This window comes from Miscanthus floridulus, chromosome 12, assembly GCF_019320115.1.
Source record: "Miscanthus floridulus cultivar M001 chromosome 12, ASM1932011v1, whole genome shotgun sequence".
NCBI classification, from domain to species: Eukaryota; Viridiplantae; Streptophyta; class Magnoliopsida; order Poales; family Poaceae; genus Miscanthus; species Miscanthus floridulus.
This window is the reverse complement of record NC_089591.1, coordinates 80,019,623-80,159,333: the sequence shown is the minus strand read 5'-3', so window position 1 is coordinate 80,159,333 and position 139,711 is coordinate 80,019,623. Positions and strand designations below refer to the sequence as shown.

The 139,711-nt window shown below is 45.4% G+C and overlaps 12 protein-coding genes and 2 pseudogenes across 30 annotated transcripts in view; 6 read left to right on the top strand and 8 right to left on the bottom strand.

Moving 5' to 3' along the window:
• Window positions 1–1,082, top strand: part of LOC136497905 (ubiquitin-conjugating enzyme E2 28) — a 2,192-nt gene extending 1,110 nt beyond the window's left edge. Inside the window, exons 3-5 of the mRNA XM_066493801.1 lie at window positions 22–149; window positions 299–403; window positions 703–1,082. Of these exons, the coding sequence (XP_066349898.1) occupies window positions 22–149; window positions 299–403; window positions 703–846 (377 nt within the window). The 3' untranslated portion in view covers window positions 847–1,082. The remainder of the gene's footprint in view (window positions 1–21; window positions 150–298; window positions 404–702) is intronic.
• A 4,093-nt stretch (window positions 1,083–5,175) lies between these two features.
• On the bottom strand, window positions 5,176–9,780 carry LOC136497902 (actin-related protein 8). Of its 4 annotated transcripts, none has more exons than XM_066493794.1 (12): window positions 9,123–9,780; window positions 8,935–9,020; window positions 8,493–8,563; window positions 8,259–8,326; window positions 7,499–7,572; window positions 7,319–7,416; window positions 6,847–6,928; window positions 6,533–6,675; window positions 6,232–6,380; window positions 6,015–6,148; window positions 5,751–5,869; window positions 5,176–5,660 (listed from the first exon to the last, which is right to left on the bottom strand). In XM_066493794.1, exons 1-12 carry the CDS (start codon window positions 9,491–9,493, stop codon window positions 5,568–5,570), a joined length of 1,488 nt encoding a protein of 495 aa, XP_066349891.1. In that variant the 5' UTR covers window positions 9,494–9,780; the 3' UTR covers window positions 5,176–5,567. The 4 variants fall into 4 exon arrangements, with proteins under 4 accessions (XP_066349891.1, XP_066349892.1, XP_066349894.1 ...); XM_066493795.1 differs by having other exon boundaries at window positions 7,505–7,572; window positions 9,123–9,779; XM_066493797.1 differs by having other exon boundaries at window positions 7,511–7,572; window positions 9,123–9,776.
• A 979-nt stretch (window positions 9,781–10,759) lies between these two features.
• On the bottom strand, window positions 10,760–12,109 carry LOC136497903 (heavy metal-associated isoprenylated plant protein 39-like). Its single transcript, XM_066493799.1, has 3 exons — window positions 11,876–12,109; window positions 11,687–11,762; window positions 10,760–11,473 (listed from the first exon to the last, which is right to left on the bottom strand). Exons 1-3 carry the CDS (start codon window positions 11,885–11,887, stop codon window positions 11,139–11,141), a joined length of 423 nt encoding a protein of 140 aa, XP_066349896.1. The 5' UTR covers window positions 11,888–12,109; the 3' UTR covers window positions 10,760–11,138.
• A 41,249-nt stretch (window positions 12,110–53,358) lies between these two features.
• Window positions 53,359–56,016, bottom strand: LOC136498634 (uncharacterized; annotated as a pseudogene).
• Window positions 56,017–57,486: 1,470 nt separating this feature from the next.
• LOC136495461 (uncharacterized) lies at window positions 57,487–58,204 on the top strand. The gene is given in 1 exon segment (XM_066491393.1): window positions 57,487–58,204. A coding segment is annotated over 1 exon segment (510 nt). The 3' UTR covers window positions 57,997–58,204.
• A 1,143-nt stretch (window positions 58,205–59,347) lies between these two features.
• Window positions 59,348–62,697, bottom strand: LOC136498558 (uncharacterized; annotated as a pseudogene).
• Window positions 62,698–64,210: 1,513 nt separating this feature from the next.
• LOC136497900 (ubiquitin carboxyl-terminal hydrolase 3-like) lies at window positions 64,211–74,833 on the top strand. 6 transcript variants are annotated; one of them, XM_066493793.1, is made up of 11 exons: window positions 64,211–64,400; window positions 64,491–64,622; window positions 65,115–65,159; window positions 65,306–65,417; window positions 65,526–65,584; window positions 65,687–65,761; window positions 66,200–66,248; window positions 66,341–66,417; window positions 66,587–66,699; window positions 74,532–74,619; window positions 74,699–74,833. In XM_066493793.1, exons 1-9 carry the CDS (start codon window positions 64,308–64,310, stop codon window positions 66,674–66,676), a joined length of 732 nt encoding a protein of 243 aa, XP_066349890.1. In that variant the 5' UTR covers window positions 64,211–64,307; the 3' UTR covers window positions 66,677–66,699; window positions 74,532–74,619; window positions 74,699–74,833. The 6 variants fall into 6 exon arrangements, with proteins under 6 accessions (XP_066349890.1, XP_066349889.1, XP_066349888.1 ...); XM_066493792.1 differs by having other exon boundaries at window positions 74,527–74,619; XM_066493791.1 differs by having other exon boundaries at window positions 64,212–64,400; window positions 66,587–66,816; window positions 74,527–74,619.
• On the bottom strand, window positions 74,563–76,727 carry LOC136497899 (2-oxoglutarate-dependent dioxygenase 21, chloroplastic-like). The gene is made up of 3 exons (XM_066493787.1): window positions 76,529–76,727; window positions 75,576–75,814; window positions 74,563–75,469 (listed from the first exon to the last, which is right to left on the bottom strand). Exons 1-3 carry the CDS (start codon window positions 76,661–76,663, stop codon window positions 74,890–74,892), a joined length of 954 nt encoding a protein of 317 aa, XP_066349884.1. The 5' UTR covers window positions 76,664–76,727; the 3' UTR covers window positions 74,563–74,889.
• Window positions 76,728–80,034: 3,307 nt separating this feature from the next.
• On the top strand, window positions 80,035–90,365 carry LOC136498621 (uncharacterized). Of its 3 annotated transcripts, none has more exons than XM_066494511.1 (4): window positions 80,035–80,046; window positions 89,036–89,217; window positions 89,510–89,579; window positions 89,953–90,365. In XM_066494511.1, the coding sequence occupies exons 2-4, from the start codon at window positions 89,157–89,159 to the stop codon at window positions 90,227–90,229; spliced, it is 408 nt and encodes a 135-aa protein (XP_066350608.1). In that variant the 5' UTR covers window positions 80,035–80,046; window positions 89,036–89,156; the 3' UTR covers window positions 90,230–90,365. The 3 variants fall into 3 exon arrangements, with proteins under 3 accessions (XP_066350608.1, XP_066350606.1, XP_066350607.1); XM_066494509.1 differs by having other exon boundaries at window positions 89,492–89,579; XM_066494510.1 differs by lacking the exon at window positions 80,035–80,046 and having other exon boundaries at window positions 89,028–89,217; window positions 89,492–89,579.
• Window positions 81,302–82,358, bottom strand: LOC136497533 (uncharacterized). Its single transcript, XM_066493369.1, has 2 exons — window positions 82,338–82,358; window positions 81,302–81,939 (listed from the first exon to the last, which is right to left on the bottom strand). The coding sequence occupies exons 1-2, from the start codon at window positions 82,341–82,343 to the stop codon at window positions 81,553–81,555; spliced, it is 393 nt and encodes a 130-aa protein (XP_066349466.1). The 5' UTR covers window positions 82,344–82,358; the 3' UTR covers window positions 81,302–81,552.
• Window positions 90,366–90,874: 509 nt separating the features above from the next.
• On the bottom strand, window positions 90,875–95,524 carry LOC136496231 (probable magnesium transporter NIPA6). Its single transcript, XM_066491906.1, has 3 exons — window positions 95,392–95,524; window positions 91,079–91,135; window positions 90,875–90,992 (listed from the first exon to the last, which is right to left on the bottom strand). Exons 1-3 carry the CDS (start codon window positions 95,522–95,524, stop codon window positions 90,922–90,924), a joined length of 261 nt encoding a protein of 86 aa, XP_066348003.1. The 3' UTR covers window positions 90,875–90,921.
• A 19,603-nt stretch (window positions 95,525–115,127) lies between these two features.
• LOC136498337 (flavanone 3-dioxygenase 3-like) lies at window positions 115,128–118,733 on the bottom strand. Its single transcript, XM_066494281.1, has 4 exons — window positions 117,562–118,733; window positions 116,490–116,728; window positions 115,764–116,385; window positions 115,128–115,595 (listed from the first exon to the last, which is right to left on the bottom strand). Exons 1-3 carry the CDS (start codon window positions 117,727–117,729, stop codon window positions 115,815–115,817), a joined length of 978 nt encoding a protein of 325 aa, XP_066350378.1. The 5' UTR covers window positions 117,730–118,733; the 3' UTR covers window positions 115,128–115,595; window positions 115,764–115,814.
• An 8,964-nt stretch (window positions 118,734–127,697) lies between these two features.
• Window positions 127,698–130,824, top strand: LOC136497141 (N-acylphosphatidylethanolamine synthase-like). 5 transcript variants are annotated; one of them, XM_066492934.1, is made up of 7 exons: window positions 127,698–127,983; window positions 128,154–128,232; window positions 128,325–128,398; window positions 128,775–128,902; window positions 129,721–129,806; window positions 129,926–130,063; window positions 130,174–130,824. In XM_066492934.1, exons 1-7 carry the CDS (start codon window positions 127,736–127,738, stop codon window positions 130,459–130,461), a joined length of 1,041 nt encoding a protein of 346 aa, XP_066349031.1. In that variant the 5' UTR covers window positions 127,698–127,735; the 3' UTR covers window positions 130,462–130,824. The 5 variants fall into 5 exon arrangements, with proteins under 5 accessions (XP_066349031.1, XP_066349030.1, XP_066349032.1 ...); XM_066492933.1 differs by having other exon boundaries at window positions 128,322–128,398; XM_066492936.1 differs by having other exon boundaries at window positions 127,851–127,983; window positions 128,050–128,232; window positions 128,322–128,398; window positions 130,174–130,823.
• Window positions 130,825–133,579: 2,755 nt separating this feature from the next.
• On the top strand, window positions 133,580–136,706 carry LOC136497137 (N-acylphosphatidylethanolamine synthase-like). Of its 5 annotated transcripts, none has more exons than XM_066492922.1 (7): window positions 133,580–133,865; window positions 134,036–134,114; window positions 134,207–134,280; window positions 134,657–134,784; window positions 135,603–135,688; window positions 135,808–135,945; window positions 136,056–136,706. In XM_066492922.1, exons 1-7 carry the CDS (start codon window positions 133,618–133,620, stop codon window positions 136,341–136,343), a joined length of 1,041 nt encoding a protein of 346 aa, XP_066349019.1. In that variant the 5' UTR covers window positions 133,580–133,617; the 3' UTR covers window positions 136,344–136,706. The 5 variants fall into 5 exon arrangements, with proteins under 5 accessions (XP_066349019.1, XP_066349018.1, XP_066349020.1 ...); XM_066492921.1 differs by having other exon boundaries at window positions 134,204–134,280; XM_066492924.1 differs by having other exon boundaries at window positions 133,733–133,865; window positions 133,932–134,114; window positions 134,204–134,280; window positions 136,056–136,705.
• Window positions 136,707–139,711: the final 3,005 nt, after the last annotated feature.

Sequence of the window (139,711 nt, the reverse complement as noted above, 5' to 3'; positions counted from 1 at the left end):
ACTAACTGTTCTTATTGTCAGGTCCTGTTGGTGAGGACATGTTCCATTGGCAAGCTACCATCATGGGGCCCTCGGACAGCCCATTTGCAGGTGGGGTATTCTTGGTGAACATTCACTTCCCACCGGATTATCCTTTCAAGCCACCAAAGGTAATTTCTCTAAATTCTGGTTTCTAATGCCAGCTCTACCTGTATATTATGATTCCTAGAGCTGCAATTGTGCATCCTCAATCAACATATCATATGGCAACTCTTAAATCAGTTAAAGTGATCTGATGTTCAGATGATATGCTTTGCAGGTGTCTTTTCGCACCAAGGTTTTCCACCCGAACATTAACAGCAATGGCAGCATTTGCCTTGACATCCTTAAGGAACAGTGGAGCCCTGCTTTAACCATATCAAAGGTAAATTGCCTACATTGTGTATGTTGTGAGTTTTAGGGCCTGTTTGGCTGCACCCTGATCCACCCCAATCCACATGGTTGGGAAGAATTAAGGCCTTTTTGGCTCTCACCTTAACAAATATGATTTGAGATGCAAGTACTAACCAAACGCCCTTGACATTTTTGGGCCGAATTTTCTATTACTTCATGAGGCATTGTAGTTAGCTAATGAGATGTTGTCTATGTTCCTTGAGAATAGTATATTCAAGATATTTCTGACTGTTACTGATCTGTTAGTTCTGTTCTGTTCTGTCTTAACAGGTTCTCCTGTCAATCTGTTCGCTGCTCACGGACCCGAACCCTGATGATCCTCTTGTCCCTGAGATTGCTCACATGTACAAGACGGACAGGGCCAAGTATGAGTCCACTGCGCGCTCCTGGACGCAGAAGTATGCCATGGGCTAGAAGTGTGGCTACAAGCTGGCCAAACTGGTGAATGTGCCGACCCCTCAAAATCGTTATCACCTAAATAACCAGTCAAGTCACTCCGTCCCAGCAAGTATGAATGGACTTTTTAGGGCTATTGTGTCCTGTTGAACTCATGTTTGTGAAGTCCGTTGTGTCTGGTAGTCTGTTCTACCTGACCGTTCCGTTATCTGATGTTGCTTTGTTAATCATATTTCTATATGGTTCGTGGTGTCCGTTGCTGTTTCTTTAATCTGTCTGCTGCTTCATTCCGGATGAAAGAACCAGTTGTCCTAGTGAGCGCAGGGGTTATAAAAATTGGTAATTCAGTGGGCAAAGTCACAACATAGTCACTTCTCCAAATTTAGCCCAAAGTTGACGAGAGTTTTGACAATAGAGTTTTGATTTGATTTCTAAGCTAGCGAGGCTGTGATTAATCGGATTCGTTCGGCAGCGGCCGGACCGGGACCAGGTTTCGATCACAGATCACAGTGATTAATCGGGTTCGACGTGGCTGGATCGTATCGTTGCTGGTTCGTGAAGAAGTATTGCTGGCCGGTTTGTGTGAGAGAAAAATACTGTTGCGGCTGACGAGCCACAACCAAACGAACAGGCTGATGGACGGTTCCGTTCCACCCGGAATGACCCTGTGAATGGCCCGTTCCGAAATAAACAAACGGGACCTAAATGGACCCGGAACGACCCTGGGAACGGCTCGTTCCGAAATAAACAAACGGGGCCTAAATGGAGTATTAATCAGGCCTCGTTCGTTTGTGCAAGGTTGAAAACATGCCTGTTTCTGTTCCTAGACCGGATCGAGTGAATCCGGGTGGTTCACTGAAACCTGGTCACCAATGAATCCGGCCTAAGAATCAATACTCTGCAACATGAGGTCTGTTCGTTTCAGCCAGGAATGAAAACTTTAACGACTTAACGTAAACACTTTTGACAGCAAATCAAGGTCACTTGTTTGACAGCAAATCAAGGTCACTTGTTTGACAGCAACTTACAGTATACATTAGCAACTTGTTTGATAGCAACTTGACAGTAAACATTTATCTACATGTATGAAAAGCAAGGGACTGAAATGAGGGGAGAAGTAGCAGACAAGTAGCAAACAAAAATAGAGTCTTGATCAATAAGCATCATCCTTTCAGTCTTCCAGTCTTGATCAAGACAAAATAGAGTTTGAACAGGCGGAAACATAAATCTCTCATAGAAGTTACAAGAACTCTAGGTTATCTAGTGATGTTGATAAATATATGAAGACCTTAGACCTCCTGCACACTCAAGCCTCTCGAGCCTGGTAGACAAAAAGTTCAACATCAGTTCCAGTGGCATGACAATATTATTTGGATTCATAATCAAGAATAGTGACAAATTAGATTAGCCCTAGCTCCTAACTAAAATTCTAATGGAGAACTGCAATTCCAAAAAATATATAATCCATTAGCCCTAGCTCCTAACCAAAATAGGAATAGTCCTACTGATCATAGTATTGTGTTCCTGATTATGAGTTCTCGCAACAAATTCTAAAATATAGAACAGAAAATTCTTTTATAGATAAAATACAGTAGTACATGTATAAGCCAAGAGTTAATTAAATTATATGCACTACAAGTATAATAAGCAAGCAACGTGTACTGCTAAAATTAAATTAGTAAACACTGCAGATGCCATTTGAAAATCAGAGTGCACAGGCATTAAATCAGAGTGGGTATTTGAAAAGGAAACTAGCATCTTCATGAATTAGCACAAGTGCACATTCATGCAGCTGGGTACTGCTGTTGCTGCCACACCATCAGAGTGGCACCAGCACATGAAAATATTTTTACAAGTAGAGATAAGTTCCACTAAATAAAGATGCACCACTGGTGTGACTAGGATCTTCATGAATTAGCACAAGTGCACATGGCATCTATTATACATTGTGGCAATAATTTGCTTTTATAAGAATGAAGAATAGGGACTATATGGCAATAAGTTTTCTGACGAACATATGATGGTAAAACACATCAAATGCCAGTTCTACAATGCAGACGTTTATAGAATGGACAAGATATGAGTAAGCATCTACTGTAGGTCCAGATAATTAAATCACTAGGTATTCATGGTGCTGATTTGGTTCAAACAAGAAGTTTGCGCTTAGCAGGTGGTTTCCAATGTTTTCCTCACATCCATATCATACTTCCATGTTACAGTGATCTAAGCATATGTTTGACCTGGCAGACAATACTCATATTTAAGTTACAGTTACTATAGACTTACGAATATAATTAAATTGTATGAAATCAATTAATAAACTGAACTAAACCATTACAATCAGCACTTAAAATGGATGAAGCATATACGTAACCAGGTCGCCATACTAATAGAAGACAAGCATGCACGGGATACATAATGAAGTTCAGAAACTAAATATAAGTTGCAGCATTTCAGCAGCAACCATGGTCACAATTAACACAAAATAAGCTAGCATGGATTATGACATATTGTAGTACGTCAACTTCAATTTTGCTACGAGGAGTATGCTACTAGTACTCTGCTACCTGTACAAGTCTTTGGTCCAATCAGTGCCTTTTTTCTCTTTTGGAAAACAAAACAAAACAATACGGCATCTCACATCAAATGGTTAATTTTCAGTCAGACTAAAGTTGCTAAATAAGTTGTCTTTGCAGTTGCATAACTCATGACACATGGATATCAGGATATGGTGACAAAACTCATACAGCAAGAAGGCACCACAATTAAACATAACAGGCATCATGTTAGGCATCTACCTTCTCATTTAGGACCGCAATATATTTGTCATATATAACAACTTAGCACCACCTAAGAACCTACCCACATTTCCTAACCCTTGTCAGGAATCACCTAGCGACTTTGTAATCAGAACACAAGGAACAGTGTGTAAACAGAACACCCAAGCAATTGCATCAACTCATCATTAACCAATCGAGGCTTCAATACTTTATAAGAAAAAGAATCTTGACTTCAAGAACTATGAACCCTAGGCAGCACCAGGGAGAAAAAAGGGGAAGGAAGAGGAGAACTCACTAGCGCAAAATTTAATCCATATCCTGCGTACCCGCACCGCGGATCTCAACTAGAACTAGATCATCGTGCTCGTCGTCTAGGATCAAGAACCCTAGAGGGAGAGATGACGAGGACGAAGGGGAGAGCGAGGGGATCACCGGCGAGAAGGATGAGGAAGGGGAAGGACGTACGGTTGGAGTTGATGGCGTCGCCGTCGCCGTCGCCTCGCGCCGCCCTGCCATCGCCTCCACTGCGGGAGCTCGTGGTCGCCTCGCCTCTGGTTCTCGCGTCGTACCTCGCGCCGCCTCCCTCCAGGATCCGATCCGGAGGGTAGGGTGTGGCTTTGTTCCGGGCCGTGGAGAAAGCGGAATGGCCAAACCTAGCCAGTTTCCTTTCCGGGCCGTATCTAACCGAACGACCAATCCTGACCCGACCTGACTTCGAACCGGGCCATGTCAATCCGGGCGGATCAGGCCGCGTTCCGGGCCAAAACGGACGAGGCCTCAGCGAGAATGGCTTTCAACCTATAGAAAAACTTATGTATAGAAAAATTATTGGAGGGTACAAAGTTAAAATTTTACAAAGACTCTTGAAGAACTCTTGGAGGTGCTCTAAAGTTAGTCATCACTGTGAGAAGTTGCTTTTAGCTTAGCATATGGCAGAAGAATTCAAGTTGCAATTATGCTCTAAAGTTGTCATCACTGTGTAAGAAGTTGCTTTTAGCTTAGCATATGGCAGAAGAAAAGTTGCAATTACTTTTAACCTCCTCGGGTGGAACAGCCGAACAGGTTTTAGGGATTATAGGCTTATTATAGTTAACTTCGATGGACTGATGGAGTATGAATTCAGCAATATGACAGGGAGTGAACCCTGTATAAGGGCACTAACCAAGATATGAATAGATGATGATAGAAGGGCACTAACCAAGATATGAATAGATGTAATAGATGGATAGATGGATGATAGAAGAAAACATTGATTGAATAAAATTTCATTTTGAAGGAGCTATTGAAAATATGTAGCCTCATAGTTTCCGAATTGGAACTGCCTTAATATCAAGTTTATAGAGAGTATTAATATCTACCACAAAGAGGTACATTATTATGAAATTATACATATACATTACAATGATGTCATAAATATTCTTCTCCTTTTCTATAAGCTTGATCAAAGTTAGAATAGTTTTGACTTAAGAAGAAATTTGGATTCTTTGTATTTCAAAACGGAGGGTGTATTCAGCCTTCCCCAACCCCACCTAGAACTGACTGCAAGCTCCAATCATTACCAAATCGATGAACAACATGCATCACAGTTGCATCAGCAATAAAAAAAATATCATCTCATTTACAAAATGTTTTACAACATTTAGAACTATACCAAACTTCATGAGACATATAACTATAAACAGAGACTATTGTTCCGCTGAACATCGAGACAATTCCTGCGCTTTTGCTGACATCCTATAACCACAATGAACTTACCAAAACATCCTATAACAACAATACCGAATGATGCATTTGCTCATAATCCATATATACATATTGTGGGCGTGAATGCTCATTCTTTTATATACTGGTGGAGGCTCCGTGGAGCATGGACTGGATGTCGTGTACCATACTTCGATGCGTGGAGGAACTCCATGTTTCATAATTCTTTTTACTCCCGACTTGTGTCTGAAATTTTTATCACCAGGAATTCATAAACAATGGACCATTCCGCCGTGTCTTCTGGCGGAATTGTTTCTTCTTTACACACCATGCCTCAGTGAAAGTACTCACCTAAAGTTAAAGCAGCCATCAGCGAGTGAAATTAACATGAATGTTGAAATTGAATTTAACACAGAAAAGATCAAGGTTCCATGTCCTTACATTGCTAATCATCTTTGCACCAAACCAGGCAGAATCAGTGCCAAATGAAGGGGGGAGTACTCTTATTCCTTCTGAGATATAAGGTGGAAGAAATTGGTGAAGCTCTTTCTCCAGCCTCTCTGTTGTATTACATGATATTCGTCAGAGTCACCGAAATAAATAAGATCTAGAATAATTAGCATTAGCCATTATTATTCCACTTTCTTTTTGATACTAAGTAATATCTAAAGAGTATATCAGCCCTAATATGCATAGGAAAAATACCTGGTAAACCAGGCAAGCATGACGATCCACCAGCTAAAATGACCGTCTTGTACCAGCTGTCATCACCAACCGTTCCTGAAGTATAGCAGTGATCCATACATAGAGCTACTGCTTTATGCAAGCCCATAGCACGCCTGCAAGTGCAAGATCAATATTGAGCAACCATAACTAAACTGTTATGAAAGCGCAAATCAAGCAATATCTGAATATTCCGTACATTCCTCCCATATGGGGCTGAAATAGAATTTCTGGAGTCTTGAATCTCTCTTCTGACAGAGTGAACCACCCTTCACCATCAACCTCGCAGGACGCTTGTGTATCTTTACGTAATTCAGCTTCATAATCAGCGGCTACGTAGCAAAGTTTCTTTACATGAGAGAGAAAGAGAGGCAGAGTCAGAAGCCAGAGATAAGCTTCGTTCTAAATACAATTAGCTTGTCTGTAGATATTAGTGAGATTCTTAAAAGAAATGTCTGTACTCCAAACAACTTTAGCATTGCAGCATAAACAAATTTTACCTCCTTGATGGCTCGAACAGTGTACAGTGACTCACAGGATATATTTCTCCGCTGCATTAACTCCTTGAGAAATCCAGTGAGTTTAAGGGCACCTTGCCCTACAGTCTCAACACCTATCTCATACATCACCCTACCTTGAAAGACTGTTCAAAACATATTAATATATTATCAGAATGGTGAAATGTAAATGACATTGATATGTGCAGCTGAAAGATGCAGACACCAAACAGCATGACTAATGTTCCACAAACTGACAAGAACACACAATAAATACTTGAAAAACCTTAATAATATAGATATGGACAATTACTTACTGGGAACAACAGAAGTTGTATTGAATCCAATGTGCACAACAATACCAGAGGTCCGTTTAGAAGCATACAAAGATAGAACTGCCTGGAAACCAAATGCCAGTGAGCTCATTGCTCATGAAAGTGTACTCAAAGATAGTTTTTAAATATGTCATGTTAATGAAGGACACACAAAGTGTGAAGAATTGAACATCAAACAATATTTGACACTTGGGCCATGAAGAAAGATGTCATGTCTACATTAATATGTGATACTGAATACACTATTCAAACACGGAGCTCTCAGTTGGATAGCTCAGGCTTTGACTAAAACCCATGGTTCTGATGTGGTTCAATTACACGAATTAATTCACGAAAGCGAAATCATTAGGACAAAAGTGTTTCAGGAAAGGAACAATGACTGATTAAATATAAAACATGAGGTAGGGGAATCCTGTTGGTTTAACTAGTAATCAAATAATGCAATAATGCATACTTGATCAACAGCACAAACAGCAGGAACATTCATGTCAAACAAGACAGAGTACAACGTCTCCTTGTATTGCTTTCTTGAGGCCCTAGCAGACTGGGTATCTGTGACAAATAGAAAGTTCAGTCAAGTAACATGGTCAAAATGCAGGACGGTAAACTAGGAAGTTGGGTCAAGTAAGAATACAATAACTCAAACCATCAGAGTGACACAGTGGAAGGACAACAATAACTGGTTGAGTCGAAGGCTTTATTTGCATCCTGTAAAAGTCAAGAATAAGATGTATAATACAATGAAAAAGAGCAAACAATTTACACTAAACATCACAACAGATGGTCCATCAGGTAAAAATAAGTCCTTAATAAACCTCAAGGCTCAAGCTCCAGTCGACTTCAAACCAAAACAGAGGCGAAAAAAATAAACTAAAGTAAACTTTTCATCTTTCATTTGTCAGCTTCTTTTGGGTAAGAGATTACAATAAACAGCAATCTTCGAATATACTAGAATTTTGTGTTGAATACATATCTGTATATCCCAATAGGGCAAAGGATGCTGGAACACCAGAGTGTCACCCACATAATTTTTCTATCGTAGATAATTGAAAATACAAAGCATTATGAAAGAACTATCTCCTAGCATGTGAAATCAACAGCAAGCATGCAAGCTGAAATATAAATGAGCACACGTCGTAGAATAGCAATGGACATTCATGCTGACGTGAAAAGCTAGAGATGGTGAATTGTTTAGACAGTACACAGCTTAATCAGCCTAAGTTTTCATAGACATAGCAAAAGGTGCTCGATATGAATTCACCCAATGCGGCAATGCCCACTAGTATTGTTGATAAAATTCCCTTTTAACACACGAAAAGGACATACTGGACAAATTTGCTGTACTAACCAAAAAGAAAAACGTGGTACTGTGGAAGCGAGATGTAATTTCAAACCTCGTATAGATTGTAGAGAAGAAGTGACGAAGCCTTGCATACATAGGTGCTTCAATGTTACCAAATTCCTGCATGATAATCACAACAGGCATAGAAAATAGCAACATCTCTTTGTGCTCTGATGATTCAGTTAACACCAATCTTGAGATAGTAAGTTAGCATTGGTCATCACAATATTCATGGGCATCATGTGCCTTTAAGATGTGACCCTTGCCACCGATCACCACAGCTTACCAAGAATGTAGCACAACGCCCAGAAGGAGCAGCGTACTTGCTCCAGCCATACTTGCAATACCCAGATCCACCTTCAATAAAAGAAACAGAGAGGACACACCAAGAACTGAGGTTACAGCAGCAGACAAAGAATAAAAAGAAGAAAAGTTGCATTCCATAGCACATGTAAAGAGTTAAATTTGATCGTAGTACTATGGCAATCTTTTACAGATATAAAATGTAGAGTATTCTAGTACAGTAAGCTTTCCTAGTAACTGAAGGTGTACAAACAGAACTACCATCCATTTTGTTATGCAGAAATACTTAGTCAATTAGGCAACAATCCAAACATCAAAGGTTTACTTCATTCAATAGTTTCCCGAATATTTGTTTTGATTGAGCAAGCGCTGGGCATCTAATTGAAAGTAAAATTGGACATGTCAGGATTATGCTTATATCTTACCATCCACTATGAGAGTACCCGGGACCACCGCTCGGAGACCGTAGATCTGCTTAAACGAGAGCTGCGGCGAGCTATCGTAGTACAGCCTACAAAATGCCAAGCGATATCAGGCACAACACCGAGCGCGGACGGGGCAGAATTAAGCACTGCGACGAGAAGGTAAAGCGAGTGGCGAGAACGGCACGCACCACGGGTGCGAGACGGGGCCGGCGGCGAGGTGCGTCTCGGCGAAGACGACGAGGTCCCAGGGCTCGGGGCCGAGGCGGAGGAAGAAGGCCCAGAGGCCGTTGTCGGAGGCGAGGACGCGCCAGGCGCGGCAGACGGCGCTGGAGCGCGCAGCGTCGAGCGGGCCCAGCAGGCGCAGGATCTGGGCGAGCACGTCGGTGGGGACGGCGTCGAGCGCGCCCAGCGACAGCGAGCCGTGGTACTGGTACTGGAACTGCTCCGCGCGCTGCGCATGCGCGCGGCGGGCCCGCGGGGACCCCGGCGGCGGGTCGGCACCCGGCGCCGCGGCGCGCGCCAGCACGGAGTCCCACACCTTGCGGAGCAGCATCGCCATGCGCGCGCTGGTCTGGTCTGGGTCGGTCGAGGGAGCGAGGGAGGGAGGTGGATGGGGTTGGTCGGTGATCGCCCCGCGGACAGTGGCGTGCGGAGGGGTCGGTGGCGGGCGCGCTACATATGCGCGGACACGGCCGGCCGAGACGAGGTGGGGGGGAGGAAGCGGAAGCCACCAGCCCACCAGATGCTTTCGGCACGGACGGCCGGGAGCGAGGACGGCAGAGGGAAGGGGAGGCGAACCGAGTCAGGATAATCGTCGCGTCGCGTGCGTTGGTGTGTGGCTCGCGCGCCAGTTGACGTGGCCGAGGGCTCCTGGCAGTTGGCACTGGCCTGGTGGCCGGTCAGCTGCTGTGCTACCGGCCGGACTGCTGGTGGTAGCCTGGTACACTCGCCTCGGGTCACTGGCCACTGGGACCGGTGCTTGGGTTCCAGTCGAAATGGACATCATTTCCGTGGTCCACTAGGAGTCGGACGCCTAATAAATGGAGCAGCAGCGACTCAAATCGATTGGAAATGTAGCTTCAGATTGTTTGCATCATTTGGAGTTTAGTAAATTGTTTTTGTTGCGCCTAATCCGATTGCCCACCGCATAACTACCAAACCAACATTTTTTGCTTCATCAGAAGCTACTTCCTCACCATGTCTTTCGTACCCTGACACGCATTCATGTGTGTGATTCTGTGTGTCCATAGCTTCGTGCTACGGTTGTCATCACAAATCATGAATAATTATTATAAGGTCAATCTCGGTAAGAATTTTATCTGCATTTAATAGTCTGTGGCATAAATATTTTTATTGACACCACGACGTGTTTAAGAAGAAAGGGAAGAATTGAAACTCTATTGGCTCGGGTTCTAATTTCCAACTCTACACAAGTCATGAAATTAAATGTCTATAAAATAATAAAATAAAGTTGTGCATTAAGACGGATTGTTTCATTCATGTTTCAATTTTATTTTACATGTCAGGGAAATATTAAATACAATACAAAACTCTCCCCTAAAAAATGGTCTAAGGTGCACAGTAGTTGGCTATTTAAGTAGTCCAACGCCCATCTATGGTAACTTGGCTCTTTAAAAAAAGAAAAATTCGATCTTTACCGTCAAACTGAACATTTATTTATTTATATATGGTTCAGATGCCAACCATTTTATGATTACAATATCGTCATATATATGCCCCATGTTCAGTTCATCGATCCTACTTCCAGATCGTTCGAGACCATCGGTATCATCGTCAGGACATCTGCAACTTATATTTTACAAGGTTAATCTTTAAAGATATCTCTATGTATATAGTTTTTTCATGCCTCAAACACCCAAATAGCAAGGACAAAAATCACATATATTCTATGCACAGTACACAGTCACGCTGATCAGATCAGCAGCCTGCTGAAACCCCCCAATAACTAGTCTTGGAGACTTGGGATCGCCTGTATAATAATTGTTCTAGCCGTCGTATAACGACCTGCGGACGGGCCAACGACCAACCCTACGCCAGGCCCAGGATAGAGATGAGCAGAGCAGCCAACCACCACAACCTGTCCCGGTCCCGGCGATCACCGATGAAGTGGCGGTCGATCGTGCCTGAGGTAGGCCAACTACACAGAGATTTTACAAAAAGAAGACGGAGCCTGCGCGGCTGCATCAACAGATGACGCAGGAGTTGGGGTCCTCCTCGGCGCTGTGGACGACGTACTGGGGTGGGTACGGGTGGGGTTGGTACTGCGCGGCGGCGTAGGGGTACCACTGGTGCGGGTACAACACGACCGGCGGCGGCGGCTTCTTGTCGCCGTCCTTCTTGTCGCCATCCTTCTTGTCGCCGTCTTTCTTGTCGCCCTTCTTCTCCTCCTTGGCCGGGCCGACGGAGACGATGGTGGCGGAGCCGACCTTGCGCAGCCTGGCCACGACGTCGACGGGGTCGACCAGCCCGATCACCGTCAGCTTGGAATCCTTCATGTCCACGGAGACGGAGTCGATACCTGCGCGTGTGGGGTTGCGGCCGTCAGATATGATGAGAATTCGATCGGACATGAACTCACTCGTTACGAACTGAAAAGCCTGCCCCCGCTCCAGCCTCCAGGTCGCGGTTCTGCAGGACACGGATGGTGCCGGCGGCGGCCTCCGTGACGGTGACGGAAGAGAGGGGGGAGGGAAGCAGGGCAGAGCAGAGGAGTGAACTGTGAAGTAAGTACCGTGGAGAGTGGAGACCGCCTTGAGCACCTTCTGCTTGTCCTTGTTGTCGTGCAGGTCCAGCTTCAGCACCACTTTCTGCGCCACGACGAGCGGCGATGAACCCCGTTAAAACCCCGGGCCATACACACGGAAATGGAAACACCAAAATCGGTGCGAATCGAGCGAGAATTCTGAGGCGATTGGTTTACCTTGTCGGCCATGGCGAAACCGATCCTCCTCGAGTCCTCCTCCTAGGCTCCTAGCTAGCGCGCGGAAGCGAGACCGAGAGCAGCCGGCTGTGCCTTGGGCCTTGGCTATGTCCGACAGTCCGAGCTGCGGGGGCGGAAATGGCCGTGGATGTGTTCTCCTCTGCCTGCCTGCCTGCCTCGGCGGTGAATCCGATGGGTGTGTACTTGGATTGGATGGGGGCAGCAAAGAAGCCCGAAGGCGACCCGGATTTATAGACCGGCGCGTGCGGGCGGGCGGCACTCGGCAGGGCCCCACACTGGGGTCTGGGCCACTGCCCACTGGGCGCCTGGCGGGCGCATCGACAGCCCCGGTCGCGGACCGATGATTTCGTTTGCTCCGTGCCGAGCCGGACGGGAGCGGCGTCGCGCGTGGGGCCGTGGGCAACCAAGGGCGCCGGGCCAGGCCAAGGAAGCCGCGACGAAGGCAAGGTGGCTGGCCTGGGCGGGCGATCGCGTGACGACGGACGCGCTGGCCGGATCAGTGGGCTAAAAGCCGTTAAGAAAGCCGGTGATGACGTCGCGAGGAATTATCTATTTTTCTCTGTTCGCTCGGTCCGCTCCCGGTGCTTGCTGCTGCTTGGACTCGTCCGCGCCGCGCGTGGTGGGTGGGTGGGTGGTGGCCAGGGGGGGTCTGGGTCTCAGGGAGGCCGTTGCGGCGTTGCCCTGCCGCGTGCAAGTGGAAACGCAGCCGCCAAAGGAGATCGCGCCGCGTCGCGTCGCGCCCCAGCCAGCCAGCCCGCTTGACGGGGTCCCGCGCCCACCGGTGGCCGCGACGACTTCTCGAATTTGCCGGGTCTTCGTCCGCTTCCGATCGGCAGCGTGCATGGCTGTGGCATCTTGACTGACTGACTTGTGGCGCTGGCGGCACTGTTGCCAGTGGAAGCGATCGAGAAAGTGATACTGATATCGTTACTGCGTACAGCGGTGGCGCTTGGTTACTCCAAGCTCGAAAGTGATCGTACTAATGTGTGTGTGAGAGGGATTGTATCGTATCGTACACAACTAAGCTTCCGGGAACCTCGAAGTTGCCGGTGCATGGATTGTACTGTCGCTGCCATAGTTTGCATGGACACCGAGTGTGGTGTCCCCGGCTCCCCGCGAGGCCGCGACAGAACTGAATGCACCCGTCGCCGAGTTGACTTTAAGCGCAGGTCTTGGGTCTCCAGTCTCCTGCATCCGTCCGTCCGTTTAGCCATGGGCCACGGCGAGGCAACGTTGCAGAAATTTCATTCCCTGAATCACCACGTGGCCCAAAACTGGCTCTCCCCTGCCGCGTCCATTGGTCAGAACGAATTTGCTGACGTCTTTCCATGCCTGGATCGATCAACGATCATCTTCTCATCATGTGTTTGGATATTCGCGACACAACAGAAGAAGCGAGTTCGTACGTACTTTCCAAAAAAACTGCACAGGTCTGCAGACGATTTTGGCTTTTGAAAAGCCGGCACGCATTTTCAGAAAAAAGTATAAAAATACGGCACCTGCAGTGGAACGTCCAATCGAAACCCACGACCGTGCAGCATCAGATCCGTGGCGATTCTCGCCGCGTGGGAGTTCAGGAACGGCTTGTTCGATTGGTGCCGCGGCGCGTTCGCCGAGCTCGAGCTGAACCAAAAGGCTCTGCATTGGGATTGGGACATGACATGTTCCTCCAATCAACATCATCCCTGTGCTCGTACCTTGAAGGCCAAGGTTCTCCCTTCCCTTCTCCGTCGTCAAAAAAGCCGGGAGGCGATGCATTCACTCGACGACTCCAGACTCTAGTGCGCACTGACGAGCCTATGCTAGCTACTGGTTCTGGGACTGTTTTTAGAATTTAGAAAAAAGAAGAAGAAAAATCAAATGTCCACTATTCTTTCACAGGCAAGCTGCAACCACTCGCGTCTAGAAGAATATAAGCTCTGTTCACTTGCCTGATAAGCCATGGCTGAAAGTTCTGTTGGATGATTTGCCTGTGAGAAAAAAAATTTGTTGGTTGGCTTGAAAAAGTACGGCTTATAAGCCAAACGAATAGGACGATAGATTTGCAAGAGTGGTCAAGCGATGACACAATAGGGGTCAACTGCCTGGTCAAATAAATGAAAGATGGAGTCCACTTATACCGTTCGCAAAATTATATGGATCTTGAGATGAATAGTCAACCATATTGACTAGCTCTATGATATAATGTTCCCTTCGATCAAATAACATGGTCACATTTGATTTTTACATAGCCTTTGATGCATATATCTTTGAGCACTAATGTCAAAATTTGGCAATGAATGGAGGAAGAGATGGGACTTTAGGCCGTGCATTTTTAGAGCCGCCTATGGTACGACACGATAGATTTTGGGTTGTGCTATCCGCTATGTCAAGGATCTCGATACAATGAGTGGTGCTACTTGAGTACTTCACCCACATCTTGGATTGTGACTAGGCCAGCGAGGCACGAAAGGCCGCCTGTTACTGGAATATCAATCGATGCTCTTTGCCACCTATAAAATCTAGCGTAACAACTAGGGAACACGAAAATATGTCTTTTATCCTTGGAATATGCGGACATTAGCTATAAAAGGTAGATGCTAGTTGAAGACATATTTATCCACGACATCTTTTATGAAAAGTCGATGGGCTCATGAGTAAATCTTCCAACCCTATGCTTGGGGTCTCTCCGGTCATAAATTAAAGGCTCGGACACATACTTGGGGTCTCCGATCTTGCATCCGTCCGTCCGTTTAATCATGGGGTATCCTTATAGCTGAATCATGAGGCAACAATCTGCTGCGAGGAGATTTCAACCTGGTAGTCCCAGCATGATCTTGGGCTTTCGATAAGCTTCAATAAAACCGGGTGAAATGCTTTTGATAAAAAAAAACTGGTAGTGCGTTCGTTCGTTCGTCAGAACATACTTTCTGATCTGGTGGTCTCTCCGATCAGCACGCCGGTCCTTGCCAGGATCAGGTGTTTGCATGCGACTTCGCGGCAGAAGAACCGCGATGTGCGCGGCTGGGCTTTTTGTCTTCTTCTTTTCAGCGCGAGAGAATGCTTCAAAAGGCTTTTATTTTTTCGGCTTTTGGAAAGCCGGCACGGCACCTGCAGCAACACGTGGAGTGGAGAAGTGGAGTTGAGGGACGGCTTGTTCCCATTCGTCCGCGCGGTGCCTAGCCGCCGGTGGCCCGCCGGTGCTTACGCCAGCCGGGCCGGGCTGACTGGGTGAGCGAGAGTGCCAGACTTTTGCATTGGGACGTGATGACATCTTGGTCCTGTTCTTACGAGCTGCTCTACCTTGCAGGCCAAGGATATGCATTCACGCGGGCACGCGGCCACTCCAGTGTGCACTGACCAAACCAAAGCTTCTGGTTCTTGGACTGATTCAAATGTCCATTATTCTTCTTCCATGGACAAAGCTGGAACCACTCGTCTCTATAAAAAAAAAACTCGATCTGGATTTGCCACAGTGGTCAAGCGATGACATGATGCGTCAACTGCCTGGTCAAACGAAAGCTGGAGTACGTCCACTGATCGATACTGTACGTATAATATAGGTACGTATTTATTATGTACTTATCTGGAAATTGTGTTGTACTGTTGACCAGCTAGCCCTGAAAACTACTGTAGCGTAGTTTGTAACTTTTTCTTTTAAGCGTGGACTTCCTAGTGTACAAGTCGTAGTATCTGTCCTCACGCACGCGGCAGCGCCGTCGTGTTTGTCGTTCGTCCATGCGTACCCGTACGGGATAAGTGCATGCATGCGCCGGCGCGTGTGATAGGAGGCTAGCTAAATTAAGCTGTGTTGTGCTGATCCACTGCATTGCGTTTGCGGTGACAGTACCGCACGTGTGTGTGTCCTGATACAAATAATCCAAGAGCCGTGCCGTGGGTTAGCAGTCGTCCCTGAAAGCTCCATGCAGGGGGTAACAGCATCCATCCATCCACCATGACGTACGCAACGTTAACAACGGGTTTATATTTATATAGAGAGAGATAATAGCAGTATATATTTAAATGGTACGTAGCACTCAAATTCGCTCCGTGTGTATACACGATACCTGAGGACGGACCGGAGCACAAGTAGTGGGTGGCCTTTTTAACAGATCGACCGAGTTTGTCTTTTGGGATGAAAGCGCAGTGCAACCTGAGGACGAGACGAATGGTCAGGAATCACTACGACCCCGTAGCATTATTGTACCATGTCAGTGTCAGGCTATTCGGGGTTCACTCTCCGTACCAGTCGCCCCCTCTTCACGGGTCTCGGCTTCGACTACTTGCTGTACGAACAAGTAGAAAATACACGTATATATACGATACGCACTCACTGGCACTGGTACAAACTCCAAGGGCGGCAGGAGGAATTGACATATGTATGCATTCTCGATCGGGGGATATTCACCTGTTCGCTTGTTTGTTTTCAGTCAGCCCAAACCAGTCAGTCAACAGTATTTTTCTCTCACAACAAACCTAGCACCAGTCAGTCCAAATCAATCCAGAAACCAACCAGCGAATAGGCCGATTTTGATTACGTAGGTCGTAGGATCAACTGTTTCCGGGCCTGCCTGTGCATGACAAAAGTCGCAGCCGCCTTGTTTGAAAAACTAACGGATTGCGTTCATGCGTCACTCTCGCAGTCTCACTTGACGCTGAAAGGTTGAAATTAAACCCCGCACGACTTATAGTCGAGCAGTGACAAAAAAAATATTTAGCTTTGGCTAATTTTCTCTCATATATATCTTTCCTTTTTAGCTACTATTCTCATCGTACTCTCTATGCCTTGTAATACAGTGCAGTTTAGAGATTTTAGGACATATTAACATAAACATAAGAAGTATGTGTCCTCACTTTATTTCTTAATTAACACTGCCATCAACATGATTAATGGTGAGTGGTAGTTGATAAATGGCAAGTAAACAACATAATACCTACTAAATTTATGCAATTATTTAATGCAAAATTGTTTTGTCCCTCCTAGAATCCCTTATATTTCGCTACACTTTTTGAATGCTTGAATGCGCTATATTACAGAATGGAGCGAGTATATTTTTAGCACGCTCCTTCCCGCCCGCCTATTTATGATGATTTAGCTTTTCTTTACCTACTGAATTTGCTGATCCAACACCATTATAGTTATGGGGAAACTGTTGTTTTCAGGGTGAAGAAACATTTTAGATCCAGTGTGATGGATATACCCCCGGTATCCATAAGACAAGACATGGGCCGCACCATCAGAGGTGGCCCAGCCCACAAGATCAAGGCGTGCAGCGCACGGCACTGGTCGGCGTGCACCGCAAGGCTACAATAAGATATTGTATAATAACAAATAAGATATTTTCCTTGTAACCCTACCCCTCCAGAGCATATAAGGAGGGGCAGGGGTCCCCTAGTCAACATCCCGATATGGATCCTAGGCTTAGCCTAAGGTATCTAAACACACGCAATATTATACAATAGCCAATACAAACCGACAGGACCAGAGGAGTAGGGTATTACGTCGTGCTGACGGCCCGAACCTGTCTAACTCGTATGTCTCTGTTGCCTTCTTGTTCTTGATTATGCGCACCACTGCCGATCAATCTACCTTCGTAGGATACCCCTCGGAGGACTACCGACGATATTCTATCGACATCCAGATTCTCTCTAGAAATGTTTCTCTCTCTGTTGAATCCACTTCATGAACCCGTTTGGCTAACTCTATGCATTCTCCAAACTAGAACTAGAATCACGTTTCTCTAGGCTAGTAAAAAAAGGAGAAATGGTTCTAAATGATTCTTTTTGGAATGTTTCTCTATTTGTGGCGTTTGGCAGCGTTTCTTGTGATTCTACTGAGAATCTAAATCACATCGTTTCTCGCTACCAAACACACCCCTCAATGTTTTATCTCTAATTCAACCTTTGTAACTTCTCGAGTAACTTTTTTAATGAATCGACCTTTTATGTGAAGCTTATTGTGATTCAATGTTATTCAACCTTTTCTTCTTTGGTCAGCATTTTTTCATATTTTTCAAATTGTGTTTTTTTGCGTGACTGATTTAATAGGAACTACCGACCAAAATTCCAAGACCGATGCATTGAGCTGGGGAAAAATACCAAATATAGGCCCTGTTTGGTAGAGTGATCTGAAAAAAATGCTTCTTAGAGAAGCTATATTTGTATACAAATAGAGAAAAAAAGCATGATTAAAATTAGGTTAATCATGCAATATATTTTTTATAATAAATTTATTTGAAGACATAAATGTTGATGATACTTTTTTTTATAAACCTAGTTAATATTAAAAATTTGATTAGATTCAAATCTAGAATTGTACTGTTTTTTCCCTTACGGAGAGAGTAGATGCCATCTTGCATCGCATGCATATGTTGTCAAGTTGACTGGGTCTCCTGCATACCCTCCATCTGTTCATCAGTTTATTAGGAAACCACTGTGCAAGGGGGAAAAAAAACTGCCACTGAATCATCGTCGCCGTCACCGTTATTGTCGTGCTCGTCAAGTACTCCAACAAGCAGTATATGAAGCATGTTTTGCGTTGTTGGCTTGCCTCCACATAATATATTTTATATATAATGCGCTCATTCGTCCTCTTCCTCTCTCGCGACTCCGTCCGTCGCCGCCGCTGCATCTTAGCAGGATGTATTTTTAACTCGCGTTCAACATCTGTGAGCTAAAAAGAACTCAACGAAATGTTACACTTGTGGCTTGCTGGTGTGCCTTGCGGCCTTGCCTTGCTCAATAATGACGACCTGATGCTTTCAGCTTTTGAACATTTTGGTGTCGATTTTCGGATTGCTTTTGGCACCAATTATTTTGGATTGATGCGTGGTTTGATTAGCATATTAAATGAAATTAAATATTTTGCAAAACACGACGCTCAGTCAAAGCCAAGGCAGTTGTAAATAATTTCTATCGATCATTTGAAATTAGAATATTTTTTTGAAACATATTTGGATGAATGTGTCATTACATACAGGAAGAAAAAAAACGCATGTTTGTCTTCTTTCAGCACCGCTTGTTTAGTTTATTATTATTTTTTTGCAATGCAAATTTTCATTTGACTCAGCAAGTCTCAAGCACCCGGCGCACGCCATAGGTGGCCCCCATCTAGAATTTAGTCCTCACATCTTTCATAGGTCACCGCAACATTTTGTTGTTTGGTTTCAAACAATTATATCTTCTAAACTGTTTATCTAATTAACGATCCATTTTCACCACTATGTTTGTCTTGATTAAATCTAAAAGTTAAGACCCATATTGACTATGTTTTGAATCTTAAAAAATAGTGACATGTTGGGTCATATGCCCACAAATCTTAGTATAAAAATATAGTCAATATTGGTCTTATTTTGTAGATAAAATCAATATAAATAATGTGATGCAAACGAAATGAAAATTAGTTATGTGGTTTAGAAAATAATATCGCCTAAAGCTTTTGCATGCATGCATGCTGGTGATTTGATGAAACGCTAAAAGTGACGTGAGAGGAGTGAGGAGGTGAGAGAAATATGAGAGGTGAGGAGATGGTTGTAGCTGTGTGTCAGAGTTTTGGGACCAGCCCGTCGGTGAGGAAAAGAGGAGAGGGAGGTGGGAGTTTTGGGAGAGCTCCCGAGGCGCGACAGTCCGAATATGTCGGCGTCCGTGAGTGCTCTGAACCAAGGAGGTGCTGCCGCCTACAGATGTGTGTCAAGCGAGTGTCTCTTCGTTTTTAGACATGGATAGCTATTCCCCCACGGAGGATAGAACACATGGGTGCAAGAGTAGGCGGCTATAGAATAAGTTATGCTGGTAGCCGCCTCTATTTATGATAATTTTTATATTAATTCACGATAAAGTGAATACATATTTACATAGTTACGTTACTATAACACATGAGGAAGTATTGTAGCTAGGATAATTATTGAAGACCGCAACACCGTCCAGTTGTCCAGGCAACAGTAAAGGAGAATAAGTGAAGACACCATACGCTTCCTTAAGCATGAAGGCTTCCTCCAAAAGATAAGCACGAAGGACAATCCAGAAGGCTCCTCTAGCTCTATAAGAGGAGAAGCCAGCGCATGCATTCGACACCACTGCTCTCACACACCAACCGGCAGCACATCCACTGAAGACACCACTCCACCTTTACAAAATCCATGAAGACCATGACTTCCGAATACCTCTGAAGATCATCCACTACCAATAGTAGAAGCTCCACTACCGTTGTATTAATCCACCACCTTTATAAATTAGAGAATAATGGAAGTCCCCGTGTTCTTCCTGCGCTTGTAAGGTAATTCCTAAGGTTTTGTGCTAAGTGTTTGGGGTTTTCCGAAAGGAAAAGCCATATGTAAAATTGCTTTGTAGAAATGAACTAAGCTGACATGTTTTAATCCCTGACTTCCTTTAAACTCGTTCATATAGGGCGATGTCTCTATGCTAGGGACCCTAGAGGAGAAACCTATACATGTGTTGTTTTCGTGTTAGCCTTGGTAGCGACGTTTGTAGAGAATCCCTGTGTGCGCAGAGAAGTGTTCCCTTCAGGTGGAACTGCCTGGAGAGACGATAGAGCATGAGTCTGTGTGTGCGTGACTAGGGATATCAAGGGAGAAGATCGGGTTAGTCTGGTTCTGAAGCGAGCCAGCGATGCATATGGTGAGTACCGAGTAGGACTGACACAAGCATAGTCGCACGACCGGCTGAACTGTTGGTCTCGCCAACCTGCAAAACATCCTGAGAAATATTAATCCACATACGCATATTCACTAATCGCACGCATACTAATCGTGCACACATCCTGCATCCACCCACCATAAAAGCAAAGGCTAGTGCCTTGCATAGTAAAGGTAGTTTGGGTGCATGAGCCACTCCCAAGTGAGTGCTCATGCACTGTTTATATTCCGAATTTGAATAGTACTTAGTATTTTGAATAGTGCCATAAATTTGAATATTGTTCGTCGAATTTGAATATTATTATGAATAGTAACTTGAAATTTTTAAATTCAGATTTCGAACCCATTCAAGTCCTCGATGCTGAAGGCCCTCTCGTTGTAGATTATTTTAAAAAATAATATTATTTTAATTATTAATTGAAAATATAGCATTTGGATAAAATGAATTATAAATCTAGTATTATGTCAGTCGCTGGATAGCTGATAGGAGCCCTATGGGCAACTGGAGAGCCGAACAGGGCTCTATCGACCGCCCAGTAGCCCATTAGCCTCTGCACGTTGGTGGACACGGCACACCGACAGGCTTATTGGCCCATGGACGGCCGATAGGGCCATGTCAGCCTTTGGCTAACTGATAGGCCTTGGACCCACAGGCTTATCGACCCATGGATGGCTCGAAAGTGCATCTAGCCCTTTAGTGGATTTTAGATGATTGAATGACAATATGATTAAAGGTCTAACCTATTTGCTAAGTGTGGACAAGGTAATAGGTTATCTCACATGTACTTAATGAAAGCCAAAATAATGTGTTGTTGTATAAACAATCTAGTTCAAGCACACGACAATAATGCAAATGGAATTCATGCAAAGGCTTATTTATTGTGGGATTTTCATGTACTATGTGAAAGCAAGCTCATAAGAATTAATTAATGAGATATGAGGGATTGCATATGGAATGGTCTCATATTTAAAGCTTGTTAAATTGAAATGAAAAAAGATAACAATATATCTTGGCTTGAGATGGTGAAGATAGCAAGGAAAGGCTTTAAGGTACTAAGCAAGGGTGAAGGGTAAGCGACGGCTTGGCGGCTGAACAACCTAGCTAGGGTAAAGAAGAAAGTACTTACATTTAGTTGAGGTACTAATCAAGCTATGATGTCCATGTTTATGTGGAGGATCAAATTACTATTGGAGTATTTGATGGAAGTGACTTGATACATTTGGGAATTATTCAAATTTGATGAATAGAATCAAGTCACGTGCTCCAGATGACTATGCTCAAGTGAAAAGATCAATATCAACATGTTGACACCCTTACTTGATGAAGATTGAAAGAGACATCATTAATTCAAAAGAGGTCAACTCAAACGGTATAAATTCGTTTTTTCTTTAATCTTGAGTTTAATAGGTATGCCGTACTATTAAGAGAGATGCATCATGTTGATAGATAATGTTTCATAAGTGCTCAAGCCAACCCATGTGAGTTTTGAGTATTTGAGAGACAAAAGAGCTAATATGTTTTTGCTGGTCTGGCAATACCGGACATGTTCGGTATTGATACCGGACATGCCGGTATGTGCCCAGCAACGATAAAATTCTTATTGTTCTCAGGGTTGGTTCGTCGGGAGTTCCGATGTGAGTTAGAAGTTTCGACGGTCGGGAGTTCCGACATCTCGCGCTTAGCTGACTTGGAGGGTTCACTGTCCTGGTCATACCGGACGTGTCCGGTATAGACGACCAGAAGCCAACGGCTAGATTTCAAAAGCCTTGAGGGTCGGGAGTTCTGACATGAGTCAGGAGTTCCGACGGTCGAAAGTTCCTGGCATGATTTAGGAGTTCCGACACCTCATATACTTTAACTTAGTTACATAGTTTTCAAATATGCTGAGGGTCGAGAGTTCTGACTGTAACAGAACCGACCAATTATACGAAATTAAGTAAAGAAATCATCTGCCAGAGCAGATGATTTAACAAACTTAAGCCTGTATAACTCGGTAGTCCGTGAAATCTCGAAGGATTTCAAACTAACTCACATACCAGCCAAGATCGTAATAAGTTTAGCGGTCACCATCACATATTACATAAAAGTTCGCATCTCAGATACATCAGAGTTTAAACATAGTTATTACAAAACGAGTTCAGATAAAAGTAGCAGAAGCCATTTGTTTAAAACCACACACACTCATATGGAGTTCAAATACAGTGCTAGCTAATGATCATCTCCAACAAAAGCATCAGACGAGACGTAAGGAATGACCATGCCCATGGTCCTAAGCATCACCCATCGTAGGATAAAGGCAGTTGATACAGTAGCCGTAATACATCTGCCCATCTGCAACAAGTGGAAATAAAACCCTGAGTACGAGAAGGTACTCAGCTAGACTTACCCGACATAACAAAAAATAAGTGACACCAAGGATTATGAAGGCTTTATAGTAGGGTAGCTGACTCATTTGCAAAAAGAAGCATTTTTAGCATTTCAAGAACCTTTCTAAAAGCATTATTGCCAAATTAATTATTTATAACATGTCGACTAGATTTGCACCTACACTAGAGCAAACATGTGATTAAGCCAATAATGATAACCAATGATCTTTAACAACTTCCATATTGTCATATTCATTATAACTGTCCAAGTGTTCCATCAACATTACTACGATGAAGTTACTCAAGTCAAGTGCTCACTATCCAGGAGCGATGGCGATTCGAATCGATTCCTAACCTAACTGGTGATTTATTCCTTACACAAACCTCACTCACCCGCTAAAGTGAGGTATCGGTCACCAAGTCAACTATCCAGGAATCTCGAGTTTACCAGGAACCACATGTACCCGGGGGCCGACCAACTGCACTTTGGTCTTATCATCTCGCCCCCGTATCCTACCACACCTGCTCTGGCACAGTGCGCTGCGGGCAATCTACTCAGCCCAAATAATCTTCCCAGCTTCACGGTTGAAAGGTACTTTATTCGGCCAGCTAAATGTAAGGCATACATTCAACATGACTCGAGGCTCAACAACGGTCGGTCCTTAATCGACACAGACGGAAAGCACTACAGTTCAAAACTCTATAAGCCTCTGTCCGTCTCAACTTCATTTAACACTTAGTTATACCATGACTTCATAGTCATCCAAGCAGATCCAGGTAACCACCTATAGCTCACAGGTGATAGGAAATCACCTGACTTCTATTGGTTTAAGCCAGCTAAGCATTGACTCGACTGCGGATACCAGGGTAACAAGGATATGGTATAACAAAGGTAAACAAGGTATAATGCAGCAACGGTTGCAAATAACTCCTGAACGTAATGCATCAATTAAAGTAAAGCATTTAATTAACAATTGCAAACCGGGAGAGAAAATGCTCTGGGGCTTGTCCTCTCTCGAAGGAGCTTCGGGTGGTGATCGGGGCACTCCGGAAGTTCCTCAACGTCCTCCTCGTCGGCTTCAGGGCACTTCCTATGGTTGCACCTCAAGCTGCTCCTCAGGCTCCTCAGGTATGACTAACTGGGTTCTCGGTTTATGATCCTGTATGATGCAATGTGCAGTAAGTGCTTATGCAATCGGTGCATCGGATGAGATGAATATAATGGATATGCTTGAATGCAAGGTAGTCAACATCATCCAAGAACATATACTACAAGCACATGTCATCTACTGCATTCTCTTCTACTTACTAATATGCTAAGTCAACACATCTTATTAAATGCTTCAAAGATACACCAAAGCTTCACTAATTTCTTAATCACACATAAAGCAACACTTGATTAAACCCTAATTAATAATAGGTTTGAATAGCAACATCTATTTTTATTGCTTAGAAAAATCTTAGAAAATTACCATAGCACAGTACTACCCTAAGTAGTCTACCATCAGATTTTCATGGTATTTGAATGAGTGGATTAGCCTACACAAAAATAACAAGCTATGGCATAATTATGATACATGAAAATACTTTATACTGTGAAAGTATCAAACAACAGAGGGAATATTTTTCCTATGTTCTACACAGCAAATAATCACTGTACAAAAATTATCACATGCATATTTTATACTAATTTTGCTCTCTAGCAAAAATAATAAAAATCAGCCATTAAAGGCACTTGAACTACACCTCATAATTTTTCTACTAGTACATGCATGACACATATTTTTCCTAGGAAGTACATTACATAAGAATATTAACAAACTTGGAATCATATTTTTCTGAAGCCTATAGATCTTTCTACACATTTTTCAAGTTATCAACAATATCAAGGATTAAATAAAGCTCTACAGAAAAGTATCTAAAAAATGACATGCAATATTTTTATCATGTAGATCTAGTGACAAGGAACCTAGCAAAATTTGTTTCAATAGATTTGGAGCAAATTTGTGTATACAAACATTTTCCAAATCATTTCTCTTTCCAAATAATAAAAGAAAACTAAAAACAAAATTTTCCTATTACTACTGGGCCGACCCGTGGAAACCAACTGGCCCACGGCCACATTCGGCCCGCATAGACCGAGCGAAGGGGAGGGCGGCAGCCTGGCTCGGGGCTTTGGCCCAAGCCAGCCTGGCCCAGCTCGGCCGGGCAAAGAGCCACGCCACTACGGCTGGGTCCTGCGGGTCAGCGACCCAAGGGTAGGGGAGGGGCTCCGCTGGCCGGTGCTCACCAGTGGCGAGCCCTTCTGGTGGCGCGGGTGGTGCCAGCGTGCACGCCACGCCGAGCCGCATCGGCTAGGATGGTGGAGGTGGCCCGGTGGCGTGACGAACCACCTGGCCACGACAGCGCGCTCGCCGGAGAGGAAGGAGGCGGCCGAGCTTGGTCCTTACCTCGACGACGGTGGCCGCAAGCGAGTGCAAGCGAAGCAGGGAGGCTAGGCAGAGCTGCTGGTGGCGGAATCGAGGAATGGAGGCGTGGGGAGGGGTATGCCATCGACGGGGCAGCCGCGGCGTCGGTGGCGAGCTCGTGGCGTGCGCTGCTCTACTGCTGGCGCTGCGTCTAGAGAGTGGGAGGAGGAATGAGGAGGAGGCAGCATGGTCGGGTAGAAGAAGGCGCGCGCGTGGAGGGCGAGGCAGGCCGTGGCTGTACGCGCGGCGGGCATCGCCGACACATGGTCGCCACGCGCGGTCCGCGCCCTGGCGCGGTTGGGATGCGCGGGGATCAGCGCGGTGCAGCGCTGGGGCAGGCTCGACGCGGCGCTGGGCTGGCCGAATGCGGGGCGCGAGTGGTGGCGCTGCGGCAGGCCGGGCCGGCTTTGGCCATGGGCCGAGAAGGGAGGCGATGACCCGTGGAAAGGAGAAAAGCATTTTTCAATTTTGATTTTAAGGAATTTCAAATAGCAGTTTTCAAATACCCTTTTGAGCAAAAAAATGACTTCTTTTGAAAATGGCCCAAAAATAAAAGTTGCTTAGAATTTAATCCTCTACAAATTTTCTTTTATGACCAAAGTCCAATTCTTGATAGATTTTGAATTATAAAATTAAATTCAATTTTAACTCAAAACCCTAATTTTGGAGAATTATTTTTAAAGCAGAATTTGGCAATAATTTCAATACAAACTTTGCTCCAAAAATTGCGCTAAATAATTCTAGATGATTTACAATCATAGCCAAACATGTTTTACTAACCTAGCAAGCATAAATTGGGCAAAAGCAACTCCAAACAAGTGTATGCAACATTCATGTTCCACGAGCATGTTTCATATGTTTCGAAGCAGGGTTTCAGTTATTATTTACATGATTAGGCAGGTATGATTAGGATGCTTGATGATGCATAATATGCATGATTTGAAATGCCTAAATGCTGGTCATAACACTACGGTGTTATAGCCCTCCCCCCTTATAAAAATCTCATCCCGAGAGTTGGGTTACGAACCATTTGTTATAAAAATCTTCATAAGCTTTTTGTAGATATTCTACCATTTCCCAAGTTGCATCTCCCTCATCATGATGATTCCACTGTATCTTGTATGTTTTCACCACACTATTCCGAGTAGCACGTTCTTTAGTGTCTAACACACGGATCGATTGCTCACGATACACCAAATCTAATTTGAGTTGGATGCTTCGAGGTTCTATTCTTTCCTCCGGAACACGTAAACACTTCTTGAGATGTGATACATGGAAAACTGAGAAGACGGTACTCATGGTCTCAGGTAACTCTAACTTATAAGCTACTGGACCTCTTCTTTCCAAGATCTTATATGGTCCTAGAATCTAGCGGCAAGCTTTCTTCGGACTCCAAACCTTTTCTTCTTCATTGGCGTGACCTTCAGATAAACATAGTCACCAACTTCAAACACAAGAGGTCTCCTTCTTCTGTCTGCATAACTTTTCTGACGTGATTGGGCTGCCTTTATATTTTGTTGAATAACATGAACTTTCTTCTCGGCTTCTTCTACAAAGTCAATGCCATAATACCTTCTATCTCCTGGCTCGACCCAATTTAATGGTGTTCTACATTTTCTGCCATACAAAGCTTCGAATGGAGCTATCTTGATGCTTTCTTGATAACTATTATTGTAAGCAAACTCAGCTAATGGTAACCATGACTCCCATGATCTCTTAGAAGGCAACACACTGGCTCTTAACATATCCTCCAAAACAGCATTCACTCGTTCAGTCTGACCATCTGTCTGAGGATGATAAGCGGTACTACTGAATCAAACTAGTTCCTAAGCCTTTGTGCAAATAGTTCCCAAAAGTGAGTAGTGAACTGGGGCCCTCTATTAGATACTATAGTCTTTGGTATACCATGCAACCTCACAATTTCTACAATATACTTCTCAGCATATTGAGGTGGTCGATAAGTTGTCTTGACAGGTAAGAAATGAGCGGTCTTGGTAAGACGATCCACAATCACCCAAATCGAATCATGTCCCTTATGAGTAGTTGGCAAACCCAAGATAAAATCTATACTTATATCATCCCACTTCCAACTAGGTATGGACAAAGGTTGCAACAAACCAAGCAGGTTTCATATGAATAGCTTTCACTCTACAACACGTGTCACATTTGGCAACATATGCTGTAACTTCTTTCTTCATTTTGGTCCACCAATAATGAGGTCTTAGTTCTTGATACATCTTACTACTTTTCCAGATGGATAGATAGCTTATAAAGGTGAGCTTCATCCATGAGTTTATTCCTAAGCTCTCGATCCTTGGGAACCACAAGATGGTTGTCAAACCACAACACGTCCTGTTTATCCACTATAAAGTGCTAAGATGGCTTTTCTTTTATTTTCTCTTTGATGTGTAATATTCCCTTGTCGGTTTTCTGGTCCTTCTATTATCTTACTCTCCAACGAGCAACTAATCTAAATACTATGTAACACAGCAGGATGCATCAGATCGAACCCATCTTCAAGTAATGGCTATACATTCAAGTAATGTGACTTTCTGCTCAAAGCATCTGCCACTACATTGGCTTTTCTAGGATGATATTGCACATTCAAGTTGTAATCTTTGATCAATTCCAACCATCTACGCTGTCTCATGTTCAGCTCTAGTTAGGTAAAGATGTACTTGAGACTCTTGTGATCTAGTGAAAATATTGCACACATTACCTAAGTAGATAATGTCTCCAAATTTTTAGGGCATGCACAACTGTAGCAAGCTCGAGATCATGTGTTGGATAGTTAACCTCGTGCTTTCTCAATTGACGTGAGGCATAAGCAATGACTCTCCTTTCTTGCATAAGAACACAGCCCGATCCAGTTTTCAATGCATCGCAAAACACATCAAATGGTTTCTCAATGTCTAGTTGTGCTAGAACAGGAGCAGTGGTCAACAGTTTCCGCAAAGTGTGGAAAGTTGTTTCACACTCCTCTGTCCACACAAACTTGTAATCCTTCTGTAGCAGACTTGTCATAGGCTTGGCAATCTTCGAGAAGTCTGGTATGAAACGATGGTAGTAACCGGCTAGTCCTAAGAAACTTCTAATCTTAGGAACTGTGGTCGGTGCTTTCCAATCCATAACCTCTTACACCTTACTTGGATCGACTGAAACTCTATTTTCTAACAGAATGTGACCAAGGAAAGGAACTTTCTTCAACTAGAATTCGCATTTGCTAAACTTAGCATACAGCTTATGATCTCTAAGTCTGGTCAAGATGATTCTCAGATGCTCTTCATGATCCTTCTCGTTCTCGGAGTACACCAGAATGTCATCGATGAACACGACCACGAACTTATCCAATTCTGGCATGAAAACTATATTCATCAAAAACATAAAGTATATAGGAGCATTTGTCAAGCCAAAGGGCATGACAAGATACTCATACAACCCGTATCTGATGGAAAATGCAGTTTTTGGTATATCTTGTGGCCTAATCTTGATCTGATGATAACCAGATCTTAAATCTATTTTTGAGAACACCATAGCCTTGGCTAACTGGTCAAACAGAACATCAATATGAGGCCAGGAATACTTATTCTTGATGATTACAGCGTTAAGTGGCCTGTAATCCACGCACATTCTCAATGTGCCCTCTTTCTTCTTCACAAACAAGGCGGGACATCCCCATTCAGACTTGCTTGGTCGGATAAACCCCTTTTTCGATAACTCTTCTAGTTGCTTCTTCAGCTCAGCTAATTCATCTAGAGGCATCCGATAGGGTCTCCTTGAAATTAGAGCCGTTCCGGGGATTAACTCAATTCCAAACTCAATATCCCTATCTGGCGGAAGACCAGGTAGCTCATCGGGGAATACATCCGAAAACTCACACACTACCGGAATCTGATGAATAGGAATAACTTCAGTAGCACATGTAACACTTATAAGGTCTGTTCTCTGAGGCAATGGTACTTGGAAAGTACCCTCACCTAGGGGATCCTTAAGGGTAAGTACCCGACTTCCGGTATCTATGACTGCTCTCCAATCCTTCATCCAATTTATCCCTATAATGACATCCAAAACTAGTCCAGGCATAACGATCAAGTTCACTCGAAACTTTCTGCTACCTAATTCAAGGGTTGCCCCTCGAACCATCTGGTTGGTCAAAACCTCAGCCCCTGCTGAACTTATATAGTAACTATAACCCAATTCTGTGCATAGTTGTTCATATTTCTGTACAAATGCTTAACTCATAAAAGAATGCGATGATCCAGAATCAAATAGAACAACTGCAGGGTTTTTGTTGATAGGAAACTTACCAGCGGTTACGGGCTCTCCTTCAGGAATCTCATCCACAGTCGTACTATGCACCCTAGCATTATAAGTCTGCTTCTTCTTCTTGGGCGAATAAGGACAAAACCTTGAGAAGTGGCCGGGTTGGTCACAATTGTAGCAGAGTCCCCTCACTGTCCTAAGTAGATTCCCACAGCTCCCTTGGAACTGCCTTGTACCTAGTTGCGGCTAGCCTTGTTAGACTGTACTGCCATCTTATAAGGCTTCTGGGGTCCACAGAAATTCTGACTTCTCTGCTGAGGTGGCCTGAACCTAGCGCTAGGTGCTGATGGACGATAGGGAGGACGATCCTCCCCGTGGTGCTCTTGCTTGGGATGGACCACCTTCTAGGGCTCCCTTGCGAGTCTTGGCTACGTGGTGCTGACGTTGTTGTTCTTTTCCTGCTTCAGACAATCGCTTGATGAAGTCATTGAATCTAACATGGTTGTTGGTACCCACATGTTTCATCATCTTTGGATTGAGTCCCCTCTTGAAACTGGCGATTCTCTTAGCATCGGTGTTAACCATGTCGGGAGCATAACGACACAAGTTGTTGAAGGCATGCAAATATTGCGTCACGGTCTTGGTGCCCTGATTCAACGCCAAGAACTCTCCCAACTTCATCTCGGTCAGCCCAGGTGGAATATAAACACCACGAAAGGCCTCAGCGAACTCTCTCCATGAAATCTGAGCATTTGGAGGGAAGGTGGTGCGATGGTGCTTCCACCACATTCCCACTGGTCCTTGCAACTGATGTGCAGCATACTCATTTTCAATACCTCAGTCATCCTCAACACACGGAATTTATCTTCCATAGTGTTGATCCATTCCTCAGCATCAAGTGGCTTTGTTGCTTCCTTGAATATTGGCGGCCTAGTGTCCATAAAATCTGTGAAGCTGCTATATTGGTTCACTCCAATGCCACCACCCTGATTATTACCGTGCTGAACGTTGTTGGCGATGGTACGCAGAAAAATCCTCATATTCTTCTAGGGATTGTTCGTGTTGCGCTGACTCTCGAGCAATTGTGCGAGGAACATCTCTGGGATAAATGGGGGAGGAAGGTGGCAAATGTAGGTTCATGGGGAGGCTCATTGTTGTTGCCGTGGTTTCCACCACCACCACTGGTCCCCGCACCAGTTAGCATCGGTCTCAGCGGCCTCATACAGTGGTACGGCGAGTATTTGTCATCTGCATATTTCAGCAACAAGTAATGATTGAGTGAAGCTGTAATAATTGCGAGTGAAGGAAAAATTATGCCGTACTGAATTTACTAGAGAGAATAAATTCATACAATAAAACAGAGGCACAACAATCATATCCCAATTAAAACAACATCACTTAATCAAATTACTTCAACAGCAAACATCGCGTCCATACAACCAAATTGCCAGCATACATACACTGGACTTTTATGCGTTCAGATATCGCATTCTTAATCAAGTTCCAACCACATGCCAAGTCTCATAAGTTCGAAGCAAAATACATTAGGTTACATGCCAACAAAAGAAAGGTCATCATGACAGGACCTAAACACTAGCGCAAGGCAACTAGCCTACTCCTCGGGGCTATCATTGGGGTCAGAGACGTCACCATCGCCCCCAGGTGAAACTACAGGCTTGTCCTCATTGTCGTCGTCGATGTCCATGTCAGCGGCATCTATAGGAGCATATGGGCCGACCCCCATTGTAGAGCGCGTGAAACTCCTCGTGCAGGTTGACGTTGTACTCCTCTAGCTCATCGACCCTCTGTAGCAGAAGGTCCCTCTCGTCCCAGGCTTCATTCCTCTCCTAAACCAACTATCCAATCATGCGGTCTACATTGTTGTTGGCTTGAGTCAACGTATGCACCCGCTACATAGCTCTATCACTTCTCTCAACCGCCTGGTTCTGCTGTAAGTTCATATCAGCCAACTGCTCCTGTAAACTAGCTATAGCACGTGCCTGCTTTTTCTTCTGCTTTCCTACCTTGAGCTTATCATGACTACGTAAGCCAGTCAAAGTCCAGTAGGTACTCTCAAGACCCTCATACGCTCTGATGGCGGTGAACATAGCACTCATAGCATGGTTGTCGCTAGCCTGTCCCTCAGCTGGACCTCTGACCAAGGCACTTCCCTAAGGCTGAACCCAAATAGCATCACGAGGATCATCCCTAGGAAAAGTGCCAGCTAGAGCTGCTGCAAGCTCACTAGGAAATCTGCTCATGATATCCTTGATGACACGGAAGGCTACTCCCTCTGCACCCTCAGCTGGAGTGCGACCCTCAAACTCCAAGTGCCAACCATCCCAATCTAGAGCATCACCAAGAGCAGGAACCGTGATCTCTACCACTACAAGTCCATCCTCTGCCAACTGGCTCTCATTCCAAGAGTACACCGGTTCTTGACCCTCTAGGTACCCCACATCATGGAGCACTCTCCAAAGCAAGGTCGGCATGCCAAACTCGCTCAAGAAGGTGTTCGTGGTGCGGTGCTCCCTCAGGGCCAATGAACATCGAGGTGCTCTTCCTCCGGTGGACTTACGGGCGATCTACTTCGTGCGGGCCATCTGTAGCAAAAGTTCTTTTATTACTTCGTGGAAACATATTTTAGGTGATACAACTTTTATCAAAATGAGATAATCAATTTATAAGGGGAGGAATGCATGATAGGAATGAAATGCACAAGTAATATGATGTATGTACGTGCCGTACGTTCTCACAAACTTATGAAATAAATAATTTCTAGCGACGAATTCGGTGGCATACAAACGATCTCTCAAATACATAGCTAATACGTTCTACACGATAGCGTTGTTATGTACCTGCAAAAAATTCATTTCAGCCCAATTCCCAATGAATGCATAAAAGCGATAAATTTTATCTACACGCTCTACACGAATCCCCAGATACGTGTACAATGGTAGTAACTACTCGAACCATCATCCTACTGACGGCATCGCCTCAGCAGATGGAATACCCACACATGAGATACCTTTGTAAAACATGCAGTAGAACATGTAATTACTCTAGCATCATATAAGCATTCACCCTAGATCGGCGGTGTATCCGATCATGCTCTCACAACTCACACTTACCGAGGCGTAGAGGCAATTGATCCATACACTACCACTCAAACATGTGGCACTCATACAATAGCATGCCGTATGAGCGATGAAAGAGAAATATGACGCAAGAACCCCAAGTCAGTACTTAATTAAGCCACCTAGAGTCATTAACTGGGCATAAAGGATATGACCACTGGCACACTTTTTAGTTTGGAAATCATGTTTTTCAAATGCCTTTTTGTTTTAAATACACTTATGAACAGTAACACACTAAACCATGCTCAGATGCCAGTTGTAACAGAACCGACCAATTATACAAAATTAAGTAAGAAAATCATCCCCTAGAGCAGACGATTTAACAAACTTAAGCCCGTATAACCTAGTAGTCCATGAAATCTTGAAGGATTTCAAACCAACTCACATACCAGCCAAGATCGTAATAAGTTTAGCGGTCACCATCACATATTACATAAAAGTTTGCATCTTAGATACATCAGAGTTTAAACATAGTTATTACAAAACAAGTTCAGATAGAAGTAGCGGAAGCCATTTGTTTAAAACCACACACACTCACACAGAGTTCAAATACAGTGCTAGCTAATGATCATCTCCAACAAAAGCATTAGACGAGACGTAAGGAATGACCATGCCCATGGTCCTAAGCATCACCCATCGCAGGATAAATGCAGTTGATACAGTAGCCATAATACATCTGCCCATCTGCAACAAGTGGGAATAAAACCCTGAGTACGAGAAGGTACTTAGCTAGACTTACCCGACATAACCGAAAATAAGTGACACCAAGGATTATGAAGGCTTTATAGTAGGGTAGCTGACTCATTTGCAGAAAGAAGCATTTTTAGCATTTTAAGAACCTTTCTAAAAGCATTATTGCCAAATTAATTATTTATAACATGTCAACTAGATTTGCACCTACACTAAAGCAAACATGTGATTAAGCCAATAATGATAACCAATGATCATTAACAACTTCTATATTGTCATATTCATTATAACTGTCCAAGTGTTCTATCAACATTACTACGATGAAGTCACTCAAGTCAAGTGCTCACTATCCAGGAGCGATGGCGATTCGAATCGATTCCTAACCAGCTGGTGATTTATTCCTTACACAAACCTCACTCACCCGCTAAAGTGAGGTATCGGTCACCGAGTCAACTATCCAGGAATCTCGAGTTTACCAGGAACCACATGTACCCAGGGGCCGATCGACTGCACTTTGGTCTTATCATCTCACCCCCGTGTCCTACCACACCTGCTCCGGCACAGTGCGCTGCGGGCAATCTACTCAGCCCGAATAATCTTCTAGCTTCGTGGTCGAAAGGTACGTTATTCGGCCAACTAAATGTAAGGCATGCGTTCAACATGACTCGAGGCCCAACAATGGTCGGTCCTTAATCGACACAGACGGAAAGCACTATAGTTCAAAACTCTATAAGTCTCCGTCCAGTCTCAACTTCATTTAACACTTAGTTATACCATGACTTCATATTCATCCAAGCAGATCTAGGTAACCACCTATAGCTCGCAGGTGATAGGAAATCACCCGACTTCTACCGGTCTAAGCCAGCTAAGCATTGACTTGACTGCGGATACCAGGGTAACAAGGATATGGTATAACAAAGGTAGATAAGGTATAATGCAGCAACGGTTGCAAACAACTCCTGAACGTAATGCATCAATTAAGGTAAAGCATTTAATTAACAATTGCAAACCAGGGAGAAAATGCTCCGAGGCTTGCCTCTCTCAAAAGAGCTCGGGCGGTGATCGGGGCACTCTAGAAGTTCCTCAACGTCCTCCTCATCGGCTTCGGGCACTTCCTACGACTGCACCTCGAGCTGCTCCTCGAGCTCCTTGGATATGATGACTAGGTTCTTGGTTTGCGATCCAGTATGATGCAATGTGCGTAAGTGCTTATGCAATCGATGCATCGGATGAGATGAATACAATGGATATGCTTGAATGCAAGGTAGTCAACATCATCCAAGAACATATACTACAAGCACATGTCATCTACTGCATTCTCTTCTACTACTAATATGCTAAGTCAACACATCTTATTAAATGCTTCAAAGATACACCAAAGCTTCACTAATTTCTTAATCACACATAAAGCAACACTTGATTAAACCCTAATTAATAATAGGTTTGAATAGCAACATCTATTTTTATTGTTTAGAAAAATGTTAGAAAATTACCATAGCACAGTACTACCCTAAGTAGTCTACCATCAGATTTTCATGGTATTTGAATGAGTGGATTAGCCTACACAAAAATAACAAACTATGGCATGATTATGAACATGAAAATACTTTGTACTGTGAAAAGTGTCAAACAATAGAGGGAATATTTTTCCTATGTTCTACACAGCAAATAATCACTGTACAAAAATTATCACATGCATGTTTTATACAAATTTTGCTCTCTAGCAAAAATAATAAAAATCAGCCATTAAAGGCACTTGAACTACACCTCATAATTTTTCTATAGTACATGCATGACACACATTTTTCCTAGGAAGTACATTACATAAGAAGATTAACAAACTTGGAATCATATTTTTCTGAAGCCTATAGGTTTTTCTACATATTTTTCAAGTTATCAGCAATATCAAGGATTAAATAAAGCTCTATAGAAAAGTATCTCAAAAATGACATGCAATATTTTTATCATGTAGATCTAGTGACAAGGAACCTAGCAAAATTTGTTTCAACAGATTTGGAGCAAATTTGAGTATACAAACATTTTCCAAATCATTTCTCTTTCCAAATAATAAAAGAAAACTGAAAACGAAATTTTCCTATTACTACTGGGCCGACCCGTGGAAACCAACTGGCCCATGGCCACATTCGGCCCACGCAGACCGAGTGAAGGGGAGGGCGGTGGCCTAGCTCGGGGCTTCGGCCCAAGCCAGCCTGGCCCAGCTCGGCCGGGCAAAGAGCCACGCCACTACGGCTGGGCCCTGCGGGTCAGTGACCCGAGAGCAGGGGAGGGGCTCCGCCGACCAGTGCTCACCGGTGGTGAGCCCTTCCAATGGCGCAGGTGGTGCCAGCATGCACGCCATGCCGAGCCGCACCGGCTAGGATGGTGGAGGTGGCCCAGCGGCGTGACGAACCACCTGGCCGCGACAACGCGCTCGCCGGAGAGGAAGGAGGCGGCTGAGCTTGGTCCTTACCTCGACGACGACGGTCGCAAGCGAGCGCAAGCGAAGCAAGGAGGCTAAGTGGAGCTACTGGTGGTGGGAATCGAGGAATGGAGGCGTGGGAGGGGGTATGCCGGCGGCGGGGCAGCGGCGGTGTCGGTGGCGTGCTCGTGGCGCGCGCTGCTGCTACTGGCGCTGCGTCTGAGAGAGCGGGAGGAGGAATGAGGAGGAGGCAGCATGGTTGGGCAGAAGAAGGCACGCACGTGGAGGGCGAGGTAGGCCATGACTGCCGTGCGGCGGGCGTCGCCGGCACATGGTCGCCACGTGGCGGTCGCGCCCTGGCGCGGTCGGGACGCGACGCGCGGGAATGGCGCGGCGCGGCGCTGGGGCTGGCCGGACGCGGCGCTGGGCTGGGCCGAACGCGGGGCATGCGAGTGGTGGGCACTACGGCAGGCTGGGCCGGCTTCGGCCGTGGGCCGAGAAGGGAGGCGACGGCCCGTGAAAGGAGAAAATCATTTTTCAATTTTTGATTTTTAAGGAAATTTCAAATAGCAGTTTTCAAATACCCTTTTGAGCAAGAAAATGACTTCTTTTGAAAATGGCCCAAAAATAAAAGTTGCTTAAAATTTAATCCTCTACAACTTTTCTTTTATGACCAAAGTCCAATTCTTGATAGATTTTGAATTATAAAATTAAATTCAATTTTAACTCAAAACCCTAATTTTGGAGGATTATTTTTAAAGCAGAATTTGGCAATAATTTCAATACAAACTTTGCTCCAAAAATTGCGCTAAATAATTCTAGATGATTTACAATCGTAGCCAAACATGTTTTACTAACCTAACAAGCATAAATTGGGCAAAAGCAACTCCAAACAAGTGTATGCAACATTCATGTTCCGCGAGCATGTTTCATATGTTTCGAAGCAGGGTTTCAGTTATTATTTACATGATTAGGCATGTATGATTAGGATGCTTGATGATGCATAATATGCATGATTTGAAATGCCTAAATGCTGGTCATAACACCGAGGTGTTACAGCCCTCCCCCCTTATAAAAATCTCGTCCCGAGATTTGGGTTACAAACCATTTGTTATAAAAATCTTCATAAGCTTTTTGTAGATATTCTCTCGTTTCCCAAGTTGCATCTCCCTCATCATGATGATTCCACTGTATCTTTCCAAATAATAAAAGAAAACTAAAGACGAAATTTTCCTATTACTACTGGGCCGACCCATGGAAACCAACTGGCCCACGGCCACATTCGGCCCGCGCAGACCGAGCGAAGGGGAGGGTGGTAGCCTGGCTCGGGGCTTCGGCCCAAGCCAGCCTGGCCCAGCTCGGCCGAGCATAGAGCCACGCCACTGCGGCTGGGCCCTACGGGTCAGCGACCCGAGAGCTGGGGAGGGGCTCCGCCAGCCGGTGCTCACCAGCGGCGAGTCCTTTCGGTGGTGCGGGTGGTGCCAGCGTGCACGCCACGCCGAGCTGCACTGGCTGGGATGGTGGAGGTGGCCCGGCGGCGTGATGAACCACCTGGCCGCGACAGCGCGCTCGTCGGAGAGGAAGGAGGCGGCCGAGCTTGGTCCTTACCTCGATGATGGTGGCCGCAAGCGAGCGCAAGCGAAGCAGGGAGGCTAGGTGGAGCTGTTGGCAGCGGGAATCATGGAATGGAGGCGTGGGAGGGGGTATGCCATCGGCGGGGCAGCGGCGGCGTCAGTGGCGAGCTCGTGGCGCGTGCTGCTACTGCTGGCACTGCGTTTGAGAGAGCGGGAGGAGGAATGAGGAGGAGGCAGCATGGTCGGGCAGAAGAAGACACGTGCGTGGAGGGCGAGGCTGGCCGTGACTGCCGCGCGGCGGGCGTCGTTGGCGCATGGTCGCCACGCGGCGGTCGCGCCCTAGCGCGGTCGGGACACGACGCGCGGGAACGGCGCGGCGCAGCGCTGGGGCAGGCCAGACGCGGCGCTGGGCTAGGCCAAACACGGGGCGCGCGAGCGGCGGGCACTGCGGCAGGTCAGGCCGACTTCGGCCGTGGGCCGAGAAGGGAGGCGATGGCCCGTGAAAGGAGAAAAGCATTTTTCAATTTTTGATTTTTAAAGAAATTTCAAATAGCAGTTTTCAAATACCCTTTTGAGCAAGAAAATGACTTCTTTTGAAAATGGCCCAAAATTAAAAGTTACTTAGAATTTAATCCTCTACAACTTTGCTTTTATGACCAAAGTCCAATTCTTGATAGATTTTGAATTATAAAATTAAAGTCAATTTTAACTCAAAACCCTAATTTTGGAGAATTATTTTTAAAGCAGAATTTGGCAATAATTTCAATACAAACTTTGCTCCAAAAATTGCGCTAAATAATTCTAGATGATTTACAATCATAGCCAAACATGTTTTACTAACCTAGCAAGCATAAATTGGGCAAAAGCAACTCCAAACAAGTGTATGCAACATTCATGTTCCGCGAGCATGTTTCATATGTTTCGAAGCAGGGTTTCAGTTATTATTTACATGATTAGGCATGTATGATTAGGATGCTTGATGATGCATAATATGCATGATTGGAAATGCCTAAATGCTGGTCATAACATCGGGGTGTTACATCGACGGTCGGAGAGTTCCAGCATTCATCGGGAGTTCTGATGCCTCACATTGTCACTGTAACTTAGTTACCGTTGGGGCAGTGTAAGTCATACCGGACGTGTCCGGTATGCATGGTAACAGCTATAAAATGACTAGTTTTTCCAAGGGGGCTATAAATACCCCTAAGCCTCCACCTTTGGAGGCTGCTGATTCTACTGATCCTATAGCACGTTTTTGAGCTTTGCCAACTCTCCAAACCCTCTCTTAGTGAGTGTGTGATCTAAATTGCCAAATTAATTAGTGGGTTGAGGGAAATTCAAAATGAGAGCAATCCAACCACTTGAGCACTTATGCATATTGTCAATCTCGTGATTTGCATTTGTTACTCTTAGACTCTTCGGTCTTAGATGGCTAGGCGTCACCGGAGAGCACCCAAGAGATTATGGTGTTCCTCAGAAAGTTTGTAACGGTCGATTCCGCCGCCTCGGAATCAACTAGTGGAAGGAGGAAAAAGGGTTGGAAAAGACTCTGGCTAGAGTGACCTTCATGGTACCCTCTAGGGCTGACCTTCGCTGGGTCGCTCGCAGCCCCCTCAACGGAGAGTACGACTCAAACGAGTCCGAACTTCGGTAAAACAAATATCGTGTCTCAATTTGCATTTCATTTGATATTTGTGTTGCTCCAGCTCTTGTTCAGGCTCTCTGTGTATATTGTCATTTCTAGTAGGTGTCTACAGTTTGGTTTAAAGATAGAAATCAAAAGGAGCAAGTTCGGGGTTGAACTGTAGAAATCATGTATACCGAACACGTCCGGTATTAGAGCTCAGTACTGAAAATATTTATTCTCTGTTCTAACTTTGTGTTGTAGGGTTATAGCTTCTAGATATATTCTTTATACTTTGTTTACTCTGTGGCTAACTTGTGAAGGGTGGTATTACTCTTAATTTGGAGTTTCCATTTTGAAAACTCCCTTTTCTAATTGTTTCCACATTTAAAGGTGTTAATTTTCAGAAATGCCTATTCACCTCCCTCTAGGCAGCATCCTAGGTCCTTTCAATTGGTATCAAAGCGAGGTTCTCACCTAAAGCTTCACCGCCGTGAGAAAAGGATGTCGACGCCTATCGAGTTGGAGCCGGTGCTTCTCTAAAATGATGGTTCAAACTTTCTACCTTGGTCAATATATGGACTCAATGCTTTTAAAGATATTAGTCCTCTTGTTGAGCATATTATGGATGCAAGCATACCTGTTCCTATAGTTGATTGGAGCAACTACAAAAATTTGTCAAAAGAGGAAGAGATATGTGTGCAACTCAATGCTCAAGCTATTAATGTCATGTTGAGTACATTGAGTGTAGAGGTTCAAGATGTGGCAATCTTTAATGGACAACCACCTTCGGAGAGTGCTCATCTCATTTGAACTAGACTTTCTGATTTATATGGAAAATCCAAATGTGATGATGCACTTGAGATCAAGTCAATGAAAAGTATGTCCATTGTGTCTTCATGCAGCGAAGAAGCCTCATAAGACCTCAAGAGTACTGAGCCAGAGCAAGAAGTGCAAGCAACGCATGACTTGTTGTCTGTCTACACATACCAGACATGTCTGGTATGCCTACTGGACATATCTGGTATGGCCGAGGCAGTAGACCAGCAAGCAGCTGTTTGCAACGATGCTCAAGTTCGGTGGCAACAAAGTGATCAGTCAACCTTAGTATCTCATGATACTCATCACTTATGTCCCATGGCCAAGAAAAGCAAGAAAAAGAGTAACAAGAAAGATCAAGAAAAGGAGAAAGCACAAGTAGATGATCAAGATGAGAGTGATGTTGAAGTTGAAGACAACTACAACCTTGATCATCTCAACCGCAAAGATAAGTTTTATCATCATGAAGATAGTTGAAAAGAATGATGAGCTTGAAGAAGAGATTGAGAAGCAAGAGCAATTACTTTAAAAGCAAGAATTGTTTCTCATCTTCAAGATAGAAGAACTAAAGGCTCTAAGTGAAAGGTATGAAAATTTGTTAATTGAGCATGCTTTAGTTACTAACTCCTCTTCTAGTGTTTCACAACTAGAGAAGGAAAACTTTGTGCTCAAGGCAAGGCTAGATGAACTATCAAGCAAGTATAATGTGCTACAAGCAAACTATGTTCATCTAAAGTGCTCTCATGAGGAAGTAGTAGAATCAAGCATCATGCTTGAGGTAGCTCATGAGGTTGTGATCACATCGGTAAAATTTTCTCAACCTCTTACACATTCACTCACTAGTACACCATCTCAATTAAGTATTTCTTGTACTAATGAGTGTGCTCCTCAAGCAAGCCAATCTTCGATTGAGCTAAATCTCATAGAAAACATAGAGCTCAAAGAAGAGGTGAAAAGATTAAAGAAAAATGTGATTCGGTTGAAAGGTAAGGAGAAAGCACAACCTTCTCAAGATAACCTGTGATAACATGGTGAAGAAGCTTAAGAAGGGTTCAAACCTTGCTTCCTCCAAAGCCCAACAAAAGAATCACATTTCAAGCAAGGTCAACACTAACCAAGAGCAAGAAACATGGAAAAAGGATGTGCTATGGTTGTGGATTGTATGGACATGAGTGGGCTATGTGTCCACACAAGAGTTGGGCCGACAAGTGTGAAGCAGCCAAACAAAAGGACTCAAACAAGTTGGTCAACTAAAAGAAAAGTGATGGACAAAGCGCGTGTCTCATGAGCAAGAAATTAGGGCATCCTACCAAGAAATGCCTAATGTACAAAGAGGCAAGAAAGGAAGCCCAAGTTGCAATAAGAAAATGCTATGGATGCAATGAGATGGGCCACAAGGTTGATAGATGTCCATACAAGCAAAACAAGCATAGAGCAAATAAAGGCTGCATATGCTATGCTTGTAAGAGAAAGGGGCATCTAAGCTATGAATGCCCAAATGGTAATACTCCTAAGCCAAACACATTTGTTTATAATGATATGCTTAGGAAGACATCAAATGGAGTTAACACTAGCAAGGTGTTGTGTTCACCACAAACTAGTGCTAAAGCCATTTGGGTGCCTAACCACTTGTTGACTAACTCAAAAGGACCCAACAAGAGTTGGGTACCAAAGTATGCTTAGGTTAATGATGTAGGTACTTGATCATGAGATGATGGCCTCAAGGTGGTTGAGCAAGCAAATTGATAATACTCACTCAGTCTATCAACCAATTCTTATCATAATCTCTTATATGGTTGACCCAAAGATAATTAATGAATATGCATTTACTTCATTTCACATGTACAAGTCCAAAACTATAGATAGCCCTTCAACAAAAGGCATTGGTGAATGGCTAGGTATTATGTTTGCCTAACCTTAGTGGAGCAATTATTTGTGGATGCTTATACAGATAGCCACTTTTATTGCCTTTTTTTACTATGGGTCGTATGGACAAATAGAAGATCTCGGACACGTGCTGAATAGGGATTGTGGATGCAACTGAGTCTCTTTCAGTAAGTACTCAAATTTTAAATAATGGATTGGAAGCATCTTGATCAATTTGGTTTATTGGTTATGGTCAAATGTAAAATTGGCTCCTAATTTCTTAATAGAATAAAAGTGCTTGTTGAAAGTCATTCAAATTACTTGAAGCACTTATTTAGGGGGAGCTAAGTTTCTATTTTGCACATTGTTGACTAACAAATTATCTAGCATTTTTGTAGTCCTTTGGATGAAAATTTTTTTGTATCTAGCATGATTATTTGACAATTAAGGTCAACATAAAGACTATCATGCTATATATCTTCTTAAGTGAAATTCTTGTGGGCTTAAGGCAAAGGTATGTGTTTACACACATGCATTGTAAGTGCATCTAAGGCCCTTTATATGTTAGAATGTGTATTTGTGTGACATAGGAGAGATGTTTTTCAAAATCCATAACTAGCATGTGTAGGTGGTGTAAATTTGAAAAACTATTTGAATCTTGGTCTTTGTGACCTAGCCTTGTCATGTGATGATTATAACTATCCTTGATTGTTTGATTAGCTAATCACACATGACATGGCTTTCTTAAGTCCACAATCTACTATGTCTCACAATATCTCTCTCGCAAGTAATCAAAATCTATATATGCCAAATATTTAGAAAAGAGAAGTGATACTCCTGGCATTTGGATAAGAAAAGTAATTACATCTTATTTGGATCAAGGACATACATGTTTTTGGATCAAGAAATGATAGAGAAGGGGATTGGAATTAAGTGAATGAAATTTGGAACAAGAACAACCAGCCCGCAAATACTAGACATGTTCGGTATGTATACCGGACGTGTCCGGTATGAGCGGGGTTATAAAAACATCTGGTACCCCTTTGACCAAGTTAGGTTTTTCTTCTTCCTACCAACCCAGCCGCCTCTCCTCGACCTTCATTAGACATTTCAAGTTTCCACCATGAAAAGGAAGAGAGGGAGATTGGATCGAAGGAGATTTGCATCAAGATTGAAGACTCCAGGACTTGGATTTCCAATCGCATCCTCATTCACTCTCTCAAGGAATCCTAATCCTAGACATCATCCGATCTAAGTGGTTAGGGCATGATTTTGAAATCCCTTCAGTAGTGATGCTACATTATTTGTCTAGAAGCAATGCCTAGAGTTTGGATTGGATTGGTTGAAGATTGAGCCAAGGACCCCGGTTAGAGTTGCTGTCCGCCCATACCGGACATGTCCAGTATGCATACTAGACATGACAGTAGAGCAGATTTTGCTCCCTTGTTTCAATCCTCTTAGTGGTTGATTCTTAGGATTAAGTTTAATTGTCTATTGTGTTTTGTGAACCTTTTGACCTAGTTTGGTTAAGGTGATTACAAAGCATAGGATAATTATTCTTATTTCTATATTTCAACTAAAATAAGCTATCGTTTGGGCATGTATCTAAAATTCCTTGCAAATCTTTGGATATAGGACAACAGCTATGAGTGGAAGACAAGAGCCTAGGTCCAAGCATAGGCATGATCCAGCTTTGGAGAAACACAAGAAGGCAAGACAAAGAATGCATCCTAGATTCAGTTAGTAGGAGCAATGGCAGTAGCAGGGGACCCTCTAGAGCCACTAGGAGCACTCCATAGTACAGAAGGGGTGTTGATGGTGATAGCAGCCCCTCTTTTAGGTGATGAAACAGAGGATTATAGACTTGAGCACAGGAAAAGGAAGAGCATTAATAGAGACTCAGACAGAGAGTCAGATGATGGTGACAGCTCACAGGTGATAGAGAAGGAGCAGCAAGCACCTTCAGTGCACAACCTAGGTCAGGGCATGGACTATGGACTTCTTGAAGTACATGCTCTAGTTTTACCCAACTATGTTGTCAGAGTCAACTACAAAGGAAAGGGTATGACTATGAGAGCAAGAGATCAGAGGAGGATTGATCCTAGAGGTTTGCCCTAGGATTCAGTATGATCATCGCTTTCACACTATGTTCCATCTAGATTATTATACTAGTGTGATACTTGCTAGGAATCCTGTGGTAGCTAAGTCTCAGTAGGATAGATTGGAAATATGTTAGAGAGCTACAGAAGTCCTCCATTGACTATGCTATTGCCACTTGTCAGCGCACATGTGTATACACGCTCATGGAGTTTGTGCATGATTAGAACTCTGAAGTCATTGCATAGTTTGATGCCACTCTATTTGTGGAAGAGGAGCCAAGGCGTATGCATTGGATGCTTGAAGGCTAGTGGTACAGTGTTGACTATAATGCCTTTGTAGCTTTTCTTGGCTTCTCAGAGGAGGACCTCTAGAGAGACAGGATCCACATCGAGCAGGTGTTACCTCCTGAGCAGCTCGCCTATATGTATCCACCAGGAGGTGAGAGAGGAGCAGTGGGGAAGGTTCTAGGTCTTCACCCTACTTACAGATGCTTGGATAGGATGTTTAGGAAGACTATTGACTGCAAGGGTGGAGACAAGAGCAACATTGCAGATTATTCTAGGAACCTGCTCCATAGGATGGCACCTGATGTTCAGCCATTCAGTGTGTTTGACTTTATTTGGTCAGAGATCAGGAGTGTGGGAGAGAGGCCCCTCAAGGACTGTGGATTTGCACCTTACATCATGTTTATGATTGAGAAGGTCACAGGACACACATTTGAGTATGACAAGAAGCATAAAGTCCTGAAGATTATAGATGACTTGATAGAGATTGGGGTACCTCTAGTAGGACCAGGAGGAGGAGCAGCAGCACCAGAGGTAGATTCACTTGCAGGTGGTGCAGCAGCTAGATGAGCTTCTCCTCTACCACATGCTCCTTCACATTCTTCTTCATGTCACCGTAGTCCTCCTTCTCCAATTCGCAAGATGTTCAGTGCTATCTTTGGGTTGTGCAAGGACATACGGACCTATTAGCAGAAGAAGAGGGAGGCTAGGAGGAAGGAATACTTAGACTTTGAAGCAGATTGCTTCTAGACTTGAGCTTGATCCTCCTAGGTCTCCACTATCAGATGAGGCAGCTAATGAGCCTGAGACTAAGGAGCAATAGCAGGGCAGGTATGACACAGAGTTTGCTGAGTTCCTTTAGCGACAATAGCATATGTAGTAGGCTCCAGAGCACCTTGACACTTCGCCACTACAGGCTCGGGTACCTACTCACTCTCAGCCATGTCCCTAGTGCTGTAGATGAGTATGCTTCAGACTGATGGAGTGACCTCATGGATAGTTTCTATGAGCCATCTGGTGTGGGTGGTTCTCTTCTAGCTAGTGCTACATGCTCAGATGATGATGATGCTGGTAGAGATAAAGATGATGATGAGTGATCACAGCTTTCAGAGATAGCTTGCAACCTCTTTGTCCTTAGTATGTCATTGTTAGACCTTTGTAGTGATAGATGACAAAGGGGGAGAGAGACTGATTAAAGCTTAGGATAGTTTCATTTACTTATCTTTGTACCTGAAGATATGTACTGCAGGCTATAGTTTCTTGAGCTTCATTAATGTAATCTTTTGAGCTAGATTGTATCATGTGAGAGATACTAAGCAAGGGTGAAGGGCAAGCGATGGCTTGGCGGCTGAAGAACCTAGCTAGGGTGAAAGAAGGAAGTACTTGCATTTAGTTGAGGTGCTAATCAAGCTATGATGGCTATGTTTATGTGGAAGGATCAAATCACTATTGGAGTATTTGATGGAAGTCACTTGATACATTTGGGATTATTCAAATTTGATGAATAGGAATCAAGTCACGTGCTCAAGATGGCTATGCTCAAGTGAAAAGATCAATATCAACATGTTGGCACCCTTACTTGATGAAGATTGAAAGAGACGGCATTAATTCAAAAGAGGTCAACTCAAGCGGTATAAATTCATTTTTATTTAATCTTGAGTTTAATAGGTATGTCCGTACTATTAAGAGGGATGCATCATGTTGATAGATAATGTTTCATAAGTGCTCAAGCCAACCCATGTGAAGTTTTGAGTGTTTGAGAGACTAAAAGAGCTAATCTATTTTTTGCTGGTCTGGCAATACCTACCAGACGTGTCCAGGTATGTGCCCAGCAACGATAAAATTCTTGTTGTTCTCAGGGTTGGTTCGTCGGGAGTTCTGACAATGGTCGGGAGTTCCAACGTCTCATGCTTAACTTGACTTGGATGGTTCACTGTCCAGGTCATACCGGACGTGTCCGGTATAGACGGCCAGAAGCCAACGGCTAGATTTCAAAAGCCTTGAGGGTCGAGAGTTCCAACGTGAGTCGGGAGTTCCGACTGGTCGAAAAGTTCCAGTATGAGTCGGGAGTTCCAACACCTCACATACTTTAACTCAGTTACATAGTTTTCAAATATGCTGAGGGTCAGGAGTTCCAACATGAGTCAGGAGTTCCGACGGTCGGGAGTTTCCGGCATTCATCGGGAGTTCCGACGCCTCACATTGTCACTGTAACTTAGTTACTGTTGGGGCAGTGTAAGTCATACCGGATGTGTCCTGGTATGCTTGACAATGACTATAAAACGGCTAGTTTTTCTAAGGGGGCTATAAATACCCCTAAGCCTCCACCTTTGGAGGTTGCTGATTCTGCTGATCCTCTAGCACATTTTTGAGCTTTGCCAACTCTCCAAACCCTCTCTTAGTGAGTGTATGATCAAAATTGTCAAATCAATTAGTGGGTTCGAGAGAAATTCAAAAAGAGAGCAATTCCAACTACTTGAGCACTTGTGCATATTGTCAATCTTGTGATTTGCATTTGTTACTCTTGGACTCTTTGGTCCTAAATGGCTAGGCGTTGCCGAAGAGCACCCTGAGAGATTAGTGGTGTGCCTCGGAAAGTTTGTAACGGTCGATTCCACCACCTCGGAATCAACTAGTGAAAGAAGGAAAATGAGTTAGGAAAAGACTCCGGCTAGAGTGACATTCGTGGTACCCTCTAGGGCTGACCTTCGCTGGGTCGCCCGCGGCCCCCTCATTGGAGAGTATGACTCAAACGAGTCCGAACTTCGGTAAAACAAATATCGTGTCTTAATTCACATTTCATTTGATATTTGTGTTGCTCCAGCTCTTGTGCAAGCTCTCTATGTATATTATCATCTCTAGTAGGTGCCTGTAGTTTGGTTTGAAGATAGAAATCGAAAGGAGCAAGTTCAGGGCTGATATGCAGAAATCATGTATACCGGACACGTCCGGTATTAGAGCTCAGTAGCTGAAAATAGAATACCGGACACAGTATATTATTAGAGCTCAGTACTGAAAATGTTTATTCTTTGTTCTAACTTTGTGTTGCAAGGGTTGTAGCTTCTAGATATATTCTTTATACCTTGTTTACTCTGTGGCTAACTTATGAAGGGTAGTATTACTCTTAATTTGGGGAAACTCCCTTTTCTAATTGTTTCCATATTTAAATGTGTTAATTTTTAGAAACGCCTATACATCTCCCTCTAGGCGACATCCTAGGTCCTTTAAACAATCGATAGGTCCGTGTCAGCCTTCGGCTAGCAGACAGGCCTAAAATATCTACCGCGGGCGTCTTCCTCCATCGCGCGCGCTCTCTCTCGCTCCCTCGCGCACTCTCTCTCACCGCTGCGCCGTCGTCGTCGCTGCTGCTGCTCGCCCGACCAACGCCAAATCTTGCTGCGGGCGTGCTGCTGCCACCCCCCACCCCCACGCGTGGGCCCTCGGTCGGCGCCTGCTCGGCTCGCCCTCGACCGGCCCCGGGCCAACAGGTATGTTTTTTTGTAAATTTAGATTTCCCTTTTTAGTTACTTTAGTTAGACTTTGTTAGTTTTAGTTGTAGATTAGTTAGATTTTATTAGGGCTAGATGAAATAGTATATTTAGTTTGCAGTTGTAGATTATGGTTAATTTTATTGTTAGGGTTAGGGTTAGTTTAGTTTGATTTTGTTTTTAGTTAGTTTAGTTAGATTACTTAGTATATGTAGTTAATTTAGTTTAGTTAGATTAGTTAGTTAGTTTAGTTTTAGGGATAGTTTTAGTTGTAGATTAGTTTTAGGTAGATTAGGGTTAGTTTTAGTTGTAGATTAGTTTTTAGTTAGATTTTTAGGGTTAGTTATTTTTAGTTAGGTTCTATGGTTCGATTTATTTAGGATTATGGTTTAGTTTCGGATAATTCTTTTAGAGTACGGGTAGTTTAGTTAGTAGTTTGATGTTAGGGTTAGTTTTCTTATAGTTTATTTTTTATAGTTAGAGTTTGTTCACATGGTACTTCTTTTAACCGACTCGATGCTTTGCACGATGCGACCAGGAATGTCGACCGATTTAGACCCTTTCAAAATTTACCACGACAACGGTGAAATCAGATATGGGGACAGCGGGATAGACGTTAGCGAGTTCTAGGTGTTTGACACAGAACAGAATTCGCCGCTAGATTATAGCCGGAAACTAGTTTTAGCCTAGCTACATGAATACTTGGTTGTTCCACATTCCGAGCATTGTTTCAGGATTAGTATGTTGGTGCCTAAACTGCGGAAGAATGGATGGAGGTGGGAGCTGTATGAGGCCAGTAACATGAAGAAGTGTCATTTTCTCGTGTCCAAGGCACTGGAGCGTCGTTAGTGCAACATCATGCTTGTTGAGTTCCTGGATTTTTTTTAAATAATAATACTTTAATTATTAATTGCAAATATAACATTCGAATAAAAAGAATGATAAGAGTAGTAGTTTGGTGGCTGTTATGACCTATCGGCAATTGAAGAGCCGACAGAGTCCTATCAGCCGTCCAAGAGTCGACTAGCTTGCGCCCTATCAGCCATCCAAGAGTCGACTAGTCTGTGTGTATCCACCGACAGGCGTTGGACCTGCTTATCATTTTGGCCCTTGTTTAGTTACTCCAGAATTCAAATTTTGGCACTATGCAAAAAGAAGATTCTCCATCACATCAAATTTGCGGTACATGTATGGAGTACTAAATGTTGACGAAATCAAAAACTAATTACGCAGTTTAGTTGGAAATCACGAGATGAATCTTTTGAGCCTAGTTGGTCCATGATTGGACAATATTTATCAAATAAGACGAAAGTGGTACTATTTATCGGGTTCAATTTTTTTTGCAAAGTGAACGAGGCCCTGCTTATCATTCTGCATTGGTTGTCGTTTGCATGCAGAGCTGGTGTACTGTGTTCGTGCCAACTGATGTTTCTTGCGTTGCATATCGATCCGTGAGTCGTATACTGATGTACTATATGGGTATTGTACTATGATGTATGTGGCTCGACATTTCATGATTAATGTAATACAAGTACAGTGACTTGCAGTTTTTTATTTTATATATTGGGCTGAAGCAGGCTGCTGCAAACCTTGTTGGCATGCATGCGCAGGCACCAAAATTTTGCAGCAGACGGGTCCTTCCTAGTGGCAGTTAGGGTGTCTTTAGTTACCCAAAATTTAAACTTTGACACTATAAAAAAAAAAGATTTTCCGTCACATTAAACTCACGGTACATGCATGAAGTACTAAATGTTGATGAAATCAAAAATTAATTGTACAGTTTGGTTGTACTTTGCGAGACGAACGTTTTAAGCCTAATTAATCAACGATTGGACAATGCGTACCAAATACAAACGAAACGCTACAGTACACTACAGTGCGGTACAGTGATTCCGACGGCATAAGTTTGGCCACCTAAAGGGCTTAGCAGATACAAACACCGACACCTACCATACATGGGCGCTAGCTATATGGCTACAATTAATGCAAAGAACAAACCTTTGTAGCCTACCCTTGCTTGACCGTTACACGCAAGCATGCATGCTTGTAGCACCCATACACCGACCATAATAAATAGGACTAGGATACACGTACGCACGCATAGTACGTGTATATATACTCCACTACTACCGCGGCCCGCCGGCCGGTACATGGTGGTATAGTACTACTGCTACGGTCAACGGCCGATAGGGCCCTGTTGGCCCACGGCTGGTCGACAGGCCTAAAATATCTACGGCCTTCTTTCTCTCTCTCGCGACTCCGCTGTCGTTGTCGCTGTCTTAGCAGGATGTATTTTCAACTCGTATTCAATGTCTGAGAGCTAAAAAGAACTCAACGAAATGTTGCACTTGTGGCTTGCTGGTGTGCCTTGCGGCCTTGTCTTGCTCAATAATGACGACCGATACTTTCAGCTTTTGAACATTTTGGCGCTGATTTTCGGATTGCTTTTGGCACCAATTATTTTGGATTGATGTGTGGTTTGATTAGCATATTAAATGAAATTAAATATTTTGCAAAACACGGCGCTTAGTCAAAGTCAAGGTAGTTGTAAATAATTTCTATCGATCATTTGAAATTAGAATATTTTTTTGAAACACATTTGGATGAATGTGTCATTACATACAGGAAGAAAAAAAACGTATGTTTGTCTTCTTTGAGCACCGCCTGTTTAGTTCATTATTATTTTCGCAATGCAAATATTCATTTGACTCGCAAGTCTCAAGCACTAGCGCACGCCATGGTGGCCCCCATCTAGAATTTGTCCTCACATCTTTCATAGGTCACCGCAACATTTTGTTGTTTGGTTTTCGAATAATTATATCTTCTAAACTGTTTATCTAATTAACGATCCGTTTCCACCATTATGTTTGTCTTGATTAAATCTAAAAGTTAAGACCCATATTGATTATGTTTTGAATCTTAAAAAATAGTGACATGTTGGGCCCACATTTCATATGCCCATAAATCTTAGTATAAAAATATAGTCAATATTGGTCTTATTTTGTAGATAAAATCAATACAAATAATGTGATGCAAATGAAATGAAATTAGTTATGTAGTTTAGGAAATAATATGGCCTAAAGCTTTTGCATGCATGCGGGATGATTTGATGAAACGCTTAAAGTGACGTGAGAGGAGTGAGGAGGTGAGAGAAATTTGAGAGGTGAGGAGATGGTTGCGGCTGTGTGTCAGAATTTTGGGACCTAGCCCGCCAGTGAGGAAAAGAGGAGAGGGAGGCGGGAGTTTTGGGAGAGCTCCCGAGGCGCGACAGTCCAATATACCGGCGCCCGTGAGTGCTCGAACCAAGGAGGTGCACAACGCCCAACGACAGGCTTGTCGGCCCTCGGACGGCCGATAGCTGTCGGCCCTCGGCTGGCCGACAGGACTTGGACCCACAAGCTTATCGGCCGATGGAGGACTGATAGGCTCCTGTCGTCCCGCGGCTGGCCGAGAGACCTGAAATATCTACGGCCTTCTTCCTCTCTCTCGCGACTCCACCGTCGCCGTCGCTGCGTCTTATCGGCCCATGGATGGGCGATAGGACCTTGTCGGCCTTCGTCTGGCCGACAGGACTAAAATATCTACCGCGGGCGTCTTCCTCCATCGCGCGCGCCCTCTCTCACTCCCATACGCACTCTCTCTCTTTCTCTCTCACCGCTGCGCCGTCGCCGCCGTCGCCGCCGCTCGCCCGACCAACGCTGGATCCTGCTATGGGCGCGTCGCTGCCGCCCCCCACGCACGGGCCCTCGGCCAGCGCCTGCTCGCGCTCGCCCTCGGCCGACCCGGGCCGACAGGTATGTATTTTTTTTGTAAATTTAGATTTCCCTTTTTAGTTACTTTAGTTAGATTTTATTAGTTTTAGTTGTAGATTAGTTAGATTTGATTAGGGTTAGATTAAATAGTATATTTAGTTTGTTGTTGTAGATTAGAGTTAATTTTTGGTTAGGGTTAGGGTTAGTTTAGTTTGATTTTGTTTAGTTTAGTTAGATTACTTAGTTTATGTAGTTAATTTAGTTTAGTTAGATTAGTTAGTTAGTTTAGTTTTAGGGTTAGTTTTACGTAGATTAGGGTTAGTTTTAGTTGTAGATTAGTTTTTTAGTTAGATTTTTAGGGTTAGTTATTTTTAGTTAGGTTCTATGGTTCGATTTATTTAGGATTATGGTTTAGTTTCGGATAATTCTTTTGGATTACGTGTAATTTAGTTAGTAGTTTGATGTTAGGGTTAGTTTTCTTATAGTTTATTTTGTATAGTTAGAGTTGGTTCGCATGGTACTTCTTTTAACTGACTCGATGCTTTGCACGATGCGACTAGGAATGTCGACCGATTTAGACCCTTTCAGAATTTACCATGGTAACAGTGAAATCAGATATGGAGACAGCGGGGTAGACCTTAGCGAGTTCTAGGTGTTTAACACAGAACTGAATTCGCCGCTATATTATAGCCGAAAACAAGTTTTAGCCTGGCTACATGAATACTTGGGTGTTCCGCCCTCCGAGCATTGTTTCAGGATTAGTATGTTGGTGCCTAAACTGCGGGAGAATGGATGGAGTTGGGAGCTGTATGAAGCCAGTAACATAAAGAAGTGGCATTTTCTCGTGTCCAAGGCATTGGAGCATCGTTATTGCAACATCATGCTTGTTGAGTTCCTAGAAATTTCTTTTAAATAATAGTACTTTAATTATTAATTGCAAATATAGCATTTGGACTAGTAGTCTTGTCGGCTCTCAGACGGCCGACTGGTCTACCTGCATATTATTCTGCATTGGTCGTCGTTTGCATGCAGAGCTCGTGTACTGTATTCGTGCCAACTGATCACTGCGTACGTACTGGGCCTGATGACCCGGCTGGTGGCATCATAACTTCTACACGGGCCCGGGCGAGTGAGATGGAGAGCTGCGCGTTAACGGTCCCTGATTTGCAGCACATGCCTGAATCCGCGGCGCGCTGGCTGTAAAACCGCGACCTATGATGGATTTCAGCTTTCAGATACATGGATGGTCATTTTTCTGACAAGAAGTTTGCCAAATATCCAATTTGACTTCAAGTTCCTGGTGCGATATCCAAATATCGAATTTGACTTCAATTTCCCAGCGACTTCAATTTCCCGAAAGTTGGAGCAGCCTTGGAGGGCATGCTGCCGGAGGGCTTTGCTTCATCAAGGGTGAAACTGAAAACGCGAAGCGGAAAGGAGGCATGCTGTTTTCTTTACAGATCAACCAGGGAGGAAAAGGGCTGGCTTGTGCTTCTCATGACCCCTGTGCACACCGCACTGCTTTCGATGTCTTTCAACGTAGTGTCGGAGTTCATCGCAACCTTTTGCCACACGAATAGAGAGATTTAATTAACGCAAAAAGGAAAAGGATAACGGAGTGATTAACCAGGACGCATTGACACCACACCCAACGTCTCATGGAAATCACTAGTGCAGCCCTACCCTACGCAGCAACAAGCTTACCAGCCTATCTCAGCAGTCAGCACTGCGGATCTTGAAGAATGCGTTTCTACTCTCCTCCATCGGTCCTTACACATTTCACTTATCCAGAAGTTAAATTATTTTAAGTTTGCATGAGTTTATAAAAAATAGTATCAGCATTTTTATCTCTAAATAATTCTTGAACATATATATCACTATTTAATCTAGCTAATGATACTTATTACACAACATAAATAGTGATATATTTTATATATTTAGTCACCGGTCACCCAGTATCGCCGGAGCAGCTCGCTTTAGAAGCCCACCTCAACCGTCGAGTCGTCGACAAAGGTGATGGCTAGCTCATGTGCTCACCTTGTCGACTGGCCTCGTCAATCCCTCGCGACTTCCGCGCCATCGGTCTAGAGGGCCAGCAAGCAAGAGGTCAAGGCGGGGTGGGCGAGGATGGGCGACGGCCAGCGGGTATGGCGTGCGCGCGAGGACAAGGCTGGCACGAGAGGACTGGCGGAATTATTGTTTTTCTAATCTAATGATTATAGTAGCGGGTCTTCTTTGCCTTTAGGCCGGACCTCTTTTTTTTCACGATAAAGACTTTTTGCTTAGGGTCACGATAAAGACCGGCTCTGTTGTTTGAGGCCGACCTGAACGAGATTATGACCCCTGCTTTTGCAACACTCCGGATGCGAGCAACGCCGTAGCCCGTAGGTGCTAACTTCAGTAATACCCTAGCAGGCCTGCTTTGAATGCAGTAACCAACTAGCAATTACAAGATAATGAAACACAGCTTTCACGTATATAATATAATATACTCTGACATCATACTATCAGTGAGAATGAAGCTCTGCAATGGTGTTATCCTGATCTCCTATTTAATTGCTGTTTTCACCCTGTCCAAAATACCTTCCTGAAATTGTCATCAGTATATTCAGCATTACAACCTCATCGTCCATCTCAGTCTTGGTGGCAAGGATGGTGGCGCACTTGCGCAGCAAGGACCTCAGTGAGGCACACGTCTCCGCGTGAGGGGGTGTGAATGGCAACACAGAGTGCAAAGAGCCACAGGCAGTTATTCCTTGATAGTGTATCCAAGCTTTGAATCATATCAATGTAGTTCCTAAGGCCCTGTTTGGTTGAGCTGTGGCTGTGGGAAAAAGCTGCTGTGAGCTGTGAGCTATGGAAAAGCTGCTGTGGGCTGTGAGCTGTAAAAAAGCTGAAAGCTGTTTGGTTAAACAAGTATAAAATATAACTTTTATCTTTATCTCTCTTGAAACAACTATGGAAGAGCTTTTTATTCCACCAATTTCGAAAAGCAGAAAGCCAAAAGCCAAAAGCAGGGTCAACCCAGCTTTCAAAATGAACTACGGAAAAGCAGCTGCTTCTGAAAAAGCGTCCTCCAAAAGCAGCCCCTTTGGTTGGGCTTTTGGCTTTTGGGGCCAAAAGCCAAAGCCAAAAGCCCAACCAAACAGGGCCTAAGTGTCGCAGCTCTTGAAACTGCATCCATGTTGCTAATCATTGTCAGGGACGGTTCAGTCTGTGGCTCCGATCTGTTGCCAGGTTTTGTTGAGATTTTTGTCGCACTAGATGCAGATGGTTCATCAGAATTGTCAAGCTCAGAGAGCACCTGAGGAAATTAATAATCTCATATAATTAGTAGATGCTGTGAAGAAGGTAAATATGCAGAAGATGGTAGCTAAAGTCAAGCATTCAAATTGAAAAACCAGTAAGTTCAAGTCATTGCATATAAGAAGAAAGAATCTTTTTGGTGTCATACTGGATTGGAGATTTCTATAAATATGATACTATACCAGGTGACAATAATTTATTAAATGGCAGTCTCAAGAAAAAGAAAAAAAGGCACTGCAAACCAGGGAGTACTCAAGTTCCAAGAGTAACTAGTATGGTCATACTAGCCCTTGCATCATAGAAATCCTACTGACGGTACAATTGTTGGCTTGATGACGGTACCATTTATTTAATATGCAGACAATACAGATTAAGGCCCTGTTTGTTTTAGCATGCAGATTGTGGATTGCATCTAGGAGCAAACATTCACCATTGTATCATACAAAAAGCAAGCAAACTGTAAAAACAAACATTAGAATAAAACATACTGCTAGTGTGATAAGGCATTCTATCAGTACCATAGCTGTCAGATTTTCAGGATGCACTTTTTTTAACACTTCCCTTCCTAAGAACAAAGGATACCCATTGCCCCATCATGAAAATAAAGTAATTTATGTGACAACAGAACAAACCATACAGTAATAACATACAGAATTATTCCAACATTGGTTATAGATAAGAAAAGAAGTGTTCGTTGCCAAATGAAATAACATATTGAATCATAAGACATGTTTGCAGCTCTAGACTTGTGCCACTAAAATTTAAGGGTCAAGTGTCCAACAAAATAGTAAAATATGTCAACAAGTTCTTTTATAAAAAAATGGTATGCCAACAAATTAAGAAGCAATATTACAATCATTAGGGTGTTGTCTTTACGAAGGTAATTATGAGAAATAGAAAACAAAGCTGAAATGTGGTTATAAATGTTTGCATCTTTTAAACTACACAAGATAGCTTACCATCCTGGTTTCCGCGAACTGGGTGATAAATGTGTCCTCCCATTGTTTTGATGCACGCAAATCAGGTAAGCACTTTGGTATGTCCGGAATATCTGGCATATATAAGGAGTTTGCTCATTTCTAGCTGCACTTGAATATATCTTGGCTACCTTCACTCTAGGAATTTGGTTAGCTTCCCACCTGTAAACCAATGTTTTCATGCCATAGTCAAAGTAATGTTTTCGGGTAAGCCAATTGATGATCACGAGAAGTATATCTAAAAAAATAATAGAAAACTGAGGTCCCCACCTTATATATTGTTGGGTTCAGCTTTAGCTTAATAGCTTCACAAAATGAACTGCCGATATTTCTATCTGGTAGGTAGGTTTGGGAGATCCTATTTAGCAAATATAACTAGTCATAGTTTGACGTCCTATTTTCTAACCATTAGTTCATTTGGTAAACTTCACCAAAACAAGCTACTATGGAGAAATTCTAGTAATCAAATATCACTTTACTATAATTCACATTTGTTCATATGTTGAAGTCACAGTGAGTAAACCTAATTGCAAGAGATATTGATCTTACTAAGGGCCTATTCGCTTGAACTTAAAAGCCGGCTTGGCCCAATATAAAATTCTCAATAATTCTAAATAAATCTTAAAGGTCCATTCATCTATGTATATAGGAAAGTGAGAGAACTTATGAAAAGAGGTGTGTCTACGTACCATTCATCTATGTATATAGGAAAGTGAGAGAACTTATGAAAAGAGGTGTGTCTACGTACCAATCGAGTGTTTCTAGCACTTCTAGCACTCGATTGTTGGGTCAGCCAAAAATAACCAAATCTTCTTTCATAATCTAATGGTCAAACAAATCTTCATTCTGATTTAAATAAACATATAAAACAAAACAAACAGCCAGATTAAATGAACCAAATAAAATTTTCAAAATAATGCAAAAAATAAATAAACAAAACAAAACAAAAATAGCCAAATTATTTCTATGGAAGCCAAATTGAAAGATTTCAAAGGAAAACCAAATAAAACATACAGAAAATCAAAAAGCAAAAAAAAATATCAGATAAATGTTTGAGTAATTCTGGCCATTCTCAGTTACGAACAATCAATTCACACCAGTTGAAAATATAACTTAAACCCAAACCAGAACAGTAAAATATGGTTCAATGAGATGTAATCTACATATATTAACTCTAATAAGTCTTGTATAAATTGATAGTGACTATAATATTTTCAACAAACACAACTTCGAAGAAGAAAGGGAAATGTAGGAAGAATCGTAAGAGTAGTAGTCTGTCGACCGTGGGACTGCCGATAAGTTACCTATTGGCAAGTGGAGAGCCGACAGGTACCGATCGGCCTCCCAGAACCCGAACCCGACTAGTTTGCATGCAGCGCCCACTGCGTTGTCGGCCCTCAGACGGCCGACAGGCCTACCTGCAGGAGTATTATTCTGCATTAGTCGTCGTTTGCATGCAGAGCTCGTGTACTGTATTCGTGCCAACTGATCACTGCGTACGTACTGGGCCTGATGACCCGGCTAGTGGCATCATAACTTCTACACGGGCCCGGGCGAGTGAGATGGAGAGCTGCGCGTTAAGACTGTCTCCAACGACGGAGACCTAAACACCACACCCATTCCCGGTTTTGGGTCTTGCACAGGAAAAGGTCACGCGACCGTAAAACAGCCCTCTCCAACGGCGACGCAAGAGGGAAGGCCCATCCCGACGGCAACCAGGGCGGCGAACCACGCCGGCGGCCCCCAGTCCTCATCCCTCCGCTCCCCACCGGCCGCGCCACCGCCACCGCAGCCGTTGACATCGGCCCGGCCGGCCGCCTGCCATGGACCCGCGCTTCCCGCCGCCGGCGCCGTCGATCTGCTTCGGCGGGGGTGGGGCTGGGGGGCACCACCGGCGGGCGCACTCGGAGACGTTCATCCGGCTGCCCGACGCGGACCTGCTGCTGGACCCGGACGCGGACTTCGGCTTCTCCGACATCGACTTCCCCTCGCTCTCCGACGACTCGCCCGTGGCGTCGGACCCGACGCCGCAGCCCCAGGCGCCGCCCCAGCAGCCGCTGTCGCAGTAGTAGCAGGTGGCTTCCCCGGCGTCTGCGGCGCCACCGAGGCCGCCGAGCGGGGCGCACATGCGGAGCCTCTCCCTCGACGCCGCCTTCTTCGACGGCCTCTCGCTGCAGGGAGGCGGCGTGGCAGGGCACAAGAGGAGCGGCTCCATGGACGGGTCCACCTCGTCGTCGCGGGAGGAGGAGGGCGCCGGCGCCTGGGCTTCCTCCGACGCGGAGGCGTGCGCGGGTGTCAGTCGCGGGGTCAGGCCTCGGAGGGAAGAGGGATGAGGAGGAGGGCGCCGGCGCCTGGGCTTCCTCGGACGCGGGGCTTCCTCCGACGCGGAGGCGTGCGCGGGCGGAGATTTGCGTAGCGATGAGAGAGGCTATGCTTTTTTGCGTTTCGTTTGGGTTCGTAGGCAAAATGGGTAACGTGAATAGGTCACCTGTTGGAGGATGTTTTGGGTAGGCAAAAGTACTGTGTAGAACGCATTTTGGATTTGCCTCTCCACGTTGGAGACAGTCTAACGGTCCCTGATTTGCAGCACATGCCTGAATCCGCGGCGCGCTGGCTGTAAAACCGCGACCTATGATGGATTTCAGCTTTCAGATACATGGATGGTCATTTTTCTGACAAGAAGTTTGCCAAATATCCAATTTGACTTCAAGTTCCTGGTGCGATATCCAAATATCGAATTTGACTTCAATTTCCCAGCGACTTCAATTTCCCGAAAGTTGGAGCAGCCTTGGAGGGCATGCTGCAGGAGGGCTTTGCTTCATCAAGGGTGAAACTGAAAACGCGAAGCGGAAAGGAGGCATGCTGTTTTCTTTACAGATCAACCAGCGAGGAAAAGGGCTGGCTTGTGCTTCTCATGACCCCTGTGCACACCGCACTGCTTTCGATGTCTTTCAACGTAGTGTCGGAGTTCATCGCAACCTTTTGCCACACGAATAGAGAGATTTAATTAACGCAAAAAGGAAAAGGATAACGGAGTGATTAACCAGGACGCATTGACACCACACCCAACGTCTCATGGAAATCACTAGTGCAGCCCTACCCTACGCAGCAACAAGCTTACCAGCCCATCTCAGCAGTCAGCACTGCGGATCCTGAAGAATGCGTTTCTACTCTCCTCCATCGGTCCTTACACATTTCACTTATCCAGAAGTTAAATTATTTTAAGTTTGCATGAGTTTATAAAAAATAGTATCAGCATTTTTATCTCTAAATAATTCTTGAACATATATATCACTATTTAATCTAGCTAATGATACTTATTACACAACATAAATAGTGATATATTTTATATATTTAGTCACCGGTCACCCAGTATCGCCGGAGCAGCTCGCTTTAGAAGCCCACCTCAACCGTCGAGTCGTCGACAAAGGTGATGGCTAGCTCATGTGCTCACCTTGTCGACTGGCCTCGTCAATCCCTCGCGACTTCCGCGCCATCGGTCTAGAGGGCCAGCAAGCAAGAGGTCAAGGCGGGGTGGGCGAGGATGGGCGACGGCCAGCGGGTATGGCGTGCGCGCGAGGACAAGGCTGGCACGAGAGGACTGGCGGAATTATTGTTTTTCTAATCTAATGATTATAGTAGCGGGTCTTCTTTGCCTTTAGGCCGGACCTCTTTTTTTCACGATAAAGACTTTTTGCTTAGGGTCACGATAAAGACCGGCTCTGTTGTTTGAGGCCGACCTGAACGAGATTATGACCCCTGCTTTTGCAACACTCCGGATGCGAGCAACGCCGTAGCCCGTAGGTGCTAACTTCAGTAATACCCTAGCAGGCCTGCTTTGAATGCAGTAACCAACTAGCAATTACAAGATAATGAAACACAGCTTTCACGTATATAATATAATATACTCTGACATCATACTATCAGTGAGAATGAAGCTCTGCAATGGTGTTATCCTGATCTCCTATTTAATTGCTGTTTTCACCCTGTCCAAAATACCTTCCTGAAATTGTCATCAGTATATTCAGCATTACAACCTCATCGTCCATCTCTGTCTTGGTGGCAAGGATGGTGGCGCACTTGCGCAGCAAGGACCTCAGTGAGGCACACGTCTCCGCGTCCAAGGGGGTGTGAATGGCAACACAGAGTGCAAAGAGCCACAGGCAGTTATTCCTTGATAGTGTATCCAAGCTTTGAATCATATCAATGTAGTTCCTAAGTGTCGCAGCTCTTGAAACTGCATCCATGTTGCGAATCATTGTCAGGGACGGTTCAGTCTGTGGCTCCGATCTGTTGCCAGGTTTTGTTGAGATTTTTGTCGCACTAGATGCAGATGGTTCATCAGAATTGTCAAGCTCAGAGAGCACCTGAGGAAATTAATAATCTCATATAATTAGTAGATGCTGTGAAGAAGGTAAATATGCAGAAGATGGTCGCTAAAGTCAAGCATTCAAATTGAAAAACCAGTAAGTTCAAGTCATTGCATATAAGAAGAAAGAAGGCAACTCCGTGCCCGCGAACGTGAGCCCGGGAAGAGATGGTCCTGGATGATGCGGGTGCCGCCAACTCCGTGCCCGCGAACGTGAGCCCGGGAACGGAATATCACACCGCTGCGGAACGAGCCGCGGAACTAGAAATGGCCACGGCCATCAGACGGGTCGAATCACCCACGGCGCCGGCCTTGGCACTTCAGGCTGGCGCGGCAAGTGCGCATGTCAAATTACCTGCTACGTGTGACTGCCAGACAAACGCCACGTCTACGGTCACTAGGGCGCAGACGCAAATCTCCAACATGCCTACGGGGACGCCCACGAACCCGGCAGTGGCGTTCGATAACCAGGCCACCACGCCAGGCGGGGAACCAACGCCGACCGCATCGGAGGCGGCCCGTCGCCTAGCCAAGTTCGCGAATGACGTCCAAAAGAAGCGGCCTACACCACTCATCAAATCGCCGCCAAAGCAGAGGCCGCCGGCAAAGAAGGCACCCATTCCGACACGAAGCCGCCGCATCGCGGCGCAACAGTTGGGACACATACCGGTGTCCAAGAGGGGAGAAGTGATCGCCATGAAGAGGTTGGGCTTCACGCACCCGAGCGCCCAACCATCCGCTGGGCAAAGGCGCGACTACGATGCCTTCTTCAACAGGGAAATGACGGATCAGGAGGTCGAGGCCTTGGACAACCTCTTCCAGGCAAACAAAACACGCGCCGGCAAGACGACTCGCCGGCCACTCGCCGCGGTGGCCTAAACTTAGGCCCCACAACAACCGGTTGTCCTGCTGCTATGGAGAACACAACTGTATTGTCATGGAATGTGCGCGGCCTTAACGCGCGAGCAAGGCGGGATGCATATGCCCGTTCACCCGTGAGGTATGGTACTATGTCCTGCAAGCGCTTGGGCAGCAAGTTCCACCAGTCTCCCAAACGACGCTCTCCTGGTGGCGCCGATTGCGGTCAGTGTGCACCGGCGATCGGCGAAACGGTATGGACTCCCTCTTCGCCCTCGTCTCCTGGCAACTATGGAAGGAACGGAACGCAAGATGTTTCCGGGAATCGACATCGTCCGTCGGCGACCTACTGCACATCATCAAGAACGAAGCCGACCGATGGATTCAGGCCGGAGCAAGCGGGCTACGTGCGCTAGCGCAGGGCTAGGTCCTTGTCAGGATAGACATGGATTACGGTGGTTGTTTTTTTCCATAATGTAGCGTCCGCAGGAAACTAACTAACGGCCGGGAATGCAACTCTTGTACTATAAACTCTTTCTTCTAATACAATGATATGCACACTCGTGCGTATTCGAGAAAAAGAAGAAAGAATCTTTTTGGTGTCATACTGAATTGGAGATTTCTATAAATATGATACTATACCAGGTGACAATAATTTATTAAATGGCAGTCTCAAGAAAAAGAAAAAAAGGCACTGCAAACCAGGGAGTACTCAAGTTCCAAGAGTAACTAGTATGGTCATACTAGCCCTTGCATCATAGAAATCCTACTGACGGTACAATTGTTGGCTTGATGACGGTACCATTTATTTAATATGCAGACAATACAGATTAAGGCCCTGTTTGTTTTAGCATGCAGATTGTGGATTGCATCTAGGAGCAAACATTCACCATTGTATCATACAAAAAGCAAGCAAACTGTAAAAACAAACATTAGAATAAAACATACTGCTAGTGTGATAAGGCATTCTATCAGTACCATAGCTGTCAGATTTTCAGGATGCACTTTTTTTAACACTTCCCTTCCTAAGAACAAAGGATACCCATTGCCCCATCATGAAAATAAAGTAATTTATGTGACAACAGAACAAACCATACAGTAATAACATACAGAATTATTCCAACATTGGTTATAGATAAGAAAAGAAGTGTTCGTTGCCAAATGAAATAACATATTGAATCATAAGACATGTTTGCAGCTCTAGACTTGTGCCACTAAAATTTAAGGGTCAAGTGTCCAACAAAATAGTAAAATATGTCAACAAGTTCTTTTATAAAAAAATGGTATGCCAACAAATTAAGAAGCAATATTACAATCATTAGGGTGTTGTCTTTACGAAGGTAATTATGAGAAATAGAAAACAAAGCTGAAATGTGGTTATAAATGTTTGCATCTTTTAAACTACACAAGATAGCTTACCATCCTGGTTTCCGCGAACTGGGTGATAAATGTGTCCTCCCATTGTTTTGATGCACGCAAATCAGGTAAGCACTTTGGTATGTCCGGAATATCTGGCATATATAAGGAGTTTGCTCATTTCTAGCTGCACTTGAATATATCTTGGCTACCTTCACTCTAGGAATTTGGTTAGCTTCCCACCTGTAAACCAATGTTTTCATGCCATAGTCAAAGTAATGTTTTCGGGTAAGCCAATTGATGATCACGAGAAGTATATCTAAAAAAATAATAGAAAACTGAGGTCCCCACCTTATATATTGTTGGGTTCAGCTTTAGCTTAATAGCTTCACAAAATGAACTGCCGATATTTCTATCTGGTAGGTAGGTTTGGGAGATCCTATTTAGCAAATATAACTAGTCATAGTTTGACATCCTATTTTCTAACCATTAGTTCATTTGGTAAACTTCACCAAAACAAGCTAGTATGGAGAAATTCTAGTAATCAAATATCACTTTACTATAATTCACATTTGTTCATATGTTGAAGTCACAGTGAGTAAACCTGATATTGATCTTACTAAGGGCCTGTTCGCTTGAACTTAAAAGCCGGCTTGGCCCAATATAAAATTCTCAATAATTCTAAATAAATCTTAAAGGTCCATTCATCTATGTATATAGGAAAGTGAGAGAACTTATGAAAAGAGGTGTGTCTACGTACCATTCATCTATGTATATAGGAAAGTGAGAGAACTTATGAAAAGAGGTGTGTCTACGTACCAATCGAGTGTTTCTAGCACTTCTAGCACTCGATTGTTGGGTCAGCCAAAAATAACCAAATCTTCTTTCATAATCTGATGGTCAAACAAATCTTCATTCTGATTTAAATAAACATATAAAACAAAACGAATAGCCAGATTAAATGAACCAAATAAAATTTTCAAAATAATGCAAATAAATAAATAAACAAAACAAAACAGAAATAGCCAAATTATTTCTATGGAAGCCAAATTGAAAGATTTCAAAGGAAAACCAAATAAAACATACAGAAAATCAAAAAGCAAAAAAAAAAAAAATATCAGATATCTGTTCGAGTAATTCTGGCCATTCTCAGATACGAACAATCAATTCACACCAGTTGAAAATATAACTTAAATCCAAACCAGAACAGTAAAATATGGTTCAATGAGATGTAATCTACATATATTAACTCTAATAAGTCTTGTATAAATTGATAGTAACTATAATATTTTCAACAAACACAACTTCGAAGAAGAAAGGGAAATGGAAGAAAATGAAAGGAAAGGAAAGGAAAAGAAAAAAATTCCTGAGAAAAATGGATCTGTCGTGAAGGCCGTGGTGGCGAGCGGCAATCACCAATTTTTCTGTCCGAAAAAAAGAGAGAGAAGCAAATCCAATGGCCTGGATGGCCTGGCCGTCGAATCTTACAAAAGAAAACAATCGAGTGCTGAGAAGTCTGGAAACACTCGAGTATAGTTTAGATTTCCCGTATGAAAACCCTCTACACTTCATGAGTGCTAGTGTAGGAAGAAAGGAAACCAATGCGCCACATCAACGTGGATGGGTTCCCCTATATTCGTATGGGACTTCACTATATATAATATAAACAATATAGACACAGATCGACACTGATGTTGCTTAATTTAATAATATTTTTTTATCAAGTTTGTGAAAAGGTATTGTTTGGCATGGTTCCACTTCCACGACACAGCCGCAAGAAGTTGAAGCGAGCCGTTCTAAAGAGGGTCTAAAAGAAGCTTCAGCTTTTTACCGTGGGCCGGTGGCAATAGAACATGAAAATCAGATTGAGCTCCAACAAGTTTTTTTTTTTGGAGATATAGATCATTTTTTTAGATCAGTTTTTTTTTTAAAGGAGAACGATCAGTTGCTAAATTGATTCCACAAAGGAAACACATAGTAAGGAAATGGGCCAAAATAGCCTGGCAGTACGCACTCGGCCCATTCCAATCCCGTGACGTACTCCACCACGCCCAACTTGCCATGGCGCTGACGTCGCCCGCCTCCGCGTCGGCTCCGGCCTCCGCCGGCGATCGATGGCCGCCGCTGGAGTCTACTCCCGAAGTTTTCAATCAGGTGCCCCTCACTCTCCTTCCTCCGACCATCAATTCGATGATCCGCTCGTTCCTCTCTGACCTCTCCGCGGCGTCGGCGCGCGGGCGGCAGTTCATGTGGTCGCTAGGCGTCCCGAAGCACGACGTGGAGTTCCATGATGTGTACGGACTCGACGCCGACGCGTTGGATATTGTTCCCCAGCCTGTGCTCGCCGTTGTTCTCTGCTTCCCCGATCCACCACAGGTGCGCTTGACCTTTCTGTTTTCCCAAATCAGGGGAGCAGGTACATTGCCAAATTGAACAAGCTCCACTGCTCCAGTAATTCGATTTTGGAGGAGATTAGTCCCCCAATCCTGTAGCCATTCACGAGTATAAATAATTGCTTAGAGGAAACTGTAATTGCAGGACAAGCAAAGGTGAGGCTACACCTGTTGGAGTGCAGTTTCACCAAGCCTCACATTTGATTGTGCTGTATAAGTGTGTATCCCCCAGACGAGGTGACAGTAGTGACTGCTGGTAGTGTTGAGTAATGACCAATGAGTACCTAAACAATTTTTACTATGTTGCATGTGTCTTTAAAAAATATATATATGCTGCATATGTAACCCAACTCATCCAAATATACGAGTGTGGCTCTTTTAATGTGGAATGCACATATAGAAGTTGTTTTCGTATTTATGAGCTTAGTAAGGGAGTTTCAGTTTTTTACTGAGGTGCGCTCTTGTTCCACTGCAGGATGCAAGTTACCCTTCAGAACAACTCTTATTTTCTGGAGAAAAGGTGAACAATTGTGTTCCTTGTAGATGCCATTTTTTCCATTCCTCATGTATGGTTTACAGTTGATTTCTCCATCATAAAAATCCCTGATCGAGTTGTTCAAATCCCTTTATTGTGCATGGTGTTTCATGCTGCCTTGTGTAACACAGGAAACACAGGACCAGGTTTACTTTATAAAACAGATTGAATCATTGGGAAATGCTTGTGGAACTGTTGCTCTACTCCATGCTGTTGGAAATGTATCTTCAGAAGTCAATTTAGGTAACCTGAAACAATTATATGCAGCACACAGAATTCTGTAAGATGATTGTAACCTTTCTTATTCTCTCCTTGTTCCTGGATTGAATTAACCTATCTGGTCTTTTGTAGTGGAGAATTCATGCTTGGACTTGTTCTTCAAATCAACTTCTAGCATGGACCCATATGAGGTTCTTGTTTGTTTTCTCAAATGCATGCTCATTACCAGGATACCTTGATCAGTCTTGCAGTTTTTTCCCTTATATGGTTATGCCTCATGCCATTTTTTCCAGCGTGCTGTGTGTCTGGAGAAGGATGATGCCATGGCAAGGGCTCACTCACTGGTTGCCAATGCTGGTGTCACAGAGGTACTGGTTTTTCTGCATATGTGAACCAGGAATTCAATCTGGAAAACATCGAAGAATAAGAACTGTCGAATGTAGTGCTATGCACTAAATACAGTTAATGATGTTCCACTATATTTTTCTTTAGTTAACATAGTTTCAAGTTCTGAGCTGAACTGGCTGTGTGCATTGACAGAAAAGTAATCGTGAAGCTTAAACTTGTGATTCTACTTTATATAGATAGAATGAAGCATTGTTATGGTTATTGTTTTCTTCTGCTGAAAATAGATAAATAATTTTGTTACAGGCCATACACATGAAATTCATCAGTGTATTTCAACCTGAGTTGTCCCCAACTGAAAACAAGGAAAAAAATAATAGCCAATTTTTTTTTTTCTGTGATTTATTTTCTCATCATTTTGTCAATTATATCTAACCAAAAGACTGGCCTTTGTTTGGCAGCTCAGTGATCTTGTAGAAGAGCACTACATTTGTTTTGTGTCTGTCAATGGTAAGGCGAAGTCTTTGACAGCGGCTTTTCACCATCCATTTCTCTGTTTTTCATGTATTTACACATCAATAAGGAGCTAAATCGGGTTGTAGGAACACTTTATGAGCTTGATGGGATGAAGGATGGACCTATAAAGCACAGATCCTGTTCTTCTATAAGTTTGCTGCAGGTACTGCAAGGTTGAAGTGGTTCCTTTTTTTTTCTTGTTTTCCACATCCTTTTCCATTTCCTTAAACTGGTTGCTGAAACTGCTGACAGTAAAGCTCAAAGGAAATGGCTGATGCTTATTAGAATTTCCCGTTATAATATAGCCTACAATGACCATTTTATTGCACCAGGATGTTGTTCCTGTCATTAAGGCCATCATGTGCAATATCCCCGACTCAATCAACTTCAATCTTATGGTGCTGTCAAGGAAAGAAAAATAATGCTGGTGTTATTCCTTAAGCCGGTAAGCGATGGAATGCAAAAAGCTAGGGTTCAAGGGAAGGGGATTAAACAGATGCCTGTTTGTACTGTAGCTGCGATACTGTTGTATACTCCCCATTCTGCATGCACCCTCTTAAAGGTACAATTTCAGATGACATCCAGCCATTTTTCCTTGTTAGCAGCAACATTCAGTCTAATCATAAGTTCAGTGAGTGCAAACTGTTTCAATTATCTGCTCGTTTAATTATTTTTTCCTGATGTGTTTGCTATCAGATCTAGTTGAGTGCTTGACTACATTCATTTTTAGTCATCGGAAAGTATCTGAAAACTTGTCTCAGATTTGCTTATCAAGCCTGACCAACACCCATCCTTACTGGTTCTGCCCCTACAGGTACAAGTTCAGACACAGCTGACGCCTTAGCCTCCAGTAGTTATCTTTTCTTTTAGTGGGAGCCAATGCAAGTATGCAACGTCCTGCCTACGTGCATGCCTATTACCTAACTAGTACTCCCTCCGTCCTGATGTTCTAGGACTAAAAAATGTCCCAAAAAGCTTGATGTTTTAGCTATTGGACAATAGATTTGGCCATATCAGCTTGAAATTGTGGTTTGCATGCCTCCATATATTCCTTTTAATGAGGGGCTTATTGCTTATTCCTTAATGTAGTCTTTTGGCAAATAACAGCCCAAACTGATCTCGACTAGTGTCAATTAAACATGTTGATTTGCCAGAGAATACTGGAAGTATCGACATTCATTGACACTTAAAGGAGATCAGTTTGATTCTGAGGCGAAATGGCTGAATACATACAAATACCTTTGGACTTTGGTTCACTTGCACAAGAGCTAGATGGCGCAAATATCTTATTTGAAGGACTGGCTTGGCGTAAGAGACATAGTACTACTGATATTGCCATCATGCAGCTACAGTTTTAATGGTTGAGTACATGGAACAGGCCAGAATAAAAATTCCTTTATCTACAAAACAGTTGCAACTTTTAAAACGTACCAAGGTGCTGCTGGACTTCACTCACTGTTAAGTAATAGAACCAGCTGGTAATCTGCTATCCAATAGTACAGAGAAATGCTATGTACATCAACTTTTTTCTCCTTTCTTGTTTCTTTTAGCCAATGGCTTTGTTCTCATCCTCCATACAGTATAGTTTCTGGTTAGCCACGCTGTTTATAGCAGATATATAAAACAACTCCCACTTGAAGTTATCATGAGAAAAACAAATACAAGTAGCGTCCCATGCTCTGGTAGCTCACCAGCGTGTCGTCGCCAGGGTGGGTTACTATCGGAAAAGGGCTATTTTGGAAGCTACCGCCGACAGGCGCCGTGGACCAAGCTGGTGAGCCCCTCCTTCCTCCATTCATCTCTGCGGCAGATTCATGCCTGCAACTGTCCTAAGACAATTGGATATAAATTACATTATCTGTGATGGAAACCCTGAAATCAAAGACCACTGCAACTGTCTGAGACACTTGGATATAAATTACATTATCTGTGATGGAAATCCTGAAATCAAAGACCACTAGGATTTCTGTTGTCATGGGAACATGGCTGATGGAAAAGGGGTGTGGATAGATAGGAGCTCTATCCGTTCAGGAAAGAGTGGTTACAGGATTGCATCAGACCTAGTGGCAGAGGTTTCTTTGCCCTCCTCGTTAGGTGTCGTCTAAGGTGTGGTAGTTTGTGTCGCTGTGTGCTCATATTGTGAGAGGTTTGTTTGTTGGCAAAGTTATCTTAGACTGTCTCTTCTTTCTGGTCGTAATGCGTTCACTTGATTCCACTTGTTGCATTGGCTTGTTTGGTTCCGAACGGGAGCTTTACTAACTGACGTCAAGATTACATTCCTTGGTCACTAATTTAGGACTTAGTTTTGACTTTGGATTTCAAATTATCTTTTATAATAACAAAATTAGCTGTTTTAGATGCAAATTTATGGGATATTTTAAATTATCTTTTACAGTGGCAGAGGTTTGTAATTTAGATAAAGATTTATGTTGTTATTTTAAATTATCTTTATATGGACATATGTGAGTAATTTTTAAGCAAATTTATGAGACTAGTTTATGTAATTCTCATAACGGCAAAGCTGGATAATTATTTAGGAAACAAAATTATTCAACTGTTGTTATTAGTGATGATGATACCTATAAGATTACTATGAGAACTCTCATTATTTATCTTTTTTCTTAGCGTGTCTTGAATTTGGATGCACTGGATAATATAGGTAGTGTGACAATGCCAATGCTGTTAGACATAATCTGCTGCTCCCCATTCTCTCCTTGTTTGGAGACTGGTCGGCTCGGCCGACCACTCCCTGTTGGGAGTTGGGGACTGATCGGCTCTGCCGACCAGTTCCTGTAGCTGTAGCAGTATTGCAATGGGCCACCTCTAGTACATTAGTTGGTAGCTATTACATCAACCATGTCTTGGTAGTGGGCTGAGTTAGCTTTGTACTGCTAGAAGTAGTTGGTATACTCTGTACCTTAGGAGTAGGTAGTTGGTGTACTCTTGTACTCAGGAGTAGGTAGTTGGCCAACAACTATGTACCTGGTAGAGGTACAGCTAGAATTGTATATATTCCATCCAAAGGGCAATGGAATACTTAGTTCAGTTGCCACAAACCAAAGGGCAGGGCTTCGGCCAACGCTGGTGCTTGTGCTGAGTGTGTGCGTGCGCTGTTCTCAATCTCTTCATCTACCTCTAGCCATAGTGAGTGTGTGTGTGCTGGTAAGCTAGTTGCTTACATGTGCAGGACAGCCAGGGATCAACAAGTGATATCAAAGCCGTACAAGCGCCGTCGCCGGACTAACCGCTGGCGATGACGGACGGTTTGAAGATAGGCGACAGCAGTGGCGGTGCTGTGGCTGCCCAGCCATGACAGGAGGTCGTTGTGGGCACGGTGCGGGAGGTCAGCGGCACCAGTTGGCCGACGCTGACTCGCACTAACTATGACGAATGGGCGGTGACCATGAAGGTCAAGCTCAGAGACCGACGGCTCTAGAATGCCATTGACAAGGGCACCGACAACGAAGAAGATGATATGTCAGCGTTGGAAGCCATCCTCACTGCTGTGCCAGCGAAGTACAGGGAGCTGTTGGGGTCGAAGAGCTCTGCTAAGGAGGCGTGGGAGGCCATTGCGGCGATGCGCGTCGGTTCCGACCGCACAAAGAAGGCGACAGTCCAGCTGCTGAAGCAGGAGTACGCCAACCTCAAGTTCAAGGATGGTGAGGCGGTGGAGGATTTCTCCCCCCGCCTGCAAACGCTCATCAGCAAGCTGAGGAGCCACGGTGTCACCATCGACGAAGAAGAGGCGGTCTCCAAGTACCTCCACTCCGTGCCGGTAAAGTATATCCAGATTGCTCTTTCCATAGAGACGATGCTGGACTTGTCCACCCTCACCATTGAGGATGTGACAGGCCGTCTGCGGGCGGTGGATGAGCGCATGGAGCAGGCCACAGCAACGATGGACAGCGGCAAGCTGCTGCTGACAAAGGAGGAGTGGGCTGTCCGGATGAAGGAGAAGAAGTCCGGGGAAGCCTCCTCCAGCCGCGGTGGCGATGGCAAGCGCCGCGGCAAGGCTTCTTCGGAGAAGAAGAAGAAGAAGGTCGACCCCAACGCCTGTCGGCTCTACGGGAAGACGGGCCATTGGGCAAAGGAGTGCCCAAATCGCAAGCAGAAGAAGAAGGCTGAGGCTCATCTGGCGCAGGCTGATGATGATGATGAGGCCACTCTCCTGATGGCGACATTCTGTGCACTGCACGACGTTGAGGCCAAGGAGAAGGGAGAGGTGATAGCGGTGGAAGGGCCTAGGAAGGCTCTGAAAGCTGTCAACCTCGACGAACCGCGCGTCCAAGTCCACCTCGGACTGTGGGCGGCGAGCAGGAGTAACGGTGGTACCTGGACTCCGGCACCAGCAACCACATGACGGGCTCCAAGGCAGCCTTCTCCGAGCTCGACGACGACGTGACCGGCACGGTGAAGTTCGTTGACGGCTCAAGGGTGGCGATTCGAGAGCGCGGCACCATCATCTTTAGGTACCAGAACGGCGAGCACTGCGCGCTAACGGATGTATATTACATCCCGCAGCTGCGTTCAAGCATCATCAGCATTGGCCAGCTGGATGAGCGCGGCAGCGAGATACTGATCAAGGACGGTAGTCCTCAGGATAAGGGACCGGGAGCAGCAGCTTCTTGCCAAGGTGAAGAGGTTCCGGAACCGACTGTACCTGCTCGAGCTCAAGGTGGAGCAGCCCATCTGCTTGGCTGCACGGCGCACGGAGGAGCCGTGGCTGTGGCATGCCCGGTATGGACATCTCAGCTTCGACGCTCTTGGTCGGCTGCAGAAGATGGTGACTGGGCTGCCTCACATCGAGCACGTAGGTGAGCTGTGTGACAGCGGGAAGCAAAGAAGGCTACCGTTCCCGAAGACGGCGAAGTACCGCGCGGTAGAGACCCTCGAGCTGGTCCATGGTGACCTCTGCGGGCCGATCACGCCGGCGACCCCCCGGCGGGCGCAAGTACTTCATCTTGCTAGTGGATGACTGCAGCCGGTACATGTGGCTGCAGCTTCTGACCAGCAAGACCGAGGCGGCGGAAGCGGTCAAGAAGTTTAAGGCGCGCGTGGAGGCGGAGAGCGGTAAGAAGCTGCGCGTGCTGCGGACTGATCGCGACAGCGAATTCACTTCGGTGGAATTCGCTGCGTATTGCGCGGATCAAGGCATGGTGCGACACCACACCGCGCCGTACTCGCCACAACAGAATGGCGTGGTAGAGCGGCGGAACCAGACGGTGGTGTCAGCATGGCTCGATCCATGATGAAGGCTAAGAAGATGCTGGTGGAGTTCTGGGGAGAGGCGGTTACCACGGCGGTGTTTATCCTCAACCGCGCGCCCACCAAAGCCCTGAAGGGCAAGACGCCGTTCGAGGCTTGGCATGGACGCAAGCCGAATGTATCCTTCCTCAGGACATTTGGCTGCGTCGGCCATGTGAAGAACACCAAGCCTCACCTCGGCAAGCTGGAAGACAGGAGCACGCCGATGGTGCTCTTGGGCTAGAGGAGGGCAGCAAGGCCTATCGGCTTTATGATCCCAAGAGAGGCAAGGTGGTGATCTCTAGGGATGTGTTTGATGAGAAGGCGGCCTGGGACTGGGACAGTCCGGGCACGGGGGAAGCTGGCGGCTTCATCAGCACCTTCGTCGTCGAGCGCATGGTCATCCACGGTGATGGAGACGCTGGAGAGGAGGTGCCGACCACTCCAACAACAGAGCCGAGCACTCCTAGAGCAGTGCCGAGCACACCTGGGGCAGTGCCGAGCACTGCAGAGGGGCTGCTGAGCACTTCAGCAGCAGTGCAGAGCGCTCCAGCAGTAGAGTCGACCACTCCAGGAGTGGTGCCGACCGCTACAGCAGTGGATCCAACCACTCCGGCAATGGTGCCGAGTGGTCCAGCAGCGATGCCGACCACTCCGGCAGTGGTGTCGAGCGGTCCAGCAGCGATGCCGACCACTCCGGCAGAACAGGGAAGCCGGGGACCACCGATCGAGTTCACCTCCTCTCCGAGCGACATCAGCGAGTTCGTGGATGCCTTCCACGACGGCGAGGAGGTCCGGTTCCACAGGCTGGACAACATCGTCGGCAATGCAGGGGCCACAGGCCTGGCGAGTCGGCTGCTCGACGATCCAGAGCTGCTCCTTATTAGTGCCGAGGAGCCACCGACGTTCGCAATGGTTGAACGCGACGCCAATTGGCGACGGGCGATGTTGGAAGAGATGAAGGCCATCGAGGACAATGGCACATGGGAGCTGGTAAATCCACCTGGTGGGCTGCAGGCCGATCGGCTTGAAGTGGGTCTACAAGGTGAAGCGGGACGGGCGTGAGGCCATTGTCAAGTACAAGGCTCGGCTCGTCGCCCGCGGCTTCGTGCAGCGTGAGGGCATCGACTTCCTCCGGTGGCGCGAATGGAGTCCGTTCGCTTGCTGTTGGCCATGGCAGCAGCGAAGGATTGGCGTGTCCACCTTGACGTCAAGTCTGCGTTCCTCAACGACGAGCTCACAGAGACGGTCTTCGTCAAGCAAGCTCCGGGCTTCGCCGTCAAGGGTGCTGAGCACATGGTGCTCAAGCTGCGCAAGGCACTCTACGAGCTGCGGCAGGCCCCTTGGACGTGGAACGCCAAGCTCGACGCCACCTTGGGCGAGCTTGGGTTCACTCGCTGCGCTACAGAGCACACACTCTACACGCGGTGACGGGGGAAGGAGGAGCTCGTCGTCGGCGTGTACGTGGATGACTTAATCGTCACCGGAGCGCGAGCAGAGGACATCGACGGTTTCAAGCGTGAGATGGCGGCTCGTTTCAAGATGAGCGATCTCGCCGCGCTCTCCTACTACCTCGGCATCGAGGTGAGGCAGGAGAAGCAGAGCATCTCCCTGGGTCAGCGCGCCTACGCGGAGAAGCTGTTGGAGCGCGACGGCATGGCAGAGTGCAAGCCGCTCCGATGGAGGAGCGTCTGAAGCTTAGCAAGCACAACACTGCTGCGAAGGTGGACGCGACGCGCTACCAGAGTATCGTCGGCGGGCTGCGCTACCTCACTCATACCCGACCGGACATTGCGTTCGCGGTTGGGTACGTCAGCCGTTTCATGGAGGTCCCGCGCGAAGATCACTGGTCGGCAGTGAAAAGGTTGCTGCGCTACGTCAAGGGGACGCTCGATCAAGCGATCATCTTCCCCAAGAGTGGCGGCAAGGGAGGGTTGCGGCTCACGGTGTTCAGTGAGGCACCCCCAAGGCAAAGGAAGATGAGCCGGAGCTTACTGTTTTCAGCGATGCGGATATGGTGGGCGACATTGATGGGCGACGGAGTACCTCCGGCGTGCTCGTCTTCTTTGGAGCGGCCCCCAATGCTTGGCAGTCACTGAAGCAAAGGATCGTGGCGCTATCGACGTGTGAGGTGGAGTATGTCGGAGCGGCCACGGCGGCGTGCCAGGCTGTCTGGCTACGCCGGTTGCTAGGCGAGCTGGCCGGCGAGGAAGCTCACCCGCTAGCTCTGATGGTGGACAACCAGCCCGTCATCGCCCTCGCCAAGAACCCTGTCCTCTACGACCGGAGCAAGCACATCGACATCAAGTTCCACTTCCTCCGAGACTGCATCGATGGAGGGCAGATCGTCATCGAGTTTGTCGAGACCGGCAGACAGCTCGCTGACATCCTCACCAAGTCACTCGGACGCCTGCGGTTCATAGAGTTAAGGAAGATGATTGGCATGGATGATGTCAAGGCATCGGGCTAGCAGCAGGATTAGGGGAAGAATTGTTAGACATAATCTGCTGCTCCCCATTCTCTCCTTGGTTGGAGACTGGTCGGCTCGGCCGACCACTCCCTGTTGGGAGTTGGGGACTGATCGGCTCTGCCGACCAGTTCCTGTAGCTGTAGCAGTATTGCAATAAGCCATATCTAGTACATTAGTTGGTAGCTATTACATCAACCATATCTTGATAGTGGGCTGAGGTAAGCTTTATATTGCTAGGAGTAGTTGGTAAACTCTGTATCTTAGGAGTAGGTAGTTGATGTACCCTGTACCTTAGGAGTAGGTAGTTGGTGTACTCTTGTACTCAGGAGTAGGTAGTTGGCCAACAACTATGTACCTGATAGAGGTACAGCTAGAGTTGTATATATTCTATCCAAAGGGCAATGGAATACTTAGTTCAGTTGCCACAAAATAAAGGGCAGGGCTTCGGCCAACGCTGATGCTTGTGCTGAGTGTGTGTGCGTTGTTCTCAATCTCTTCTTCTACCTCTAGCCATAGTGAGTGAGTGTGTGCTGATAAGCTAGTTGCTTACCTGTGCAGGGCAGCCAGGGATCAACAAATGCGAGCATTATACAGTGATAGGAAGATACTCGTTTCACTTCTCATTATTACCCGTATGTGTACTTCCCTCAGGTACTAATAGATACAAGTTAAATATGTACGATCCTCCCTAATTTAGTATCATTGACGAGAGGAGTTTTTACATTTGCAGCACCTATCTGAGGCAACTGCACTTGATAGTGGGTTGTACCATATAGCATGGAGATCACTCGTGGACATCTATCGATCCAGCTGAATGACACCCAAAATGCGCTTTAGAGATAACTGTGCACTCTTTTTCTCCAACTAAGAATGCAATTAAGCTGCATGCGCTCTGGTGCAGCAGATCCACCTTTACAGTCATTATTCATCTCTGCCGATCTTGAGGCTCTCAACAAACCTCTTGTAATTGTTGGTGTTGGACAGCAGGAAGTCAAGGAAGTCCTGGAAGCTGCTTCCCCTATACATTTCCGGGTGCTGCTCACTGATCAGCTCCTCGGCGCAGCGCACCTTCTCATGCATGGAGAGGCCATGGATGCTGGCGATAGAAATCCTCGGCTCGTCAGGATTGAGGATGGCCCGATGGACGAGGGACTTGAGCTGACCATTGCTCAGAACTTCCAGGTTGTCTCCGACGTGGACATGGAGGGCCCCAGAGATAGCGGGGATAGCCGTCCACGTGACGTCGTCATGGTGCATCACTTCAAGCCCCGTGGAGCTCTGCAGAAGGATGGTGATGAAGCCATAGTCGGAATGGGAACCCAGTCCGACGTCGTCACCTCGGTGTGCGAATTGTGGATACTTGTTCAGGGCTAGGAACTGCACTCCGTTCTCCAGTTTCTCTTGCATGTATGATGGTCCTAACCCAAGGCCTTGCAGAATAGCTTCCATGATTTGCATGGACACTCTTTGTATTTCAACGGCATACACCCCCATCTTCTTCCTGGTGGAACTTTTTTTTTCAATATAAAAATGATATTTGGTTGCAGACTAAGGTGCACTTAATAATTTATTGATGGACTACTGAATGTAGGAATTGCGCAGGTTACCTGTATTCTGGTGGGTCCACTGGCCAGAACTGAACCCAGTCTTCCAGGGGATTAGCATAGTGTTTCAGGAATGACCTGGCCACGCTGATCCCATCCCTTGAGCTCGTGTCGTACCTGATAGGCTGTTGGATGTCGAGTGAAGCAAACTTCTCCTTGTGTTCTTTGGAAAGTGCAAAGAATTCTAAGGCAACTTCGAGGGCATCCTTCATGACAGACATGCTGATGCCGTGGTTTACGACCTGCCAGTGTCAGTGCAAAGGTATGTAACTCGGCCTTCTTGGTTCAATGAAATTGGCACTATCCTGTGCCAATTCGTTAAAAAAAACCTTCGAAGTTTCAACATTGGCGTTCCAGTATCTGGAAATTATTCGACATGCACTTTGTTCATTTGTTTTGTTCTTTATTTATGTAAATTTAGTGGTTCATGAAGATTAGGAAGTTAGTTCACAACTTGGATAGTCTGAGTTCAGATCAAGTGGAACTTCGGGCAAGAGTGTCTGCAGCAACTTGAAGTAGGACCTAATTACTACTGAAATTGAACAAGGACTAGACTCATCAGGACACCATGATCAGTAGTACGTAGTAAATTTACTCTTAGTATGATTGGCATTTAGAGCCTGTTTGGTTGCCTGCCACGGCTCGCCACGCCGCAGGTTCACCAGCGCCGCGGCTGTGTGGCGTAAAACACTCCGTCACAGGGCAAAACGGCATGCAGCAGAAGCAAAACGACGGCTGTGGCTGCCGATGGTTACACGACAAACAACCAAGCAGCGGCCCAAGTCGCGGAGCTTTTGACGTCCAAACACGCCCTTAAGCCATCGGCCACGTTAGTTCCGCATGGCATGCTTGGCAGCCTTCCCTTTAGCTGATTCATACAGCGGCCAGCGCAGCTGGAGTTCACTGTCACGGTCAGTGAACAAGTGCAGCGAGCGAGCGAGCAAGCAAGCACTGACCTGAAAGCATCCCTGGTCGCGGCACGCCCGCGCAATGTCCTGGACGGCTAGCACCCTCGTGGCCGGGTCCTTGCCGAGCCGGCCAAAGTTGATCACCGGCGGCGACCCTCGTTGTGGCTGCAGCTGGCTCGCCATTCGTGTCCGTGAGTACACGTGTGTTCTGATGCTCTTCTCTGGAGCGGCCCCACTGCTGCACAAGTGCACCGCCGAGAGTGGTATTTATAGGCAGTTAGGCACTGCTGATCGCTGAACATTCAGCACAACAGAGCAGGGGCAAGTGCATCAGCAGCACGGGTGGCTGGATGGCAGCCACATGGCCGAACCGCCCAGGCGCCCGCTGCCCACTGTGCAGATCGCAAGAGCCTCTTCTATTAGCTGGTCTGTATCGTTGCTGGTTTATGAAGAAGTATTGTTGACTGGTTTGTGTGAGAGAAAAATATTATTTCAACTAAAAATTTACGATCGTTTATAATAAGTCACGGCCAAACGAACGTGTTGAGAACCCCTGTACGCTGCGCTGCAGACGTTGCTGGAGGCTTGCACGGACGACGATCGTACGAGATTTGCGCTGCAGACGTTTCTTTGGACGGCTTGAGTCCTGCCTTCGGGAACCTACACGACAACGGAAAACATTCTGGTCGTGGTCCTGTGGAAGACAGTGCTTTGATTGGTGCACCGCACTGGCCGCTTGCGAGCAACGCGTTACAGATATTTCCAGCCGCACGTGTGCGCATGCTCTTAGGATAGAGCTCAACTATCCTAAACTTAAATCGTTGTCTGTTTGGCACATACATAAAGTATTAAATATAGACTAATTACACAGTTTGTGACTAATTTGCGAGACGAATCTTTTAAGCCTAATTAGTCCATGATTTGATGACAATATAGTGCTACAGTAAACATATGCTAATGACGGATTAATTAGGCTTAATAAATTTGCCTCGTGGAGTAATGACGGATTATGTAATTTATTTTTTTATTAGTAACCAAATACCCTATGCAACACCCTCACGTGATATCTCCTAAACTTTAGTCACCGAATCCAAACACCCCCTAACTTTTAGCTTGAGTGATTCTGATGGGTTAGGGTGAAAGTGATCATGAAGTGATTTACAGAGATTGAATATTGAGCAGAGCGGATTTTTTTTAGCTCTTAGTATAAATGAAGAAACAACTCTGGTCTAATACCTATGAGAATTTGCGCAACATTTTATTGTTTGGCCGAGGAAGTGATTCTCACGGAGGAGCTACTCCAAAGAATGCTGCCAAGCCACCCCATAGGCTATGGGAATCTTAGGCCCTGTTTGGTCGGGCTCCCGCGGGCTCCGGCTCCTGCACTGTAGCCGGGCGTCGGCCGTCCAGCGGCCGACAGATGCCTACAGGAGCCGGAGCCGCGGAGCCAGAAAAACAAGCTTCTCCGGCTCCGGTTGTGTCAGTGAGAGAGGAAAAGAGAAAAACGGCTCCGATGAACAGTAACCGAGTGTCGGCCGCCCAGCGGCCGACGGGCCATAGCCGGAGCCGCCGGAGCCTGGCCAAACAAGGCCTTAATATTGCTCGTTAATCCTCTGCAGTCCATGCCCTCAGTTCTGTTGCACCGCCGCCCGTATCATATCGGGACTTAGGGACCACTTGAGGAACCGGGTGCGCTACTCGTGTCTTGGAGCCGTGAGAAGAAAGGGGCCGAGCCCGACTAGGAGTAGGAGCCAGGAGCCGCGGACGATAGAGTCATGCGTGTGTGGTGGTGCAGAGGACGGAGCCGCCTCTCCTCAAGCGTATGATTTTCTCCGGCACCATGCGTCATTCATCGGCCACATGCAAGAGTTTGGACCCAGGGTCCATCTAATCTTCTTCCATAATAATAAGCTTAGTTATTAGCTAGGTTGTTATTAGATTGGATTAGTCTAAATCATCATCTAAAATTGTTAAAGTTATGGTTCTTGTGTCCTTTTGATTCGATATATGCTATGACCAGTCACCCTGTTTGTTACTACACATTTCATGTTTACCACTATTTTTTTAGATAAGGGAAGTCACGCTGTAAACATTCATAAAGTGATGTTTCTTCATTGTCTGGCCGAGTTAAACGTACCTATCTGATGTACATCCTAATAAATAACTTGCTATGGTAACATCAACGTCCACAACTTTGTTTTGCTACTCATAGTTGGTTTTTTTTTAATAAAAAACAACTCCAACTGATACTATGGCATTGTTCATATATAGTTTATGGAACAAAAAATTGATTTAGATGCTCTAATTTGTTTAGAGTTTTACTCAACTTAAACAAATTGATCTGGAAGCTAAAGGCCCCATTGAAAATTAAGAACTCCCTTTAGTATCTTCGCTAATGTAACTAGTTTGGTTCTGATATGCAAGAGAAAATATGCAACCAAACATTACTATTTTTAATAAGTTTTGTTGTGATGTAATCCTGTCATATTTGTATATATAATGGGGGGGAAGAAAAGAAAAAACTTGTTTAGTCAAGAACCGTCACACGCGTATGGTGTGGCCACGGAGGAGGGAGGAGGCGGGTGCTGAACCTAGTAGTATTGAAACATGGAAACTGAAATTTGTTTTTCAAAAAATAACAGGAGAGTGGCACGGAGGCAAATGTCACGAGCTCACATGTCACATGCTTGTCGATCTCTCGCACTCATATTTTTTCATAATCTGCTTTGTTCCTTGAAAATAGAAGAAAGACTCATGTTTGCGTATGCGGTCGAGAGTAATCGAGGACAAAGCGAAAACAGAAGAGGATGCAACATGTCTGCGTATGTGGTTGAGAGTAATCGAGGACAAAGCCAAAACAGAAGAGTAATCTAGGACAAAGCGAAAACAGAAGAGGACGCAACATGTCTGCACAGAAGAGGATGCTCGGTTGTGGTCGAGAGCAATCGAAGACAAATCGAAAACAGAATGTGTAAAAAAATAATATAAGAAAAAAGGAGAATGGAACATAAGGACAGCGGCAAGAGCACATGCACAGAAGGGTCATTGTCACTAGTTTGCTTATAGTTTGAGACAAAGAAGAGAACGGTCATGAAGGAGAGATCAACAAATTGACAAGGGGCACGCCATGACTCAGCACAGCCTGAGGCCAGAAACAGACACCGGGAAAAGGAGTCGAGGAGATATCACAAAACGAAACAGAAGTCTTATACTGTCCTCCATTTCAAATTATAAGTCGTTTTAGCTTTTTCTAATTACGTAGCTTTTGCTATGCATCTAGACATATCTATATTTAGATATATAATTTTTACTATATATCTAGAAAAGTCAGAACGACTTATAATTTACTATGTGAGAATTCTAAGAGCAACTCTAGTAGGGCCTCTACTAGGGCCTCGAAATTTAGGTGGGCACCCAAATGCACCCCCAAGACTCATTCCTAGAGACTGACACCCTCACCCCGCCCCCCATCTTGCCTGCGTGCTCCTTCCTCCCCTCCGACATGGCCTACGACGGACGCAGCGGCTCCTTCCTCCTTTCCGATGCACGCAAGCACGAAGCAGGAGGTACGGGGCAGGCTTCACCCATGAGGCTCGCGTTGCCCACACTCCAGGGCGGGCTCCCGGTGGCAGACCTCGCGACAGTCGCACGATTCCCCATGTGGCTCCCTCCTTCCCCTCTGGCTCCCTCCGGCATGGATCCCATGGCTCCCTCTCTCCCCTCCGGCTCCCTCCAGCAGTGCCACCGGCTCCTTTCCCTCCCTCTACCGCGCCCTCCAGTGGCCCTTCCCCTCTCTCCCTCCGGTGGTCCTTCCTCTCCCTCTAGCGGCCCTTCCCTAGCCCTCTGCCATGTGGGCACGTCGGCCCCGTAGCCCCGACGCAAGGGGGGCAAGCGTAGGCCAGATCCACCGATCCCTGTACAGAGGAAGAAGAAAAAGGAAGGAGAGAAGAGAGAATGACAAGCGGTCCCATTCGTCATTGTCTAGTGAAATAGATTTGGTTCTGCGGTTGAAGTACAAGCAGAAAACTGAGCCAATAAAAATAAGGGGAAAGCACCCAGATTTGATTTGGGAGCACTGATCTTGGTGCCCATGCTGAAGTTGCTCTAAGGGCTTCTCCAATTGCCAACTCGTCGTCGGGGAAGGGCCAAAGCGACTCGTTAGACTGTCTCCAACAACCGCGACCCAAAATACAAGACTCATTCGTACTTTAGGTAGTGCTACAGGCAAAGAGTTTAATATCTATTTTTTGTCTTCTCCCACTACTAGGGATGTGTACATCAATGATGCTCTTCTTTCGTCACTGAAGACTCCAAAATCGTCACATATATTATTTTATGATGAATTTGTGACGATATGGTATTCGTCATTGAATGCGCGTCATATTTTACCTACCGTGACGAAACGTCTATTTTCGTCATAGATGTGCATTTGTTCTATGACGAAATGGTCGTCGTCATAGAAGTGTATTTTTTCTATGACGATATATTTTCGTCATTGATATAGCCCTTTTTTCGTCATGACTTGCCGTCTGTTAGGCGGCCAGACGACGTCTGCCACGCTGGCAGCTGACGTGTCTTGTCCACGTGGCGCGTCCACATTGCAGATGACGTGTCCGACCACGTGGCAGCTGACGTGGCCAGTGATGTGAATGGTCCACGTGTCCACTTTTTATTGGGCCACAAGGCTTGCTGTGATAGGTTCTCATTTTCGTCACTGAAGTAAATAGAAATTCGTCACAAAATCAATTACCAAATCGTCACAGAAAGATCAGATAATTCATCACAAGTGCACATGCTGATTTCATTACAGAATGTAAATAATACTGGAATGACCAAAAGCTTCCATAAATTAACAGATCCAGTATTCCAATGACCAACAACTTAATCAACAATTCTAAACTCGGTTCACATAACTCACTAGACATCACATTTGAACTACTAGTTTTATCTCAGTTCACATTAACATCACAGGAAATAATAAAAAGTTGCCAACCACCAGCAACATAAGTTACTACATAAACAAAATCACCAGCAGACCCCTTGCTTAATGAACCAGCAGCTACGAGCAGCGCTCATGTCGAAGAAGCATTGTTGATGGCCAAGATACGCTTGAGCAGCGCATTGTTCTCCTCCATTGCCTTGTTGTTTATCTCTGTCAGCTTCTTGTACTCCTCCATCTCCTTTTGTGTCCTCGCCAACTTTTCCTCAGCTTCTTCACTTCTCTTCCTGAGTTCATCGATTTCACCTTGTACAGCAGCCGTAGCTTCAGCTGCTAGTTGCTCCCGAAGCTCGCTTTCATTTGATGATGATGATTTGGAGGATGGCACTGGTTTGATGCCAACACTCTTCAGGAAAAGGTTTGAGCTGTTCTGGGAGAGCACCTGGGACACAACCTGCACACTGGACACTGTTGTCTCACCTTCAGCAACAGGTTCTGTCCTCAAAGCTTCCATATTTGACTGAAACAGCAATGACCCATCATTAGTTGATACTTATTGCATTAATTTGAGGAGGAAATATCACACAAGATGTATTTTAAAAAATAAAAACCTACGCTGCATTGACAGAAACTGATGCCAAAGTGATTTGCAATCATGAGTCATTTATTTGTTGTCAGGTAACTGAATACAAGTAGAAGTCAACAATATAGGATTATTATTTAGCAAGTATGTCTAGCAATATGTATTAATTAAATGACGAATGTCACATAGATGTTTCCAGCAATCTCATCACAGCTCATACATATCAGCCAAGCCATCATCCACATACATTCCAGAGCAAAAGATAGAAGACACAATTGCTTATAGGCTCAAACATCACACTAGTTCCAGGTTTCATCACACAAGTTCAAACATACAAACATTTGCTGCTTGGTTTACTTCAAGTGAGGCCTGTTGAGCAAGAATCTATGCTTCCACCTATTCCTGCTTCAGATAAAGGAAAATGTGAATCCTATTAGATGTGGACATAGCTGTTACTCAACCAAATTTAAAATCACTAAGTATTATAGAACAACAAACTGAATCATCTATTACTTACTAGTATAGTGCCCGTGCTAACGCTACGGTGCCATCTATAAACACAAATCAACCAACAAAGAGCATAATAACTCAGACAACAAAATAATAAGCATAATAACTCTGTTAAAAGTGAGATGAAATTCAGATGAGCACATACTAAAAAAACATAATAACTCAGCTAACAAAAAAGCATAACACTTGTACGTTTTATGCACGGCTAATGTGTTAATAATGATATGAAGTTCTCTCCAATTATGTGTTTTTTATTCAATTGAGCAACACCAAATGGCAACTGAGGTTATCATCATGCATGGAAATGTGCTACAAAGAATCATCTCCAGCACCTTCTGGTTGAGCAGCGACATCAACAAGCATAGACTGAGCAAACAAAAAAGCAAATCGAACCTGGCACCTGCTTCGTGGAGCCTGAAAATGGCAGTGCTTTGCTTGGTGAGGGCGTGAGGCAGCAGCAGAAGAAGAGCTCTGCGTTTGCAGCATCAGCCTCCTGTTGGCACCCAATACTGCACTGCACTGCAGCGTTGCTGCTGGCTGCTCAGGCGCACCAGGGAGAGCGAGCAGCGGCCGCCCGATGACCATCTATGCAGGAGCTCGCCCAGGCACAGCACGGCGTACACCACCACGACGAGCTTGAGCAGGAGCGGCAGGTACTGCGAGAGCTCCACGCTCAACGAGTGCAGCACCTGGCAGAGAAGGAACAGAGACAAACGTGATCAGAGAAATGAGAAAAATATTAACCGTCCCGTCGAAGGGCGAGGAGTGGCAGCCGGCGTGACGTACAATATGATAACACATAAAAGAATGAGTGACATCTAGTATAGCACGGCAATATCAATCATGAATCAATACCTGAGCTTGCCAAATGGTTTCATGACAGTCAGCCAGTGCCCTGTGCACCTATATCACTTGCCCCTCAAATCTGCAATCCATCAAAGCAAAGAAAAAAAATTGTTTGACGATTTAATTTATTAGTCTCCAAGTCTATCGCTGTGCTCAAGATATATTTGTTTAACACATAAATATACATTGTCATAATCTTATTATTGTTTGTCACAAGACCTGTCAAAATACAGAATTTAAGCAGATATAAGAAGAACGGTGTTTCCCTATGCATACCTAATAATGATATAACAATAGTACAATACTACCCAACTAGAAGACAATACATGGGGTGAGATCTAAATGACGCGAATAAGCACAAACCTGTATGACGAGCCCTCGGCATCAGTGGATCTGACACCGTTCCCATCGCCGAACGCAGATCCGGCTCCTCCTCCATTACTTCCTCCTCAACGGCTGAGGCGGAGGTCCAGGCCGCCCCCGACCTCCTGGTTCATGTTGATCAATGTCCATGGGTTGATCTGGATGTCATCCTTCCTTCCTGAAGGATCCATTTGGTCCCTCTCGATCCTGATCGACAGCTTCCAAGCACTCTGTGTCATGTTTGAAGTGAGCTTGGTTATTATTATAAACGGTTTACTGACTGGTATTATACAGCAGCAGCAGTAGTACTGCTGCAATCGATAGCTGCTTACTTCGGGTCTTTCAAAAAAAACTGCTTACTTTATAATTCGGTCAAACCAATAGATTCATTACTTCATAAATCAAACAGTAAAACATTTGTTGTATCTCCCTTCAACTTGTTAATTCAGATGCATACAACTGATCCATCCAAGAATAGTGCCATGATACATTCTTCAAACCAATAGATTCGTTAGCACAATTAGCATTAACACTTCCACAGAAAAAAAATCTATCACATTCACATGGACACAGATGCAATTTATCTGTGCTATGGACATGCTGAAACATTTCAGGGGCCTGTTTTAGAACTAAAGTCTAAAACTCATAATTTGGTCAGTTAGATAATCAAATATATTGCATCAGATTCAGATGGCCTATATCCTCTCTTTCAGGCAAGAGAGGACAAAAGCATATGCACTATGTGTCTAATTCTGCTAGTACACGGCCAGCTCGTTACTACCCTCAATATCAAGTTCGCTACAATTAGACACCACCAGGATGCATCCGGATTCCCAGCCTAATAGAACTGAACTGAGCTCGAGGAGTTTCCCGAACATATGAAGAATTATCATATCGAATTTCCCACTCTTCCAGTCTCCAAACTGTTGTTTGACTGCTACTTACTATAGACAGGATCATACCCAGACTAAATCACAGTGTATTCCGAATACCACAATACAAGACCCAATCCGGCGACAGCTGCCGATTCCCCTCCCAGCAACACGAAAAAAGAAGACAAGAGGATGGCATTAGGGCCGCAGGGGCGTGGCGTACCGCGAGTTCATCGACGCCGATCTTGACGAAGATGGCGTCGGTGACGTGGGAGGCCAGCTCCTTGAAGGCCGGCTCGATGAAGTGGCAGGGCCCGCACAAGGATGCTGAGAACGGGGGCAGGGCCGCCGCCGACGGCGGCTGTAGAGGGTGATGCCCTCCACCCGCCGATGGTGCAGTGTTAGATCGTCAGGTTGACCGTCCCATCGGGCATCGTCTCTGGCTTCGCGAGCGGATCAGGCGGGGCGGCGGACGGAAACCCTAGCCGTGTGAGGACAGCTAGCAGTAGGAGCATCTGAATCTGTAGAGAAGAGGACACAAAAACATGTCTGTTCGGTTCTCTGGCTGAGACATGGCCGCTGCTGAAGTGCTGATTGTCGCTGGCTGCTGCTTCCTGGGATGAGCAGATTCACTACGCTACACAGTAGAGGCAAACCAAGAAAAAGTAGATTCACTTAAATCCCACAAAAAAAACAGCAAAAAAATGAACAGGTACTACTACTACTACCAGCACACAAGTTCACACCACAAGCAAGAACTAAATCCATGACTATTGATACACAATCGAGAGAAACACATTTGGATTTGAGTGATGGCATTGAAGGCTACTGCTACGTACTACTACGTATCTACGAAGGGCCGCAGCTCGAGCACTCCTTGCCTGCGGTCGCCGTCGCTGCGAGTGGGAGCGCCGCCGCCGTAGCTATGAGTGAGGTCGTCGTCGCTGCTACGGAAAATTTTTCCCCCACTCGTGCGTGATTTCAGGGAGGGGTTGCGGCTTGCGGGGAAGGGGAGCGGAGACGCATGCGACGCCTTGCGGCGGGGAAGGGGGGCGGAGACGCTCTGGGGTGGGAGATCCAAAGAATATCGGCGGTCGGATGTGGTTAGTAAGGAAACAGAATGAGTGAAAGGATGAGGGTTAGGGTTCGAGTGAAACTATTTTATACTTTCTTGCGCATGGTAGCTGTTTGATCATGAATCATGGTCAGTAAATTATGGGCCAAGTACAGTAATGGGCCGATTTTAGGGTTTAGGCCTATTAATATATCTGGTGTTTTTATTTTGAATTTTTTAGAACTTTCATCTTTAATTTTCGGTTATTAAATGAATTCAAATGAAAAATTCGTAAAAAACTTATGTGATGGTTTTTTTTCCTAAAAATTTCTAAAATCATGCTTCAGCATTTAAGTTTGATCAAACTTAGATGTGACAATGTTTTACATATTTTAAAATTTGAAATTTGAAATTTGACAAGTTCAAACCAAAATTTTAAACCCTAAATGATTTCAGATGTAAAAGTGATAAATACAAAAGTTGTTCAACTCGTCAAGATCTACAACTTTTATTTTGGTCATCTTGTTATTTGACAAAATTTGAACCTTTCAAATTTAAAATTTTAAAAAATGACAAGTTCGAACCAAAATTTAAGACCCAAATTGATATCAACATAAACAGTGATGAATACCAAAGTTGTTCAACTCATTAATATCTACAACTTTTATTTTAGTCAATTTGTCATTTGACAAAATTTGAACCTTTCAAATTTGAAATTTTGAAAAACGACAAGTTCGAACCAAAATTTGAGACCCAAATTGATTTCAACATAAAAAGTGATGAATACCAAAGTTGTTCAACTCATGAATATCTACAACTTTTATTTTGGTCATTTCTTCATTTGGCAAATTCTTAGCACACATTGTTCACTAATCTTACACATGTCTCATATAGTTTATAAAACCTTATGAGAGATGTGTCATATTTGTGAACAATGTCGTTACTACTTTGTCATATGAAGAAATGACCAATACAAAAGTTGTAGATCTTGATGAGTTATTCAACTTTGGTATTTATCACTTTTTCAGCTGAAATCATTTGGGGTACCAAAATCTTGTCTGAAGTTGCATTTTTTTAAAATTCAAATTTTAAATTGCTCAAACTTTTCATATGTATATATTGACAAAACCAACAAAATAAATTGATAGAGAATGATTTTATAAAATTTTAGAAAAAAAATTATCAGAGTTAGAGTTAGTATGAGAAAGAAAAACTAGTTACAAAGTTGACCCACAAATTAAAAAAAAATAACACTGTTTACTACGATCATATAAGGATCATCTAGAACAGTGTAATTTCTCTTTTTAATCTGTGGGTAAACTTTGTAATTAGTTGTTCTCCCTCATACTAACTCCAAATGTGATGGTTTTTTTCCTAAAAATTTCTAAAATCATGCTTCAGCATTTAGGTTTGATCAAACTTGGATGTGACAATGTTTTACATATTTTAAAATTTGAAATTTGAAATTTGACAAGTTCAAACCAAATTTTTAAACCCTAAATGATTTCATATGCAAAAGTGATGAATACAAAAGTTGTTCAAATCATCAAGATCTACAACTTTTATTTTGGTCATTTTGTCATTTGACAAAATTTGAACCTTTCAAATTTAAAATTTTAAAAAATAATAAGTTCGAACCAAAATTTGAGACCCAAAATGATTTCAACATAAAAAATGATAAATACCAAAGTTGTTCAACTCATTAATATCTACAACTTTTATTTTGGTCATCTTGTTATTTGACAAAATTTGAACCTTTCAAATTGTAATTTTTGAAAAACAACAAGTTCGAACCAAAATTTGAGACCCAAAATGATTTCAACATAAAAAGTGATGAATACCAAAGTTGTTCAACTCATTAATATCTACAACTTTTATTTTAGTCATATTGTCATTTGACAAAATTTGAACCTTTCAAATTTAAAATTTTGAAAAACGACAAGTTCGAACCAAAATTTGAGACCAAATTGATTTCAACATAAAAAGCGATGAATACCAAAGTTGTTCAACTCATGAATATCTACAACTTTTATTTTGGTCATTTCTTCATTTGATAAATTCTTAGCACACATTGTTCACTAATCTTACACATGTCTGATATAGTTTATAAAACTTTATGAGAGATGTGTCGTTACCACTTTGTCATATGAAGAAATGACCAATACAAAAGTTGTAGATCTTGATGAGTTATTCAACTTTGGTATTTATCACTTTTTCAGCTGAAATCATTTGGGGAACCAAAATCCTGTCTGAAGTTGCATTTTTTTAAATTCAAAATTTAAATTGCTCAAATTTTTCATATGTATATATTGACGAAACCAACAAAATAAATTGATAAAGAATGATTTTAGAAAATTTTAGGAAAAAAATCATCAATTATCATGTTATACGTTTACAAATAGAAAAACATGCATGCCTTTATCACAAAACGGCGAGTGCTCCAGTGGTAATGCACCAACATGTCTTGCAGCAGGTCGCGGGTTCGAATCTCCCTGCGTGCCTATTTTTTGGCAAAAAAAGGGATGCGGAAGGATGCAGGTCCACCTGGACTGTGTGGGCCACGCTGCCCCACTTGTTTACCGCCACGTCCTCAGGCTGAGACCCGCTAGTGGGACCGCATCGCCATGTCTTCGAGGTTGGGACCCAATGGTGGGACCACATCGCCACGTCCTCGAGGTGGGACCTGCTGGTGGGACCACGGCGCCATGTCCTCGAGGTGGTACACGAGCCAAACGATCTATGATGATTTAGTTTTGTTGTTTTATGATGATTCTTTTGTTTTCGTCATTATTCTTCGTGCTAAAGCTCCGTCACTTGTTACTTATGACGAAGCTGGAAATTTCGTCATAGAAAGCGCTTGTTCTGTGATGAAATTTGTAAGCATCACGACTGAATCGTCATTGATGAACACATTTCTAGTAGTGTCCAACAACAAGACAAAAATATAACCCTTTCTGCAAATGGGTCTTCAGAAGAGAGGATACTCAGATTTGGGTTATGACTCTCCTGGCACCTAAAATAGGTCTTCCATATAGGTAATCTGTTGAAGACTATAAATATTGTGTTGGAGAGCCTTTTAGATTTGGGTTTCGTAATGGTTCGGTGCATCGCGAGGAGAGAGAAGAATCGACTTATATTTGGGAGTCCGAATTTTTTATTTTTTAGTCTTTTTTGAAGAATTTTTTTTTCATAAATACGTCTCTGGAGATATAATTTCAAAATTTAGACCGTTAGCTCGGCGCCATCGCATGTCTCGGCGCCATCGTTGTTGGCGCCAAGATTTTAGGCTCGACACGGACGTGACGTTGACTTGGTAGGTAGCTCGACGTTGTACATCCTAGTGCCAAGCTCGACGGCGTAGATGCTGACGCTGAGCTCGGTGCCGTAGATCCGGGCACGGGTCCTCCTCCTCCAGCACCCCAAGTCAGTCGCGGTGCTCTCACGGGAGCAGCCAGCAGGCAGGGAGGAACAACTCCAGGCGGCCGGCCGGCGGTTAGTTCGTGTTCGACATGGCCACGAGGCGGCAGCGCGAGGCCGCCGCTCCTCCTCCTCTGCAGGCTGCGAACGCAGGTGCGTATATATACACAATAATCGTCCAATCGGGTTGGTCTGATTCTGATCTGCGACCGGGGAGGATCGCGCGCGGCTTATTTGTTTCTCTATTCCGCGCGATTTTCGAGTCCGTTCGCTGTTATGGTTTAATTAGGGTGCATTTGGGGTCGATAATCGATTTCGTAAATTCGCACTGCATGTCTGCATCCCTGCGGTGCGAAATGCCAAGATGCGAATGCCGTCCATGGATCAACTTCTCACTCAATATCTTTCCTGGGGATGAGTACCATAGCTTCTGCCCGTCCTGCAGCAATGGAAGGTGACAGTCTCAGCAGGATCACGCGTGACAGTTTCAGCAGGATCATGGGAGATTTCCAAAGGTACTTTCGCAACTATCTCGCTGCTTTGTGTATCTTTGTTGGGTACTGAGATGTGTTCATTTGCACGGAAACCATATGTACCCCCTGTAGAACTTGAAGAACGTATTAATTGGCAACGGATGGGTAAACACATTTTCTTTGATCCAGAAAGGTCCATGGTCTTGCTGCATGTGCATGAACACATTTATAGAGAGCATGCATCGGTACTTTGGCTAGTCTTTCAAACTGTTAGTCTTTACTTTACCAAGTCAAGTCCATTCTTTAGCGGTTGTCAGGCAACTATGTTTATATTTTGCTACATAGCATCCAAATTTAACTCTTTAACTGTACTCAATCTATCTCACATTGACTTCCTTGTCTTTGTGATAAACAGGCTAGGTGCCGCGATTAACCAGCTTGACGGTGAGAGAGCTGAGAAAGAAGCTGAAGTCCAAAAGGTGATGGAGGAGCTTGAGAGTGAGAAAGCTCAGAAAGAAGCACAAGTCCAAAAGGTGATGAAGCTTGAGAGTGAGCAAGCTCAGAAAGAAGTTCAAGTCCAAAAGGTGATGGAGGAGAATGTGAGGCTACACGCAATGCTTGACAAGAAGGAGGCGCAGCTCCAGGCCATGAGCGAGCAGTGCAAGTTCATGGCGCTGAATCACCACAACTAGCAGGCAAAGAGCCTAAGGCAGCTTCCCTCGCCCTAATGATGTAGTGATGTACCTTACAAACTACCGTAGGTGGGTATTTTGATAAATTTGCCAGGGACATTCTGGCACCAGTTTGGCAAAAGTCCAAATTCAGAGACGGGCCAGCAAATTTCAGCTCGTCTAGCTAAAGATAAATTTCACATTACAAGATGAGAGTAAGGATAGATTTTTACCTAAAAATAATGTTTCTAGAAATCGCCAAACATACCCTAAAGGCATATAGTACTAGGTAAGCTTATATCCCCAAGCTGATGGTGAAAAGCAAATCAAGTGCATTATTTTGATCTTTAGTTCAACACCAAAATCATTCGAGAATGCAGAACACAGCTGGATGCATCAATCTTTGCCCTGTTCGCTTGGCTGATAAGCCATTGCTGAAAGTACTGTTGACTGATTTGAAAGAAAAATACCGTTCGTTGGCTGAAAAAGTATGGCTTATAAGCCAAGCGAATAGGGCGCTTCACAGCTTTAGTTAAAGAAGAAACATTTACACAAACTACAACATGCAGGCAATAATTCTTCTTGCTTTAAACAATGGTGAAGTTCTATCCTGTCCTTGTACAAAAACAATCACAAATTTACAAGCTCCTATGTACAGCCCGAAAATGGCAGATGAAATCTCCTCACCCAAAACTGCCAGATTGCTTGCACTATTAAGATTTACAGCTCGATTTGCATGTTCCGTTTTCGATGTCTATTAGTTTGCGACCTCCCCAAGCAGCACCTGTGAAGATCAACACTAGGCAAATTCAGTTGGGGATGCCAAAGTTTAAATTGAGAGTAAATCTTAAGTGGAGCATTGTGGCATACTTGTGGTCATTCCGGCCCACCACAGTGGCTCGGAGAGGTAAGTGTATCCTCCACCACCTGTAATGCAAAACAGAAATGGGCCTGATAAGCTTAAATCAGAGGACTATTGGGCATGACGCATGAATAGAGCTTGTTTTTATGGAATGTCTGCTAGACCTTATAACAGGTTTGCCGAAAAAAAGAAGACATAATTGATGAAGTTGAACACAACAATACTAGATGAAAATAACAGAGCAGCCAAATTGGCCCCATCTTGGAAACCAAAGCAGCCCCCGAGCTTGGATCACATGTATCTAGAAGACAGCGACAAGACGATGAGGACCGAACCGCTCATGACGCGCACAGGTTTCTGACTTTGACTAGCGAGGGTGCACGATTGTCAAGATCTAGAATCACAGACATCAGCCAGGTCCAATCGCGGCAGACATGGCGTCCAATCACGCACCGGCACGGCACGGCAGTTTGCAGGCCGCGATGCGTCGTCCGGATCCAATCCAACCGCCAGTGCCTGTCTACCTGGAACCAGGGCGGCGAATTGACGAAAGCGGGCGGTGCGGCTGGACTTGTTCGCTCGGATCAGGTGAGCGAATGCGGGCTCAGATTCAGAATGAACGACCTCCACGGAGCCGGGGGCAGGAGCATATCAGATCAGACGACTCAAGAGGCTTCAGGGATTTTGCGTATCTACCTGCCTCTTCCACTCGTGGCGGTATACTGATAGCGGGGAGACAACCAGATGTGTCCCTCAGCGATGTGCTTGTAGGTTGCTACTCCGTCACTGTGCGGGTAAGGCAGCAACTGCAGGGGAACGACGAGTCAGGTTGGTGGCTCACAGCAGTATATGGGCCTCAAGCGGATTCAGAAAAGGGCATTTTCCTGGAGGAGTTGGAAGCAATCCGGGACGCCTGTCATGGGCCTTGGGCGGTGACCGGTGACTTCAATCTGATTCTGAATGAGGCGGACAAGAACAACCAACGTATTGACAGGGCCAACTTAAGGAGGTTCAGAAGGACAGTGGCAGAGCTCCAATTGCAGGACCTCCACCTTCATGGGAGATGCTTCACGTGGAGCAACGAGCGCGACTCACCGACGCTCATCCGCCTCGACCGAGTCCTGGTATCCGTAGACTGGGATGAGTTGTTCCCAGGTTCGCACCTGCGCGGCCTCGGCTCCGATGCCTCGGACCACTGTCCGCTCCTGCTGCACACCAGCCTGGGAGCTATGTCAAAGGCACGTTTCCACTTCGAAATCTTCTGGCCAAAATTCGATGACTACCTGGACACGGTATCCGCAGCATGGACGCGGCCAGCACATCCGTGCCCCATTACGCGGCTCGACATTATGTTACGAAAGTTGGTGCGCGAGTTGCAAAGATGGTCGGCCACCAAAATTGGAGGGATCAGGGAACAGCTGCTCATGGCTAGAGAGCTTGTACTCCAGCTAGACAGAGCACAAGAAACTAGACAGCTGCCTGAGCACGTCGCCGAACTACGCAAGAGAATGAAAATGCGATGCCTCGGCCTTTCCTCATTGGAACGGACCATGGCAAGGCAAAGGTCCCGTGTCAGGCAGCTAAGCGAGGGGGATGCAAACTCAGCCTACTTCCACCTGATTGCAAGGGGCAGGAAGCGGAGAAATTACATTCCAGCGCTCACGGTCGACGATCATGTCATCACTGAGCATGAACGCATAGAGAGCACCCTGCACACACACTTCTCCGGAGTCTTCGGGACGGCGCCGGGAAGGGCCATTACTCTAAATCTTCAGGCTCTTGGGATCCAACAACTTGACCTCGCCGAGCAAGAAGCAGAATTCACCAGCGACGAAGTCTGGAACGCAATCAAAGAACTCCCTGCTGACAGAGCGCCCGGCCCGGACGGATTCACCGGGACTTTCTACAGGACAGCGTGGCCGCTGATCCAGCAAGATGTGATGGACGCTGTACACACATTCGCGCATGCTGACAGCCGGGCCATGGAAAGATTGAACAACGCCATAATCGTCCTACTGCCAAAGAAAGTTGGTGCAAGCTGTCCGGCAGACTTTAGACCGATCACTATGATACACAGCTTTGCCAAGCTAATCTCTAAGGTACTGGCACTGCGGTTAGCACCAAGGCTCAATGACCTGGTAGCCAAAAACCAGAATGCGTTCATTCAAAGCAGAACAATACAAGACAACTTCAAGTACATTCAGTCGGCTGCCGCAATGATTAGAAAGAAGAAAGTTCCAATGCTGCTGCTCAAGCTAGACATATCCAAGGCATTTGACACGCTCTCGTGGCCGTTTCTGCTGAAGGTATTGCAAGCTAGAGGCTTTGGGCAAAATTGGCGTCGGTGGATCTCAGTCCTACTCAGCACAGCGTCGTCCAAAATCATGCTCAATGGCCACCAAGGACCGGCAATCCGACACAGGAGGGGAGTGCGGCAAGGTGACTCTCTGTCACCTATGTTGTTCATCATTGCCTTGGATGTGCTCCATAGATTGTTCCTCAAGGCAGCAAGGGACGGCGTGCTGAGGAAAATGGATCCAGCATCAGTCAAATACCAATGCAGTTTCTATGCAGATGATGTGATGCTCTTCATTCGGCCAACAGTGCAAGAGGCAAGGGCGGTCAAGGAAATACTCCGCATCTTCGGTGAAGCATCCGGATTGAAAACCAATTTGGCAAAATGCTCAATTACGCCAATTTACGGTGGGGAGGAGACCATACAGGAACTGACCGACATCCTTGGATGCCAGGTCCAGCCGTTCCCGATCCGGTATCTGGGCTTACCCCTAAGCACCAAGAAGATTCCCAAGACTCACCTGCAATCCATGGTTGAATCAGTCGCAAGTAAACTGCCGCCCTGTCAGGGATCCCTGATGGCGCGAAGTGGACGCCTTGTCTGGGTTAAATCGGTGCTTAGAGCGGTACCAATTTACGCCATGACGGCAGACAGCCTACCGCCTTGGGCGCGCAAGGAGATTGACGCAATCTGCCGTAATTTTTTTTGGGCAGGAAGAGATGAATCCATCCGTGGCAAGTGCATGGTCGCTTGGGAGGCTGTGTGCAGACCGTCGCAACTGGGGGGTTGGGAGTCTCTGAACTTAGACTCGCCGGCTACGCTCTACAAACAAGATGGTTGTGGCTACAGAAGACGGACCAAGATCGAGCCTGGAGCCAACTACCCATCAAGGTTGACACAAAAGTGCACAGGTTCTTCAGAGCATCCACGCTAACGGTGGTCGGCGATGGAAGGTCCACCCTCTTTTGGGATGATAACTGGATCGATGGTCAGTCAGCACAAGATATCGCTCATGCCCTGTCTCAGTTCGTGCCTGCCAGAACGCGCCGGCAGCAGACAGTTAGACAGGGATTGACTGACCGGCAATGGGTACGCGCCATCGCTGGAGGCGTTTCAGTTCCAGCGATCGCCGATTACCTATCGCTCTGGGAACTCACGGAGGGCATCCAGCTCTCTGACCAACCCGACAGAACAATCTGGCGCTGGACACCGAGTGGCTCTTACACGACCAAGTCTGCATACAACATGTTGCACACAGGCGCCATAAAATTCCGTGGGCACAGACTCATTTGGAAGACCTGGGCGCCGCTCAGAGTAAAGATCTTCCTATGGCTGGTCTTCCGACGCAGACACTGGACTGGGGATCGTCGTTTGCGCCATGGACTGGACGCAAGGGAGCAATGCTATCTCTGTGACCAAGCTCGGGAAACGATTGACCATATCGTCGCATCATGTCCATATACCAGGGAGGTCTGGACAATCATCCTCCATGCCTTCGGTCGACTGCTCCCGCCGGCAACTCAATCCATCATGTCCTGGTGGCGACGGCTGCGCACAGACTGGAATGGTGTGCAACGTTCCGGTATTGACTCCCTCTTTGCGTTAGTATCATGGGAAGTATGGAAAGAACGGAATGCGCGCTGCTTCAGAGCGGCAGCTGTCGCACCTATCGACCTCTTTTCGGCCATCAGAGCAGAAGCGGGTCGCTGGGCAAAAGCCGGAGCTTCAGGATTTCACAGCTTGGCGATGCCAGGAGCAAGTTAGAACGCGGCGACAAACCGTGTCCGCAGATAGTTCTTAACGCCTATGTAACCCCCCTTTAAATTTCTGTTGTCGGGCCGGCGTAGGCCATTTGTAATTTAAACTCTCTTCCTTCTTAATACAAATGATACGCAATGCTCTTGCGTATTCGAGAAAAAAAAAAGAGGCAGCCCTGGACGGGATGGGAATATGGGATCCTAGGACGGAGGCACGTGGAGAAGACGAGTGGAAGCTAGGCGCGGCAACCCGGGGGAGGTGCCGTACCGGCGCGGGCGCGGCACTTGGCAGCGCGCAGGAGGCCGATCTTCTTGAGGATGAAGCTGGCGCCGATGAAGGCGCTGGAGGCGACGGCGAGCGCCAGGCCCTTGGTGTTGTCGCCCACGACGCCATAGATCATTGCGATAGGCTCAGCGTTGGCATCTAGGGCGCCGACTGTGAAAGTCAGCAACCCGTGTACGTTGAGCGTAAGACCTCTGACCTCGGTGCTATAGCAACGATGATGTCGGGATAAGGGTTTAGATTTTGAAATTTTACCTTTTAGGGTATATTTGTGAAAAAAATTTCAAAAATAGAGCTAAACAATATATAAAAAATCGGTTTGAGAGTCGACTCCTCTAGATAAAAAATGATTTTTTAATTTTAACACTTTTTTAAAAATAATTTTAAATATAACACTATTTGTTTTTTAAAACTAACATTTTTGGTTGTGCCTATTGTCATGTCGCGGCGAAATACCTGTGTCGCGTCATGTATAGTGGTGCGGTAGGAAGGTGACGTGGCGAAGACCGGGGCCGCTGACCGGTGACGTGGCGGGGTCTGCCACGCCACCGATCTTGACGTGGCACTGACGCGCCACGAAGCATGGTGCGGCACGATCAGATAAATATTACCCGCGAGCCGCCCCTGCCCCCGAGCCGCCCGCCCTGCCTCTGCATGTCACCCCTGCTCGAAGCGCCGCCGCCACCGTGCCCGCAGTGCCCGCCGCCGCCATGCCTGCACGGCAACCACCACGTCTGTTCGCCCACCCGCACGCACGCCGCGTAGAGCCCCGCCGGCTGCCCGTCCGCGCCGCACGCGCCCACCCACTCCGGCCGCGCCGCGAACGCCGGCGCGTTACGGCTGTCGGCCCGGCCGCTCATATCAAGATAGGCTTTCTTAATTTTATGTTATTATGATTGTTATTTTAGTTAGGGTTAGCGATTTAGGATAGTTAGGTTAGTGAATTTGTTAGGATTTGTTAGTGATTTAGGATTTGTTAGGATAGTGATTTAGAATTTGTCAGTGATTTAGGATAGTTAAGGTTTGGTTAGGTAGTTAGGATTTAGGGATTGATTTTGGGTTTAGGTTAGGTAGTTTTGGTTATGTAGTTAGGGTTTAGGTTACTATTAGTTAGGATTTTGGGTTTAGGGATTGATTGTCGGTATTTAGTAGCGCGTGATACGATGATTTGGATGACTTGATGAAGTTTTGTCAAATGCTTATTTTTTTAGTGAAGTTGTTTAATATGTCTGTTAATGTTACTTTGAATATATACATGTGCTTTCATATTATGTTCGTATCGCATAACAAGTAGTTCAAATTTTGCAATGCTACATAATGTTAATTTGAATATTGTTAATTTGAATACTCTAACACTTTGTTTATCAATTTGTAATAGGATAGCTCCTCCCATGCAACACCCGTTGTATCCCATTCTTGAGGTAGAGTACGACAATCTGCATCGAGCACACATCTTGAGTGACACCGACGCACAGGTGGTCTTGCCTACTTTGAGGCCCCGCATGCACACCAGGGTGCACCAGTGGGACGAGCGTTACGTGCCTTATATACGGCGTGCTGGCTTCCTCGAGCTTGTCCGTATTGTCAACTACGGTCTTCTGCCCCTTAACCTAGCACTACTTACTACGGCTGTAGACAGATGCGAGTGCCTTCATTGTACGTAAACATTCTTGTAACAAATTTGAGGCAACTAACAGTCGTTCTATTCTTATAACCGGTGGAGGCCTGAGACCCACACGTTCCACCTACCTTGCGGCGAGATGACATTAACCATGTAGGACGTGAAGGCTATCTTTGGCCTTCGGTTAGAGGGACTTCCAGTGATAGGGATAGTTCACAACGATCACTGGAAGGAGCTGGTGGCTTAGTTCACTGACTTTCTTTCACCGGACGACTAAGCTTCCAAGAAAAATAACTGAGCAATTCAAGCCTATTTAATACTTATATTGCTTTCCTGCGGTCATCGTGTCTCATTTTCTTTGGTCAATTTCAAAAAAAAGTTCCGGTGTTTTGTCGTCCTGGATCACAGAGCACTTTGAATACTTGGACCCACAGGCTGAGGAGGCTCAGATCGACAGGTTCACGAGAGTGTGGCTCTAGCACTTCCTTGGCGTTTTCCTCTTCCTAGACGCCTCAGGCAACACCATCTGTTGGATCTTCCTTGATATACTACGCTAGCCGTGGAAGAACATAGCGACGTATAGCTGGGACAGCGCAGTCTTGGCATGGACGTATCAATAGCTATGTGTTGCCTTGAAAGGTCCTAATGGCTAGAGGGGGTATGAATGGCCTAATAAAAATTTTTACAACAACACTTAACCAAATGGTTAGACAATTATGAGGCGAAGCAAGTGTTGCGCTAGCCTACTCAAAATGCAAGCCACCTACTACAATTCTAGTTTAGATGGTGTTAATTCACACAAGAGCAATGACACTACCCTATGTTAGTGTGCTCTCAAAGGCTAACTAAAGAGCCACACCAACCAAGCATGCAAGCTCTCACAACTAGCTACACTAAAGAGCTTGTCAACTAGTTTACGATAAAGTAAAGAGAGTGATCAAGAGGGTTATACCGCCATGTAGATGAATGAACCAATCAATCACAAAGATGAATAACAATGATGACCAATCACTTCAGAATCAATGATGAACACAATGATTTTTACCGAGGTTCACTTGGTTGCCGGCAAGCTAATCCTCGTTGTGGCGATACACTCACTTGGAGGTTCACGCACTAATTGGCTTCACATGCCAAACCCTCAATAGGGTGCCGCACAACCAACACAAGATGAGGATCACACAAGCCACGAGCAATCCACTAGAGTACCTTTTGGCGCTCCACCGAGGAAAGGTCAAAAACCCCTCACAATCACCACGATCGGAGCCAGAGACAATCACCACCCTCTGCTCAACGATCCTTGCTGCTACAAGCCGTCTAGGTGGCGGCAACCACTAAGAGTAACAAGCGAAATCCGCAGCGAAACACGATCACTAAGTGCCTCTAGATGCAATCACTCAAGCAATGCACTTGGATCACTCCCAATCTCACTATGATGATGAATCAATGATGTAGATGAGTGGGAGTACTTTGGCTAGGCTCACAAGGTTGCTATATCAATGAAAAATGGCCAAAGATGTGAGCCACAACCGACCATGGGGCTTAAATAGAACCCCCACGAAATAGAGCCGTTGTACCTCTTCACTGGGTACTCTGCGCTCTGACCGGACGCTCTGGTCCACTTGACTAGACCCTGGACCTAGCGTCTGGTCCACAGATGGACGTCACGCGTCATCAGCTTCAAACGCTGTTCGTTAGATTCCAACGGTTATGACGCTGACCGGACGCTCCGGTAAAAACTGACCGGACGCTGGAACCTCAGCGTCCGGTCGAGTACAGTAAGGGTCGAAACCTGGTTTTCCTCGACCGGACATAGCCCAACGTCCGGTGGTAAACCCTAGCCACTGTACCGACAGTCAACGCGACCGGACGTAGGCAGTCAGCGTCCGGTGCTTCTGGATCCAGCGTTCGGTCACTGGACCGATGCTGGCATTAGCTCTGTTCTCACTTCTATCTTCTCCACCCTTGCTCCAATGTGCTAACCACCAAGAATTTGCATCCGGCGCAATAGAAAATAGGCATTCCATTTTCCTGAAAGCGTCGAATTTCAAGGGTATCAACCCTGCAAACACCACCTCCTTTGTAGATGTGCCAACACCACCAAGTGTATCACCTTGTGTATAAGTGTTAGCATATTTTCACAAACAATTTCAAGGGTGTTAGCACTCCACTAGATCCTAAATGCATATGCAATGAGTTAGATCATCTAGTGGCACTTTGATAACTGTATTTCGATACGAGTTTCACCCCTCTTAATAGTACGGCTATCAAACCTAAATGTGATCACACCCTCTAAGTGTCTTGATCACCAAAACAAAATAGCTCCTATGGTTTATACTTTTGCCTTGAGCTTTTTATTTTTCTCTTTCTTCATTTCAAGTTTAAGCCCTTGATCATCGTCATGCCATCACCATTGTCATGCTATGATCTTCATTAGCTTCTTCTACTTGAAGTATGCTACCTATGTCATGATCACTTTATAAACTAGGTTAGCACTTAGGGTTTCATTAATTTACCAAAACCAAACTAGAGCTTTCATGCCTACCGTCGCACCTCAGGATATGCGAACCTTAGGAGTTGCTCCTACCTACTCCAGGTTTAGTGTTGGGAACGATGGCCCATTGGGAGACCTCTTATACTGGTTTACCGGTAAGTACTTCGGTTCACTATATTCTTCGAGGCAGTTATATATGATAAAATTATTAATGACTAATTTATTATTGTGTTCAATGCAGCAATGGAATAGGTAGGATACACTCCCTATAGTTTTGTATATATGGACAGAAGTAGAGTTAGTTAGAGGGAATACGAGGCACAAGTACAGAGAGTACATGGATGGTCTCGACGTCCTAACACAGTACCAGGTTACGCTCTCTTTACTATCATACATGTGTCTTGTTCGATATACACTATATCACAATCTAACCCAATTATGAAATGTTCAGGTGCATTGGTATCCTTAGGATGCTCCGAAGCTCGAGTACTATCTGAGTCATGTCACTAGGGACGAGTCAGACGAGTATCGCTGCAACGTCCCTCTTATTTTCTTTCACGTGGTCGAGATTCACTTGCCCATCAGGGTCTGCAGACAGTTTGGAAGAATGACAAGATGCCCACCACCGCTTTACTCTACCAACCAAGGATTGCATAGGTGCGTTATTGATTAATAACAAAACTATAATTCAGAGGTCTGTGTGGTATAACTAACATCGTTTTGTTGCAGGTATGACCGCAGAAAGAGGTACAAGACCAAGAATTAGCGCGTGACACACAACGCGCACATCCACTTGTGGGAGACTAGGGAACGGCAGCCGGTCCATATGGGTCCTCCACACGACCAGCACATCTTCGACGAGTACCTGCGGTGGCTTCATAGGTCTACGAGGACACATATCAAGCCCCCGTGCACTGAGGAGGCGATTAACGAGGACTCGAAGAAAGATGTGATCGAAGATGTGTACGACATTGCCATTAGGGAGGACACACAGCTACAGAGAGCACCGCTTCAAAGATACGTGGTAAGATACTTAAATAGTATAATTTGTTATCCTTTTGGTATTAAATATGTGTACTAAAATTCTCCAATTGCGTCTCTGTACTCAGGCGATACAATTGTCAAGGATGTCCAACGAAGCAGCGTTTTGGCTTCATGAGTCTAGAGGACAGGGGCCAGGCGTTCTCGAGGCTTTTGTGGAGGTAAACATAAACTTGTCCGTTTCAAAAATGTTTCTTTATTGTATATGCGTTTAGAAAATGCACTAACTTTAACGTCTATTTATACAGAAGGTGAAGAAGAGTTATAGGAAGCTAGCTCAGAAGCTGAGATGCATGGACACTCCTTATGTGAAACCGCCACTCCCGGCTCGATCAGGTGGCACGTCTTCAGCCTCTTTGAGGACACCAGCCAGCTCTTCTCAGCCGGTGATAGGTGCCACTTCCGTAGTGCGTACACCACCATATTATAGCGCTGGGAAGGACCCTGCAACCAAGGACGACGATGATGACGACAACGACCCCCTAGGCTTCCGCAGACAGTACGGCCTGTGGGACGATTGGCTGCAAGACGAGATCGGCATGTCTTAGCTATGTGGTACCCCGCTTGGTACCCAAGGACCTCACAGGTACTAAGGTAGTTTCTTTAAATACGTAGGCTCCATGAACTGATGATCATAAAGATTATAAGTAATCGTGCATATCATATACTTGCAGGGTACGAGCCGTACGCAACAGCGACACGACCGCACCAACGTTGGCTACACTCCCAATGTGTTGCCAACAAATCTGAAGAGACAGAGGCGTCCGATGGATCCTTACACTCCTGGGTCTTAGTTTGTTAGGTCGAACGAATATTGGCATCCGAAACTTGCAAACTTAGTTGGTTATGTTATGTCGAACTTATGTCAAACCAATAAAAAATTTATGTGGCAGCTTGTCAACTTGTGCACGGACTCCATTTATTTGCTTTATATTCGTTTCAATGCGTCGCGACAGCACTGCCGACGAGATTAAGTAGCAACTAGTTCGGGAATCGACAGTCCCGGCGTATCTCGACGTCGGTGGCCAGCGTCTTGACCCCGATCCTCCTGAGTTTGGTTATCGCCGCCACGAAATCCTCGAAGAAGACACCCTAGTTAAACGCGCAGTAGTCGACCGTGCTGCGCGACCCCATGTCGGACTAGAGCCAGAGCCCACCAGGAAGGGGTTGACGAAGCCGGGGTCCATGGTCCATGATCGCGTCGTTGCCGATCCTTAACCAAATACAGCCGATCTTCTGTCCGCGCCCAGGTTTTCCGCGTCATGTGTCATGGCGCGTCGGTGCCGCGCTAAGAACGGTGGCGTGGCAGACCCTGCCACGTTACCGATCAACGGCCTCGGTCTTTGCTGAGTCACCCTCCTGCCGCGCCACCATGATAATAGGCACGGTTAAAAATGTTAGTTAAAAAAACAGTGTGAAATTTAAAATTATTTTACAAAAATTGTTAAAATAAAAAAAAATCATAAAAAAACAGTGCATGCGTACTAGTAGGAAGCCGGCACCGCTGCCCTCGTACGCTCTCACGAATTAAAAATGAGCACAGGAGGTTGGGAAGGAATCTGGAATGATTATTTTACTTTGTATGCGGGGCCCCGGTACTTTTGGCTTGAGAGTCGACTCTCCAGTTGGATTACGTGGCTCTCTATCTGTCAGATTGAACCGACCCACCACTACGGCTGTCCTAAGGGATTCTTTTCTTTTTTGAGATGGAAATTCCAAGGGAATTTGGTAGCATAGTTCTCAAGAGAAAAAAAAAACAGCCGGGAAGAGCTGGACAAGTGTCGGGCAGGTGCACTCATCGAGCTAGCGTCGCTAACGAGAGGAGGCTACTCAGCATTTCCGTCACCGACCACGACGATGTGCGGTGCAGTGCAATGAACAGTGAGTTGGGCTCGTGCAGACTTCCATTCGCAGGACCCGTGGTCGGCCGCAAGCAGCAACGTGGCATCGTACCCTTCCCAAGTCAGGATGCAAAGGCTAGCGCATGCAGAGCCCGGCCGACGTTCAGTGCCCAAAAACCTTAGAATGGGAGCAAGGCAATAAACTGGAAGGGGGAAAAAAACAAAGTCACAATCTCCAAAACGAGGAGGAACCACAGCAGAACCAAATGCCAGAGGTAGCTGAGCTCTGCGTCTGCAAAGACTGTAACAGCTAGCCAGCGCAGGTCGGAGATATCCGTGCCGGGCCAGAGGAATTCGCGGAGGCGACAGGGGAGAACCGTCTGACCGGAGGCAGAGCGGCGTGGCGGAGAGGTGAGGACCCCCCGCAGTCCGCGGTCCGCACCGCACGTTCTGGCTGACGCGAGCAGCGTTGAGGCCACCTGGGTGGCTGCTGCTATGCTATGCATTCCACCAGCGGAGCACAGAAGCGAAACGAAGCAAGGGGATTTGTCAGCAGCTCTGAACATCCAGAACGTGACGCGATCACCACCGAGCTGGGCGCGCCAGGACACAAACCGGACGCGGTCACCACCGAGTCTGGCGCACCGGGACCAAGGCGAGGGAACCGCGACGCGCGAACGTGCTCATCAGCGGTCGTGAACCGTAGGCTAAGCCACAGCTGCGCCTGTGGGGTTCACCTCGGGCCATGCCCTGTATAAGAGGGAAAACACAAGAGCGAGAGGGGCCAACAACTATTATCACAACCAAATCGATACTAAGCTTCCTCTGCCTACTATCTTGGGTGTTCTTCCTTCCTGCTTCCTTTCTTCCTCCCCAATTCTTCCCCGAGCCACTGCTCACATCAAGCCGGCCATCTTCACCGAGCCGCCAGTCAAGTCAGAGCAGTACGCCGCACCTACATCTGCAAGCTACATGGCTGCTCGGCCCAACGGGCACCGCGTCGAACCTCACCACCGGGAGAATGAGTTTGGGGTTGTCACAATCTATACTCATTTCCTAGTCACGGGTATGGACAATTCCTCTGAAATCCCCCAAAATTACATGGTACTGCATATGATTTAGTTTTGTCCCGCAATCATCCGCCTGAACCTCATCCCAATCCAACCGGCAAGCTCCCCAAAATGAATTTCTCCTCCTTTGATGGCACTGGCCTCAAGTTATGGATTACTTGTGCTGAGGATTACTTCTCTATGTATTTTGTTGATCCTACAGTCTGAATTCAGTGCTCTCGTATGCTGTTTACTGGCCCCACGAGCTCTGGATTCAGTCGGTTACTGAAAAGCTCAAAACAATGCAGTGGTCTGAATTTTGCCGTGCATTGCATACCCGTTTTGATCGTTATCTAACATGAATTCCTTCTTCGCCAACTCAATCGCATTCACCAGACTTTGTCTGTGCAGGACTATGTTGATCGTTTTTCTAAGCTTGTCGACCAACTCCAAGCCTATGATTCATCCACAAATGACTTATTCTACACCACTCGCTTCCTTGATGGATTGCATTCAGACATTCGTGCTGTTCTGCTTGTTCAACGCCTAGATTCCCTCGATACTGCGTATACTCTCGCGTTGTTGCAGGAGGAAGCAGCCGAACCAACAAGGAAGCGTGAGTTCAGGCAATGGAATCCACGAGGGGGATATCAGCATGGGGAGAGTCCCTAGGCTGCTGATGCGGACAAGCCGGGACTGAACCCAAAGCCCATGGACAAGAATTTGGCGGATCACGAGGCATGCCGTCGAGCAAGAGGACTATGCGATCATTGTGGCGGGAAGTGGAATCGTGATCACAAGTGTGCCACCCAGGTTGGTCTCCATGTGCTGGATGAGCTCTATACGTTGTTTTCTGCTGATGACACTATATCAGGTCCGACAACAGAAGATGACACTGAACCTGAGACCGACGAAGTTTGCTGCCGTCTGTCTCCTGACAGCACAGTGGTGTCTGGGGTTAAAACACTGCAGTTTCAGGGACAACTTTACCAACTTCCTGTACTGATCATGCTGGACTCGGGCAACTCCTCATCTTTTATCAGCACACAATTGGTCTCTCGGCTTTCTTTGGTGACAGATACGTGCCAGACTGTTTCAGTGTGAATAGCAAATGGTGATATTATGCATTGTTCAACTTTACTGTCTGGAGCAACTTGGACCATAGACCACTATCAGTTTCAACATGACTTGAAGGTGTTGCCTCTCACTTCTTATGACATCATTCTGGGCATGGATTGACTGCAGTTGTTTAGTCCTATGAAGGTTGATTGGCACCAACCACAGTTCGACTTCACAGCATTTCTGACACCGGAGCTGAAGAGTCTGTTAGGTTGATCTCCACCAACGGCCAATTGGGCCCTTGATCCGCGCCCCGATCGGGGGCGCTCAGCCTTTCTACTGGCCGATGGGACCCCGTCGCACAACGCCATAAAAGGACGGTGGGGGCTGGGGCACAAGGCATGATGTTAATCGGTAGCCGCTAATCCCACCCTGAAAGTTTCTAACCCTAGTCCGATCTAAAGGGGCGCTGTGAGCGACGGGAAGCGTCATCGCCTTCGATCGCCGTCACTGCACCGCGCCTGCACTGCGTCTCCATGGGTTGCTCCCTCGTCGGCGGCGCCATGGCCACGACTGTGCTCAACATGTAGTACACCAAGCAAGTTTCCCTATCTAAGTTATGCTTTTACCCACTGATCGACACCTAGAGGTTCTAGAATTTCTATCAATGGTATCAGAGCCAGGCTTTCTAGGGTGTAGATCTAGTTTGTGGTAGAAAACAGAAAAGAAATCGAGAAAGAAGCGATCCAAACCCTAACCTGAGATGAGACAGGGGGGCTCACCAGGGCTCCTTCGCCGCAGTAACCACCGCCGTCGCGCGGGAAGTAGACCGCACCGCTGCTTCGCCCGCGCACAGGAAGGGAGCCGCACCGCCACTACATTTCATTGGGGCATGGACTCAGGGCACCGCCGCATGGCTACTTGACCGAGAGAACGCGCACGCCAGCAAGGGGCCCTACGGTGGCGCTTGGTTAATCGGATCAAATCCAAACCCTAGCACCAAAATCCCGAGCAACCCCCAACCCAAAGCATAAGAATACCTACATGTCAACGATGATCTCGCCTTGGCCCTAGTGTTCCCGTAGTTCGCTGCCGGAAGAGAATGGGAGCCATGTCGCTGCTCCATCTTAACCCGTGCGCACGTGGGCTCCGCCCTATGGGCACCGTTGTGGGACCATTTGACGGAACCGTGTGATGGACGCACGCGAGTTCTGACGAAGGGACCCGCGATGGTGCTGCCATCTCCTGCCGCGCGCTCTCCGTCGTCGTTGTGCCGTTGCCGGTAGTTGGCTCGACCGAGAAAAGCGGGGGAGAGAATGAGAAATGATTTAGGGTTTCCCCTACCGGCCGGTTTTGTTCAGCAGGGAAGCAATCGTTGCCGTCCGATCGCGGTCGATGGCTAGGGCGCTCGGGCCTTAGCTGGGCCGGCGGGATGAAGTGGCCTCTTGGCGCTTTCATGGCCGAGGCCCAGGTTAGCTTTTCGCTGGCCTGTGTTGTTGTAAGTCGAGCCAAAATATGATATGGGCCGAATGAAAAGTAATGTTTATGGATTTGTTTTATTATTTTTAGAAGCAGTTTTAATGAATTTTGTAAAGTTTTGAATCTCTGTCAAAATTTAAATCAATGGAATAATTTTTTCAGAGAGTATATGAGTAAAGTAAAATGCTTCTGAAAAGTAGATAATGAAAATTTTCATTTTTCCGCTGTAAAGTTTAATGTTTATTATCTTCTAATTAAATTCGAACCAACGGGAGAATTTAATTCGAAGAGCAGTTATATTTAGTAAATTATGATAATGTTTATCCTCTAATTAAATTAGAACAAATGGAAAAATTTAAATTAGAGGAGTAGTTCGGTTTTTTGTTTAAGTAAGATTATGGTATTACCATTTTCTCACCAACATTGATGATGACAATATTATAATGAATTTAAGTTTGAAGTTTAAATAAGATTATGGTATTGTCATTTTCTGACCAACTTTGATGATGACAATATTATAATCAATTTAGGGTTGAAGTTTGAATGTCTCATAAATTTTACACCAACGTGGTCAATTTTTCAGAGAGTAGATAAGGACCAAGAAATGTTCCTAAACTAAAAGAATATATTTTATTATCAAGTTTCTGCTGTAATGATGTTGATTATCTTCTAATTTAAATTTGAACCAACGGGAGAATTTAATTTTGAAGAGTAGTTATATGGATTTCAAGTTAATTTGTGAGTTTTATGCATTAATTCTATTTTCTGTCTAACGGTGATGTACAATTGATGTAGAAGCGTATTGTATATTTTATTTTTAATCGACGAGATCACTCGGCTGCATACCAACGGGTTGCAATGCTGGGGTATGTGAATGAAAAGGATTGAGTCAAACCAGTTCAGGACAATTTTTGTTAGTTTACTAATTTTCTAATTAAATTAGAATCAACGAAAAGATTTAATTGGAAAATGAAGTATAAGTGAATGTTTTAGTCGTCATGACTAAGTTTTCATATAGATGTATCCTGTATGGGGAGAAGTTTTGGTCTAGTAATTATGCTAGTCCATCTTGCATGGCGGGAGAAGTTTTATGATGACTCATATGTTTGTGTATCCCGCATGGCGAGAGAAGTTTGGATAGCTCTTATGGTATCCTAGTATTGACCATGACATAATAAAAATGCATCGTCATGGTCAATACTAACCAAAGGATAAGAAAAAGATGCAAACGTGACTTGCAAAAGTACTGCTAATGAAAGACCTCGTTGAGTTCTTAAAGTGAATTAAGGAAAGTGTACTCCTAAACGGATCAAGAAATAACTTTATTTATATGACACAATCATGTGAATAAAGTGAGTTATAAGCGTCTCCTTGTTTATAGGCTTTCTGAATAGTTATTGAAATTATGGCAGCAAAGTTCATGTCATATTTCGAGAGGGAGAATATTAAGATCAATTAAGAAAAATACTCTTCATTAAAAGTGAGATAAAGATCAATTAAGAAAGATACTCTTCATTAAGACTTAAGAGTGAGATAAAGACCGTTGGAGGAGTACAACGGTTACAACAATGATACCCCTAAGCAAAGAAATAGCTAAATTCCTAGACTTTTTAAAGTTCCGACAGAAAAATAGCGTAGTCAGTATTAAAGATGTTAAGGTGGTGCTTAAAGCGTCATATGAGGTTTTAATGGATTATACCCAAAATAAGAAATTTGAAGATACACTATATTTAGAAAAGATGAGAAGATCTGTAGGAGCATGGTATGTAGAGGTATGTAGAGACCTAAGACTTAAAGAGAAGCGGGACTGTATGCCTACTTCAGTGATTCAAAACAACAAATTTCTCAATATCTGTTGATGTTGTATGACTTATACAACACCTGTTATTGGCTCTTCGAAGAAGATAAATAATGTAAACAAGAATCTTGTGATACAGGAGCCTGTAGAATCAATTGCCTCTTGGCAATGAAGGACAACAACAGCCCCATATAAAAGTGTCAGTAGCTGAGGCCCCAGAAGGTCTCAAAGAATTAGTAAACTAGTTTTTCTGATGACTATGAAGTCTATGTTAGTAAAGAAATTCAAATAAAGGGTGATACCACCTTACTTGAAGAAGCCATGAGAAACGTTTACTCTTTTAAATGGCAAGAAGCTATGAAAGTTGAAATGAATTCGATGAATACCAACGATGTTTGGGACTTAGAAGTAATTTCTAATTGAGCTAAAACAATAGGTTGTTAATGGGTCTACAAGACAAAATATAACTATAAAGGGAATGTAAAAAGATATAAAGCACGACTTATAGCAATATGTTTTACACAAAGAGAATGAAAAGATTACAATTAGAGTTTTTTCTCTAGTCTCATGCAAGGATTCTTTTAGAATCATAATGGTGTTCATGGCACACTACGATTTAAAAATACATCAGATGAATGTAAAGACGACATTCCTCAACAGGGATTTGTATGAAAACGTTTACATGGCGTAACCCAAAAGGTTTTGTCATGGAAGAAAAGAACATAAGGGATGCCGCCTGTAGAAATCCATTTATGGGTCAAAAGTAAGTCTCTAGACAGTAGTATTTGAAGTTGATGAAACGATAAGAAAGTTTGGGTTTAAAGAAAATGAAAAGGACAATAACGTTTATGCGAAGTTCAAGAATAAAAAAAAATCATTTTCCACATCCTATGGATTATGGATAGATGACATTCTACTCACTAGTAGTGATGTTAATTTGTCATTGGAGAAGAAGAAGTTTTGTCCTCAAGTTTTAATGTGAATGATCTTGGTGAAGCGTCATTGGTTCTAGGAATCGAAATTCACCGAGATAGAAGAAAATATGGTATTAGGACTATCGCAAATGCATACTTAGAAAAGATTCTAAATAAATAAAGTATACATGCGAGTAAATCTACGCCTGCTCCTGTAGTCAAGGGTAATAGATTTAGGAACTTTAAGTGTTCTAGGAACCGATATGAGATCGATCAAATGAACATGGTTTTATATGCTTCAGTTGTTGGAAGCTTGATGAATGTACAAATACAAGTAAGAACTTACCCTGACGTAGTTTACGTATCCGGGATATTTTGATAGAAGTCCAGTCTAGATATAGATCACTGGAATAAAGTTGAGAATGTCTTGCAATTTAGTAAAGTATCATAGGCCTCATGCTGAGTAAGAAAGAATAAGTACTCTTAAATAGTTGAGGGTACAAAAGTTAAGTCTTAGCGAGATGTGTAGTGAAATCCACAGCAGTTGCTAACACTCGCAGTTGGAGTATTATTACGAAAAAGCTCTAAAAAACAGTTGTGGTGTCATCAGTGATGCATACCATAGTATAGCTTGATATGAGGCTTAAGGAATAGGCAAAAGAGGTTAAGGGAATTTGTACCTAGATTTAACAATGGTAGACAATGTCAATAATTATTTAAAGTAAGTTGACTCTTAAGACAACAGGTCAAGTATGTTGTCATGTTGTAAAGGAGAAAATCCAGAATCATTTTAAAAGCATTGAGCACATAAGTACCGAATAAATACTTGTGGATCCGTTTACCAAAGGCTTACCACCTAGTGCGTTCAGAGAACACACAGTCAACATTGATTTACGGAAAAGCCTATGATTTCTGGATACTTAAGGCCTATTTGAGTATCTGTTTCAAAACAGAGAGGTACATTGTAGCTGTTAAATCTAATAACAACTGACCGTGACGATGAGGCACGCTCTATGCACTGATTTGCGATTGAATAAAAAAAGAAAAAGGAAGTTAAGTATAAGTCATAAGATGAGATCAATGGGGACAATGTTAGGTTGATCTCCACCAAAACTCTTGATCCGTGTTCTGATTGGGGACGCTCAGCCTTTCTACTGCTGATGGGCCCCCGTCGCGTAGCGCCATAAAAGGATGGTGGGGGCTGGGGCACAAGGCACGAGGTTAACCGGTAGCCGCCAGTCCCACCCCGAAGTTTCTAACCCTAGTCCGATCTAAAGGGGCGCTGTGAGCGACGGGAAGCGCCATCGCCTTCGACCATCGTCACTGCACCGCGCCTGCACTGCGTCTCCACGGGCTGCTCCCTTGTCGGCGGCGCCATGTCCACGACTGTGCTCGGCATGTGGTACACCAAGCAAGTTTCCCTATTTAAGTTATGCTTTTAGATGTTTAGAATTTCTATCGGTCTGTAAAACTTCTGGTATAATTATTTAGTGTAGCTGTTCCAAATGACCACCAAGACACTGATCTGCCTCCTGCTATCAGCACACTTTTCACTGAATTCCCGGAGGTGCTCTCGCCTCTGGACTCGCTGCCATAAAAGCGTGAGTGCGACCATGAAATTCCCTTGGTGGAAGGAGCTCGTCCTGTCACTGTGAGGCCCTATCGCTATCCACCAGCCCTCAAGGACGAGATTGAAGCTCAAGTGGATGCTATGTTGCAGCAAGGAATTATACAGCCGAGTTCATCCCCTTTCAACTCTCCCGTGTTACTGGTGTGCAAGAAAGACGAGCTCAATGCTTGTGTACAGCAAGACGATGGAAGACCATGTTGATCATCTTCGTCAGGTCTTTGCTCTGTTGGCCAAAGACCAGTGGCACATCAAATTGTCCAAGTGCAAATTTGCCCAGACACAGATTTCTTATCTTGGCCATGTCATCAGTGCGACTGGTGTGGCTACTGACCCAGCCAAAATTGAGCAGTTGTTTCCTGGCCAACGCCAACTAATGTCAAGGAGTTGCGCAGTTTCTTGGACTTCACCGGCTTCTACCGATGATTCGTGAAGCACTACGCGGTTGTAGCGAAGCCGCTCACTTCATTGTTAAAGAAGCATTCACTGTTCCATTGGATGTCTTAACATGACACTGCCTTCCGAGCTCTGAAGAAAAGCCTGTGCTCAGCTCCTATTCTGGCGCTACCGGATTTCTCTCGGCAATTTTGTACTGAGATTGATGCTTCTCACATGGGGGTCGGTGCTGTGCTCCTACAGGATGGACATCCATTAGCGTTCCTTAGTCGAGCTCTCGGCCTCCAGAACCAAGGTCTTTCAGCTTATGAGAAGGAATACATGGCCATACTAATTGCCGTCGAACAGTGGCGATCCTATCTACAGCTGGGCGAGTTCATCATTTTTACTGACCAGAAAAGCCTTATCGACTTGTCGGATCAGCGCCTACACACTGCCTGGCAACAAAAAGTGTTCACCAAGCTTCTGGGTCTCCAGTAGCGCATCGTGTGTAAGCTCGGGACTGACAACCGAGTAGCCGATGCACTGTCACGCCGTGGTCAGGTGGAGGAGTTAGCAGCCGTTTCTGCTCCGGTTCCCTTGTCGCTCGAGGAGATCAAGTCCAACTATTCTTCTGATCCCAAGTGCCAAGAGTTGCAATCCAAGCTAGCAGTGTCACCTGATGCTGAGCTTAATTTCTCTTTGCAGCAAGGACTGTTAAAATACAAAGGGCGCATTTGGGTGGGTTCTGACATGATCTTGCAGCAGAAACTCATTGAAGCATTTCATGCATCTCCGGTGGGAGGGCACTCAGGAGTGCTGGTGATTTATCAACGTATCAAACATTTGTTCGCGTGGCCAGGACTCAAGGCCGCTGTGCATCAGTTTGTGCTGTCTTGTCCAACATGCCAGCAGGCAAAACCTGATCGCGCCAAATACCGGGGGCTACTCCAACCGTTGCCTGCTCCATCCATGGCTTGGCAGAGCATTTTTGTCGAAGGCCTTCCATCTTCTGTTGGCAAGAACTGCATTCTAGTCATCGTGGATCGATTTTCCAAGTACGGGAATTTCATCCCTTTATCCCACCCTTTTACAGCACTCAATCGTCTCTGATCGTGACCGGGTGTTCACAAGTAAGTTCTGGCAGGAGCTGTTCCGTTTAGCCTGAGTCACATTGAAGATGTCTTCTGCTTACCACCCCCAAACCGACGGGCAAACCGAACGTGTCAATCAGTGCTTGGAGACATTGTTGCGCTGCTTTGTCAGTTCTTCACCGTCCAAATGGCTTGACTGGATTTACTTAGCAGAGTATTGGTATAATACTCCGTGGCATTCTTCCCTGGGGCACTCGCCGTTCTTCATCCTCTATGGTCATCATCCCAGGCATTTCGGCGTGTCTGAATCTGATGCTGTTCAGTCCGTTTCATTGGATGATTGGCTACAGGAGAAATCTCTGATGAACACATTGATTCAGCAACACCTCACCCGAGCTCAGAAGCGAATGAAGTCTCAAGCCGACAAGTCGTGCTCTGAACGCCAGTTTGCAGTTGGAGATTGGGTGTACCTGAAGCTGCAGCCCTATGTCCAAGCATCCCTCGCGCCACGCGCTAACCAAAAATTGGCTTTCAAGTTCTTTGGTCCGTTTCAGGTGGTGTCTCGCGTTGGCAATGTCGCCTACAAGCTACTGCTTACGGCCACGTCGACTATCCACCCCGTCTTCCATGTGTCTCAACTCTAGACGGCGGTTCCAGGTTCGCACACGGTGTCTGCACTTCCTCCAGCTCTTGAGGGCTTGCAAATTCCATTGAAGGTGCTACAGCGACGTGTACGTTCATCAGACAACTCCGTCGTTCCTCAAGTCCTCGTCCAATGGTCCAATCTACCTCGATCACTGGCCACATGGGAAGATTTGGAGGCACTCAAGCAGCGTTTTCCTCAGGCTCCTGCTTGGGGACAAGCAGTCTCTCGTCGGGGAAGGGATGTCAGCAGCTCTGAAGATCCAGAACGTGACGCGGTCATCACCGAGCTGGGCGCGCCAGGACACAAACCGGACGCGGTCACCACCGAGTCTGGCGCACCGGGACCAAGGCGAGGGAACCGCGACCGACGCGCGAACGTGCTCATCAGCGGACCGGAGTGGACGTGAACCGTAGGCTAAGCCACAGCTGCGCCTGTGGGGTTCACGCATGGCCATGCCCTGTATAAGAGGGAAAACACGAGAGCGAGAGGGGCTAACAACTATTATCACAACCAAATCGATACTAAGCTTCCTCTGCCTACTATCGTGCGTGTTCTTCCTTCCTGCTTCCTTTCTTTCTCCCCAATTCTATCCGAATTCTTCCCCTCCGATCTCTGATGCTAACAGGGATCCATCTCACCCTGTCACCCACCCACCTGGGCTGCTTTGAGTGCTGGGTGTGGCATGCAGCCGAGGACCAGAAACGCAACTCCGCAACGGCATGCGTGCGCATCGCTTATCTGCTACCGCTCGCTCACGATTCGCGCTGGTCAACCGTCTTTCCCAGACCCCCCCCCCCCCCCCCCCCCCCCGTTTCCCTCATTCAATTCCCAAGCCAGCGATTCCCAGCTCTGGTGTTGTACTATTTTTTTTCTTTCTTCTATCAACGGGGATTTCATAGAGTTTTATGGACATTAAATATGTTATGGCACTGTCTTCATGAAGAGAGAGAAAATAAAAGTTTCATGGGAGTAGAGAGAGTTTCATGAGGATGAAACTCTTCTGTACTGTTTCTAAAATATAGATATGTTGAAAACTGTGAGATGAAACCCCCGCTGAGACTGGCCTTACATTCTCTTCCTCCTCCCGTTTCTTTCTTCGGAGACTCCGCCGCCGCCCACCCCCTACTGATGCACCGACCGTCGAGCGAGCCCCGCAGCGCCGGCCTACCCTGCACTGCTGTTCCTGCCTCCACTGCCCTTCGCTCATGGCCGCGTTGAGTCACATCACATGCACGAGCCTTTGAGCTTCGTCGCGCTGGCTCGCACACCTTGGCCTCCAAACCAATTGGTTTCTCAGCTCCAGCAGCCCGTGTACGGCATGACGGGTGGCATGAGCATGAACCTCCAGGAAAGCTTGCATGGTTGCACTGGGAGGGAGATCTCATCTAGGCCAAAGGGAGAGCTCATCATGCTCATTGAGCACCAACCCCCAATATGCATGGCTAGCTCTCAGTCTGTGACACATCGTAAAGCTTGTGCTTCAGAAATACTAGTCCAGGACACTGCTGATAGAGATAATATTTTTTGAAGGAAGCTGATAGAGAAACAGTAACAGGGGAAAAGAAAAGGGAAACAACAAGGCCAACCATGCCGCTCTTGCGGAAAGCCGGAAAATCGAGCCGGTGGCAGTGTACTTCGGGTCTCGGAGTGAGTGCTGCCGCCCGTCTTGTCTTGGAGGCGCTGGTTAATCACGGCCGAAAAGAGTTTTTTTGGAGGCTAGCGGAGACATCACGCGCCGGCAACTGCGGCCACCAGCTGACTTTGAACCCCTCCCGCCAGCCCTCCTGCCTCCATTCACCCCCGTGCCAGATTCATCCAACAACCTTCGGAGGCCACTCGCAGAAAAATAACATATCAGCGACAGAACCCATGCATGCCCGCGGCGGCCGGCGACAAGGAACGATTGGGGCCGCGCATTGCATCACGGCTGATAGCAACAAGGCATGCAAACATATTTCACCTGTTGCAGTTCGGTGGCCAACAATGAACTAACGCTTCTGGTTGTTTATTTAATTTGCGAGTACCGCCTCGGTTCTAAATTATAAACCTTCGAGATACATTGCTATTTATTTAGAAAAATAAAAATATCTTATAATTTAAAATGAAGGGAGTATACCACTGCCATGTAGCAGTGGAGCCTATAGCTTGTTACGCGCCCAATTAGACCGTCCTTGCCAATAATAATAAGGTGACTATCTTTGTGGAATTCATTAATTAGGCTTGGTCCAACCTTATTTTAACTTATTTGGGCTTAAAACTCTATTAAGTCTACAATATGAGTGTTGCGAGTTCTTTCAAAAAAAAATATGAGTGTTGCGGTACCCGCGAAGATTGCGTAGCTCCAAACTGTAGCACAAAGTCTAGTATTCTAGATCCACTCTTATAGACACAACATCAAAACAGTTAATTGTTTTGAAAATTGAGTTCTCCTACGGTCGTCTGACTTGACTTTTTGCCAGAGTGAGGTGAGAAGGCAGAGTGTGCTAGCTCTTCGTTTGGTGCTACCTCGTACATTGAGGCCAAGAACTCAGGGCCACCATAGACATGTGCGTAGAAAGTTAAAATGATGCTATGTCCTATGTGTGGTTTCATATAAAATCTTTGAAGAGTATACTAATATATTTATATTGATTGTTGAAGGGACAAATCTTTTATGCTACCTACAAGACAGCATGGGGGAGTAAAGCTAGTAGATAGCTATATTTGTTAAACACCTTAAGAAACAATGTAATGTAATGCTATGCATTGAAGGTATTGACTATAGATGTCGACCACCTTGTGCAGGCTTCTGATTCATGACCTCCATTTGCTTTAAGGGAATGGAATTCAGGTTGCTCACCAGCCAACTCAAAAGCACAAAGTAAGTAATTGACATGCTCAATATATAAAAATATTTTACACTGAGTCATCTAAGCCATTTTCACACCCACTCCAAGTTACCAAAGATGCTTTTTGAGCCTGAAGGTTGTGGTCTTGTAGACAATGGCCAAAGATGATTACACATGCGAGTTTTCAATGCTTCATGAACTGGAAATGGACACCACCAGACACAGACAGGGCTTTATTGAAGATTACATGGACGCTTCAGGATTTAAACATGTGACAGTAAACCTTAGCTCGATCTGCCTTCTCAAATATCATAGCACCAGTTAATCTGCATGGTTGGATGATTTTAAATTTTATACCAGAACTACATATCCCCACTATGACGAGGTTAGTACACCTCTTTATCAAAGCGACAAGAACATGGAAGTTTAGATTATTAGTCTGAACTCTAAAGTAGACAGATATGAAATGCAGTAGACATAGGATGATGTCCTACCACCTTTTGAACTTGTAGTGAAGGTTGTACCCTAATTACGGCTTGTAGTCCTTACATTCTGAGGCTTTCAAGAAAATTCCTGTGCTTGTTGTCCATATTAGCTGTGAGATAGTCGAGGAAGTCACTAAAGCTGCTCTCTTTGTATTTTTGGGGATTTTGTTCATCCACAAGCTCCTTGGCACAGGCGACCTTCTCATGTACTTCAAAACCATGAATGCTTGCTATAGAAATCCTTGACTCTTCAGGATTCAAAACAGCACGGTGCACAACTGTTTTGATTTGCCCATTGCTCAGGACTTCCATGTGGTCTCCTACATGGACATGCAATGCATGCGGAAGTCGCTGAGCTGTTTTCCAGCTGTTGCTGCTGCGGTCAAGGACTTCAAGGCCCCGACAACTTGTGAGCAAGATGGTAAGAAATCCATAATCAGAGTGTGGAGCCAGCCCTATAGCCATGGCATCTTGTGATGCTTTAGGGTAGCAGTTCACTGACAATAGTTGTGAACCTTCTTGAAATTTCCCATTCAGGTATTCCTTACCCAATCCTAGGCCTTCTAGTATTGCTTGCATCAGTTGCAAAGCCACCCTCCTTACTTCAACAGCATACTTTCCTATGTATTCCCTGATTTCAGTAAACAAAAAGGGGTCAGGTCAGTTCTTACAAACATGTACAGCCCACTGTGTAGTTCAGGTTTGTCGGAGATTTTTTGGGAAAAATTGTTTTACCTGTAGATTGGTGGTTTCTCTGGCCAATATTGAACCCAATCACTGAGTGGATGGGCATAATGCTTTAGGAATGCCCGTGACATGCTAATGCTATCTTTTGAGCTGGTGTCATATCTAACAGGTTGGCGGAGGTCCTCTGATGCAAACTCTTCCTTTGTCTCACTTGGTAGTTTGAAGAAATCTGAAGCTGCTTCAACAGCACAATCCATGACAGGTTGACTGATCCCATGGTTTATAACCTGCAAAAATGGAGCAATAAGCCAAGGGTTTGGACAGGGAAGTAAGCTTTCTCTGTTCCCTTGTAGTTGAGGATCTCGCAAGGGTGTATGGAGACTCAACAGCTTAAGTTATCTTCTTAAAGCAAAATTTGGCAAGCCCCTCAAGGCTGGAATGTTCATAGCACCTAGAAAACTGAGAGCATAACACCACAGAAGGGATGATTTACAATTTGACATTCATAAGTACTGAAATGACCTTCCATGTGAATGGAATTCCCTATGGCCCTATGGAAGTTTTAGCCATTGAAATGAAAACTGAAGGGCAATATGCGAACTGAATTCCTTCTCAACTTGTTGTTTATTGTCAGTTTTCATGCAACTGAGTAACGTGGAGCTGGTCGTCTTCATCTTCCAGCCCCTTACAGTTTCAGTAGAACTAGCTTACTCACCAAGACAATTACATAGTTTGGTCAAAAGTTCTACATATACTCCAAATTTCAGCCAACTTAAAGCGTAGACTCTTCATTTTGGGAGCCATAAGTGGGAATGTAGTCATGCAGTTGAATCAAGACAGATTGCTCATATCATAACCATCTTAACAACGAGATGCTATCAGAGCTAGCTTCTGGGTTTCAAAGAAGGTCTGTCGTCAAAGCATCTAAGGTTGAAGTATTTTATCTTCTGAAATTTTTGCCACGGAAGTCAGCTTCCTCGGTCCACTCTAGCAGTCAGCAGAGGTCACAGATGGCGATATTAAATATCAGTCAGAGAAAGGAAAAAGTCAAAGGAAATAGAGGAAAGGACAAAATGCAAAGGGAAAAGAACTGTAGCACTCTGTTCTTAAGCAACATCACCTGGAAGTACCCTAGATCATGGCATGCTTTAGCGATTTGGTCGACCACGCCAGATCGTGTCACAGAGTCAAGGCTGAGGTGCCCAAGGTTGATCACCGGCGTTGGCGAGAGGTGCAGGTCCTGGGACACGAGCTGCTCCTGAGCAACAGTCCTTGACAGGTCAGACATGTTGGCTGACGAACGGCAGCACTGGAGGCAGAAGTCAGGCAGCTACTATTCAGAATCAGAATACGGAAGGACCGTTGTGACTCAATCTACTTATAGGGTCCTGAAATTCATCCGAGGTACACGATTTTTGCTTCTTGCAGTGCTTGCGACCAAGGAATGAGACTACAGAAATGAACATACACCTGATGGTCTTCACCTGGACTGCGCTTACTCCAAAGGAGACGTCAAGGCATATGCACATAACGTCCATGCATTCATTTGTCAGTATTCCTGTCCAGGAGACGGTCCTCGGCCGGCACTGCATGGATGCGTCTGCCCTGGTGCCGTCCACCATGCAAGTAAATGTATCATATTCATTCTGTGGTTCCAGGCTTCTCCCTCAACCGCTTTCTTCAGTTCTCCATATCTCATTGACGTCGTGGCGGCTCACAGCTGGTGTTTTCTTATGACCCAAGGTTACGCGGATAATATTGTCTGGAGAGACGACTTGTTTCACTGATGTTGATGCTGCCCAGGGGGGTCTCATATGGGCATAACGCTGAAAGATTGGTCAATTATAAATGGTGCAGTGGCAGGGTCCCAAGAAGGCTACTTTTGGTGGTTTTCTCATGCTGCGTGCTCACTGCGAGGGTAGCATGGTGGATGATCTCCAGCCACAGGTGATGTCGGACGATGACGGCAGCATGGTGGATATGGATGATCTCCAGCCGCACAGAGCAGTCGGACGACTATGGTAGTATATGGTGTGGGTGATCTCCAGCCCAGCGGTTTTTGTGCTGACGCCTGTCTAGATTCAGGGCATTCGTGTTCTGTGTGCTGACACTCGACAGATCAAGAGAACTGCCAGTGGAACCTTTGGTTTGAACCTGCTCCCATGGTGAAGATAGACCAAGTTGCAGTACATTAGTGCAACCGCAATGTTGCTTACATTTCAGATACTCTATCGCCTCTAGCTCTGTCGGCGCTGCTAGTTTGGAATGGCGTGGATGAGTCGTGAGCATTGCTTGTTTGCTACCCTGTCACTAAGCTTATTTAGTTATTTCAGAAGATGTCAACAAGGACCCCTTGTTCACAGAAGGTTCAGACTTTCGAGTTTCTGAGCAGGCCCGGTGAGGCAGCTGTCCCTGCTATGATCGCCCGACCGAGATAACCAACGACCGAGATCTGGTGCAGACTTTTCTTTGCGTATTCTCTCTTCCTGGACTCTTGCGTGTATGTATCTGCAACGTTTGGTATGGGTATGGCATTGGTACAGTTGCCAGAGCGACACAGCGGTAGTAGAATAGTGACATCGGTGGGTAGCATGCAGCAGATATTTTGCTTCTCTGTGTGTCGGCATTCGTTTGGGAAACTAGTTTGCTGTCCACTGTCCTGAACTCCTGACGCAGTTGCTTATTGCTGCCGCGCCTAGATTATATATACGGATAATATATGACGTAATGCCTGCATCTTCTGCAGTTCTCTGTTCCATTTATAGTCCTTTGGATCCTCTTTCGTTTTCCTTTGTTTTCTTAGCGCTTATTTACAATCGTTTCAGTAATTTGTTGGATCTTTCCAAGGAGGAGAGATGGACACCTATATATAAGTAAGAACAGAAAAGACAAGATGCCAAGGATAGCTACTTATAACACAAAAAAATGAACGAAGCTCAGCTCATTCCGTAGTCGAGTCAGTCTACTTTCCTCGTGCGGTTGCTAGAGGTTCCAAGCGTTCTACTAAAAGGGGTAGCATGAGGTTGTATTTGTATAGAAGCTGACATGTGGCCAAGTGGTTAGTGTTATGAGTTTTGCAGCAAGCCTGTTAGGGTTCAAGACAGCACTTTTAGGGCCCATTGGAACGCAAAAATTTTACAAGAATCGTACATAAATTTCACAAAAAAAACATTTCATTTTTACAGCAAAAACACAGGAAACAAAAAAAAAACTTGTGTTTCGAAAAAAATGTCTTGGATTACAAGTAGGGATGTAGGTCCCAACCACTCCTCTACCATAAATTCTCCATTGTTATAACTAATAACAGTGTCTGTGGTATGTGTCGAATGTGTATTTTTTTAGGCCTGTTTGGGAGGCATTTTTTCAATTCCTGCATTTTTTTGTAAAATTAAACTAATTCCTATAAAATTGTTGTATGATTTCTATGAAATTATTGCATTTCAAGCAGGCTATATTAAAAAAAACTATGGAGGCTTGTGTGCATGTTTTGTTTTCTAATTTTATTTCCCTTTTTTCATTCCAACATCTATAGCTAATCATGTTTATTGGATTGTAGTCTTGTGCGTTTGTATATATATAATTTGATACTTTTTAAACTTGATTGATCCAACAATATGTGCAACATAACTTAATATTTTGGTAAACTAGTCCAACATTTTATGTTATATACGATATATTTGTTTGGATGTAGATATTGATGGTGCTGGAAATGGCTCACAATACCAAATCTATTATTTGGATGTACATAGAATTCACCCGTCTTCTCCTCCTCCTCTCCACCGCACCACCCCATCCCTCCTGTAGTTGCACCCGTCGGAGCTAGGGAAGAAGGAGAGGATCCCACCGAAGCTAGGCAAGAAGGAACCTACCATACCTGACGTGGAGAGGGTCGGTAGGGGTGAGGTGGTCAGCTGCATATGCGCAGAGGGTCAAGGGCGACGACCGGCAAGTGAGGCGTCGAGGGCTAGGTGCCGCACAGACTGGGGCGCATGTGAAGAGGGAGGCGTCGGGGGCTAGGGCACATAAGGAGAGGGAGGCGTCGTGCCGACGACCGATGACTGGCGAGGGAGGCAACAATGGCGACGACCGACGAGGGAGGCGCCGAGGGTCAGGACGTGTGTGGAGAAGGATAGCGGGCATGGAGGTGAGGCCCAATTTCACCTAATAGGCCAATACAAAGTCTTACCCCTCTGTATTGGGAGAGGTCACTCCTAGTTGTAGTCCAATACAAAGGTGTTGGGGTTGTAATTCTAAATCTCTTTTTCTTTACATCACCATAGAACATTAGCCCATATTGTTGTGGATAACTATAAGTTTATCTAGCAACCATTATAGGTAAGTTACGGCAAGAGCGAGCAACGGTTGCGTGTAGAACTACGGCTATGTAAGCAAGTGAGCAGAACATAGTGAGTAGGGGATGATGACCAAGACAAAAGCATGTCAGAGATAGCTCGAGAGACACCCAATTATACTAGGAAACTAGAGTTTTATATAATTCTATTAACTTTATGCACAACTTAGGGGAAAAGGAAGCCTACAATTAGCGGTGGATCTTATGATGGTCTATGGTGGGCAAAGAAAAATGAAGATAAAGAGAAACACCTACCTTTGCCTGCTTACCACGCAGCCCTCTGCCTTCCTCATGTCGCACGTTGAGAGCCGAGCTGCCAACGAGCTTCACCGTCCAAATCCATCGCCATCCGCCTTCCATGCAAGGAACTATCATCACCGCGAGTTTAGCAACGTCTAGCATTCAAGCCACACCTCCGCTATTGGTTGGCATACTCATTCTGCAATCAAATCCTAAGGCCTTCCTCGATGCACCATGGTGGTGTGCTGCCTCAATGTCCACCTCAGCTCTAGACATCCATGCTATAGCGAAGTATAGCCTCGCATGTTGAGGTTGTCTTGCAGAAGGGACCATTGCCTTATCTGATAAAAGTAACAGGCAACATCTAAGGAGCACGCTGTGGTGAGAGCAGTGGCTCTAGACTGTTAGGACCACGTCGCTCCAAACTCTCTCTTTCTCTGGCTAGGATTGAGCAGTGTGCAGACCGTGGGACCCCGAAGAGACAACACACACAGCTTGAGTTGAGTGAACGGTGGTCTTAATCTATCGAGCATACGTGGAGGGTGACCTTTTTCCTGGGGCTATACGCTGCTATATGCCCGCATTGGTATTGGCCTAATACACACACACACACACACACTGTTTTGCTATATTGCACCTGGGTGCAATCTGTGTACAGAATGTACCTAGGCCAACCGGCGCATCTTGTCTGGGCAACCGGCCCAACTAACCCACTAATCAGGCGCGCCACACACCTCTACCCTCTCCCACGCCAACACCATCCCACCAGACAGCGAGGCAGGCACACAACGAGCGTGCGAACGAGTTGTAATTTATGTACGACGGAAGTTGCAATCGGTTGAAGGGATGAGTTGCAATTTGTGTACGACTGAAGATACAATCGGCTGACGGGCTAAGTTAGAACCGGTATACAAATGAGCTGCAACCAGCCATCTAGGGCAGTTGCAACTGGCCTACCCAACCGGAATGTAACTGGCCTAACACCAAGGTTGCAATTTGTGTACGATGGAAGTTGCAATCGGTTGAAGGGATGAGTTGCAATTTGTGTACGACTGAAGATGCAATCGGCTGACGGGCTGAGTTAGAACTGGTATACAAACGGAGTTGCAACCAGCCTTCTAGGGTAGTTGCAACTGGCCTACCACTAAGGTTGCAATTTGTGTACGACGGAAGTTGCAATCAGTTGAAGGGATGAGTTGCAGCTGAGGGGCAGCGCTCGGGGCCTATACAGGCGCGTGGGTCTTGGGAGATACAGGCGCGCTGGTCAATCGGGTCAGACTCCACGCCGGTACGGCTCGTGCTCGCCGCGCTCACGGTCGGGTGCATTTGCTATACAGAATACACCTAGGTGCATTTTAGCCTCGTCCTATATATATATTGAGTAATATGCATCGTAGACCCTTGAACTTGTCTTGGGTGCCACTTAGGTCCACAAACTCTTAAATCATACTTCTGGCACCCTAATGTTGTTTAAGTATGCCACTTAGGTCTATAACTCATCGGAATAAGGTTTTGGCCGATGTGGCGTGGATAGGGTGGCGCAAACGCACTTGAGCCACGCGTGAGCCTCCTTTGGGGGACTGTTTTGAAAATAATCATCGTCTTCCCTAGGTGAAAGCTCTAGTTTGGTTTTGGTGAATTGATGAAACCCTAAGTGCTAACCTAGTTTATCAAGTGATCATGAGATAGATAGCACACTCCAAGTGATGAAGCAAATGAAGATCATAGCATGATGATAATGATACCATGATGATGATCAAGTGCTTGGACTTAGAAAGAAGAAAGAGAAAAATAAAAAGCTCAAGGCAAAAGTATAAACTATAGGAGCTATTTTATTTTAGTGATTAAGACACTTAGAGAGTGTGATCATATTTAGGTTTGATAGCTGTACTATTAAGAGGAGTGAAACTCGTATCGGAATATGTTTATCAAAGTGCCACCAGATGCTCTAACTCATTGCATATGCATTTAGGATCTAGTGGAGTGCTAACACCCTTGAAAATATTTGTGAAAATACGCTAACACATGTGCACAAGGTGATACACTTGGTGGTTGGCACATTTGATCAAGGGTGGTGAAGTTTAGGTGCAAGGGTAAGAAACTCCACTGGCGGAGTGTCCGCCCATAGAGTGCGGACAGTCCGACGATGCCACCGACGCCCTAGACAGAAAAGATAGAGGTCACTGGAAGTGACCGGATGCTGGCCTCGGTTGGACCGGCGCGTCCGGTCAGGTGTAGCAGCGAAGACGCTGGCGTTGGTCAAACGACCAGACGCTGGGCCGCTCTGCGACCGGACGCTGAACGGCTGTGTCCGATCATGTTGTCGGTCAGCACAGTAAGAAATCACAGTGTGACCGGACGCTGGCAGGGTCCGGTCAAGCATGACCGAACGCGTTCGGTCGGCAAAAATCAGTTTTGGATCCTTACTGTAAACGACCGGACGCTGAGGGTCTAGCGTCCGGTCAGCTCTGTCGGAGCATCCGGTCAACATGTCGACCGTTGAGATCTAACGTTCACTGTTGAACGCAGGAGACACGTGGCCGCCATCGGGCGACTGGACGCTGAGGAGCAGCGTCCGGTCAGTTGGACCGAAGCGTCCGGTCAGCCCGTGTTATACCTAATGAAGGGGTATAACGGCTCTATTTCGTGGGGGGCTTCTATTTAAGCCCCATGGCCGGCTGTAGCTCACAACTTTTGGCCATTTTCATTGATATAGCAACCTTGTGAGCTTAGCCAAAGCCCTTCCACTTATCTCCATCATTGATTCATCATCATAGTGAGATTAGGAGTGAATTCAAGTGCATTGCTTGAGTGATTGCATCTAGAGGCACTTGGTGTTCGTGTTTCGCTGCGGATTTTGCTTGTTACTCTTGGTGGTTGCTACCACCTAGACGACTTGGAGCAGTGAGGATCGTTGAGCGGAGAGTGGTGATTGTCTCTGGCTCTAATCGTGGTGATTGTGAGGGGTTCTTGACCTTTCCCCGGCAGAGCGCCAAAAGGTACTCTAGTGGATTGCTCGTGGCTTGTGTGATCCTCATCTTGTGTTGGTTGTGCAGCACCCTATTGAGGGTTTAGCGTGTGAAGCCAATTAGCGCGTGAACCTCTAAGTGAGTGAATCGCCACAACGAGGAGTAGCTTACCAGCAAGCAAGTGAACCTCGGTAAAAAATCATTCTATTCATCATTGATTCCGAGGTGATTGGTCTTTATTGTTATTCATCCTTGTGATTGATTGGTTCCCTCATCTACATGGCGGTATAATCTTCTTGATCACTCTCTTTATATTACCGCAAACTAGTTGTCAAGCTCTTTAGTGTAGCTAGTTGTGAGAGCTTGCTTGCTTGATTGGTGTGGCTCTTTAGTTAGCCTTTGAGAGCACACTAACATAGGGTAGTGTCATAGCTATTGTGTGAATAGATACTATGTAAACTAGAATTGTGGTAGGTGGCTTGTATTTTGAGTAGGCTAGTACAACACTTGCTTTGCCTTATAATTGTCTAACCATTTTGTTAAGTGTTGTTGTAGAAATTTTTATTAGGCTATTCACCCCCATAGCCATTAGGACCTTTCACCAGGCGAGCCACTGCCATCGCCGCTGCACAAGGGCACGGGCAAGCAGCATGCACGAGCAGCCACCGCGTAGCGAGCAGCATGCATGAGCAGCCACACAGGGCACGGGCAAGCATCATGCACAGGGCCACGGCGCAAGCTGCATGCACGAGCAGTCGCACAGGAACATGAATGAGCCGTCGCCGCGTAGGCGAGCCCGCGGCTGCGCACAGGCACGTGCCCAAGCCGCCGCCGTGCAGGCTAGCACCAGATGTCGCCACGCATAGGCGCGCGGGCGAGCCGGCTCCCAAACCGTGCCTGTCACGGGCTACCGAGGTGCCACGCTCGCGGCGTCCCCGTCACCGCCGCCGCCGGGTGCGGGCCGCTGGAGCTGGGCGTAGCCGCGCAAAGGTCATGCTCGCGCAGCATCATAGGGCCGAGGAGGAGAGCCACCGTGCCTGCGAGGCTCGCTGAGGGGGAGGGTGCCGCTGCCGCCGGTTCCTTCCTCTTCCTTCCGTCGTTCTGTGCCGTCGGCTCCCGATGCGAATGTGTATTGCGAGCAGCCAGACAGGCACGCGCACGTGTGCGTGGGCGAGATGCCGCCGGCGCGCATAGACACATTCGCGAGCCGCGACCACGCAAGCGAGCAGCAGGCGTGCAGGCGAGAAGCCGGCGGCGACGGCGCAAAGGTGTGCGCCAGCAAGCAGCTGCCGCGGTCACGTGGGCGAGCACCGCCGCCGATGAGCGCCGATGCGTAGGTTAGCCGCCGCCGCAGCAGCAGCAGCAACAACACGGGCCGAACACACATGCTGGCACACAGGACAGAGAAGCGCGCTCTGCTGGACTGGGTGTACCGCTACGACGTCGTCGCCGGCAAATGCGATCAGGAGCATGGCCACCCCGTTGCGCGCATGCGAGCTCGACGGACGCCGTGCCGGAGCCGGACTGTGTTCATCCTACTCCGGGCATAGCACGGCAGCATGCGAGCTCGACGAACACATGCGAGCTCGATGGATGCCGCGCCGCGACGGTCAGGGGCTGAGTCAGGCTCCGGGCACAACACGGCAGCAGAGCAGACTGCAGCAGCCAGCAGAGCAGGGCCGGGCTGGCTAGCGACGGCGCGGTGCAGGCCACAACAGAGCCGGGGAGCGCTGGGGCGGGGACGAGGAGTCGCCGGGGCACAGGCTTGCCGGTGAGCGACCGCGCGAGGAGGGCAGGGTTGGTCTCCGTGCCCGCATCCTGCGTAGCTACGGCATGTGCCTAGACGAGCGCGACGTCTCCATGCACGCCGTCTTCAAGGCCGAGCTCGCGGAGCTCCTCGGGCCCGGCTTTGCAGGCACGCGTGCTCCCGCGCGTGTTCGTTGACGGCCAGTACCTCGGCGGCGCCGAGGACGTGCACTTCCTGCATGAGGCGGACGAGCTCGGGCGCGCCCTGGAGGGGTGCGAGGCCGCGCCCTCGCGGAAGCTCGGGTACATGGAGGCGTGCACCGCCTGCGGCGACGTCCGGTTCGTGCCGTGCGAGACGTGCTACGGCAGCTGCAAGATCTTCGTCGAGGACGACGACGCGGGCGGCCCGTCTCACGACGTCGGCGAGTTTCGGCGGACGAAGCAGGCTCACATGCGCTTGCGCCATGCTGTCCACGCCACGTCGGCCAAAACCTTGTTCCGATGAGTTATGGACCTAAGTGACATACTTAAACAACATTAGGGTGCGAGAAGTACGATTTAAGAGTTTGTGGACCTAAGTGACACCCCAAGACAAATTCAAGGACCCACGATGCATACTACTCATATATATATATATATATATATATATATATATATATATATATATATTCAAGGACCCACGATGCATACTACTCATATATATATATATATATATATATATATATATATATATATATATATGAGTAGTATGCATCGTGGGTCCTTGAATTTGTCTTGGGGTGTCACTTAGGTCCACAAACTCTTAAATCGTACTATAATTTTATATATAGGGAGAGGCTATTCAGTAGCCAGCTACAGAATAAGTTATTCTGTAGCCACCTCCATTTACCATAATTTTATATACTAATTTATGATAATGTCAATATATATTTACTATAGTTGGGTTACTATAACACACGGGGATATTTACCATAACGTTATAGTAAACCACTTAGTAAGGAGTTACTATAATCTCATAAATTAACATAGTAATTATCGTAACTCAAAGTGGCTACAGAATAAGTTATTTTGTAGCCAGCTACAGAGTAGTAGTTCTATATATATATATATATATATATATATATATATATATATATATATATATATATATATATATATATATATATATATATATATATATATATATATATATATATATATATATATATATATATTCATTCCAACCTCAATACAAATGCGATGACACATGACGGCGTAAAGCGAGATGAGCACGTTAGCTCATTTTCAAGGGATAGGGTATTACATATCTGAGGTGATATTTTTTTAGGACAGATCTATCCTATTTCAACCTTAAACCAAAGCATGCAAAAATCTAAGATCGGCTATCCTTTACCCAGCCATCCCCATAACCGAAGTGTAAAGCTCATTTTTGTTTTAGCTTGCAAGTTGCTTCTTTGTTTTATCTTATACAATGATTCTAATTCTACTCCATTCACTCCAAAAAGTAAGTCAAACAATCTTTGGTTGGACCAGTTTTTCTATAAAAATATGTGAAGATTGTAATATATATATCAAATAAGTATAATTAGATTCATTATACGATATCTATTTTTACAAACAAATTATAGAACATTACCTTTTTTGAGACAGAGCAGGTATGGTCCACGACCCAAAGCTAAAATAAGGAGTGTTCTCTCTTAGACAGTCAGACGGTGTTATGCTGGTAATCCATGATCCAAAGCTGAAATAAAAAAGACAAGTGTTCTCTCCCGAATTGTGGTGTGCTAGTTACGGTCTTACGGCCGATATTTACCTGGAAAATTCAAAAAGAAAACAAAGCAAAACTGTTTGTAAAAACGCGAATCCAGCAAACGGCGCAAGCTCATGTCCAGTCGGGACCCACCAAAACTACCAGTGTCCCTACATCGTCAGAGGGACAGCGACGAAAAACCGAGCCCACGCGAGAAGAAAAAAGGAAGTGGAAACAAATGGAGGCGTCCGCGGAGGCGGGGGCGGCCGCCGCCGCCGCCGCGCGAACGTTGAGGTGGGCGGGCCGCGCGGGGCACCTGGGCGGCGTCCCGCGCGCCGCGGTGTTCGCCGCCGTGGGCGCGTTCGCCAAGGCGTACGCCTCGCTGCTCAACACCACCACGGTCCACAACGCCGACGCGCTCCTCCGCCTCGTCTCGTCGCGGTTTCCCGGGACGCCGCTCCTCACCGTCAGCAACCACATGTCCACGTATGTCCCCCTGTAACCTCCTCACTCGTCTCCCTCCCCCATGACCCTTGATGCTTGTCGATTCAGACTAGACACAGTAGCTGGGATCAGATGTCTGTTGACCTGTTGCGTTGCTTGGTATGCTCGATCTGTCGTAATTCCGGTGCCTTCCCTGATGAGTTTTGCGTCAGCATTGGTTCCAAGTATCAGCTGGCAGTGGAGTGCCTGGAGCGTATGTTGATTGTGGTTTCAGTCTACGGTGGATCTCAGGCTAGTTTCCCCCCCACTGAGCACATGCAAATGAGTAAATCCATTAAGCATTAGCATCCATGGATGTCATTGATCTTCTGTTTTTGTAGCAGTGCTGGCCCTGGCCCTTGAAGCACCTGCTGTCTCCTACATGTAGCAGTGCTGAGGTTGTACACGCAAATCTTAGGTTAGATGTGGTATAGGGATAGGGGAAGCTTGAAATTACATTTGTCTAGCTGTAGCTGTGATATTTGATATTATTCTTTTCTTAAAAAGTGCTTACTTGCTGCATGATTCCTTATTTCTACAACATCACCATGAATCATTGTACATTGATTGTGTATATTTAAGTAAACTACAATACATTCCTTTTCGCCATAAAATGTGTATGAAAGGACAAAATAATCATATTCACAAGTGCGGTGCCACCGTGTTGTCGTGTTGTACACGTGTCATGTATCAGTGCTCGTGGTTGTCAATTTGCTGACCCCACATTGTTTTCTATAATTTTGTTTGTCGGAATTTCTGTAACACAGACCTTATGTTTATACCTTTTGTACCAGGTTAGATGACCCGCTTATGTGGGGGTTCAAGGGTTTTCCAACTTCGGATGCAAAGCTTGGAAGGTGGGTGCTGACAGCAGAAGATATATGCTTCAAGAATGTAGTCATGTCTTACATGTTTCGACTTGGTGAGCCTTAATATTCCTATTTGTTATCTCCGTTCCGTTCCTGTATTAGTTTTCTGAGTTCTAGTGATGCTCTGCATGCTAAATCACGATGGGTTGCAGTTTTGGTATGTATAAAATTACCACCTATATATGATCTGCTCATGTGGGTTTTGTGGGTGAAAATTGAACTTTTTAGAGACAGTACTTATGTAGGTTTGGGTATGTATAGACTGACACCTGTATATGATCAACTTATGCGGGTTTTGTGGGTGAAAATGGAACTTGTAGGCAGTGATGTTGATGCTACTTCTCAAAAATCTGAGATGATGTAACACGATCTAGTTACTGAGGTAACATCTCATATGAAGATATGGATTGTTGCCTTTTTATAGAGGAGTAAGAGGCATTTTAAGGTGTATCCAGTGAAGCATGCAAAACAGTAAAACGTCTAGCACAATCCTATTTAATCCAGCGAACATCTGTATGTTCCTCTTATGAAATCTAGTTTCATTTCAACTGCCAGCAACCTTTTTAAAAATTCAGTTTCATGGCACTCAACTCAGTCACCAAGACTTGTGAATTGCTGAGAGTTGGCATAGTTTGTGTTCTGCATGTGCCATAATACGCTCGTTTGCAGTATTGTGTATCAGATAAGATTAGCCGATGCTTGCTAAGCTATGTGCTGTGGTACTAGTACAAGAAACAATACTATCAAATCTAGTGCCTCATCATCTTTTGTTTAACTGCTATTTAAATGTCCAGTGCTTACTCTTTTCCCTTCACATTCTTCAGTTATTCTTATTTTTCACTTTTAAGGTGACACATAATTGTGCGCACAGGGAAATGCATACCAATCACAAGAGGGGGTGGGATCTATCAAGAACACATGAATGAAGCCCTTGACGTGCTTAAAAATGGAGGCTGGGTATGAGAAATTTTTTACAATTACATACTGATCTTTCTGTCATCAACAGATGCCATATCCCTGCCTATGGATTCTAGCCTCTATTTAATTCCAAAGTTCATCATGACATATTCAAACAGCTGCATACATTCCCTGAAGGAAAAATAGCCCAAGATGATCATCCAATTAGAAGATTGAAGTGGGGAACTGCCAGTCTTATTGTCCGAGCACCTATAACTCCAATAGTTTTGCCAATTGTTCACTCTGGTTTTGAAAAGGTACACGGAAGAATGCTTTGCATCTCATAATGAAGACATCGTAGTATGTGGTATAGAACATTCTTTCTGAAATATGAATATATTCTTACCATGATGCCATTTACTTCCAGGTCATGCCAGAAAAATCGTTCTTTGGACGGCGGCCGCCAGTGCCACTCTGCAGTAAGAAGATAGATATCATTGTTGGAGAGCCAATAGAGTTTGACATGCCAAGCTTGAAGCAAGAGGCATCAATGGTACCCCATGATTCATCCTCTGAACGGAAGGGATGGCCAACCATTACACCAGATGGACTGGACGAGGCCGCGCAAAGATGGCTTTACCAGAAGATGTCAGATAAGGTCCAGTCTGTGATGGAGAGATTGCGGAAAACAGTTGTCAACATGAAGCAGCATTGATCTTGTTGACCTTTATTCATCAGGGAATGGGAGGTTTATTTTTTTCATTTTTCGTTTTTTTCCACGAATACCTTCTTGAACTGCTGGTTAGGATTTGTTAACTAGCTTGAGTTGGTGGATACAAAAATGGGCAAATGGTCGTCAAACAAGTCTGTCAAAGTATTGGGAATAGAATTAGAGCTCAGATTGTTACATGCTGAGTCTTGAGGTATTAGTTAGTCTTGAAAGAAAATTTGTTGTTCATTATTTACCATCAACTGTTCAGGTGCCGGTTTTATTGAGGCATGAATAAAAAGCCTTGTGATGTTCAGTTGCAAAATTACCATCCATTTACCTGTTTTAGGTCTACAGTTTTTTACTTTTTTTCCTTTCCTGATCGGTTGTCTAATGTACCATGGAAATGAAAGCATACCAGAATTACGTTTTCATCCAGTGGGTTAAAAAGTGTATCTGCGCTTGGAATTCGGCCAGGAGGCCTAAACTTTGAGCGTTGGTGTAGAGCTGGATGATGTAAAGTTGTAAACTGTCTTGTGGTCTTGGTTGTACTATAAGGCTGGGGATTATTCACTGTAATACTTAAAAAAAAGTGTATTTGCGCTTGGAAGGCAGTTGCCTACTGTAAAATCGGGCCAGCCCGGAGCTGTGCAACGCGCTTCAGAACTGTGCCATCTTTGGGTAGGGGTTATCTCCAGGCCCAGCAGAAACAGCGTTGGGCCCTGACGGATCCAATGACAGTACTTGACCTCAAATGCCAGAAACATAATATTCTTCCCATCCCATAAAAAAAAAGGAGAGTACTGCATCTTTATATATAAAAACAGGACAGAGAAGCGCGCTCTGCTGGACTGGGTGTACCGCTACGACGTCGTCGCCGGCAAATGCGATCAGGAGCATGGCCACCCCGTTGCGCGCATGCGAGCTCGACGGACGCCGTGCCGGAGCCGGACTGTGTTCATCCTACTCCGGGCATAGCACGGCAGCATGCGAGCTCGACGAACACATGCGAGCTCGATGGATGCCGCGCCGCGACGGTCAGGGGCTGAGTCAGGCTCCGGGCACAACACGGCAGCAGAGCAGACTGCAGCAGCCAGCAGAGCAGGGCCGGGCTGGCTAGCGACGGCGCGGTGCAGGCCACAACAGAGCCGGGGAGCGCTGGGGCGGGGACGAGGAGTCGCCGGGGCACAGGCTTGCCGGTGAGCGACCGCGCGAGGAGGGCAGGGTTGGTCTCCGTGCCCGCATCCTGCGTAGCTACGGCATGTGCCTAGACGAGCGCGACGTCTCCATGCACGCCGTCTTCAAGGCCGAGCTCGCGGAGCTCCTCGGGCCCGGCTTTGCAGGCACGCGTGCTCCCGCGCGTGTTCGTTGACGGCCAGTACCTCGGCGGCGCCGAGGACGTGCACTTCCTGCATGAGGCGGACGAGCTCGGGCGCGCCCTGGAGGGGTGCGAGGCCGCGCCCTCGCGGAAGCTCGGGTACATGGAGGCGTGCACCGCCTGCGGCGACGTCCGGTTCGTGCCGTGCGAGACGTGCTACGGCAGCTGCAAGATCTTCGTCGAGGACGACGACGCGGGCGGCCCGTCTCACGACGTCGGCGAGTTTCGGCGGACGAAGCAGGCTCACATGCGCTTGCGCCATGCTGTCCACGCCACGTCGGCCAAAACCTTGTTCCGATGAGTTATGGACCTAAGTGACATACTTAAACAACATTAGGGTGCGAGAAGTACGATTTAAGAGTTTGTGGACCTAAGTGACACCCCAAGACAAATTCAAGGACCCACGATGCATACTACTCATATATATATATATATATATATATATATATATATATATATATATATTCAAGGACCCACGATGCATACTACTCATATATATATATATATATATATATATATATATATATATATATATATGAGTAGTATGCATCGTGGGTCCTTGAATTTGTCTTGGGGTGTCACTTAGGTCCACAAACTCTTAAATCGTACTATAATTTTATATATAGGGAGAGGCTATTCAGTAGCCAGCTACAGAATAAGTTATTCTGTAGCCACCTCCATTTACCATAATTTTATATACTAATTTATGATAATGTCAATATATATTTACTATAGTTGGGTTACTATAACACACGGGGATATTTACCATAACGTTATAGTAAACCACTTAGTAAGGAGTTACTATAATCTCATAAATTAACATAGTAATTATCGTAACTCAAAGTGGCTACAGAATAAGTTATTTTGTAGCCAGCTACAGAGTAGTAGTTCTATATATATATATATATATATATATATATATATATATATATATATATATATATATATATATATATATATATATATATATATATATATATATATATATATATATATATATATATATATATTCATTCCAACCTCAATACAAATGCGATGACACATGACGGCGTAAAGCGAGATGAGCACGTTAGCTCATTTTCAAGGGATAGGGTATTACATATCTGAGGTGATATTTTTTTAGGACAGATCTATCCTATTTCAACCTTAAACCAAAGCATGCAAAAATCTAAGATCGGCTATCCTTTACCCAGCCATCCCCATAACCGAAGTGTAAAGCTCATTTTTGTTTTAGCTTGCAAGTTGCTTCTTTGTTTTATCTTATACAATGATTCTAATTCTACTCCATTCACTCCAAAAAGTAAGTCAAACAATCTTTGGTTGGACCAGTTTTTCTATAAAAATATGTGAAGATTGTAATATATATATCAAATAAGTATAATTAGATTCATTATACGATATCTATTTTTACAAACAAATTATAGAACATTACCTTTTTTGAGACAGAGCAGGTATGGTCCACGACCCAAAGCTAAAATAAGGAGTGTTCTCTCTTAGACAGTCAGACGGTGTTATGCTGGTAATCCATGATCCAAAGCTGAAATAAAAAAGACAAGTGTTCTCTCCCGAATTGTGGTGTGCTAGTTACGGTCTTACGGCCGATATTTACCTGGAAAATTCAAAAAGAAAACAAAGCAAAACTGTTTGTAAAAACGCGAATCCAGCAAACGGCGCAAGCTCATGTCCAGTCGGGACCCACCAAAACTACCAGTGTCCCTACATCGTCAGAGGGACAGCGACGAAAAACCGAGCCCACGCGAGAAGAAAAAAGGAAGTGGAAACAAATGGAGGCGTCCGCGGAGGCGGGGGCGGCCGCCGCCGCCGCCGCGCGAACGTTGAGGTGGGCGGGCCGCGCGGGGCACCTGGGCGGCGTCCCGCGCGCCGCGGTGTTCGCCGCCGTGGGCGCGTTCGCCAAGGCGTACGCCTCGCTGCTCAACACCACCACGGTCCACAACGCCGACGCGCTCCTCCGCCTCGTCTCGTCGCGGTTTCCCGGGACGCCGCTCCTCACCGTCAGCAACCACATGTCCACGTATGTCCCCCTGTAACCTCCTCACTCGTCTCCCTCCCCCATGACCCTTGATGCTTGTCGATTCAGACTAGACACAGTAGCTGGGATCAGATGTCTGTTGACCTGTTGCGTTGCTTGGTATGCTCGATCTGTCGTAATTCCGGTGCCTTCCCTGATGAGTTTTGCGTCAGCATTGGTTCCAAGTATCAGCTGGCAGTGGAGTGCCTGGAGCGTATGTTGATTGTGGTTTCAGTCTACGGTGGATCTCAGGCTAGTTTCCCCCCCACTGAGCACATGCAAATGAGTAAATCCATTAAGCATTAGCATCCATGGATGTCATTGATCTTCTGTTTTTGTAGCAGTGCTGGCCCTGGCCCTTGAAGCACCTGCTGTCTCCTACATGTAGCAGTGCTGAGGTTGTACACGCAAATCTTAGGTTAGATGTGGTATAGGGATAGGGGAAGCTTGAAATTACATTTGTCTAGCTGTAGCTGTGATATTTGATATTATTCTTTTCTTAAAAAGTGCTTACTTGCTGCATGATTCCTTATTTCTACAACATCACCATGAATCATTGTACATTGATTGTGTATATTTAAGTAAACTACAATACATTCCTTTTCGCCATAAAATGTGTATGAAAGGACAAAATAATCATATTCACAAGTGCGGTGCCACCGTGTTGTCGTGTTGTACACGTGTCATGTATCAGTGCTCGTGGTTGTCAATTTGCTGACCCCACATTGTTTTCTATAATTTTGTTTGTCGGAATTTCTGTAACACAGACCTTATGTTTATACCTTTTGTACCAGGTTAGATGACCCGCTTATGTGGGGGTTCAAGGGTTTTCCAACTTCGGATGCAAAGCTTGGAAGGTGGGTGCTGACAGCAGAAGATATATGCTTCAAGAATGTAGTCATGTCTTACATGTTTCGACTTGGTGAGCCTTAATATTCCTATTTGTTATCTCCGTTCCGTTCCTGTATTAGTTTTCTGAGTTCTAGTGATGCTCTGCATGCTAAATCACGATGGGTTGCAGTTTTGGTATGTATAAAATTACCACCTATATATGATCTGCTCATGTGGGTTTTGTGGGTGAAAATTGAACTTTTTAGAGACAGTACTTATGTAGGTTTGGGTATGTATAGACTGACACCTGTATATGATCAACTTATGCGGGTTTTGTGGGTGAAAATGGAACTTGTAGGCAGTGATGTTGATGCTACTTCTCAAAAATCTGAGATGATGTAACACGATCTAGTTACTGAGGTAACATCTCATATGAAGATATGGATTGTTGCCTTTTTATAGAGGAGTAAGAGGCATTTTAAGGTGTATCCAGTGAAGCATGCAAAACAGTAAAACGTCTAGCACAATCCTATTTAATCCAGCGAACATCTGTATGTTCCTCTTATGAAATCTAGTTTCATTTCAACTGCCAGCAACCTTTTTAAAAATTCAGTTTCATGGCACTCAACTCAGTCACCAAGACTTGTGAATTGCTGAGAGTTGGCATAGTTTGTGTTCTGCATGTGCCATAATACGCTCGTTTGCAGTATTGTGTATCAGATAAGATTAGCCGATGCTTGCTAAGCTATGTGCTGTGGTACTAGTACAAGAAACAATACTATCAAATCTAGTGCCTCATCATCTTTTGTTTAACTGCTATTTAAATGTCCAGTGCTTACTCTTTTCCCTTCACATTCTTCAGTTATTCTTATTTTTCACTTTTAAGGTGACACATAATTGTGCGCACAGGGAAATGCATACCAATCACAAGAGGGGGTGGGATCTATCAAGAACACATGAATGAAGCCCTTGACGTGCTTAAAAATGGAGGCTGGGTATGAGAAATTTTTTACAATTACATACTGATCTTTCTGTCATCAACAGATGCCATATCCCTGCCTATGGATTCTAGCCTCTATTTAATTCCAAAGTTCATCATGACATATTCAAACAGCTGCATACATTCCCTGAAGGAAAAATAGCCCAAGATGATCATCCAATTAGAAGATTGAAGTGGGGAACTGCCAGTCTTATTGTCCGAGCACCTATAACTCCAATAGTTTTGCCAATTGTTCACTCTGGTTTTGAAAAGGTACACGGAAGAATGCTTTGCATCTCATAATGAAGACATCGTAGTATGTGGTATAGAACATTCTTTCTGAAATATGAATATATTCTTACCATGATGCCATTTACTTCCAGGTCATGCCAGAAAAATCGTTCTTTGGACGGCGGCCGCCAGTGCCACTCTGCAGTAAGAAGATAGATATCATTGTTGGAGAGCCAATAGAGTTTGACATGCCAAGCTTGAAGCAAGAGGCATCAATGGTACCCCATGATTCATCCTCTGAACGGAAGGGATGGCCAACCATTACACCAGATGGACTGGACGAGGCCGCGCAAAGATGGCTTTACCAGAAGATGTCAGATAAGGTCCAGTCTGTGATGGAGAGATTGCGGAAAACAGTTGTCAACATGAAGCAGCATTGATCTTGTTGACCTTTATTCATCAGGGAATGGGAGGTTTATTTTTTTCATTTTTCGTTTTTTTCCACGAATACCTTCTTGAACTGCTGGTTAGGATTTGTTAACTAGCTTGAGTTGGTGGATACAAAAATGGGCAAATGGTCGTCAAACAAGTCTGTCAAAGTATTGGGAATAGAATTAGAGCTCAGATTGTTACATGCTGAGTCTTGAGGTATTAGTTAGTCTTGAAAGAAAATTTGTTGTTCATTATTTACCATCAACTGTTCAGGTGCCGGTTTTATTGAGGCATGAATAAAAAGCCTTGTGATGTTCAGTTGCAAAATTACCATCCATTTACCTGTTTTAGGTCTACAGTTTTTTACTTTTTTTCCTTTCCTGATCGGTTGTCTAATGTACCATGGAAATGAAAGCATACCAGAATTACGTTTTCATCCAGTGGGTTAAAAAGTGTATCTGCGCTTGGAATTCGGCCAGGAGGCCTAAACTTTGAGCGTTGGTGTAGAGCTGGATGATGTAAAGTTGTAAACTGTCTTGTGGTCTTGGTTGTACTATAAGGCTGGGGATTATTCACTGTAATACTTAAAAAAAAGTGTATTTGCGCTTGGAAGGCAGTTGCCTACTGTAAAATCGGGCCAGCCCGGAGCTGTGCAACGCGCTTCAGAACTGTGCCATCTTTGGGTAGGGGTTATCTCCAGGCCCAGCAGAAACAGCGTTGGGCCCTGACGGATCCAATGACAGTACTTGACCTCAAATGCCAGAAACATAATATTCTTCCCATCCCATAAAAAAAAAGGAGAGTACTGCATCTTTATATATAAAAAAAGGCACTCCTAGCGCCCGGACGCCCGCGGCTGCAATTGGTTTCGCCTTTGTTTCGCGCGTCCACGCGTGGGCCCATGTCACCCAGACGTTGCTCAACCGCTCTTGCATCACCCGCGCCCACACGGGGCCGTGTCGCCCGAACGTCGCTCGCGCGGGGATCGCTCGTGCCCCCTCCTGCTTCCCACGCGTATCTAATGTGCAACACCGGATCTACTTTTGAAACATCCAGATGCAACACTTGTAACATACAAAAAAGACAGATGAAACATTCGAAACATGCATATGAAAATACTTGCAAAAACAATTGAAAATCATTGCAAACATAAGCAACATCCAGATAAAAACACTTACAACATATGTGTGAAACATATGCAACATCCAGATAAACGCGCTTGCAACATACGTCTGAAAAAACAAATGATACATTGAGGACAGACGATTGCAACATATGTGAACAACCATTGCAACATATGGAACATCCCGATCTACGTTTGCAACATCCGTGTGAAACACTTGAAACATACCTCTAAAATATATGAAACACTTCAAATGTACACTTGCAACATGCATTATATTCCGGTGCGGCCTCCTCCACCGTCTGCACCATGATGCTGCAGCCGTAGTAGGTAGAGATCGCAATAGGTAAATCCCATCAGGTATTGCCACCCCATACCCATCTCACCAAAACAATCTAATCCCACCAAAATCTCCACACCCCGCTATGGGTGGGGAATTTCCCCGTACCGTACCCACCTGGGTAAATTAGATCCGGCGGGTCACCCATACCTGCCGACAAATCATTTGAGCACACATAAATCAGAAGCAATGCAATAACCACCCGTCACATACACATAAATTTAAACTAAATAATAGCATAATATTCTCTAATGCAACCACCACTCACATAACACCATAATTCCATAATGGATACATCACATTAGGAGGTAGTAAAGTACTTCACTAGCACTAGCTATTATTGGAACGTTATGTATTTGGACCTCAGATATTTTTTACCCATGGTTAACGGGTATGGGAATTACAGGAACGTTCCAACGCCTGGGTACTCGACGGGTGAAAGTTTTCCCCCAACTAGAGACTCGTGGGTGATGTATTAAGTTCAGATTCAGACCGTAATGGAGTAAATACCTGTCGGGTCTCGGGTCCCCATTGCCATCTTTAGTAGCAGGAGGCGAGGCTAGAGGGCTTCCGCACCGAGGCCCAGCGCTTCTCCTTGCGCCGGTGGCACCTGTCGCGCGTTGTCGGGCGGAGCAGGCGGCAGAGCAAGAGCAACGGCAGGAGCAGCGGGCGCGAGCGCATGGGAGCAGCGGCAAGAGCTGTAGCAGGACGAGCGGACCGAGGCAACGGAGTGGGAGATGGATGAATTGACTGGATATTGCGGAGTGGGTGATGAATGAATTGACGGGATATATTGCTGCTATTCGTTTCACTGAATTTTGGCTTATGCTGATTTATTGTGAGAGAAAAACATGGCCCACGCTCGGATTTGAAGAATTAACGGCAAAAAAAAAAAGAGTAACGACAACACGATCATGATTATATATGTCAGGCTGTACCGTTGGAGAAGGCGAATCGCATTCACATGATCCAATAGGGTAAAACTGTGGCAGTGCTCGCTCCCACGCCACGCCACTGTCTCGCTAGGTTCTACCGAAAGCGACCCGACGCGCAGACGAGACGCGGCATGGGCCAGGAGGACCGGGGCCAAACAGTTTCGCCTTCGCCGCTGCGTGCCAAGCCAGCCAGCTCCTACATCTGTCCTGCTACGCCTGCATGCACGCCGGCGCCTCGCAGAAGCTTTGCTGTAGACTGTCGTCGAGCTGGGCTGACCCGAGCCTGAGGTGCTGAGCGCAGACGCCGCCGAGCCCTTCCGTCCAGTCGCTTGTTGGGCACCTGTTCTTATTGATTTCAGTCCAAATCAGTCAGTCAATAGTATTTTTCTCTCACAACAAATCAGCACCAGCTAACCTAAACCAACTCAGAAACCAACCAGAGAACAGACTGGTGGACTCACGCGGAAGCCGAAGACGTGGCCGTCCACCACCGGGCCGCTGCTACCTGCTGGGCGCTGGCCCTGTCTCCACCCAGACTCCAGCCTCGCTCTTCGAACTCCGATCGACACGCCGCGTGAGACTCCCTGCCATGATTAGGGAAGACAACAGCAGCGGATTCAATAGTGTTACGTGAAAGAGAATAGAAGTAGTTCAAGGGAACAGAGCCGTATGCAGTTGGGTTGGAATCTCCGATCCGATCCCAGCTGAAGCGGACGTGTCACGTCTCACTCGGCGTCACCGCGTCACATCATCCATCAGGTCACGAACACAGCCCGAGATGATTAGGGGAAGACAACAGCAGCGGATTCAATAGTGTTACGTGAAGTGCGGTTGGAGATGTTTGGTGCACTGCACGTCTGTCAGATTAGACCATCGCTTAAACCAATAATAACCACCTCCCTGTCGGCCAGCACCAGCAGGCAGCCCGCCGCCCCCGTCCCCCGGCCCAGCTCGCGCCCAGGCTTAGCTCCAAACCAC

Bases quoted from the DNA above. Each gene is read 5' to 3' on its own strand.
- LOC136496231 (XM_066491906.1), bottom strand. From the start codon at position 95,524: ATGATCTATGGCGTCGTGGGCGACAACACCAAGGGCCTGGCGCTCGCC. The intron at 91,136-95,391 runs GTACGGCACCTC...TTTGCATTACAG, and splicing joins CAAGTGCCGCGCCCGCGCCG to GTGGTGGAGGATACACTTAC. The intron at 90,993-91,078 runs GTATGCCACAAT...TGATCTTCACAG, and splicing joins GTGGGCCGGAATGACCACAA to GTGCTGCTTGGGGAGGTCGC.
- LOC136497899 (XM_066493787.1), bottom strand. From the start codon at position 76,663: ATGGCGAGCCAGCTGCAGCCACAACGAGGGTCGCCGCCGGTGATCAAC. The intron at 75,815-76,528 runs GTCAGTGCTTGC...TGACACTGGCAG, and splicing joins GCGACCAGGGATGCTTTCAG to GTCGTAAACCACGGCATCAG. The intron at 75,470-75,575 runs GTAACCTGCGCA...AAGTTCCACCAG, and splicing joins GTGGACCCACCAGAATACAG to GAAGAAGATGGGGGTGTATG.
- LOC136498621 (XM_066494509.1), top strand. From the start codon at position 89,157: ATGGCCACGAGGCGGCAGCGCGAGGCCGCCGCTCCTCCTCCTCTGCAG. The intron at 89,218-89,491 runs GTGCGTATATAT...TGAGTACCATAG, and splicing joins TCTGCAGGCTGCGAACGCAG to CTTCTGCCCGTCCTGCAGCA. The intron at 89,580-89,952 runs GTACTTTCGCAA...TGTGATAAACAG, and splicing joins ATCATGGGAGATTTCCAAAG to GCTAGGTGCCGCGATTAACC.
- LOC136497902 (XM_066493794.1), bottom strand. From the start codon at position 9,493: ATGGCGATGCTGCTCCGCAAGGTGTGGGACTCCGTGCTGGCGCGCGCC. The intron at 8,564-8,934 runs GTAAGATATAAG...CTTTTATTGAAG, and splicing joins GGGTACTCTCATAGTGGATG to GTGGATCTGGGTATTGCAAG. The intron at 5,870-6,014 runs GTATTTTTCCTA...GTAATACAACAG, and splicing joins ATGCTTGCCTGGTTTACCAG to AGAGGCTGGAGAAAGAGCTT.
- LOC136497900 (XM_066493793.1), top strand. From the start codon at position 64,308: ATGGCGCTGACGTCGCCCGCCTCCGCGTCGGCTCCGGCCTCCGCCGGC. The intron at 65,418-65,525 runs GTAACCTGAAAC...GGTCTTTTGTAG, and splicing joins ATCTTCAGAAGTCAATTTAG to TGGAGAATTCATGCTTGGAC. The intron at 65,762-66,199 runs GTACTGGTTTTT...TTTGTTTGGCAG, and splicing joins CCAATGCTGGTGTCACAGAG to CTCAGTGATCTTGTAGAAGA.
- LOC136498337 (XM_066494281.1), bottom strand. From the start codon at position 117,729: ATGTCTGACCTGTCAAGGACTGTTGCTCAGGAGCAGCTCGTGTCCCAG. The intron at 116,729-117,561 runs GTGATGTTGCTT...CCATTTTTGCAG, and splicing joins ATGATCTAGGGTACTTCCAG to GTTATAAACCATGGGATCAG. The intron at 116,386-116,489 runs GTAAAACAATTT...TACTGAAATCAG, and splicing joins GAGAAACCACCAATCTACAG to GGAATACATAGGAAAGTATG.
- LOC136497903 (XM_066493799.1), bottom strand. The intron at 11,474-11,686 runs GTACTTACTTCA...CCACACGCGCAG, and splicing joins GGCGGTCTCCACTCTCCACG to GTATCGACTCCGTCTCCGTG.
- LOC136497137 (XM_066492921.1), top strand. From the start codon at position 133,618: ATGGAGGCGTCCGCGGAGGCGGGGGCGGCCGCCGCCGCCGCCGCGCGA. The intron at 134,115-134,203 runs GCTAGTTTCCCC...CTGTTTTTGTAG, and splicing joins CAGTCTACGGTGGATCTCAG to CAGTGCTGGCCCTGGCCCTT. The intron at 134,785-135,602 runs GTGAGCCTTAAT...TTGTGCGCACAG, and splicing joins GTCTTACATGTTTCGACTTG to GGAAATGCATACCAATCACA.
- LOC136497141 (XM_066492933.1), top strand. From the start codon at position 127,736: ATGGAGGCGTCCGCGGAGGCGGGGGCGGCCGCCGCCGCCGCCGCGCGA. The intron at 127,984-128,153 runs GTATGTCCCCCT...GTTTTGCGTCAG, and splicing joins GTCAGCAACCACATGTCCAC to CATTGGTTCCAAGTATCAGC. The intron at 128,233-128,321 runs GCTAGTTTCCCC...CTGTTTTTGTAG, and splicing joins CAGTCTACGGTGGATCTCAG to CAGTGCTGGCCCTGGCCCTT.